This window comes from Trachypithecus francoisi, unplaced genomic scaffold (assembly GCF_009764315.1).
Source record: "Trachypithecus francoisi isolate TF-2019V2 unplaced genomic scaffold, Tfra_2.0 Lachesis_group9, whole genome shotgun sequence".
NCBI lineage: Eukaryota > Metazoa > Chordata > Mammalia > Primates > Cercopithecidae > Trachypithecus > Trachypithecus francoisi.
The window spans coordinates 3,672,449-3,816,627 of NW_022681474.1; the positions used below are offsets into that span (position 1 = coordinate 3,672,449).

The 144,179-nt window shown below is 44.6% G+C and overlaps 1 protein-coding gene across 1 annotated transcript; it reads left to right on the forward strand.

Annotated features, from left to right (window-relative positions):
• The first annotated feature begins 14,459 nt into the window (after positions 1-14,459).
• BEND7 (BEN domain containing 7) lies at positions 14,460-100,120 on the forward strand. Its single transcript, XM_033208593.1, is given in 10 exon segments — positions 14,460-14,759; positions 17,310-17,393; positions 43,290-43,592; positions 46,478-46,600; positions 50,174-50,439; positions 61,856-62,081; positions 86,369-86,488; positions 90,972-91,025; positions 99,085-99,137; positions 99,140-100,120. Coding segments are annotated over 10 exon segments (1,629 nt in total). The 5' UTR covers positions 14,460-14,698; the 3' UTR covers positions 99,479-100,120.
• The last annotated feature ends 44,059 nt before the right edge of the window (positions 100,121-144,179 follow it).

Consider the following 144,179-nt stretch of genomic DNA (forward strand, 5'->3'; position numbering starts at 1 on the left):
TAGGCCCAGTGTGGTGGCTCACACCTATAATTCCAACACTTTGCGAGGCTGAGGCAGGCAGATCACTTGACATCAGGAGTTCAAGATCAGCCTTAACAACATGGTGAAACTCTATCTCTACTAAAAGTATAAAAATACAAAAATTAGCTGGGCATGGTGGTGTGCACTTGTAGTGCCAGTTACTCGGGAGGCTGAGGCAGGAGAATCATTTGAACTCGGGAGGCAGAGGTTGCCGTGAGCCATGATGGCACCACTGCACTCTAGCCTGGGCAACAAAGCAAGAAAAAAATATACACCATGGCCTGACTCCAGATGAACAGCTGAGGGACCAGCCATTCACTGATACATATTGCTGCAGATCTGGATAAACTGGTATTGATTTAAATGGATGGGTATCTCGTCCAATTGAGAGCTATCTCATCACTGGGGCTACCTTATTCCTGGGGTCCCCCTCATTGGACCTGACGTCTCAGCACCAATTTCATAGGCCTGGAAATTGCCAAGGACCTGGCAATGAGTGTCAAATATCCTCTCTTCTATTCCCCAACCCCACCCCACTCTGAACTCTGAGCCCTGGGTGAAGTTCTGGGAAATGAAGGGTGAGCAAGCTGCAGGAGTAGAAATTCCCATTTACGATAGGGTTGTCAAATAAAATCCAAGACACCTAGTTCAATTTGAATGCATAATTTATTAGTATAAAGCACGAACCAAATGTTGCGTGAGACATACTTATACTTTTGAAAAAAGTATTCATTGTGTGGAATTCAAATTTAACTGGGTGTTCCTGTTTGATTCTCCCCTTCCTCTGCCCAGATCTGGTAACCCTAATTTATGACATTTGGTGAAAGAATATCAACCAGGAATACCTAATGCTTAAAATGAGAATTCTCAAGTTTATGGTGCCTCTTCAGTTGCCCACAAAAATATACCTAAAACATCAAATTATTTAAAAGTCAGCCTCCAAGTACAGTAGGTCAGACAGAGGCAGTCTGAAGCATGAAGATGCTTAGGTAGCTACAAGTGTTTTATTGGTGTACTATTGGAGACCAAGTCAGCTTGTCCTTAAAGAATAGATGAGGTTGTAGCCCTGCGAAAATTTACTTGTCAGCATTACTCGTACAGATGAGTTCAAAGTCTCTTCTCATTTCCTGGAAAAGGCGTTGGGAATTTCAAAGCAAAACACTTGCAGGAATGTTTTATTTTATTAATTATTTTTTGAAATGAAGTCTTGCTCTGTTGCCCAGGCTGGAGTACAGTGGCATGATCTTGGCTTGTGGCAACTTCTGCCCCCCTGTTAAAGTGATTCTCCTGCCTTAGCCTCCTGAATAGCTGGGATTACAGGCACGTGCCACCATGCCTGGCTAATTTTTGTATTTTTAGTAGAGATGAGATTTCACCATTTTGGCCAGGTTGGTCTCGAACTCTTGCCCTCCGATGATCCACCCGCCTGGGCATCCCAAACTATTGGGATTAAAGGAGTGAGCCACCTTGCTCAGCCCCATTTAGCTTTTAAATAATGATTTAGTCATATGAAGTTACACTGCTGTAGTTTCAATATCTGCAAAGAATTGGGATGAGAGTCCTTTTTTCTTTTTTTCTAAGAATGATGAGGATTGAAGATAAGAAAGTGAGTTACCCACATTAGACTGTATTTATCACTTTGAATGTCCACTTTTCTACTCAGTCTGTATTAGATTTTTCAGGAAAAAAAATCATGAGCTTTTGAGCACTTTTGTGATGCCTGCCGCTATCACTCTTTAAATTTTCCTGGCCAGTGTAGTTTGTTTTATTGTAGTATCTTTGGTCTTGAAGTTTTCTCAATTTGGCAATGTAGATTTCCTTCCGATTTTAAAACATTCGCCAGGCACGGTGGCTCACACCTGTAATCCCAGCACTTTGGAGGCTGAGGCGGGAGGATCACTTCAGGTCAGGAGTTCAAGACCAGCCTGGTCAACATGGTGACACCCCATCTCTACTAACAATACAAAAATTAGCTGGGCATGGTGGTGCGTGCTTGTAGTCCCAGCTACTCCAGAGGCTGAGGCAGGAAAATCACTTGAACCCGCGAGGTGGAGGTTGCAGGGAGCTGAGATTGTGCCACCGCACTCCAGCCTGGGCGACACAGTGAGAATGAGAGACTGTTTGGTGTCTGCAGTGAGTCCAGACTAAGGAGTGTGCTTGTTCAGCTCAACAGCGGTCACCATGGTGCAAGGAAGCGCACAGCCATTCCCCATTGCCTGAATAGGATGCGGCCCCGAATGGGGAGTTTGGGTCAATGATGAGATGGAGCCTGAGTGAACTCGGAGCATCTCAGAGATCAGAGCAGAGAAACAAGGAGAGGCATTTCGGGTGTGTTCAGAGAAGTGGGGCGGGGTGGGGCTTCAGGGTGAAGGTTCAGGCAGGAGCATGTGAGGGACTAGCCTGCTTCTGTTTTCACTGAAGAATTCCAAAAATTATTTCGCATCTTCAACTCTCTGTTTGAAAAGAATGCTATTCTACTGAAATATGACTGTAGAGTTAAAGTAAGTCTGTTAGACGTCATCGAAGAAAATAAACCTAGACTCACCCGACCTGGCAACCTCTTCCTGCGTGTCCCCTCTCCCCACCCTCAAACACTGACCTGTCTGAATTCCGTTCCGTGTTGCTTTTAGTGTTTCTGATGTGGTGTCTGACGTGAAACACAGCAGGTCCTTCTCATCTTAACAGCCTGCTAACCTGTGTACTCACTGAACGCCGAAGCAGTCTCTTAAATGCCCTCATTTCCTACAGGGGCTGGAACCTAGAACAAAGTGCTGCGGGCATAAGTAGGCATTGAGAGTGAATTAATGAATGCAACCTCCAAATTGCTAACATTTAAAAATACTAATTAGCGGCTGGGTGTGGTGGCTTATACCTGTAATCCTAGCACTTTGGGAGGCCAAGTCGGGCGGATAGCTTGAGGTCAGGAGTTCGAGACCAGCCCAGCCAACATGGTGAAACCCCATCTCTACTAAAAATACAAAAATTAGCCAGGTATAGTGGTGCACGCGTGTAGTGCCAGCTACTCTGGAGGCTGAGACAGGAGGATCACCCAAGCCTGGGAGGCAGAGGTTGCGGAGAACACGCCACTGCACCCCAGCCTCGGTAATATAGCAAGACCCTGTCTCAAAAAATAAAAATAAAAATACTAATTAGTATAATACGATTTGCTCTCAAAAATAAAACAGAATGGAATCACAGAGAACCTCCTGCCTTCACAGTTCTCACACAGACTCCTTTAGGATGAGACTGAAGTGCAAAGTCAGGAAAGTGTATAATAGACTTCAGTCTCCTGAGTTATCAGTTTGGTAACCTCTACTAGAGTTAAATTAGCCATAAGAAAACGAACGAAAGTACCAGCATGCTATACACATCAGGAAAAAGAACAAAATGAAATCGTATTGACAAAATATATCTCTCTTTTCTCTAGAATTGTTCATTTGATCTTTATCCCAAACCTTCCTTGACATGATTAACCAAAGACTGAAAATTGAAGATATGAGACACATAAAGGGTCATTTGAACCTGTAATCCCAGCACTTTGGGAGGCCGAGGTGGGCAGATCACCTGAGGTTGGGAGTTCAAGACTGGCCTGACCAACATGGAGAAACTTGGTCTTTACTAAAAATACAAAATTAGCTGGGCGTGGTGGTGACACATGCCTGTAATCCCAGCTACTCTGGAGGCTGAGGCAGGAGAATCACTTGAACCCAGGAGGCAGAGGTTGCGGTGAGCCGAGATCATGCCATTGCATTCCAGCCTGGGCAACAGAGCAAGACTCTATCTCAAAAATAAATAAGAAAATAAAAAGGTTATTTTTTTTTTTTAGGCCTCGGTTTTGAGGCCACATGGACAATTACAAGTTCCCTATAGAAATATTTTCTAGAACGCTGTCCATTCCATTCTCAGTACTCTAAATGTCTGGAAGCCTATTTCTGAGGAGCTTATTCCAGTTAGGCTGAAATACCTGACAGTTTTTCTAAAACTTCTATTTCAATTTGTCTCATTTAAATTTTGCCCCATTACTCCTAGTTAGACCCTCTTCCCGTCACCGTCTTGTAGATAATTTTCATATTCCTTTTTAGGTATAATTTAACTGTGCTTCACACATTAACTTGAGTAGACAGTATATGGTATAAATTACAGAAAACAGCGATGTGTGAAGACATTCTGTGGTGAATAAATTAAGGCATTAATTTCAGACATATCAAACTAACACTTTTTAAATTTGTGGTTCCTATGATTTTCAGACCTGTTTCCAAGGTCTTTGGAATGGGGGAATTAAATGAAAGAGATTAGTCTAAAACTTCTACCTTTACTTCATAGGTTGGAGACTGGCCATTCCCAATATAAATATATTCATATTTTAAAAAGGAAGAATTTTAAAAAGAGAATGTAACACGGAGGACCTGTTCAGATTGAAGGCAATGTCGGCACTGGTGAAAAAGATTGGGTTTATCGGGAGGCTGAGGCAGGAGAATCGCTTGAACTGGGAGGCGGAGGTTGAAGTGGGTTTAGCAGCGCATCAGATATAATTGCCTTAGTTGGGCAGTCAGGAGAGAATAAAGACTGTCCATTGGGAGAGGACTTCATCTCCCACCAGGTATTTGATAATGCATCTGAATATGCTGAAGGACTGAACGTGTTTATAATATGAAGGAAAGGTTTTTAAAAAGGAGAACCTCCCTCGAATTTAACCAAAATCTCTATGTGCAAAAGACAAAACTTCCCAGCACAGGGTCTCCTGGGATTCTGGAATTTCTGACTTCCACACTGATGGAGAATTACAGACATGGAGCTGGCACTGACACACACACACACCACAACTACCCCCACCCCCACCCCCACATTCTTCTTCCGTAATGATGTTACAAGAAAGGGGTCTTCATCCAGACCCCAGGAGAGGGTTCTTGGATCTCACACAAGGAAGAATTCAGGGTGAGTCCATAAAGTGAAAGTTTATTAGGAAAGTAAAGGAATAAAAGAAAGACTACTCCATAGGTAGAGCAGCCTCAGGGTCTGCTGGTTGCCTATTTTCATGGTTATTTCTCAATTATACATTAAACAAGGGGTGGATTATTTATGTCTCCTCCTTTTTTTTTCTTTTTCTTTTCTTTTCTTTTTTTTTAGACGGAGTCTTGCTCTGTCACCCAGGCTGTAGTGCAGTGGCGCAATTTCAGCTCACCGCAAGGTCCACCCACCTCCTGGGTTCACACCATTCTCCTGCCTCCGCCTCCTGAGTAGCTGGGATTACAGGCCCCTGCCACCACAACTGGCTAATTTTTTTGTATTTTTAGTAGAGATGGGGTTTCACCTGGTTAGCCAGGATAGTCTCAATTTCCTGACCTCATGATCTGCCCACCTTGGCCTCCAAAAGTGCTGGGATTACAGGCGTGGGCCACAGCGCCCAGCCATGCCTCCCCTTTTTAGACCATATAAGGTAACTTCCTGACGTTACCATGGCATTTGTAAACTGTCCTGAGGCTGAAATGTAGCAGTGAGGGTGACCAGAGGTCACTCTTGGGGCCATCTTGGGCCAGCTTCTTTCCTGCAAACTTTCATCAGCCAGGTTTTTGTGACCTCTATCTTGTGTCGACCTCCTGTCTCATCCTGTGACTTGGAATGCCTTAACTGTCTGGGAATGCAGCCCAGCAGGTCTCAGCCTCATTTTACCTAGCTCCCATTCAAGATGGAGTTGCTCTGATTCACATGCCTGTGACAGTGAGGCTTGGGAAAGAGACAAGCCCATCTCTGTTCCCAGTTTTTTCTTTACAGTATTTATCACTGATCCCACATTTTTAGTTTATTTATTGTCTATCTCCCCTGGCTTCCCACCTAGAATTTAAACTCCACGAGGACAGAAAACATATTTTGTGTTGTTCACTTCTGAGTCCCCCAAGTCTAGAAGACTGCCTGGCTCATCCCAGGTAGTCACCAGATATTGGCTGAAGGAATGAACTCATTTACTTGGCACTGATTCTCTAAGGAATCAAAAATACGCATACTTCTCTGCTTTTAAGAGCTAGACAAGAAAACAAAAACTTATTATACTGTGGGAAGAAGTTATTTAAATTCCTAATGGCAGGCTTTGAGATAGTATTAATCCCTAATTTTTTTGAGACAGGGTCTCTCTCTGTCACCCAGGCTGGAGTACAGTGGTGCGATCTTGGCTCACTGCAACTTCTTCTGCCTCCCGGGTTCAAGCGATTCTCCAGACTCAGCCTTCTGAGTAGCTGGGACTACAGGCATGTGCCACCATACAAGGCTAATTTTTGTATTTTTGGTAGAGGTGGGGTTTCACCACGTTGGCCAAGCTGGTCTCAAACTCCTGACCTCAAGTGATCCACCCGCCTTGGCCTCCCAAAGTGCCAGGATTACAGACGTGAGCCACTGTGTCCGGACAGATCTGACAATCTTCTTAAAGGCACTAGAGATGAGGCTCCGTGAAGGCATAGGCTGTGTCTTGCTTGTCTTTTTATATTAGCTCATCACACGGGCCTGGTATCATGAACGAATGAGAGCCATTGGAAGAGCTGACATAGATCACACTAGCCCCTGGGGTAAGCACTTATCGTGCATCAATTCATTCACTCTTCACGATATGTGAGAGGTACAATTAGTATCCCAGTTTCCAGGTGAAGAAAATAAGGTATAAGAGAATATAGAACTGCCAGTCCTCAACGGCTTGCCTCTCCGCTTCAGAGCCACCCTACTTTGTGACCCTAGAGCTGGCAGCACATTAGGTCTTGTCAACAGAGGGCACCAGAGGGACACTGCAGGGCCACAGCCTCAGGAAGCCCCTTCCCATGCAGGATCTGGTCCTCCATTGTTCCAGTGTGGGAGCTCAGGGGCCAGCTTGGCGGAGCTCCAGTCGCATGCTCAGGCCACAGTGTTCTTGCAGGTAGCTGCTTCTGCAAACTAGCTCTGTCCCTCGCCTTCTGGAAAGTCATTTGCCTTCAGCAGGCTGTGTGCTCTTAAAAAATAAGACTGAATCCCTGACTGGGGGTGGAGGGACCCTCCTCCTCCCTCCTTCCTTCCTTTAGCATTCCCTCTCCCTCAGCAAGATGTAGTGGCTGCTTCTGTGCACCTGCTACTTCTGTAGCCCCTAGACGCCTCTATTACCTCTTTTAGTAACTAACCATCTTCTAAGACTTAACAATTATTTACATTAAATTTTCCCTGGATATAGCACAGGTAGGGTAATGCAGTGTATCAGATACGGAATTGGCCAGAGTTCCACCACTATGAAGTGATAAACCTGGGTTTCAAACCCAGGAAGTCTCCAGAGTATATGCCATAAACTTCTACGCTATACAGTCACAAATGTTTGGGATAAAACTCGGGTTAACACTGCCTGCAGTCTGAATACTTCTAATGCTGCAGGAGGTATTTACTTACCTAAGAGTTTCATTCAATTGCAACAGTGAGAATTGCAATATCATTGTAAGGTGCTCAATTTCATCTCAGGTATGGCATGAACTAATGCCAAATGACCCTAAATTTGAATTTTTCAAATCACTTTCACATGCAGGATTTCACCTGCAAACAACTTGGCGGAGTTGATAAGGCACATGTTATTCTTTCTATAGATAAAGAAACTGAAGCTTACAAATAATAGAAACTTGCATGGTGAATGGTAAGCAAGTCTCCCTAAACCCAGCCAGAATTTCATCTATAATATCACTGTCTTGTCTTGGGGTTTAGTTGCTCGAGTCAATTTGACTGGGAGGAGGAGAAAGGAATCTCTGAAGGATCTCTACATTCTAATCCTTGGAACTGTGAATGTTGCCTTATTTGGGGGGGGAGGTGGGGGAGGGGGTGAGGGTGGTTTGCAGGTGTGATTAGTTAAGAATCTTGTGAAGGGAGATTATCCTGGATTATCTGAGTATGGCCTAAATGTCATTATAAGTGTCCTTATAAGAGATGAGGAGGAGACTTGCACACACAGGAACAGGAGATGGTGATGTGAAAACAGAGAGAGCAATGCAGAGATTGGAGTGATGCGGCCATAATCCAAGGAATGCCAGCATCCTGCAGAAGCTGGAAGAGGGAAGAACAAGAAGAGGCGAGGCACAACTTTCCTCAAGAGCCTCTGGATGGACCTCAGCCTCGAGGATGCCTTGATTTCAGGCCACTGCTACTGATTTCACACTTCCGGCCGCTACAATGGTGAAATAGCAAGTATTTATTGTTTTAAGCCACTAAGTTTGTAGTCATTTGTTACAGCAGCCTCAGCAAACTGATACACTGACAAATTCAAGCTTAAGAGAAAAGTTTATACAGATAGAAGACAATTTCTTAACATAAAAACATTTGTAAACTCAGCTTCATTAAAATTAAGAACATTAAGATGAAAGCACGAGCTACAGATTGTGAGAAAACTTTTGTAATACAAATATCCTCCAAAATAAATATCTAGAATATAAAAAGAACTTCAAATGGCAAAACTACAACTACTTTTGCACCAATCTAATAATTTTTTTTTTTTTTTTTTGCGATGAAGTCTCCCTCTTGTCCCCAGGCTGGATTGCAAATTTCGCGATCTCAGCTCACTACAACCTCCGCCTCCTGGGTTCAAGCGATTCTCCTGCCTCAGCCTCCCAAGTAGCTGGGATTACAGGTGCCTGCCACCACGCCCGGCTAATTTTTGTATTTTTAGTGGAGACAGGATTTCATCATGCTGGCCAGGCTGGTCTTGAACTCCTGACCTCAGGTGATCTGCCTGCCTCAGCCTCCCAAAGTGCTGGAATTACAGGTGTGAGCCACCATGCCCAGCCCAACCTAATAATTTTCAAAAGACCAACAGCTCAAAAATTTTTAAATAGGCAAAAGATTGAACATGCTCATCACAAAAGAGGATGTCCAAATGACCAATATGCATAAGAAAATGTGCTTAATGTCATTGGACAATTGAGGAATGCAAATTAAAATCCCAGTGAGATGAGATACCACTATACCCTCTCACGATGGCTAAAATTAACAGGACTGATAACATCAAGTGTTGGTGAAGACATGGAATAACTGGGACTCTCATACCCTGTAGGTGGGCGTATAAACGGATAGAATTACTTAGAAAAATGGCTGGGTGCAGTGGCTCATGCCTGTAATCCCAGCACTTTGGGAGGCTGAGGCGGGTGGATCACTTGAGGCCAGGAGTTCAAAACCAGCCTGGCCAACACAGTGAAATCCTATCTCTACTAAAAATACAAAAAATTAGCTGGGCGTGGTGGCACGCACCTGTAATCCCAGCTACTAGGGAGGCTGAGGCAGGAGAGTTGCTTGAACCTAGGAGGCGAAGGCTGCAGTGAGCCAATATCACACCACTGCACTCCGGCCTGGGTGACAGAATGAGATTCAGTCTCAAAAAAAAAAAAAAAAAAAAAAAGAATTACTTAGAAAAACTATTTTAACAGTAGTCTACTAGATCTAAACAAATGTATATACTATAACACAGCAATCCTACTCATGGATATATGAGATCAAGTGTGCTTATGTGCACCAAAAAACATGAACAAAAATGTACAAGAATATCCATCAACAGTAGATTAAAATTGTGCTACATTCTTATAATGAAATAATGTGCAGCAATGAAAAGTGATGAACTACTACTATAGCCAGCATCATGAATGAATCTCACAGGCATAACATTAAGCAAAAGAAGTCAGACATAAAATAGTACACACTGTTTGCCTCCATTTATATGAAGTTCAAGAGCAGGCAAACCCAAGCTATTATGAGAGAGGTTAGAAATGTGGTTTCCTTGGGGGGCTATGTACTTTGAGGGGCCTCAGGGAAGCCTACTGGTATGCTGGAAAGGATCTAAATCTTCATCAGGGTGGGGGATACATGGATGTATATATAAGTAAAACAAATTAATTGAGATATCCACTTAAGGTGTGTATTATTTATCATATATAAGGTAGACCTTAAAAAGAACAAAAAAATGTATTTTAAAGAACCAAGTTAAAAAAAATTAAGGTCAATGCATCATATTTAACAGTCAGGAAACAGCAGACCATTCTAGTTTCACTAAAAAATGGTCTTCAGAATGGATTTTTCTCATTTGCAAAACTGGAATATTAATATATACCAATCTCATAGAGCTATTAAGAGTTAGATAATGCATACATATGCTTGAGCTATAAAAGAAGCCCTGTAAAAATATAAGGCAATATTATTTCTGGAACATTCTAACTCTCAATTTCACTTATGTAATCTCTTATAAATACTGCCTCCTTTCTCTTAAATTACAATCACCAAAACCAATGAAGTCAACGAGTGTAGAAACTGCATTAGGTTAGCAACACTTGGGAACCGGCAGCTAAAAGGAGGGCGTCTATTCCTTCCATGACCATCTGATGCATGATTGTCCTAATGTTGAAAAGTGGATATTTATACGTATTAAATCTTCCTGAAGGATTCCCAGAATCTATTTAATGACAGGATATTCAATTCCAGAAAATCCAATCAAAGATTATAAAAAGCCTGAAACCCAATAATCCCATTCTGCTCATCTTCTTTCTGAGGGTTATTAATAAAACAGTTAAACAATAATCACGTTGTAGACATACTACATCTACGTACATAGCATGATTCAAATCAGACATTCCTTCTAAATCTGAGATGCCCAATGTGGTCACCACTAACTACATGTGACTATGGACAATTTGAAATTTGGCTAGTTTGAACTGATTTGTAATCTAAGGTTAAGATGCATACCAATTTCAAAACTTAGTACAATAAAAAGCATATAAACTATCTCAATAATAATATTCTCATATTGATTATGTGTCAAAATAATAGTATTTTAATGTATTCAGTTAAATAAGAATGAGGCAAAGAGTGCTCGCTTCGGCAGCACATATACTAAAATTGGAAAGAATGAGGCAAAGAAATGACCTCAGTAGATCCCCTAGAAAACTTTCCAGGAACCCCCAACACAGACACTATGTTTGAATGAAAACAAAATGGCTACTGACTGATTTGGGTCCCCCACAAACTCGTATGCTGAATCCCTAACTCCTAACGTGACTGTATCTGGAGATTGAACCTTTAATAGAAGGTAATTAAGGTTAAAAGAGGTCATAAAGGCGGAGCCCTAATTTGATAAGATTGGTGGCCTTATAAGAAGAGGGAGAGAAAGACCGCCGTCTCCCCAGGCCATGCAAGGGTAGGGGTGCGCAAGCTAAGGAAAGAGCCCTCACCAGAAACTGACCCTGCCACACCTAGGTCTGAAACTTGCAGCCTTTAGAATAGTAAGAAAAGAAATTGCTGTTAAGTCACCCAGTATGTGATATTTGTTACGATAGCCCGAGTAGGCTAATACAGTAGTCCCCCTTTAACCATGACTTCGGTTACTTGCAGTCACCTATGGCCTGCAAATATTGAATGCAAACTTCCAGAAATAAACAATTCATTGCTTTAAAATTGTGCCCCATTTTGAGTGGCACGATGAAATCTTTAGCCAACCCACTCCTGACCTGGAACGGGGATCATTCTTTAGCCCAGCGTATTCTTGGTAGTTGGTTGGTTATTAAGAAACATAAAACAAAAACAACACAGTATATATGGGGTTTGTTACTAACATAGTATATACGGAGTTCGGTACTATCCTCAGGTTCAGACATCCCCTGAAGGTCTTGGACATATTCCCCAAGGATAAGGAGTGGTCACTATATGGATACCTGCTACTTAACGCAATCTCACTTTATGTTTTATTTTATATTTTTATTTTTTGGTAGAGACCGGGTCTCATGATGTTATCCACGTTGGTCTTGAATTCCTGGCCTTAAGCAATCCTTCTGAATCCCAACATGTTGGGATTACAGGTGTGAAGCACCACACCTGGCCCCCAGCAATCTCATTTTAATTAAATATTATAATTAATCTCAATACTAAATGTGATCTATACATTTTTGTTAGATAAGAGCATAGTGATTTGCACAAAATGCAGAGTAAATAGACATTTATTTTCTCTAAAACTTAATAAGACAGGCCTAGCCTGTGTCCCCTGCAGGCCAACTCACTCATACACCATCTCTGGAAAGCCAGGTTAAAAAGGGTCAAGGAGAAATGACTACTATTTAAAAATATTCTTACTCAAATATTTTATTCTTAACTATATCAAAAATATTCTCTTCAGGAAATGGAATTTGCATTCCCACTTGAACTGAAAATGCTAAGTTGTTAATACCTTCCCCAGGGATTTACTTCTTGGGATGACACCTTCACTGAGTTCATCATAGTTTAAGCATAATAAAATCTCATTATATGCTCCAAGGCATGAAGGATCCGGGAAGTTCCTCAGTCAGTGTAGAACTTAGCCTTACGGCTTTGAGAATAACATTTTAAAAGGCATTACATAAAGAAAGAATGGATCCCAGCCTGAGGAACAAAATTGTATGCTTTGTTTCCTTAAAAACATCCAAAACAGCCGGGCGAGGTGGCTCACGCCTGTAATACCAGCACTTTGGGAGGCCTAGGCGGCCGATCACTTGAGGTCAGGAGTTTGAAACCAGCCCGGCCAACACGGCAAAGCCCCATCTCTACTAAAAATACAAAAAATTAGCTGGGCGTGGTGGCCCATGCCTGTAATCCCAGCTACTTGGGAGGCTGAGGCAGGAGAATCGCTTGAACCCGGATGGAGGTTGCAGTAAGCTGAGATCGCACCACTGCACTCCATCCTGGGCAACAGAATGAGACTCTGTCTCAAAAAAAAAAAAAAAATCCAAAACATCTTCAGGTTTTTATGCCTGATTTTAAAGAAAGGGGTGGCAGGGAAGGAAGAAACCAAAATAGGGTATTGCTTTAATCACTGTTACCACTAATTTTCTGAGAGCAGCAAGGCGCATCTAAGAACTCCAATAAATGTATACTAAATTTTACGTGTCCCATACATGTTTTCTAGGAAAAAGGGCCCTTGAGCTTTGAACATAATCTCAAAGGAAACAGTGACCAAAAAGGTTAACAACCTCTTGTTGAAGGTTTGCTTTATTGAACGGAAGAAACAGTTCTCCCTCTCCCCTCCACGCCAGGAATAACCAGTCTTCCAGGTGTGCCGCCTTTGGTACCATCCAAGACCTTTGGATGGGTAACCATCCCTGCCTCCACTGCCTGGTTTGCTGGTTACCCTGCTCTTTGGTTCTGTTTCTCCATGCGTGCTTCTGCAAGCTGCCTCAACGTCCCCCTTCCAAGGCAGTTGTCCTACTCTGTGTCCCTGAAGAGCGGTTCCTCAGCGGCTGCCTCATTTGGGTGGGACCCACGTGACACTCATCACATTTGTCAACCTCCCCATTTTCCTCTCTCTTTTGGGGCCACTGGCTTTTGCCCCGTGCTGGAGAGGTAGACTCCCGCCCCTCCGACTCTTTTACCCTCTTCCTGGTTGGGTTTGGCGGATACTTTCACACATGTCCCCCATCACGTTCCTGTCCTACCATTCCCAGATGGTGTGAATTCTTTTCCTGGCCCACTCGAAAGATGTGAGAAAGAAATGGTGCCTAGAGTATTCTCTCTGCTTCCCCGAAAAGAATATTACACAAAACAAGTAAGCGCTTTGTGTTTGGGTCCATGATTCCGACATATGACCTGGAGAAGTAGAGTCCCCTGCACCTGCCTTGACCATGGCTTCCTGAGAGTCCCCAGGGCCACCAAGCCCCCCATTCCAAGTGCTCTCCTTGAATGTGACTCGGCTCTTCCCACAGTCCGCCCAGCCTGGGTTAGGGAATGGGAGCTCTCTCTACTCTACTCTTTTCCACAATATTCTAAAACCTCCTCTCTGTGCTTGTGTAGAGAGAGCGCAGATGGGTAAGTTTTTTCTCCCCTAAAACTTGCCTACAATCACCGCATCGGGCCCCGGGGCGCCCGGGATGTGACGGCGGGGAGGTGGCTGCCGGGGCGGTCCGCGCCCCCACGGCGAGGTGCACAGAGGAGCTCGGCTCAGCAAGCGGCGGAGGGAGGCCGGCCGGCGGGGTCTGCGAGCGAAGGCCCGGGTGGCGACGTCCCCGGGGGCAGGCAGGCCGGCCGGGCCCGGGCCAGGGCGCTGCGCCGCGGCCTCCGCGCCTCCTCGGGGCGCCGCGCGGCCAGGCCGGCGGCGGCGGCGGCGGCCCCCGGGGATGGCGGCGGCCGGGCTCCGCCAGCAGGTGGCCCCGGGGTCCCGGCGGCGCCGCCCCCTCCGCCGGCGCCCCTCCTCCCGCGGGGGCGGTCAGCGCCCCGGCCGGCTCTGCACCCGCCGCCGCCCTCCCCGCAGCCCGCCCGCCCGCCAGCCGCGTCTCCGGGGCCGTCGCCGCCGCCGCGTCCGCAGCTGAGCCCAGGCGGGCCGGCCGCCCGAGCCGCCCCCCGCCGCCGCCGCCGCGTCCCCGCCCGGCCCGCTCCCAAAGGAAAGTTGGGCTGCGGCGGGCGGCGTCTGGAACCCGCGGGCCGGCATGAGCGGGGGCCGCGGGGGCGCCTAGGGCACCGGGAGGCGGCGCCGCGCGGGGGCAACTTCGCCCGGGAGCCCGCGCCGCCGGGCCCCGCGCCTGCAGCCCCGAGCGGGCTCGCGGTGGTTCCTCCCGTCCCGCGGCCTCCCCCCGCCGATTCCAGGCGCGGACCTTGGTCCCGGCGGCTCCGCGGTGGTGACACGAGCCCGCGCCGCCGCTGCCGCCGCCGCCGCCTCCTCAGCCCCCGCCGCCGCCTTCCCCGCACCATGGAGTTCTCCGAGAGGAAAAGAAGCAGGAAATCCCAGAGCTTCAAACTGGTGAGCCGAGGTAAGCGGCCGCCAGGGCGGCGGGGGCAGGCAGCGGGCGCCGCGCCCTCGGCCGCCCGCTGGGGTCCACGCTGGGGGGCGCGCCCTCCCGGAGCCCCCGGTCCTTCCCGGTCCCCCGGTGCCTCCGCGGGGCTGGCAGGCAGGGCCGCAGCCGCACACGCCGGGCGGCGGGGAAAGTTGTGCGGGGGGAGCCGGGGTGTTATTTAACGTAAACAAGTCGGAGGGCAGCTCAGGAAATTAGCAAACAATGACACCGGGGGGCCCGAGCCCTCCTCGGGGCGCCTCCGGGGCTGGGCTGGGGCGGCCGCGGACCTGCCTGGCCATCAGGCCGAGCGTGGACCATCGGACCTGAGATTTGCTGTTTTTGTTTTCTGGGGTCTTCCCCCTTCCCCCCGCCAAGAGAAGGAGGAAAAAGGATGACCGTTGTTGTTCTTTTTAAGAAGGAGAAAGAAGCTCACGCCGTGTCCAAGCCCAAGGCGGAATTGTTGACATTCAACATCTCTAGCTAGCTGATTTGGGTTGGAAAGGTGTTTTAGACTAGACCACGTAGCAGTCAGATAAGTATCCTTTAAAACAAAAAAAGGAAGAAAAGAAAATCCAGATAGTTCCTGACGAATTAACAGGTGTACACCACACTCTCGGGGTTTGTATTTGGTCAGGGAGGGGAAAGTGGAATACAGTCTTGTCTGTGTTCAGTTACTTGTTAAGAGTCTTTATCTTCCTGATTTGACTTTTTTTTTTTTTTAATGATAACTCAAGGTAAGAGCCATCGTGAAAATATATCTCAAAATGCATTGTCATCTTTAATTAGGGGCAGGTGACTTTGTTCATTGTAATGTCACAAGTCCTCATATTGAGTTTAGACCCGCTCTGTTTAAATGTCGTCTTTTAATCAAGTTGAGGTCAAAGCCACACCACAGAACCTGTCAGGGTAGAAACTCTTCAACAACCTGCAGAAGTCACGTGTAAACTGATGAAAATTAGTGAAAAATCGTGGGCAATTACAAGTAATCGAATTTTTCAAACTGAGCTAAGCTAGCTAAGGTATGGATTTGGTTCATCTGAAAATAGTTTGATTATAGGCATTTTGAAGATCCATTCTTATCTGCCTCCCCTAATTTAGTCTGGACACTGTTTAATGAAAGAGGCCTGAAATAGTTTCACGCATTCAAAATACTTGGCTCTTCCCACTTTCTGAGTAAATTTTTTTTTCCACATCCTTGTTGATTACTCAGTTACTTGGACTTTTAAAAGTCTCTGTCTGGGTGACTGCCCTAATGGTGCTATCTGATTCATTCAGGAATGTAGGCTGCTTTCTTATTGATGACCTCAGAGAACTTAACTGCTTTATCTTAAAAGTGAGAGTAGTGTTGTTGACTTGGTCCTGGGAGATCTAAGGCCAGAGGAAGGGGAGTAGGTGTTAAGGAGGAACCTCTGTCTTCATGCCTAAGTGACCCTGCTTTTCAAAAATAGAAGCCAAAGTGCAGTAGCCTCCATAGAGAAGCTTGTGAAATATTGTATTTTAAACTTTGACTGACATAGCAAGATTTTCCTTTTTTCTTTTCCTTTTTTTTTTTTTTTTTTTTAAATTATAGGTCTGATTCTTCTCTCTCTCTGCAGGTGCAGTTTTAGAAAATAAACTGTTGCATATTAAATAAAGTGCAGTCGCTGAAAGTGAAAGAGTCACTTGTGTGAAAGATGAAAATCTTGCTTTCTTATCCAAATCATACTACATTTGAAATAACAAATCAGTATTTTTTTTTTTTTTTTTTTTTTTGTTGAGACGGAGTCTCGCTCTGTCGCCCAGGCTGGAGTGCAGTGGCCGGATCTCAGCTCACTGCAAGCTCCGCCTCCCGGGTTTACGCCATTCTCCTGCCTCAGCCTCCCGAGTAGCTGGGACTACAGGCGCCCCCCACCTCGCCCGGCTAGTTTTTTGTATTTTTAGTAGAGACGGGGTTTCACCGTGTTAGCCAGGATGGTCTCGATCTCCTGACCTCGTGATCCGCCCGTCTCGGCCTCCCAAAGTGCTGGGATTACAGGCTTGAGCCACCGCGCCCGGCCACAAATCAGTATTTTTCATGTGTGCTTGCCTTTAAGCTGCTTAAAGGCTGAGATTTTCTGGGTAAACTGAGAAAACTAGAGTGCTGGTTAACTTTAAAGCATACTGTTGATACGCTGGTGAAAATGGGTTGTGAAGAGAAATTTGGAAACCTCTCCTGCTCTGTGATTGGGCAAACATTACTTGCCACCTCAAATAAAAAAAAAAAACCTAAAAATTGGCATCTGTGGGCATAATTTACCGTGAAAATGGTGTGATCAAGCAAAGCTGTCTTCTGAAGCCAAAGTAATCTTTCAAGTTTGCATACTCCAGAATAAGCAAAGTTTTAGGAATTATTATCGACTACAAATTCTGTGATTAATTCAGTTCTCAAAAAGTTTATTTATAAATTATGGATTATACATAATAAATAGAATGAGATTCTAGACTTGACTGCTTATTCCTATCTTGAGGTCATTAGGATTCTAATTTTTGGTTGTTTTCTCATGCCAGATTATCACCATGAGGTGTATAAGATCCCAGAATTCAGCAACGATGTTAATGGGGAGGCCAAAGAGACACAACCCATTTTTTTAGGTAGGTTCCTATGTCAGTTAATTTCTTAGCAAAACATCGTGGCCATTTGCAATTAGGGGGAAAAAGGAAATTGTTCAGGAACGGGAAATGTCTGCCATTGCTTAATGTATGACATTCTTTTCAAGACCTTTTATTTTACAGATTGCCAATATATCCCTTATTAACATTGCTAAAAGTTGTAATTTCAGACATAAATGTTTATTAGTGTCTACACACAGTGCTAATTATCACTCACTCACAGAGCCAGATGCTGACTGTGCAGTTTTGTGGCTCTGCGCTCACCCCATTTACATTGCATATTCGCTGGCATGCTTCACTGGCAATAGTTTGTGTAATTGGGGTATTACATCTTTGACATCTGGATAACAGAAATTCAATTTCCAGGAAGCTGCTATTTGTTTGGTTTTGCTTCTGCCTTGGGTGGGATAGAGGATTAATGTGCTGTCTTATTATAATGTCCCTTCACCTCTGTGGCCCAGTTGCTAATCCTGCCATGACAAAATTAAATTAAATCTACAGTCAAAAAGCATAAGGAAAATAAAAGTGTGATTGTCTGCCTAACCAGCTCTTGATAGTGCTAGTTATCATCAAAGAGCTCCTCATTTTCCTGGCTTTGTGCCCCTTTCACACCAGCATTTTGGGGCAGGGGGAACAGCATGCTTTCCTCTTACCATCCTTGTTCCCAGCTCACGTCAGGGACGAGCAGAGCTAAAGCAGCATCTCCGAGACTTTCCAGCAAATGTAGCTGCATGATGGGTAGGTAGGTAGCCACAAACATGGCCACTTTTCCCATGTGCAGTGTTGGCGCACACGCTGTACAGGAAAGGCTTTGGATGTGCAGTTTTTTATTTGCACACCATCAGCCAAAAATGCAACCATGTAGGATTTTGCCTCTAAGAGTGAAGTACCCATAAGATCAGAGTGGAGAGTAGGTGGTGTGGCCTTTGGCTTCAACCTTGCCCATCTTGGACCTCTGCAATCCCAGGTAGCAGGGTGAGGGCCCAGCACTGCATAGCAAGGAAGCAGAACATGAGAGGGGTCAGAGCAAGAGCGATTACAATCAAAGCCACAATTACCCCATCAAAGGGGACTTCAGGTAGCAGGACTGCCGCCCAGACCCAGTGTGGGTCAGCCTTCAAACGAAGCTCTCACCAGGATCTCCCTGGTTTTGCTTTGAGGGATAAAAAGGGTAGGTCGGGATGCATTGGGTAGAAGTCAAATATTAATATATACTTTAAGAGGAAAAATAGGAGGGAAGTGTCAGCATTTCTTACATGAGCGTTCATTAATGGCACATGGATCTTTTTGCTGAGGGAAAGAATATCACTGGTGCCAGCACTGCTCCCAGTACCTGTTTACTGTTAAAGAGAGCTAGGAGCCAAAAGGTTAATAATCAAGTGAAATGCTGTGGCCCAGAAAGAGAATATTCTTGGATTTTAGTCTTTCCAGTCCCCTAAACTTGGTCAGTTGGAATTCTGGTTTTTTTTTTTTAGACAGAGTTTCGCTCTTGTTATCCAGGCTGGAGTGCAATGGCATGATCTCGGCTCACTGCAGCCCCTGTCTTCTGGGTTCAAGCGATTCTCCTGCCTCAGCCTCCCGAGTAGCTGGGATGACAGGTTCCCGCCACCACACCTGGCTAATTTTTTGTATTTTTAGTAGAGACAGAGGTTCACCATGTTGGCCAGGCTGGTCTCGAACTCCTGACCTCAGGTGATCCACCCACCTCGGCCTCCCAAAGTGCTGGGATTACAGGCGTGAGCCACCGCGCCTGGCTGGTCAGTTGGAATTCTGTATTATCAAAGTACACTCTATAAGCCATTTGAAATAACGAATTTGCCCTTTAGTAGAACATTTACGTTCACCATACAAATGGAACATCATGTTCTTGATTTAGTTCTTCTCCAGCAAGGCAGGCTTTCCCGCGCTTTCTGCTGTGTACTAGAAAAGCGGTAAGGTCACTATGAGGGAAGTGAATTGTAAGGATAAGAGAGGGGAAGCTGAAGAGCAACAGGATGCTAGTGCCCAGGATTCAGTAAGCTGGAAACTCCCAAAGATGAGAGATGTTGTTGATTTTCTTCTTCCTGGTCCGAGTTGAGGAAGATACAAGAATTCCAATGAAAGACCAGGCTTGAAATAGATACATTTTCAAAGTGGTTGCTCAAGAAGGCCTTCAATATCAAGAGACAAAAGATTGAACAGCCTGGGAGTGTGCTGTGGGTTATTCTCAATCTTTTGTTCATTCTGAGGTCACGATGTAGTTGGTTCCCGAATAACATTTTTATTTTGTGATCTCTAGGTCAGTTAGGAAAAAAATAACAGAAATTGTCACAGAAACATGATTTCTGGAACAATTGAGAATAGTTACTGATGGCATCCGGAAGTAGGAATTTTTTGTTGACAGTGTTATAGTTTATAGTTTTACAGTTACACTTTTCAAAACATAGATTTAAATATTTCAATTATGTTTACTTTATAAATTGCTAAAGCCTGTCCATAAAGATGTAGAATTCTATAGGAAGCCTGTGACAGCCAAGGGGGGTTGGTACCAAAATACTAGAACTCTTTCCTCTATAACAAAGTACTGACACACTGTCCCAGGGATAGTCTATAGGGTTTTCTACATTCAAACATATGTGTTCCCTTTAGTACTATCTGCCTCTATAAGATCAAAGTTTATGTCCTAGGTGAAAGAGTCTTCCAGAATGTGGCAGAGGTTCCCACATCAGGTCTCCTTCTGTGGAACATTTTCAGGCTGTTAATGAACATAGTGCATCTCACATGGTCGGGTAGCTCAGTAGTGTAAATGGCTTGGCCGAGTGCTTTAGGAATTACATATTTTTAACTGGATAATAGGGTCAGAAGACATTACTTTACCCTGTGGACATTGACTTTCTCAAGCTGGCAGTGATGGGACTACAATGAAGATTTAAGCCCTGTTTGAAGGAAAACGGTTCCGTTAAGTCAATTCACCCAGTGTCTTTATGAGAAAATACTCCGAACTCAGCACTTTTCTGGCATGGGAGTGGCAGGGACCTTGTTCTCGGAGATTGAGATCCAGTTGGAGAGGAGACAGGACAAATTCAGGAAAGAGGGCGCAGTATTCAGCAATCGTAAGAGCTACAGTTGTTTAAGCACTTACTGTGTGCAAGGCAGCACATTGAGCACTTTACATGAAAGACCTGAGTGGCTCTTCACAGAATGTCTGTACGAGTTATCGTCATCCCCATTTTGTAGATGAGCCTAGAGGTGTCGAGGTGACCTGCCCAAGGTCTCTCAAGTAGGAAGTACCACAGGTCAGGTGAGGTTCCAGTGCAGGTCTGCCTGAGCTTTGAACACTGCACTTAACTGCCCCCCTGCGAACAGTAATTAAATGACAAATGTGAATGGTCAGGGCAACAGCAAATGCAGAGTTGGAAGGGGCAGAGGGGAGGGCTCTGCGAAGCAGAGATGTTGAACTACAGGAAAGACTCGCTCCTGTATTTCTCCTACCTGGAGAAGATTCCAGGTGGGAAGGGTGAGGGAGCCGGCAGTAAGCATCATTATAGCTTGACCATGAGTGTTGCACCTTATGGCTTAGAAAGTACTTTCACATCTGTTTTCTCGGGATTTTCACCATATACCTGTGGGGTACTTAGGGTAGATATAATGATTCCTATAATGATGGGAACCAAAGCTCAGTGACCTGACCTGCTCATTAATAGCAGAGACCAGAGTAAACCCAGGCCTCCTCTCAAAGATCTTTCCCCTCTGCCCTGTGGAGCCAGGCAAAGCCAAGGCTCATGGAGGAGGCCTTAGCTGCTAGCAGGGCACTTATAGAAGGATTTTAATGAGACAATTAATTTATTATTCATAGCACTAATACAAATATAAAATGAAGTCTCTTTTCACACATTGGATTTTGGGTTACATTTATCATAGTATGTACATCTGAAACATATTTGTCAGGTGTTCAGTCTCACTCATTTATTCATTCAACAGAAATTCACTGTGCTCCGTTTTCATCCATGCCAAGCCCTGTTCTAGTTACTCTTTTTAGTAGTCAGTTCAGTTATTCAGCTTTCCATAGAGGAAGCACACAATGTGGCCACCATGCCAGGTGAGCAGGATCGACATCTCTGAAACTCCGAAATCTCTTTTCAGTGGCTTTCTTGATGACAGCTGCCCCCACTAGAGTCCCCAGAATCTCCCCAAAGAGGACACACTCGAAAACTTCCTGTGCACTTTTACAAGTTAGAGAGTTATCTCCCAGCCACGACATCGTTCTCCTCCCTGGAGGACTGGGCAGGTCTGTTTGTAAGACGAAGGAGGTCTTCACCTGGAGTCAGGTGGCCTGGGTCCCACCCTGGTTCTTGGTTGGTTTCAAAAGGCTTAGGAGCTGAGTCCCTGCTCCCCAGAGGAGGAACGGTCTAGTGTGTCACCATATCTGAGGCAGGAGTTGCAACCTGAGGGAAATGAGGGGCCAAGGGGGAAAAGTAGAACCCCGAGATCCCAGTATTGGGAAGCAAGTGCTTCCCCACTCTGTTCCTCCCCGTAAAAGCTCCACCTTCAGCACCCTGGCCCCACTGTGTCCTTGTGTGCCTGTGCTCTTTCATGTCCGTCCTCTCCTTTTTTGGTGGTGGAATGAACAGAACAGACAACCTGGAGTGTCTCTTGGGGTTAAGTATGTGGCCAGTAATCGTGTCATTTACCCAGAGCTTGCTGTGTGCCAGGCACTATGTAAAGGACTTTGTAAATGTTATCCCATTAATTGTCCCAAGAAACGTGTTGTTTTTCCCTCTTGACGGATGAAGAATTTGAGGAGTTCACAGAGTTACTCAGTGCCAGAGCCAGGATGCAAGCCAGGGTCTGCCTATCTCCAAAGCAAGCCCTTAACGGCATGGCAGGCTTTGTTCAAACGCGCTCCCAAGCGGAACCCCCAGCGTGTCCAGCAGATCAAAGGGGAGCAGAGCTGCTTGAAGTAAGGTCGAGGAGACCCAGAGTGCCTTATGTGCGTTCCACATTCCTCTGTGGGCCTCTGCAGAATGTTAGGGCACCCCCAGTCACTATTTTAAAACCCCTGGTCTAGACTGTTCCCAAGGCTTCATACAGCACCTGAGATGTCTGATTATACTCTAGGACCGAAAAATGGCTTCAAAAACAGTTGCAAGCAAAGTCAAAGTTTGGAGAGCCTGTTGAGGAGACTTCAATACCGATAGCTTCTTTCAATGTATGTGCACATATACATGTTTCAGTAGCTATGGATGCAGAACTTTGTCGTTCTCACGTATGACTTGTTGCCTGAAGCCTGGGAGGCATTTGTTTTTAGGCCATACGGGCACTCCTTTTCTCATTTAGTTTCTATTGCAGCTACACTGTGAGGTTGGTGTTGGGTTGGCCTCATGTTTTACAAATGGGAACCTCAACTCAGGGGTGAAAGTGATTTGCCCAAGGCTACATGGTCATTAGTAGCTGACCACACTTTCCAGTCGGGTCTCCTGACATCCACTTCTGAGCTCTTCACCTTGTCAGAGCTGCCACAACTCCTTGCTCCAATCTGCTCACATGGGCTGATCTCAGTACGTAACTTCTCACCCTCTCTCCTGCTTAGAGACTTCAGCTGCCTTGTCGTGGGTTCTAGAATGAAGGCAAAGCCCTTCACTGAGTGTTTCGTATGCGTAGTGTGAGCCGACCGCATCTACATCTGCCTGTCTCCAGCTTTCATGCAACCACCTTCCGTTGAGCCAGCCAGCTTCCTAAAGCAGGACTTCCAGGTGCAGAGGGGGCTCCCCAGAGAGAAGGAATGGGGTGGCCAGGAGCTGCGGCCTGGGAAAGCCCCTCCTGCCGGGAAGAAAGGAGCTAGGGCTTGTTTACTATCTCCCGTGTATGCTGGGCGCTTCCGAACTTTATCTCATTTAACACTGAGACCAGCTCTGAGAAGGTATTGTCATTTCTACTTTTATATGAGAAAAATGGGCCTTTAGCATTGTTCATGTATGTAAGGTCATAGAGCTAGGAGACAAGAGCCTGGATCTGGAATTTGGACATGGCCTGTCCGCAGTCTTCCCACTGTAACACGCTGCCGTGGAGGAGTGAGGCCCTGCTCTCCCCCTCGTTCAGTTCGCTGTCTGTTCCTAAACCACCTTTCCAGCCTTCTCTTGCTCTTCACCCTCACTGAAAACATGTGCTGTTGTCAAACTGGCCACATCATTCCCTCCTTAAAGCACCTTCCCGTTCTCATCTCCGCCGTTTCACGGTGGCTCCTTCTCCATCCTAGCCTCCTACCATGCCTTACCCCATTTCCAAACTCCTTCCCCTAAAATCCTGTCTCTCCCATCGGTTTTTAAAGCCCAGTTCAAATATTACCTTGGCCTGTAAGCCTTCTCAGTTTACATAGCATAGTAGAGAGAAGTCAGATTTAGAGTCAGAAAACCTTGCTTCGAATCTCAGGCTGCAGCTGTGACACCTTGGATAACACTCTTGAGGGCTTTCCTCATCTTCTATAATAGAAGAATAATGTTGGCCCTCCTGACGCACATGGGAAATCCTGTATGGTAAAATGCTTTTTCAAACTGAAAAACACTGTTTGTGTTTTTATTACCCCATTCTTCCTCCTTCTCCCAGATTTAAGAATTACCTTTTATTTTATTTTATTTTTTTGAGACGGAGTCTCGCTGTGTCGCCCAGGCTGGAGTGCAGTGGCGCCATCTCGGCTCACTGCAAGCCCCATCCCCCGGGTTCACGCCATTCTCCTGCCTCAGCCTCCCGAATATCTGGGACTACAGGTGCCCGCCACCACCCCCGGCTAATGTGTTTGTATTTTTAGTAGAGACGGGTTTCACCGTGTTAGCCAGGATGGTCTCGATCTCCTGACCTCATGATCCGCCCGCCTCGGCCTCCCAAAGTGCTGGGATGACAGGCGTGAGCCACCGCGCCCGGCCTAGGAGTTATCTTTTCTTCCTATACTTGGGCACTAAGTAGTAACAGTACTCTTCTCTGGCACTCACCATGGGATGCCTAATATTTACTTATTTTTGTGTGTGGCTTTATTGTGCTCAAGTCACCCAGCAGATCCTCCCCCGAACCTTAACAGCTGCCACATTGAAATGGAGTTGTTTATTTGCAGGACTCTTCTAATCGCTCCTAATGTAAATTGTCAGATCCTAGAGGGCAAGTGTGACCTGAATTCATTTTGGATCCTTTGAGAACCTAGCACAATGCTGTATCCGTCATAGGTACTCTGCTGATAGGTCTTCAGATATGTGATTTAAATGCATGAATATATTGGACACTGTCGTTAGGACTCTGAAGATTTATTGTAAAGTATACTGCTATATTGAGATTTTAGAGACATTTAGTGAGCCAAACTAAAAGATGCCTCATTTAACTTCAAGCTTCTATAACATACTAGAGTAGAAATTTGGGATTTCTGATGTTGATTTGTGAGATACAACTTCTTTTTTCAAATCTAGAAGAGACCGAAAAGGAGAACTCACATATGAAAGCCAGTGACATGTTGGAAACCAAAATTGGAAAATCACATTTGTTCTACTTGTTCCTTATTCTGCTCTAACACAGGTACAGCTTTAGAAAGGTGCTTAAGATAGCACTGGCCCGTCTGTAAACCGATGCTGACATTGTTGACTTCTCAGATTCCACATGAAGCAAGCTTTTCTACCTTAATTTAAGGACATACAGCCATGTATTCAAGATCACACCAACCAACCTCGGTGCCTGTCAGGTTTCTGAGGGAGTTGGGCCCCTGCACACAGCCGCCCAAGTGGCACCTGCCCAAGGGGGCCCTGTGAAGGGCCAGTGCGGCTAACATGCAGCCTGCAGCTGCTTGCCACGGCCCGCGTGGGGGCAGCAGCTGTCCTGAGGAAAAACCACCTCTTTCTGTTTCTCAGGAAGGCTCGTTGTGGTTCAGCAACTGTCCTGTAAATTAAAAGTGTGATATATTGTGGTCTTTTACTTTTCTTACACTGGTCATGACCAAATCGTTGAAAAAAATAATAATAATAAAGTCATGAAGGGTAGAATCTAAGGAAACGTGTTGACAATTCAGCCTCTCTGTGATTTTATTTTCGGAGGAAAATCATATGGCCGTCTATACGGTGAAACAAGGATTTTGAACCAGTGTGTTCTGCATCTCAAAGTTAAAAATAGACTTGGGATGTTGGCGCAGGAAGTCTGTTATCCTTATAAGTAGCAGATTATCGGAGAGAAAGTGACCCGGACAGCAGTGCCCCAGCAATAGCAGGGGAGTGGGGCTGGCGAAGGGCAGAAACCTGAACCTGCAGCCATTGCGATCCACATGGTGCCTTTCAGTTCCTGAGAGTATTGTGTGCAACTTGGGCTGCCCCTCTGCCTGAAATTCTTTTCCATTTTTCAGAGACAGGGTCTCACTCTGTTGCCCTGGCTGGAGTGCATGGCATGATCATAGCTCACTGAAGCCTCCAACTCCTGGGCTCAAGCTACTCAGCCTTCCAAGTAGCTGGGACTTCAGGCATGTACCACCATGCCCAGCTAATTTTTTTATTTTTTGTAGAGACAGCATCTCCCTCTGTTGCCCTGGTTGGTCTTGAACTCCTGGCCTCAAGCGATCCTTCAGCCTTGGCCTCCCACAGTGCTGGGATTGTAGGTGTGATGCTTGAAATTATTTGTCATCTAAGTGCACCCAAACTCCCTAGCATGACAGCTGAGATCCTGCATGAACTGCCCCCGTCTACTTCTTCCAGCTGATTCCTGACACGCCCCTCTTGCCTCCATGTACAGCAGCCATACCAGACCACTTTTCATTCCTGCAGCAGCTCTCCTTCCTTACATTTCAGACTGTGTACTTCCTCACTTCATTGACATGCTTACCACTCTTCTGCAAAAAAAAAAAAAAAAAATTCTACAAAAAAATACAAAAATTAGCAGGGTGTAATGGTGCATACCTGTAGTTGCAGCTACTCAGGAGGCTGAGGTGGGAGAATCAGTTGAGCCCGGGGGTTGGAAGTTGCAGTGAGCTGAGATAGCACCATTGCACTCCAGCCTGGGCAACAAGTGAGATCCTATCTCAAAAAAAAAAAAAAAAAAACCACAAGAAAATCCCAATAGGGCAACAAGTGCTTGCTTAATTTATTTGTTCCACTTGCTTCTTAAAGAACATAACCAGATATTCCAGTCAACACTTATTTTTTGTATGGTCACATATATCTTCAATGGACACTGAGAAATACAGTCTTTTACTTGAACCCTAAAATATAATGGCCTTTGGCACTAGAAATCTAAAAGCTTCCTTTGGTATCAACTGTTCCAAGCCTGTACGTATCCTGCTATCATCTAGCCCGATCTCTTTGCATTTTTGTTTGCAGAACAATGTCTGGCACATTCTAGGAAATATCATAAATATTTGTTAAATAAACTTTTTTTTCCTTTGAGTTAGAGTCTCACTGTGTCACCCAGGCTGGAGTACAGTGGTGCGATCTCGGCTCACTGCATCCTTCACCTCCGATTCAAGTGATTCTCCTGCCTCAGCCTCCTGAGTAGCTGGCACTATAGGTGCGTGCCACCACGCCTGGCTAGTTTTTGTATTTTTAGTAGAGACAGGGTTTCACCATTTTGGCCAGGCAGGTCTTGAACTCCTGACCTCAAGTGATCTGCCCGCCTTGGCCTCCCAAACTGCTGGAATTACCGGCATGAGCCACCACGCCCAGCCTGTTTTCTATTTTATTAGGTAAAAGTCTCCCTCCTTTAAAGTCTAACTCTGAAATAGGATGCCCTTCTGTGCCCCTGTGTGTCACCAGTCTCCGTGCCACCCCTCTCCCCGGGCCTCGCAGACTCACATGGCACAAGGGACAGCACCCGTGGAATCTTGCAACACTGGGGCCCTGGCGTGTGCTCTGCCGGCCTCTTTGCCTAGAGTGACCTCGACTACCCTTGCCTCCATGATCTTTTAATTGTCCTTCCAGTCTCAGCTTGAATTCCTTCAGGGCAATACTCTGAGTGTTCAATGCTGTATTCCTACTGTAGTATTCCTTGGCGCAGAGTAGACTCTTAATAACTATTTTCGAATACATGAGTTCCATGTTAAAACATATTAAAAGGTAATGTGCCTCCAGTTATCAGTAGATCAGAGTGGGACGATTGAGATGAGGCCGTTTCCTTGTGCAGGATTGTCCCATGCGACACAGGAGGTCTTCATCCCACCCTCCACATGTCGGCAGTGTAAACGTACGTCAATGTTGATAGCACCCCATCTACACATTGAACCCATCAAACGCGCCCTCTGCGAATGTAAGCTACAGCATGGTCCTTAGCAGGGCAGGGTTGTGGGATCAGTCATTCTGAAGGCAATTTGACTTTAAACAGGAAAAAAAACTATTCCATTGCCATCAGCTGAACGCACCTCCCTCATCCGTTGTCTCACGGATGCCAGGATGAAGGGGGAGCAGATGAGAGGCTGTGCTGAACAATGTGGCCGCATGACCGTAGTTAGGAGAGAGAGAGGTCAAAGGGCACATTCCACTGGGGGTCAGGTGACTGTGCCTCATTTCTCCACAAAGGATAGCTTATCGCACACATATTTGATAATATATTTTCAAAAAATCATTACAAAGTTTAGACAGAGTTTCTTTCAGTATTCCACACAACCAATATCCTTGTAAATAAGAATCCATAAAATTGTTTTCTTAGTATTGCATTTTTTTCAAACATGCAGAAATATACCGTGTTATTCAGATTCTAAGGGGATTACAATGTGTTTTACTTGAAATCAAATTTTATATCTGAAAGGTTAATGGAGAAAACTAATTATGCTGCTATCTGGTAACCAAATGTGTGATGAGACATTTGTCTCTGTAATTAACAGCAAGGAACTTTTATAGTTCCATAAAATCAGATGCTACATAGAGTATTCTGTGAGCATTTGTTTGGCCGAGGTGTCCAAAACAGAGATGTTTATGGATGATATAAACTTGAGCTGAAATGTAATGCAGGTGTCTGTGTCTCTCGCAGCGTTTCTCATTGTTGAAATGGAAGCCAAAAGATTAATACCTTTACATTGTCATGATAAAATAAGTGATGTGTTCTTGGAACAGTGGAACGCTACATAAGTTACTCAGTAATTCCAAGAATTTATTCTGTTCCAGGAATAATATCCTTAACAATTTATTTTTACAGAAAAAGTTGATGCAATAGAATAGACTATGAAGTTGCTTGCGTGGTGGATGGAATTATATCTCTCAAGTATGACTTTACACCTACATAGGAAATGTACAGAACCCCACAAAAATGCAAGGTACCTCTTAACAGTGAAAAGTCAGGAGATGCAAAAGTTAAGGTTCCTCTGTTGCATTAACTCATTCTCATTGCACATAGATAATTTTTTCGATTACCAGCAAGACTTTAATGGGTACCTTAATATGCACAGCATGAAATGTGGCTGAGGAGTTGCTGCAGGAATATTAGCTTTAGCGTTTGCCTACAAGTTGAGTGTTCCTCTTTTCAACTCTCCACTGGGAGGGAGAGCCTGGTGCCGGCACACAGTAGAGCAGGGTGGCCCAGGTCCGACCTAGCTTCCCTGGTTTACTTGATCATTCTGGACAGGCAGCTTTTTCTTCACATTTGTTGAGGCAGGGGAAACTGAATTTCCCACCCATTATCTGCGATGTACTAGGAAGAAGATGGAGATGAGATATGTCCCTCGGGGAAGGCTTTCATGGGAATATGTGGCCGAATTTAGGCACCAAATGGCCTCTGCTTGCCACCCCGCTGCACACTCCACAGAAAGAAGGAGAACTGCACAGATGCCTCCGATGTGGGTTTATCTCTTGCACGTCAGTGGTGGTGTTTTTCCATCAGCTTTCCTCAACCATATCTTCTCGTCATATCTGTTATTAGAATTGACATTAATATATTCATATTGTAGATGTTTACTGAAGCCACCGTGCCATGCTGGGAGGTTGTAGAACCCACTAGGTTGTGGTAAGAGAAATTAAGGATTCTGTGGGAACATGAGGCCTCCCAGGCCTAGGGAATTAAGGAATACGGCCCTTGAGAAAATGACCTTGAAACTGAGACCTGAAGGGCCGATCTGGTGTTGGGGCTGAGGACACGGAAGGGGCAGCATGTGGGGACCAGCTTGTGAGCCACAGGAAAAGGCCTTTGGCAGGGCCAGGGCTGCACAGTCAGTCACTTCTTGGATTCTGATTGAATTGTTCTGAAGGGAGGCCTGGGCACTTATATTTTTTAAAGGTTGCCCCAGTGGTTCTCATGTGCAGCCAGACCCTAGAGCCAGACACCACCATAGAATAGGAGAAATGTGGCAGGAGCCAGGGCTGGAGCAGCGGCAAGGAGGCCCGGCCTCTCAGGGAGCTGCAGCTCCATCCTGGGGATATTGGCGCTCCATGGAGGTCCGCAGTGTAACTTGATTTGCATTTTTGAAAGATCACTCTAGCTTCAGGGTGGAATAGAATGGGAGGAGAGCAGTCCTGAAGGCTTGTGGCAGTAGCCCCATGGAGTGATACCAAGAATGGGGTGGTGGTGGGGAGAAGCAGTGGGATTCTAAAGTAATTTAGAAGTTATAAGAAGCGGGACTTGGTGACCAATCGGCTGTGGGAGGGAAGGAAAGAGGAAGAACTCCTAGGTTTTTGGCTCGGACAGCTGAGTTGGCCCATTTACTAGGGGATGGTCGTGATAAAATAACCTTTTTGGACATGATGTTAAGGTTGCTTTTGAGATGTCCAAGTGAGGCTATCTGGTAAGCAATTGGATGTATGGCTCTGGAGCCTTGAGATGGAATCTGGGCTGGAGTCCTCTTGTACAGATAGTCAGTGGAGCCAGGAGAGAGGACGGGTGAATCCAGGAAGAGCATGGAGGGCGAGAAGACTGCCTAGGCCAGTGTCTTAAAACTGTGGACACTGAAGGCAATGTTTTGCACACCAGTGGTTGTGACCTGTAAGTAGGTCATGATATCAATTTAGTGAATTGTCACGGACACTACAACAGTAACAATAGCAGTAAGAAGAAGAAGAAAGAAATAGAGTAAAATAGAAAACATCAAAGTATACTGCATGCAGGGAAGGTAAATTCCTGACACTGTCGTTAAGAGTTGTGTGCATGGTATGTGTGTTCTAGGTCATCATGAAAAATGTATTTCTTGCTGTGAACCATGGTCAGAAAAGTTTGGAAGCCACTGATTTAAGTTACTGTTGCCTTAGTCCCAGAGATTTCCCACAAGATTCACTGAGGGTCCCTTGGGCCCCAGGTTATCCAAATCCCTTGAGACCCTTGGAAGAAAAAGCCATTGTGAGTGTGATCTGTTTGTCATCATTATTAATAATATTTGCATTGAAAATGAAATTGTGCAATAGCATGTGTGTTTAACTCGGAATATTTTAAAGGTTTAAATGACTGAAGAAATATAATCCAGACGGTACTTAATGATGTTCATACTTAACTGATCCATAAGGTAGATGTGGAATTAACATCTCAGGAAGGAGGGGAGATGTGCATTTCTATGTCAAGACTCTCTTAGAAGTTTTCTGTACAGGAGAGCAGAGGATCGGTGTTTCGACTTATATTGAAAAGGGCGCATCTTTGCAAATAGCAAATTATGAACATTTTCTTGTCGAATGAAGGCAAGACTTGTGTTACTGCAGGAATTCAGAAGCAGCTCTTAATCTACAATCTTGTTCTATTTTTCCTAGGTGTATTGTCAGCCTTTGGAGACTTTTGCTGTGTGTTTCATAGAATCGTGAACACAAACTTTTATTTCACTTTTCTGAAGTTTTCATCTTTGGCTTTTGTAGAACTAACGGGCTTCACATGGACCAAGTTTCCAGTTTGTATTTTTCTAAGAGACAGGATCTCGCTATGTTGTCCAGGCTGGAGTGCAGAGGCTGTTCACAGGTGTGGTTATAGCATACTGCAGCCTTAAACTCCTGGGCTCAAGTGATCCTCCTGCCTCAGCCTCACAAGTACAAATTTCCAATTTAAAAGGAAATATCAGCCTCATTCTTCTTAGTTTGGAGCAGTGCAACTAAGTCAGAATCTGTAAAGATGGTTTGGTCCAGTGATTTCCTTGTTTCCACCATGTGTGCTAACATTCCTAGGTAGGTAAGGTACCAGCTAGTGCACACGGCACCCACGTCTTGTTGTGACAGCTGCCTGGACACTGGCTTGATGGTCTCATGAATGGAGCCCTTCCTGCCATTCAGCTAGTTCCTTGAGCAGCTTAGTAGAGCAGTGCAGCACAGGGACCCAGAAGCCTGATGCATCCAATGCAGGTCTCTGACCTCACAGTCTCTGCGTCTCCTGGGTAAAATGTGTACGTCAGTGCTCGAACCTCTCAGCTTGGTGTCAAGATTCAATGTAGGCAGGGTGCTTTCCAGAGGCCTGGTACATACTAAGTGCTCTGTAAGTGATATTAATAGCTTTAACACTCTTTCCCTTAAATACATCCAAATTCCTTTTAAGGATACGGGACTTGTAATGAGTTTCAAGAGAAAGTGGGCCTTAGCATGTATTCCAAGGATTACAAAATATACCACACCCCAGCACCTCCCTGCTTGACTTTTCTTGCTGCGGTCTAGCTGCTGGTGAGTCAGTCGTTCCTGCCCAATTTCATTGTGATGTTTTCGGGTCCACAGCTACATCTACCAGTTGCCTTATACCCAGCTTGGGAGTGCCACAAGGAAAAGTTTGTAAATAATTATTCTAGATTATTTTTCCTCTAAAACAGTCATATATATTCATTTTGAAACAATTTTTTAAACAATTTATAAAGCTGAAAACAAAATAAAAAGTAAAAGATCCCAGCTGGTCTGAAGTGAGCAAGTTACCTCAGTTGATTGTTCATGGTGAGTTGGTCAAACTCCTTCTACTGTTTCCCCCTTCTTACTAATACACTTGAGTAGTTATTTGGGGTTTTGGGGTGGTTTTTTGTTTTTTTTTTGAGACAGAGTCTCACTCTGTTGCCCAGGCTGGAGTGCAGTGGCGCGATCTCAGCTCACTGCAACCTCCGCCTTCCAGGTTCAAGCGATTCTCCTGTGTCAGCCTCCCGAGTGGCTGGGATTACAGGCGCCCACCACCACACCCAGCTAATTTTCTTATTTTTTTAGTAGGGACGGGGTTTCACCATGTTGACCAGGCTGGCCTCGAACTCCTGACTCAAGGCATCCGTCCACCTCGGCCTCCCAAAGTGCTGGGATTATAGGCATGAGCCACTCTGTCCAGCCCTTGACTAGTTTTTTTTTTTTTTTTTTAATTAAAAATTTTAAAAATCTCGTCCCAGTCACACTCTCCAGTGGTAACCCCTATTACCAATAGAGGTGTGTGTGAAATATGTGTGTGTGTCACAGAAAAAGAAAATAGAATTATGCTATATAACATGTTGCAACTTTTTTCACTTAACCTAATCTTCATTTATTTCACCCATATTGACTGCCTATTTGGAGCCAGGCAGATTTAGCCCCTAGTTATCCTGTAGTGAACGAGATGATCGTGATCTCAGCTTTCTTGAAGCTAATAATTTGTCTTTCACATACTTCCAAATGACTCTAGAAGGGTCTATTTCACTCTTTACAGATATGAAATGATATAATTGCATTCTACTGCTGTAGCATAATTCACTAATCTAATATTCTGTTGATAAATGTTTACATTGTTCCCAATTTTCCCCTGTAAAATGATGCTGTAGTGAATATTCACAGGTACTTGTTGGAATATTTCTGTAGGATAAATTTCGGTAAGTGAAATTGCCATATTCTACCCCAAAAAGGTTTTGTCGAATTACATCCCTACCAACAGCATATGCGAGTTGTGACCCTAAATTATCACCAAAAATGGCCTTTTTGAATCTATAATTACATAAAAAGGAAAAGAATTTTATGTTAATTTTCATTACATTAATAATTAGGGAGATAAAATACTTAAAATATTTATTGATCATTTTTTCTCTTGTGAATTACACGTTCATGTCCTTTGTCCAACATCATTAGTATTCATCATCATCTTTATTGATTTATAAGACCTCTTCCATGCATTTGAGATTTAACTCTTTGACTTGATCATTCTTGAATATTACTCAAAGTGGTGGTTTCAGACCTAGTTGCTTAATGTTATATGCAATCACTCATCAGGGAACACTGGACAGCCATGCTATATTGATTATAAAATAAAACTTTGCTTTCCATGATATAAGAACATTTGAAGGAGAAATAAGTAGACAAAAGTCTTTGAATTCACTGGGTAGTTCTAACTGTGTCCTATCGCTCTTACAAAAACCTTCATTGATCTCCTGTCACTTTGAGGATAAAGTCAAAGTGTCAGAATCCTTTTGTTTTTGACTTTGCCCCATTCATTGCCTTAACACCAGCTAAGTTCGCTGATTCGCCATTGCCCACTTCACTTCTCTCTTGCCCTCAAGCTTCGTTCAGTGCCGTTCTCTTTTCTCCTCCCCAAAGTGCCATGGAAATGCTAGTGTTGTTTATTGACCACCTCCAGTCTTGCCATCTTTGTGAGGTGTAGTCCTCCCAGGGTAAAATGATCTGTTTCTCTCTGTGATTCCTGAAACACTTGTCACTTACACGATTTCTAAGGCATTGATCATGAATCCCCTTAGTTTTGTCTGTCCAGTCATGGACACCGTACCTGTGCTTCTAGGAAGTGTAGCTGGCGATGCTGAAGAGCCTGACTCGCAGGCACCAGCCCTTGCCCCGGGATGGGCCAGCCCACCCACCCCTAGCCTTGCTTATCAGCTGGCAAACATGTAACCATGGGTGCCCAGTGCTGGGGTCCAGGGTCCGTAGGAAGCTGCACATCTTGGTGGGTAGAAGATTGTTTTAAAATTAAATGCAAAAACATGGAGAGGTTAGGACAGGACTTGCATTTACTTTTTTAAGAGAAAACATAAGGACATCTAAGAAAATTGTTTGTTCCTTATTCCCCTCCTAGGACTCTGCCCCCAAACTTCTCATAGATACTTACTCTCCTTTGGCTTTCTGTGTTCTTTGAGGGAAAGGTTTGAGAAGCTGTGTGATAGCTCGTTTTGCACAGCTGTTTGTTGCTTCATTTCCTGGTATTTCTTTGCTCTTTTTGACCCTAAATGCCCATCTCAAGCCGTTTGTGCCTTTTTGGCTTTCAGTGCCTGTTTTCCCACTAGGAGCCTTGGTGTTCCTTCTTGGTACCTGTCCTGGCTTCACATCTTCAGCCATGATGACAAGGTGCTCCTGCCCCCTGGCTGTGGTTGACCCCTGTGCTGCTTAGACCTGCCCGTCCATCAGAAGAGTGCCATTATACTCTTAGAGCTGTGTACATACTCTTTTGTCTCTTGTGCTAGGCTATCAACTCCTGAAGGGAAGAGACTGTGTATTATATATATATTTTTTGTTACATTGTGTCATATTTAGTAGTAGTACAGTAAATGTTTATTAAGTGGATGAGTAAACCTGATAGTATCTCAACAGATTTGAAAGGATCTTAGCTTTCCTTTAAATGTAAATGCCATGTATACATTGGGCTGCTTAATTATTTTCTACCTGTAGTTCTCAGCTGAACAGGACCCTCAAGCACATGGAGATATATTTGTGTCTAGATACGCCTTTTCATAGTATTTGATTCATCCAATTAAATGATTCTATGGCCACTTTTTGGCCTTTTCTGTGGCATTCAGCCTACGCAGTGTGGAGCCTTGGAGTTCTTGAGCATCCTCCAAGGGCAGCTTCAGGAATCGGATTCGGGCACAGTCTCTTCAGCAGAGCTTTGCTCTTATTTATTTATTGGGGTTCCACTTTAGATTGCACTTCAAAGAAAAAGGGCTTGTTTGGAAAACCATTGCCCTGTTCCATAGACTGATGCTTCTCACACCATTGTTGGCTGAGTTCGACTCTCAGTCTTGTGTGTCCCTCATAAACACGGCGATTGTCCCTGCAGGCTGCCAGCTGGGACCTTGATAGCATCTGCATGTTAATGGGGTCTGGAAAGAGGTGCCAGCCTCAGGTCCTCAAAGCACAGGGTCCGCTTCAGATTCCTCTTCTTTCAGCTCACTGGTGGAGGTTGTGCAGAGAGCTGCCCGCAGGCCTGAAGGCCCCGGCTCCGTGCTCCCACCCATCTCGCATTTGACAGGCCACCCATCAGTCTATCCACAGCATGGCTCCGTGCCAACCTCTATGAGTTTTTAAGAGGAAATATTTTGGACCATATAGTATAATCCTGGTCATCTTATTATTTCTCACTGATAAACTCTTTCTCTTTAACATGCCATTACCCACCCCCTAAAAAATGCAAGGAGTTTTAAAAGCATTTTTCTTTAAAATATGTTCACCGTGTTGTGCAACCATCTCCAGAGCTTTTTCATCACCACAAACAGAGACGCATCCTCATTGTCACCTCTCCTGCAGATGCTTCTGCACTGTTTCTGGTATTTACGAACTGGAAAGGCCAGCTCTTTAAGACCATCTGTGGCCCCACCTCCAGGCTGGAAGCTGCATTTTCAGTTCATTGTTTTTCTTGTTGATAAAGAACAATGTCCTACCCATAATACTGCCTAGTATATTTAGAGATGATTAAGTCACTCAGTAGTCACTTATTTATTAGTGAAAGAACCCAACCCCCCCCTCCGTCTTTCCTTGTTCCAACCCCCCTCCGTCTTTCCTTGTTCCTTTAATCTGTTCATTTGGCTTTTTCCTTATCTCCTCACATTTCTCAGTGACCTCTTTAACACAGGACAAAACGGGACATGATAGTGTAATACTCAGTGTAGCGGTCGGATTGGACCCCACTTCTTTCAGGTGCCCTCAGTCCATTCTGCTCAGGTAAGTCGCCGAACATGGCACCCCTGGGTGATGGGTTTGAGACTGGCGCAGGGAGAGAGAGTCAGTCCGTTCTGATCAAGAGGACAGTTGCCTCAGGGGTTGGGAATTCAGGAGGGATAGGTTTGACTCGCCTTACCAGCTTGGAATCATATGAAGTCATATCTTTTTAAGTATTTACTAATAAATGAATGTTTTGAGTTCTCTACATGCTAGATTAGTAGAAGATCTAGTATCTCTCTATAAGATGTCCTCCATCCCCCAAATTATCCATGACCCTCAGGGGCTTCCTCAGTCCAGAGGGACCAGCCTACTAATAGATAGAACCGAAATATGGCTTCATGCTCAACCTCATGCACCTGGTAGCTGCGTTTCCTGTTGCCTGCTTTTGTCCAGATTTTCATCATCAAAACTAGACTCCATAGCTCCACTCCCTTGCACGCATCTTTTTCCAATTCTCCTATTGGTGTTTATCTCTATTCAGTGACCCAGGCTGGAAACCTTGGGGTTATCGTTCATGGATTCTTCCCGCCTCCACCCCCTGCAAATCCAGCTAATCCCAAGCCCGTTTGATTAAACTTCTTCAGTGTTTCTCTCTCTCTCCATCTCTCTCCATTTCCACCCTGAAAATCCTGATAGACCGATGTCGCCATTCACAGAGCCTTCCGTGATAACATTCTAGCCAGGTTCCTCTATGCCATACCAGTTTCACCATAATTTTGCCAGAATTGTTTTTGTATAGGATATATCTGATTATTTGCTATGCTTATATGAAAAGACACCTGAATCTTAAGTTACCCAGCCTGATAACCCATTGGCTCCAGTGTACAATTCTTCTCCCTTCACCCTGCACGTGGTGCCCTAGCGGGGTGGCCTCACTATGCGCTCCAGCTCCGTTGTGTGCCTCATCTCCTATGAATCTTAAACTCCTGGCTCGTGAAACTGCCGCTTGGGAAGAGGGACGCAAGGTAATACACCTCTGTGAGCTTCTTCCAGGGGTTAAAAGAGGAAAGCCGAGTCTCCTCCACAGCCTCAAGGGAAAGGAGAAGGAATAATTTTTGTGTGGGGGCCACAGGGAAGGCAGGATCCACAGGAAAGAGGCAGGTCTAGCTCTAGCAAGGAAGCAGAGCATGCCGTCTGCAACCAGGGAGGCAGTTTACCAAGTGGAGTTCCAGGGCACACAGTTAAAAGAGGCAGGGGTCAGCGGGCCAGGAAAACCAGGACCATTGTTGGGAGCAAGAAATCAATATAAAGGGATTCAGGTAAGAGATGCTGAGAGAGCTGGGGTACCTTCCAATTTGTACCCGATGATCTTTGTATCTCTGGAGCCCAGGAGTTGCTTGATAAATATTTGTCAAATAATTTATTTCTGATACATTCTCATTCTTTCCTGTTATTTGTTTACTACCTTAGTGTTGCGTTCTGGACTTCATTCTGTTTTTGATAAGCCAGTTTTTTTCAATTACTTAAGAAAGATTTATGGAATGCCTGCTGTACACCAGCACTGGTACATTTGTAGGGCACAGATAGGGTGACTGTTACCAGGAGTTTTCCTAATAAGGAGGCATATAGATGGGCACACGTGCAACTGCTTTGTTTTAGATGGAACTCTTTAAGTTTCATTATTAACTTAACTGATCACATGGTCCCCAGCAACCACCAGAGGCCCAGACAAGTGCCAGCAAGAGATCTACAAGCACGGGTCCCTTTGGGGCTGGCTCCCAGTCAGGGGTCCGATTGTGGGCCTTTAATGACACTAGCACAGTGTGAGAGTTTAAGAAGTTTTAGTGCTTACGGACCCCGGGGGGTATAGCACACCCCTGGAGGCCACACCCACGCAGGCCAGAGCACACAGGCAGTGGAGAGAGAAGAACCCGTGGCCAGGACCTTACTGGGTCTAGAGCGTTACCCACACAGGTTTCCCGTAGGGAGCTGTAATTCATGGGTTGAAAGCAAGAAGGCAGGGGTTGCAGGAGGTCATGCAGCGACTGAGAGGGAGTCACTGTGGCGTATCTGCACAATCCACATGGAGTGCAAGGGCCAGCAGGCTGCATCTAGCTGTCCTATAGCGAGTTGGGCACCAGGCAGCAGTTGTATAAAGCAGATGTCTGGATCGACCACATTGAGGAACCAGGGGTGCAGCGAATAGAACTGGAAATTGTCAAAAGTGACAGAGCCTTGCTTCTGGAATGAAAAACTCCCACTTATATTTAAAATGAGTGAAAAGGCAACATAAAATTATGAGCATTCGCTGCACTCTCTGTTTGTTTGTTACCATCTTTTATCATGATTACTTGTGAATAATCATGTTCCACGTAGTGGATCCTTCTCTCTTAGCCAAGTTAAGGGAGACCTTGGGTGGTGACTTCTGTGTTGCCCTCACATTTATCAGATCCTACAAGACTGTGTGTCATAAATTCTCTGTGTAAAGGAACGTGATCTAGTAGAGTCTTGATATTTAGTGAGGGGGAGAATCCCGCATACAGTCTTTTTAGATCTTGTCCAAGAAATATAGTTACTAAACTCTCCAAAGGATTTCAGGCTGCCAATAAGGTAGCCATGTGGCATGGATCCATTTTAGTAAGATTTCTTTTTGTTCGTTTTTCTGAAAAGGATTCAGCTTCTTGGAAAGAGATCGGGGAAAATGCACAGGTTTCCTTATAGCGTCCTGTTTCGCTAGAGATCTCATTGCTTCAAAGAGCTTCCTTTCCCTGGTATCTATATCTGGAGAAGTCATTGACTAATTATAACTGGAAATACCAATAGAAGTCAATGAATACTTCCAATCTCAATCTCCTATATACTCACCAATTTTTTTTTTTTTTTTAATTTATCAAAGAACTTGGGTTCCACTATGATAGAAGCAGCCCGTCTTCCGAAAAGGACGCATGTGACTTCCAGAGCCACGAAGTGCTTGGTTAACACTTTGGTGACGATGAAAATCCTGTGCCCCTCCTGGACTACCATGTGCCCCCCGGGTTATGGTTCAGACCGTTGCTTTAGGATTTAGGAAACTAGAGAATATTCAGCAACTTATCTCGTATCCAGTAGCAAGTGGGGGTAGTTAGGAGGCGAGTCCAGGTGTAGGTGTGATAGCCCGGCCTGTCCTTTTCCCCACTAACACTACCCCACACTCAACTGAGCTTCCACAGTTCGGCCTGCTCGTCTGCTCCCAGCACCCACTGTCCCCAGTTTATTTAGGTTGACTCAGGTTTTTTGTCATTGGCACTTTGAGTCTTCAGGCCTCGTTTCTGATCCTCTACCCCATCTGCCCCAAATGTGCAAGGAAGCCTCTTTCTTCCTGTCTGCCAAAGCCTGTCACTCATCATCCCCTGCTGTGGGGTGGAGCCCCGGGACTCCCTCCTCCTAGGCAGCAGCTGCAGGGGTGACCTGCTCAGCTGCTCCTGCTGCTTGGTGAAGAGAGTGCGATTCAGTAAACCCCAGAGACCATTCCTGAACGTCCTGTCATCCCCGCTAAGAAACTTTCCCCACTCTGCCCTTCTTCAGCCTCCCCGGCCGCCTCTCAGCTCACCCCTCAGCTCACCTCTCAGCTCTCCTCTCAGCAGACTTCTGCAGTTACTGCAGTTTTCTGTGTTCCATCCTTTTAGTTGTTGTTGGGTTTTTTTGTTTGTTTGTTTTTTGAGATGGAGTCTCACCCTGGCGCCCAGGCTGGAGTGCAGTGGTGCAACCTCGGCTCACGGCAACCTCCACCCCCCAGGTTTAAGCGATTCTCCTGCCTCAGCCTCCCGAGTAGCTGGAATTACAGGCGCGCTCTGCCATGCCTGGCTAATTTTTCTATTTTTAGTAGAGATGGGCTTTCACTGTGTTTGCCAGGCTTGTCTCAAACTCCGGATCTCAGGTGATGCGCCCATCTCAGCCTCCCAAAGTGCTGGGATTACAGGTGTGAGCCACTGTGCCCGGCCCTGTGTTCCATCCTTTAAAATGTGCCACAGTGAGCTAAGCCATGAGCTTACTTCCTCTGAGGACGGACCTGCTTCTGGCCTTCTGCCCTCTTCCTTTCAGCACTGTTGCTTCCTCCTCAGTACTCCCACGTCCTGATTTTCTGTGTATTTGTTTCATTTTGTTTTGCCTTTGGGAGACATGTTTCTGCACACGACAGGGGCGGCCCACTGCCAGAACTGCTCACACCTGCCACCTTCATCCCCCATCACCACCTGCAGCTTAGGATGCTGGTTGTCAAAATGAAAATATAAAGTTACGGAAAACTCAGGTTGTATTTTCAGCCATGTACTTTTCATAGGCATAAGTTCTGGAACTCTGAAACTGAGGTCATGACAAAGCAGATTTGCCCTCAGAAGGTTCCAGAATCCTTATGACACCTTCCTGTTCCTAATGGTAGCATTGTATCCTAGCATTCTATCTACAGAGCGGAGGCAGGACCTTTGACAGGAGACACATCCCTTCTCCTATGATGTGTCAGTTAGCATGGAGAAGCAAGCTGGCATGGACTCGAGAGTCAGGGTGGGTGTCTGCCCCATGTGTTCTGGCTGTGACTGCTCTTTTCAGGGAACCTAGGGTCGGGGGAGGCGGCCACCAACCTGTGTCAGCGAAGGCCAGTCTCTGCACAGCCTTCAATGCAGGTGCGCCTGGCCTGATGGGGAGGGCTGTGAGTGGAAACCACACAGAAAAGATGCCTCCTCTTGCTTGAATTGTGGTGTTAACTAGCCAGGAATGTATGTGTCTGGTTGCTGAAATTAATGCCGCATTTGCCTGTGGGCTTATCTTTCAGGATTCCTCTGGGACCTCTTCCAGACACACCCCGTTCTCTAGCCTCTTAAGAGAGTAGTAAATTTTGCTGACTCTGCATTATTTAAATTTCACTTGGTCATTCATTCTCATAAAATCTGGAATATGATTTATTGTTTATACATTGTAATTTTCACGGGGTTGGAAGTAGAAATAGTTTTTTCTCAAATTAGAATATTTCTCCTCTCAAGCATATGCCAACAACACATAGCAATATTGTAAATTTGGAAATCTGTGTTATTTCTATGTTTACCCATGTTCAGTTAGACAGAATTAATATATTCTGTAATGTTTTTAGTATCATTTTTAAAAACTAAAGATATTTACTTCAAAATAGTGAACAGTAAATTCAAAATAACCTTCCTTATTTAGTAACATAACACATATATTAATAAGCTAAATACCTAACTTGAAAGCACAAAATGGCTAGGTTATTGTGCAGTTAGCAGTTCTACAGCGAAACTTGGCTTATATGATCCTAAGTGCATTAAAACATCATTATATTGAATGTGCTGTATTTATTTGTAGGAGCTGTATTTTTCTTAACAGATGCTGTCTGTTAGTCTTTTCTTTTTCTTACAGTTTAAATTTCAAGCATTTATTAGAGTAACTGCACTAATGTTTACACACACATACCCTGGCCTAAGAGTTTTTTTTTTTTTTTTTTGAGACAGGGTCTGCCTCAGTCACCCAGGCTGAAGTGCAGTGGCCGGATCTCAGCTCACTGCAGCCTGTCTCCAGGGCTCAAGCAATCCTCTGTCTCAGCCTCCAAGTAGCTGGGACCGCAGGCACACACCACCACACTGGGCTAACTTTTGTACTTTTTGTAGAGACGGGGTGTCTCCATATTGGCCAGGCTGGTCGCAAACTCCTGAGCTCAAGTGATCCGCCCATCTCAGCCTCCCAAAGTGCTGGAATTACACATGTGAGCCACCATGCCCAGCAGTGGCCTAAGATTTTATTTTATCTTCTGGGTTTGAGAAAAAAAAATCTTTTTCTCTTCATCTTCATGAAGATATTGGCTGATGCACAGTTTAAGAAGATAATGTGTTTGAAATAGCTCCTAATAGATATCATTATCTTTTGATATTATTATTGATAGAAAATATTTCCTTTCTGTTTTTTTTTTTTGAGATGGAGTTTTGCTCTTGTTGCCCAGGCTGGAGTGCAGTGGCGTGATCTCACCTCACCATAACCTCCTCCCCGCAGGGTGAGCTGGGTTCTCCTGGCTCAGCCTCCTGAGTAGCTGGGATTACAGGGATGCACCACCATGCCCGGCTAATTTTGTATTTTTAGTAGAGACAGGGTTTCTCCATGTTGGTCAGGCTGGTCTCAAACTCCCGACCTCAGGTGATCTACCCGCCTCGGCCTCCCAAAGTGCTGGGATTACAGTCGTGAGCCACCGCACCCGGCCGAAAATATTTTCTATCTGTACAATATTATAGACATCTTTAAGTAATATTTATTAAGTACTCCCAGTGCAATATAGAAGTTCTTTAATTAAAAAAAAACAATTCCTGAGTGGGGAGAAAAATCTTTGAAAAAAGAAATCAGTGTAGGTGAGGTGGGATTTCAGTTGCCTGTGACCTCTCGCATGTAGTTACACTTCAGGGGAGGTGGCAGTGCGTTTAGCGTTGCGGGGAGGGCGGGGTGGGGAGGCTGCACTTCCGCCCTTCCAGTGCTGGTACTGCCAGTGACCCCTCGGTCATCACCAGGTTGATGTGATGGGAATCAGGGTGCCAGAAAGACAAAGCCCCCTCGCCATGCTGCCACACTCAGCGCCTCTCTCTCTCCTCGGCCATCCTCTCTGAAGGTGATGTCTGCAGTGGCAGCAGCGTGTCATCCTGGAGGACATTGTGTCAGTAGTGAAGCCCTGCGTCCCTGCCAGTCCAGGCTTTCTTCCTTGTCTTTGCCCCGCCTGCTGAAGCTGACAAGACAGCAGAGCGCGTTAGTGACCTGCCCGTTCCTCGCGGGTGGCTGTGGCCCATCAGAGTAGAGGGGTTCCGCTGTCCAGTTCTATCCTTGACCTTCTGTCTCAGCCTGTTTCCTCATCACCACCTCACTCAGAAAATGCTTCCAAAGAGGGAATGTAATGTTTGTTCCTGATGACACACTCTCAAGAAACCTTTTTTATCATAGGAGACTTACAGAGATTAAAATGAGATGCACCAGGAATGTGGTGGGTTTTTTCAGGCCATAGTCAGTTTTCCTGCCTTTGCATTTTACAGATTAAGTGTATAGAATCAGTCATCTTTCCCATTTCCAAAGAGGAGTTGTTTTTTCTTTCTCTTCTTTTTGGTTAGTGAACTGTTTTTCTCTTTCACTAGAGTGCTAACTTTGGCCCTGTTTCCATTAGGAGATGAAAGCATGGAAATCAAAAAGCAAATTACAGGGATGAGAAGACTGCTGAATGACAGCACTGGGCGGATCTATCAGCGAGTTGGCAAAGAAGGAGAGAAACTCAAAGAAGAGCCCCAGGACCTGGATTTAGTCTGGCCTCCGCGTTTGAACTCCTCTGCTGAGGCCCCACAGAGCCTCCACCCATCTTCACGTGGTGTGTGGAATGAGCTACCGCCCCAGAGTGGACAGTTCTCAGGGCAGTATGGCACCCGTTCTAGAACCTTCCAAAGCCAGCCCCACCCTGCTGCGAGCTCCAATGGTATGGTTGTGAACAAACATTCAGAAGGCTCTCATGGGGGTTTGTACCATTGTGTTTTATTTCTAAATATTCAATGTGTTGAGTTCAATATATTAAACCCTCCCATAATTACCTGCCTTTGCTGAGTTACTTTAAAGGACAGGGAGACACAAAGGAAAGAGTTGAAGACTATTAAAAACAGAATTGAGAATTAGGAAAGACAGAGGGTTCTATATTATAAGTGAAGATTTCCTGGTAGAGATTTTAGCCCTTTAAGAAGTAAAAGCGATCATTTTGTGCCCATATACAGACATTACTGTCACCAAGAAAACTGAACATTAGGGCAGAAAGAGCTCCCCATTGTCTTTAAAAGAAGCTTCCTGGTCCTATGATGTGTTACTAACATATCCTCTTGGTTACTCCTTCACCTTTCTTATTATCAGAAGAGTTCCAGATAAAGGCAGGGGCGGGGGCGGGTCAGCGATAATCCAGCATCCCACATCAGTACTGAACCCTGTGATCCATATTTTATAACGTGCTTCATTAGCAATGGAAAGTATTCCTTTAAAGTAAAATTTTCTCAATTTAAGTTTCCTAATTGTTAAGAAAAGAATCAAATGACAATTTTTTTTTCAAAGCTTAAGAAGAAAAACCTGATGCTTTTTGTGGTCATATTAGTTTTCTATCCAGCCACATTGGATGCTGTAATATTAGTTCTATAAACTATGTAGAGATGTGCAGGTCTATGTTTTCACAAAGAGAACAAGAAAAAGGTAAGAAAGCATTTTCAGTTTCCTAAAGAAGTTAAGGATTTTTTTTCCATTCATTTTCATTTCACAATATCCTTCAAGAAAAAGAGAACTGTTTTGGCTTTTTTAAAAACCGCAATTTGCGGTTCAGAGGCGTGAAAAGCCGTCCTGAGACATTGATGAGACAGCGAAGGACCCCAGAGACGTATGGCGTCTTCTCTTTCTCTCAGTGTTACATAAGCCAGTATCAAAGTTCCCACGCTGGCATGCGTCCAGGTTAGAGGGACACAGCTCTTTAAAGACTCCTCCATAAAAATAAAAAGTCAGTTCTCTTTAAAATTAGAAAATGATTTATAACAAGCTAAAAAGGGTTGGTTTTGTCCTCTAAAAATGATGAAGATGGTACTTAGAATAGTGACTAGAAATATTCCTTAAGACCTTCCTAACTCTACTACCGTGGAAGAGACAGTAAGAGAAATAAAATACCCTTAGGTATGAATGAAGTTAATAAACCCCGTATCAGTAAGTTTTGGGTAAACAGTGTTCAATTTCCCAGTGTACAGCAGGGACAGTGGATTTACTTTGAAAAGTATCAAGTTAGTAAAAATTTGCAAATATAAATTCCCCCATATCAGTTTGAAAATAGATATCGATTTTATGTTTTCTGTAGAAATATGGCTAGGCGTGGTGGCTTACGCCTGTAATCCTAACATTTTGGGAGGCCGAGATGAGTGGATTGCTTGAGGCCAGGAGTTCAAGACCAGCCTGGCCAACATGGCGAAACCCCATCACTACTGAAAAATATAAAAATTAGCCGGGTGTGGCAGTGCATGCCTGTAGTCCCAGCTACTTGGGAGGCTGAGGCATTAGAATCGCTTGAGCCTGGGAGGGGGAGGTTGCAGTGATCCAAGATCATGCCCCTGCACTCCAGCCTGTACAACAGACTGAGACCCTGTCTCAAAAAAAAAAAAAAGAAAGAAAGAAATACATTACATATAACTGTGACTACTTTGGTATTTAATTGGGATTATTTACAATTTTAAAGTTGTAACATTACAACTTGCTACAATTTTGAATGTAAATAATTGTGCCACTACAATCACTAAGTTACCTTGAAGTATTTCATGGTTTTGCTCTGGCGAATTTTTCTATAGTATTCCCAAATAATGCCTATTACAGGATTTAAGGTATATAAAGTATAATAAAACATATAATTAGAACAAAACCATGGAACTTACCTTGCTGGCCTGTGAGAAAATGCAATCGCTGGAAGTCTCTAAACTGCTCCATTTTATGGTGGTCAGGTGAACAGGTGCTGGAGGGAACCCACTGTAAGAGCAATGTCCAAATGTCCCATTGTGTTCTAAGGACAATGGAAGATACTTGCTTACCTATGAGAGAAACAGAATAAGATAGGTTTACTAAGGAAAGGCATTCAATTTAAACAGTGCAAAAGAGGCTATGGCAAGGGAAAGATAAGACATGGGAATGGAGAAAAGAGGTAGAAAGATTTTCTTTATTAAGTTGAAGAAAAACCAGCCAGCCCACCAGTACCCTCAAACCCATCCAATTCGAATATATCCTCCCATCCCTGCTCCTCTGTGCTTCCCCACCCCAAACGCTACACCCAGAGAGTATTCTAAAACATTTCATGGGTGCACAGTTCTTTGTTTTTGAAATAATGTGCTTAATATCAAAACTATTTTCAATAGAACTCATTTAATTTTTAATATGAACTCTTAAACACAGCTACCAGATTTTTTTTGCAAGGCTGTTCTCAGGGCTCGCTTTTTGTGTGAACTAGCATGAGTGTGTTTCGAGTGAGTTTTTGAGGTATTGTTATTTGAGACGAACGGCTCTGACCACAGGGAGGCCTGCTGTGCCCACTCATTGTGTGCGTGTGTGCATGCAGGCTCCCACACCTCGCCACAGCACGCACCTTACAGTATGGGAGCCTGGATAATTAGATAAAGTCAGACCCCCAGATTTAGGTTGTGATAATTAGTGGGTACGTTTTCCTTAGGCACAGCTTCATCATAATTGCACATGCTTCAAAATCCTGCCAAGATACTTTCTTTTCTCTCCCCATCCCTTTATGACTTTTTTTTTTTTTTTTTTGGTTTGTTTGGAGTAGTCATTCTTTTCTTTCATGCTCAGGAGAACTTCCAGTGGTGAATTCATCAGCTGGATCAAACTGCTGTACTTGTAACTGCCAGTCAACGTTGCAGGCCATTCTGCAAGAACTCAAGACCATGAGGAAACTAATGCAAATTCAAGCAGGTACAAGGATCAGGCCTCGGAACGAGTCCTTTGATTTTTAATGCATATCTGACATCTTCCATTGGAATGTTCATTGTGCTTGTATTAAGGCCTTCTTCTCACCTTGCTGTCTTGCTGTGCCTTTTCAAGTATCTGTTTTTTCAGCTTTCTCTACAATCCATTTTTCCTTTAGCAAATCAAACATATTTTGTCTTGCAGCTGATACAGCTCATATAATTATGTGTATGTACTCGATAGACTTCATTCCATGATCTCCTAGTACTTCACAAATGTCAGTTAATTAAATTTGGGAACAATTGTGTATGGAGGGGCCCTGGAGGAAGCGTGAGCTTCAGTGTTCAAGGACTAAGCAGATAAGAAATGTGGAGCCCCAGGCTGTGCTTTGTGGCTTTTCTCTCCTGTTCAGGATGCGGAAGCTCAGAGATCCTCCCGTTCTGTTCTGTCGTCTTTGTTTATGTGACTCCTTTTTGTTTTCACTGCCGTCAGGCAAGTTGAGGGACGGAAGAGCGGTGGATTTATAATTTGGGATTGGACGCCAATTTCTGCTCTGGATGCTGTGTGGCGTGTCTGAGCTTCCTATTTCTTGTCTGTAAATGGAGAATTCATGTCGAACTCACAGGACTATTGTCAAAATAGAATGATGTAGTGGTTGTAAATGAACTTAATAAGGCATGGTACAAGCCTAAGCTGTTTCATTAGCGTGGCCTTCAAGTCCATGGAGCGTTCTGTAGAAGTCTGGAAGTCTAGGTCTTCATTCTAGCAGCTGTATTTTCTGATCTTCACAATTGAGGGAAAACAGAATTGTTTTTGTCACAGGTACAAGAAATAAATCATTGTATTAAGTTTTCCCTCTTGTCAAGGGACATCACCACTTGATCTTAGCCATGTCGTGACTAGCTTTCCTGCCCTTTCATCGGAATAGTAGTCCGGAAGGTCGTCACTCAGAAGCTGTTCAGGATGCCATTTAGTGAATTCTAGTATAATTTTAATATTCAGTGATGTGGTTTTGATATAAAAAGCTTAATACTTAGATATATCAGTCACCCAAGATCACATTGAAGTAATGTGAGCTACTTTCTTAAAAACAGCATCTTTTTAAGCACTGAATTTGATTTTACCCTAAGGAAGCATTTTGCTCAGGTCAGTAAGCGTTGGACTCACCTTGTTCCGCTACGATAATCTGTGTTCTTATTAACCTGGCAGAGGTTAACATCTCCTAAATAAGGAGCTCAGAAAGAAAGGTTACTTTATGATGTTCGGTTTCTTTTCTCCAAGGAGGAATTTGTTAGCACTTAAGAAAATATGCATATGAAATTGTAATGATTTGTTTTGTCACTTAAGCTCCTTACTACTGAAATGGCAAACTACAAATTGCAACCATTTAAATCCTTGACGGAAGCCTTTTTAGAATCTATTAAGTAAATGCCACTTTGTCGCTGTGTTCTCTTTTCTGAACCTTTGCAGATTAGGGAGGTAAACGATTCCAAAGCTGTAGGATGGCACAAAGGATAAACTGAATAAATTACTCTCCTTTAATTTTCTTAAACTTAAAAATTTGTGTCGTGGGTAGATTTACTTAAGGTTTAATGCCTGAAGACTTAGATTTAAATTACATTTAGAAAGTTTCACCTTTCTTTTAAGAAGGCAAGGAATAAGACCTAGGGGTAAGATCTGGATGCCAGAGAACTCGGGCTGTGTCTAGATTTGCAAAAGAAGAAAAACTCAGATAGTCCCCATGTTCCTTAAACCAAAACATTTTCATTTTTAATTTAGAATCACGAGGCTCAGTGAGGCCTGGGGCCTAGGCCATCGTGATCATTCTTCGGGGTCCCTTTTATTCTGAGGGTACAGACCCAACCTTGAGGGGGAATGCAGATAGAGCAAAGAGAAGTTGCCAACTCTGGCTGCACAGCAGAATCACTGGAAGAGCTTTCAGACAATGCTGGTTCCCAGGCGGCATGTCTGGAAGTGTCAGTTCATTTAGTTTGGGGTGGGGCTGAGGCATTTCAGTTTTTTTGTTTGTTTTTGTTTTTGTTTTAAGACGGAGTCTCGCTCTGTCATGAGGCTGGAGTGCAGTGGCACGATCTTGGCTCACTGCAACCTCCACCTCCCAGGTTCAAGTGATTCTCCTGCTTCAGCCTCTCGAGTAGGTGAGGCTACAGGTGCCCACCACCACGCCCAGCTAATTTTTGTATTTTTAGTAGAGACGGGGTTTCACCATGTTGGCCAGGATGGTCTCGATCTCTTGACCTCGTGATCTGCCCGCCTTGGCCTCCCAAAGTGCTGGGATTACAGGAGTAAGCCACCATGCCTGGCCCAGCATCTCAGTTTTTTTAAACTCGAGTGATTCTAATGTACAGCCAAGGTCGAGAGCCAGTGAGCTAGACTAATTACCAGTTTAAAAGCTTCTGTGCTCTTATGTAGTGGAATTAGTTTGCTTCTAATATTTATGAATTGCTTTTGAGTTTGGAGACAAAAATATCAGGATCAAAGTGTAAATATTCTTTATTTTTGGACTGATAAGAGGTAAGAGGAGGTGATCCATGTTTATGTGCCTTTAAAGACCTTTAGTTTACACTTGTCTTATAGGTTCATTCCTATTGAAAAGCAGAGACATCCTATGGTCATATTTAGGAAGCTATATTATTACTTGAGGATTTAAACAGTGATTCCATGTTTTCCAATGACACTTCCCAAGAGTATGTTTAAATGGCTAGCAGACATTACTTCTCAGAGTGCGCCTGTGAGAACTATAACTTACCATCCTGGATTTCTTTAAGTATAGAATCAGGTTGGATACTTGGTTCCTGTACTGTGCTTTTCATCTTTGGAACTGTGTCTGGATTTCACTGACTTGCTTGACTTGTACAGAATGATATTATTGCTCCTTCAATTATGTGAAACCAAGGTCTAAAGAAGTGGCCTGGTCTGAGGCCATGTAGCAGGGTGCTCTGGAGGTGGCTGATGTGTGGAGAACATTTGTTTGGTGAGGAAGGATTCGCTGGTCCTAATTAAGCAACTAACAGGCTTTTCCCACATGCTTACTGGTCCCTATTGTAGAATCATCCCAGACTGCCACTTTTGATCAGTCTCTCCCAGATGATCATCGCTATCTCATCTTTGTCAGTTCTGGCACCTGTAGATTATTAGGAACTGATCAGTCTAACCCCAAACGACAGTTGGAATAGTCCTGAAACAGGCTGACCAGGAAGCATAGCCATCTCCACCTAAATTCAAGTTCGGAAGTTCTCATTTGTTTAAAACCGTCCTGTGATTTATGAAGCCATGCTCTGTTTTCTCGCAGCTCACTATGCTTTCCCTGCAGCAGTATGCTATCATGATTCACCTGCAGTAACGCTTTCTCCTGAGTATTGTTCTGCCTTTAGGACTTGAAAGTGCTTCAGAGCCTGTGTTTGGTAACCGTTAGGTCCAGTGGGAGATTTATTTAGTGTGCTTCATCCTGGAGTTTTCCTCGTTTCGGTGTCAGTTTGTAGATCACATGGATAGACCGGAGATAAGTTTTCCTCAGTCAGACACACGTGCCTGTACCATATTTTTGTTTATTATTCGCAGTTGGAACTCAAAACAGACAACAACCCCCAATTTCCCTTATATGCTCCCAGCGAACTGCTGTCTCACGAAAGAGAAATAAAAAGAAAAAAGTGCCCCCAAAGACTGTGGAACCTCTTACTGTGAAACAGAAGCCCAGTGGGTCAGAGATGGAGAGAAAGGCAGCGGTGGCCTCTGAGGTATCTGCTCTCCAGGCGGCCGAGCACACCTCCCCGGAGGAGAGCCGCGTTCTAGGATTCGGCATTGTTCTGGAATCACCTTCCTCAGATGTAAGTAGCTATTTTCTGGCTGCTGACTCTAATGCTATGTAACTTTCAGGAATTTTATAGTATTTATAGATTTCCTTTTTGACAACTAGAGAAACTTGCAGAATATATGTGGGAAAGAAGAAAAGAAGAACGGTAATAATTTTCTTGTCTGGAGTTTTCTTTTCTGAAAATTTTATGCCTTATGTATTTAGACAGGTTTCCAGTCTTTGTCTTCGAAAGGAGGAGGGTGATGGCGTAAATAATCTGCTCACTAATTTCTTTTGCGTTTTTAATTTTGCAGTGGCGGTTTTCAATTTCCTTAGTGTAGAGACCTAAAAGAATATAATTAAATCCTTTGTAGATGGGCGTAAATGAACAGAACCATACAGATAAGGTCACACCTTTCTGGAAACACAAACTAATAATAAAAAAGGAGCAGTCGTGCTAATTCTATTTTATAGATGCAAGCCACACTGCTAATTAGGTGGCAGTGCCATGCCATTTACTCCGTGTAATGATAGGTTAACGCTCTGCAAAGGTTTTTCTATTTTAATATCATAGCCAGAATGTGCCGCAGTCCAGAATGTTGGATGACATCCGAGATACTCATCTGACTTGCTATTTTACATTCATAGGACCATAAACAAATTTGTTTAATACTGCACTATATTTGCAATTGCGTTTCTGTTTACAGTGTCTTTCTCTGAGTATGTTTGTGTTGTGAACCTTAACTTCTTGGGAGAGTTCTTAAAATAAACAAGAATGGGGGATCTGTTACTATCAGATCGCACAGGATGAGAATCCTGCCGCGAACTCCCGCAGGCCTGTATAGGACTGGAGGTTGGCCGTACCTTTTAAACTTTAAGTGGGAAACAAATTGCTTTTTTAAAAAGTGTCTAAAAATTTTTGAAAGAAATTGTGGGAAGACAGTTTGCTAGGGTATATCCACATTGGGTTTTTAACAAAGGGAAGGGACAGAAATAATCATCTTGTGTCTTTTTTAGATTGGAAAGTTATTGGAACTTTTACCCAATTCTCAATGTTAAAGTTTTTTTTTTTTTCTTGAAATCTGTAAACACTTGCTACAATTGTTAAGAAGTTCCTCTAGACTAAAAATTTAACTTTAAAACATAATTTATGATGATGACGTTCTATTCTGGACCAGTCAGCTCATGCAATGATATCATATTGCTATTGCAACTAGGGCCCTGAGTCAAACCCCAGGTAGATCACATATTCAGAAACAGAGGTAAATTATTCCTCAACACAAAGTACATTCAGTCCTTAAATTTTCTAAGCTATTTTTTGAGATAGAGTCTCGCTCTGTCGCCCAGGCTGGAGTGTAGTGACATGATCTCCGCTCACTTCAACCTCTGCCTCTCGGGTTCAAGCAATTCTCGTACCTCAGCCTCCTGAGTAGTTGGGACTGCAGGCACTTGCCATCACGCCCAGCTAATGAAAATTCAGTTAGCTGTTAATTGTCTTGGAAGAGTAACATGCTTCTAAAGAAAAGTGAGGGCCGGGCGCGGTGGCTCACGCCTGTAATCCCAGCACTTTGGGAGGCCGAGGCAGGTGGATCCCAAGGTCAGGAGATCAAGACCATCCTGGCTAACATGGTGAAACCCCGTCTCTACTAAAAATACAAAAATTAGCCGGACGTGGCAACGTGTGCCTGTAGTCCCAGCTGCTGGGGAGGCTGAGGCAGGAGAATGGCTTGAACCCAGGAGGCAGAGCTTGCAGTGAGCTGAGATCGTGCCACTGCACTCCAGCCTGGGTGACAGAGTGAGACTCTGTCTCAAAAAAAAAAAATGAAAGAAAAGTGAGGCCAGGCACTATGGCTTACGCCTGTAATCCCAGCACTTTGAGAGGCCATGATGGGCAGATCACCTGAGGTCAAGAGCTTGAGACCAGCCTGGCCAACATGGCGAAACCTGTCTCTACTACAAATACAAAAATTAGCCAGACGTGGTGGCACATGCCTGTAGTCCCAGCTACTCAGGAAGGTGAGGCACGAGAATCGCTTGAACCCAGGAAGCAGAGGTTGCAGTGAACCAAGATTACACCACTGCACTCCAGCCTAGGTGACACAGGGAGATTCTGTCTCAAAAAAAACAAAAACAAAACAACAAAATCATAAGATTGGGCAAGTGGCCCAGTGTTGCTAGAGCAGCTGTCTGGCTGGCATTGGTAAAAGTAGGGTGGGGTGAGAGAGTAAAAGTCCAGGTGAGGCCTTCAGCCTTTATCTGTGGGCAGGAGGGAGCCATTGCAAGTTTCCAGTAAAGGAAGAATTGTGCCTGTATCTTAGAACTGTAGCTAGAACAGCATGTGGTTGACAGAGAGATAGAGCAGGAGGAAGATGCATGCAGCCCGCCAGGCAGGAGATCAGGAGGGCTGGACAGGAACAGTGAGCCCGGAGAGGAGGAGCAGGGAGAGCAGGGACACGGGTTCTGAGTAGGAAGTGAGCCCTGGATTCCCATCTGGGAAACTTGCTGAGTTACAGCTGTAGCTGGGACTTCAACTGAGACACGGAGAGTGAGAGCAGTGCAGGCTTTCAGCTCTGGATGGGAAGGAAAAGTGAATTTCATATCCTCAACACGTTCACTAGACACCTCGAGCACAGGAGAAAGATTAGCACTTGAAACGCTGAAAAGTGACACTGGAAACCCATGCTTTATCGCTTTTGTAAAGATCAAGAACGTGCAGTGTATGGAGTTCCCTTTTTGCATTGTGACTCGTAGTGTCACCCAAATGCCAGTGTGTATACCCATGGCGCAGACACAAATATAAGAGCCCACAAGGGGCTGTCAGTCATGGCAGGTCAGCCACTGTCTTCAAACTGATAACAATAGTCCCTACTCAGGTGCAGAAAAACACTAAGTTCTAATCAGAACCAACGGAAATGTCAAAACGGCAGAGTGTTGTGAGCATCAAATGAGATACAGTATATGGGAAAATCCTGTAGCAGTGCCTGGCACATAAAAGGTACTCAATAAATGTTATTTGTTTAATCTGCGAAGGAGGAAGCATCTGCATTTGCGTTAAGCACAATATACAAAATACAAAACAATATACAACACAATATACAAAAAAACTTAGGAAACATTGTGTCTAGGACTTAGCTTTAAGGAGAGCCCCCTCCTCAATTTCACTGCAGTTTACTTGTTTTTTCCTGTTCCTCCTCTCTGTACCCACCCACTCCCCTTCAGGGCTCTACTGTGATCTGAACGATCCTCCTGGATAGAACTTCCTATATTGTTTGGTAATTATTGACATGTCAATGCATCCTTCCACCCCAGCTTCTCAAGAGCAGAAACTATGATTAATAATAATAATAATAATAGTATTCATCATGCGCCATCTTTGAGGTATTCTTCTTATCCGCTTTCTATGGGCAGCTTGCAAAAGTTCACACAGCCAAGAAAAGTGGAGTGTGTCCCCCAACCCAGGTCTGTCATCTGCCCTTGTCCGCTGTGCAATGGACTTGGGGGTGCCCATTCTAGCCCAGTGCCTGTGCGTGAGGAACACTGAGTCACCGTTGAGGGGATGATTATCATATGAAAGAACTGCAAGTTTCAGCTGTGGCTGTTGATTCTGTTTACTTGGAAGTTTCTTGGGGAGAACTTCATGGGTCAGGGAGCAGGCTCTGAGGTCAGACTGCCTGGGTTAGACTCTCAGCTGTGTGACCCTGAGCAAGCAAACCTGACCCCTCCCCACTCCATTTCTCTCTGTAGAATGGGGATAGCAAGTGCTTCCCTCCTGGAATTGGCCCATTGGAGGAATTAGATGAAGCCATCCCTGTGGAGCACTTAGAACAAGGCCTGGCTCGTTTTAAGCACTCAATAAATATTAGTTCTTTTTTTAACCTTAGCATTCTTACCTCAGTATCTTTATGGAAATGAATATTTTAAAATAAAACTTCGTCTATCAGTGAACAAATACATGTGAACAAATAGTGTTCTTAGAAAGGGAATAGCCTGAAATACTTCTCTTTGGGGCAGGATTATTTGACCCTTTTAAAAGCAGCACATTAAATAAAATTCGAATCTCAATTACACAGAAGCAGAAGCAGAAACCCAAAACTAAATTTCAGATTTAAATACAGTATTTAGGCCAGGCTTGGTGGCTCATGCCTATAATCCCAGCACTTTGGGAGGCCAAGGCGGGCAGATCAGGAGGTCAGGAGATTGAGACCATGCTGGCCAACACGGTGAAACCGTCTCCACTAAAAATTTAAAAATTAGCTGGGCACAGTGGTGCGTGCCTGTAATCCCAGCTACTGGGGAGGCTGAGGCAGGAGAATCGCATGAACCCGGGAGTTGAAGATTACCGTGAGCCGAGATCACGCCACTGCACTCCAGCCTGGCAACAGAGCGAGACTCCATCTCAAAAAAAAAAGAAAGAAAATACAGTATTTAATTCTTTCTTCATGAGTTCACAACCCAATACTCTACCAATATTGAAAGAAGACAGTTGTTAATTTCTTATGGTCACTGTTTTTCAAGATTGCATATATTGATTTGTGTTTTTCAGAGCAGATATACATGGCCTAAGTTTGTTTTGTTGTTGTTGCTTTTCGTTTCTTGTTTTTCAGCTTTGGTGAAACAATCAGACTAGTTTTTAACAATATTTTTAAATAATTTGTAATAATAGGAAATGTTTTCTATTTGTTGTAGTTACTATAAATAAATAGTCTCCAGTAATCCCAGATTATGCCAGTTTAAAAGTTTTCAGAAGATAAATTGTGGATATTCGTCAGAATATCTGTATTGGAAATCTGCTTTCTTTCTCTTTTTTTTTATGGAGACGGAGTCTTGCTCTGTCATCCAGGCTGGAGTGCAGTGGCGTGATCTTGGCTCACTGCAACTTCCACCTCCTGGGTTCAGGCAATTCTCCTGCCTCAGCCTCCCGAGTAGCTGGGACTACGGGTGCATGCCACCATGCCCAGCTGATTTTGTGTTTTAAGTAGAGACAGGGTTTCGCCAGGTTGGCCAGGCTGGTCTCGAACTCCTGGTCTCAAGTGATCCATCCGCCTCATCCTCCCAAAGTGCTAGGATTACAGGCGTAAGCCACCATGCCTGGCCTTGAAATCTGTTTTCTTAACACCTTCTTGGCCCAGTAGATAAAGTGATCCACTGGGCTCAAGTAAAGTAAAACCAAGCAAATGATTTTTTAAATTTACTCGTTGACACATTGAAATTGAGGCCGTGTATGCCTGAGAGTGTAAGTTCCAGTGCAGGCTGCAGGAGTTCAGATCTTCGCTTCACCATGTATTAGCTGGATAATCTTAAACAAGTTACTTTAATTCTCTGAGCTGTAGTTTTTGCATCTGCAAATTGGGGATAATAATAGTAGCCATTTCATAGGGTGAAAATCAAATTTGAAAAAATCTGTGTGATATGTGTTAGCCTAGGGCCTGGAATATAGTAAGTACCAAATAAATGTTAATTATATCGCTGTTTTCCAGGCAATACTGAAGTATGTGAAACAGTCCCTGCCCTTGAAGGAACACATGAAGAAAAATTCACAAACAGTAATTATAATAGCGTAGGACGTCAGCTGTGGCGCAGGCAGTCAGGTCACCTGGGAACCTGGATAGTCTCTCAGAGTGGATATCTTGGAGGAGCCATTTCAGGGCCTTAGGCGAGAAGAAGCTAAATTGCAGTGGTTAGACTCTTACATATTGTACATTTTGGCTCAAATATCTTTAGCATAAATCAAGCCCTAGTCTTCAGAGTCATTAATTTATTACCTGAAGAAGGAAAAAGCTAAAAGCATCTGTAAAAGACCGGAATGTCTCATTATGCAAGTACATGGAGAAGATTTCAAGGGGCCAAATGGTATTCTCTTCTAAAATTAAATGCTTAGTTCTACCAAAATATTGTCAACTAAAAATGTCTATAAAGAATTGGCTGTTGGATGACTTCTTGTCATTTTTATCCTATTCAACATTCACTATAGGCTATCGTGTAAATTACACCTACTTTTGGATAGGACTTTTGGCTGAGCATTTTTTGCTTAATGGAAAGAGGGCAGCCACCTTCCACTATGAGCCTTGACGTAGGACACGCGCGTGCTTCCGCCCCATTCACACTGCGGCTCAGGCCTGCTGCGTCCCCAGGCCACCTCTGTTCTGAGCTGCTCAACAGGAACAGCCATGCTGGTGAGCGACCAGTCCCACATGCTCTTGTGGCTACCCTCTTCATGGGCTATGTTCTTAGCATAGCATTTAATAAATGACAGGCTGCGCATGTTGGCTCCGGCCTGTAATCCCTTTGGGAGGCCAAGGCAGGAGGACTGCTTGAGGCCAAGAGTTTGAGACCAGCCTGAGCAGCAAAGTGAGACCCCCCTCACTACAAAATATGTAAATACATACATTTTAAAAATTTGCTGGGCATGGTAGCACATGCCTGTAATCTCAACACTTTAGGAGACTGAGGAGGGAGGATCACTGGAGACCAGGAATTGAAGACCAGCCTGGGCAACATAGTGAGACTCTGTCTCTACAAAAAAAAAAATTTATTTAAATTAACTGGCCACACACTTGTAGCCCAAGCTACTCAGGAGGTTGAGGTGAGAGGATCATTTGAACCCAGGAGTTGGAGGCTGCAGTGAGCTGTGATCCCCCCACGGTACCCCACCTTGGGCACCAGGTTGAGATCCTGTCTCTAAAAAATAAAAATAAAATTTAAAAATAGAAAATAAATGGTAACAGTGATTCTTGCTATGTCCAGCTGGGGCAGACCTGAGTTACAGGAACATGTAGTTTTTATCAGACAGAAGCATATCACATTTATGAGCAAAATTGAATCAATTATGGGGGAGGTTTGTGTTGTGAAATTTCTTTTCTTAAACTGAAGCACATTTTCTTCAAAATACATCTAATATACTACAAAATAAACACAAGAACAAAAGATCATTGTATACGGTAGTGTGGACATAGACTCAATTCACATCCTTTAAGCACTCGTATGAATCCTGTCACAAGCCTTTCAGTCCCAAATCAGTTAGTCTTGTTCAGCAGGATCCTGCCTCTTCGTCTAGTTTTCTTTCACCTTTTGGTCCTGAGCCAACCTGAGACTGACCAGCCAGCCCAGCCCCCCAAATCCCCACCAGCGTATGACCTCGTCCAAACGGCGCTGTGCACGTGCCTGCAAAGGTGATCCTATGTAATACACAGAATCTGCACCCTATTAATCTGCCACTGAACATATGGGGTTAATGCCCAGTATGATTATTTATGCGCTTCTTTTAACCAGTGACCACATGGAGCTTTTTATGTGTCTTACTGTAATTTACTTATTAATACCTTACTCATACCTTAGATAAAGTAGCCTATGTTAGAAATATTCCCTGGGTGGTTAACTAGCATGATCTCCGAAAAACTGTCTTACTTTGTATTCTTTCGATGATACAGGGGAGTCCCACGATGTGCTCATGGGGACTTGGGAGTGTCACGGGGCAGAGGGGTGGGGAAGGAGCATCTTCATTTACCTAGTTAGGAGATCCAGCCAAACTAGATCTCAACCCCAGCTACGTCTAAGCAAAGGGAGACCACAGCTGAAATGCAAAGAAACAAATTCGTGCAAGTCTGCAGGCCTGGCTCTGGGGCATTTTCAAGAGTGATGATGGCTGTGTATGCAGTGTTTGCCTCCAGAACTTCACCCAGTGCGAGATGAAGAAGGAAAAGTCAGCATTTGATACGTTGTTGTACTAAGTGGCCAAGGTACCTAAAATAGGCAGGACATGGATGAAAATCCACATTTATAGTGGGAATTCAGACTCCCAGCTCCTAAAATGATGACTCTAAGTGTCATAAATCCTACCCCAACTTCAGATTGTTATTTTGAACTGTTCGTTTAGACGTCATCATTTAAAAATCGTATTACTTCAGTAATCGCTAAAATCTGTAAATTAACATATTCGCTTTCTTTTTTGGCTTGAGTATCAAATTGTGACTCTGTCAAGAGAAGTCTAGTTTTCAAAACGATATTCATTTGGAAGAGTGTTGGTTTCTGTCATAGCTATCAGTAAGCAGAGAGATCTCATTTAAACCAGAGCCAGTAAACTAAGAGATTCAATGATACAATTAAAGAAAGAGCTTTATCTTGTTTTTAGATATATGTACAAAGATGTGGATCATTATATGATAGCAATCCACTGTGGTTATACTTATCAAATGGAGGAAATAAAAAGATTTCATAGTGAAAATGTGAGATTAGTGAACGTCATCTTTTCTTCGTGGTTCAGAAAACAAAGCTGCCCTCTTTTGTTCTTTTAAGGCGTTGTTGTGTTGCGGCACCTGGCACACGTAGATAGCATTGGTGCTCGTTCACTCCTGGCTCAGAAATCTGAATAGGAGACAGGCCAAGAAGAACAGGAAGGACAGAGCCCAGTCCCTGTGCCCCGGCTGCCGCTGCCGCCACCACCTCCACTAGTCAGACTACTTCCTCCTTTGTAACGTGCTTGCAAGGGGGTGAGTTCATGTTCCTTGATCTGGAAAGAACAGTTCAAAATAACAGTATTTGGCAGTAGAAAGTGGAATGGGAAGCAGTGACAGCGTCTGCATTGGAAGTCTCTTAGCTCTGCAGAAACCCCCAGATGCTTAGTTGTTAGGAGTTGTGGCAGGTACCAGAAACAGCAACTGTACCTGTCTCCTGAATCCTACCTTCAGGGTCCTTTTAAAACACTGCCCTATACCCTCCTGAGCCCCAAGAGCCCCAAGAGCCCCCTTCCTTCCGCACCCCCAGCAGCCAAGTCCTGCCTGATGCTGTCTCAGACAGCGCTTGCTCTGTTCTCTCTCATGTTTTACCACGTTCGACTTTATAGGATAGGTATTTGTGCATATGTCTCGCCTGCAGAGCGAGCCTTCAGATTCCTACACATGGAGGGGGCTCAGTGAGTAGGTATTGAAACAGCTGGGTCAGTGTTATCCAGGTCACCCAACTCCTGAAGGTACCACATGAACGATTAGAAGACACAGGTGTGCTGAGCACATTGTGGCGAAGTTTCAAACCCCCTTTCTTCATACAGGGATTAAAGCTATCTGAATCAACACCAGTCATTTTAAATGAATTCTTACATACTGTTTTGTTTATTCTGACAAATATCTATTGGACACTCTTGGGTGCTTGACACTCCAGATACAAGAGTCCTCATCCCAATGAAAAATGCAAACTCCCAGCTAAGCAAATGCTGCATGAAAAGTGCTGTAAACTGAGTTCTTAGAAAATAGTATGAGTGCGTGAAGAAGGGAGTGGCCAGTTCCGCCTGGTAGCTCATTCAGGTCAGTGTTTCTCAAACTGGGGTCCACATTCACAGGATGAATCAAAGGGAATGTCTCAGAGGTCAGCATTTTAAGTACCTGTTTAATGGTATCAGAATCAAACTGAGATTACATGAGTAACTACGGTCCTTCCCCTTCCTGTCTTGCCATTAAGAGCATCTGAACCACCCTAGACCCTCAAATAGCTGTGAGTAGCCACTTCTGTAAGATAAACTTGGATTTTTTTTTAATGGCTTTCAAATGATACAGGAGCACTTGGCAAAAATCCAAGATCAGTTCGTTTAGAACAAAAATTCTAAATGCAGCACAGGATATGCAAAATAAAACTCTGGTTATGAATACAACTTCATCTTAGATTATGATGGTAAAATTCTCTCAATCCTAATATTATCTACATTGAATCATTCAACAAAGACTTATTGAGTGCCTGTTATGTACCACCTCTGTTCTGGAAACTAGGGATGTAGCCTCCAGCTCAGACCACCTCCTCTGGAGACCTGGAACAAGCAAGCAGCAAAATGCAGAAGTCGGGGGAAAGCCTGACAGCATAGCTCTTATAGTGATATTCACCACACATTCAGAGACCAAACATGGAATGGCAAAGTGAAGCAGAGCCGTGAGATGACTTTCTGGATATTCCAGTTAAGAGTTCTCTTTTGGAGGGACCAGGCCCAAACTCCTTCCTGTGTCATCCAAAGAATTTAAGCCATGCTCTGAGCCCTGTTTACTTTAACCATAGGTGGGGTGGCATGTTGAAAAGCGATAGGACAAAACCAAAAATAACCATGCTTACTATCCAGTAGAGAAGTTCATCCCGGATCCTCACGTTTCTGATGTGATTTAGAAACTGTAAAGCAGGGCCAGTTTTGCAAAGTGATGAATAGAAGATCTAAGAATCAGCTTCGATAGCATCTTAATTCAGTGAGGTTTTCATCAGACTTTTTTCCTAGTAACAGTTTACCAGTTGCATTTCTTCATATTAAAGTTATTATTTTACAGCTACCATGTCATAACCAACAATAAACTAAACGACTTAGTAGTGCAGGTTATGACTAATGAACTTTCGTCTATTCCACAAGAAGTTATTGAGTGCCTGCTGTATGCCAGATCCTAGAGATATAAAGTCTGAGCTTCAGGATCAGGAAGGGCTGCAAACTAATAATTCTACTACAGTGTAAGAAATAGAATCATACGTCTGCTAAATGAACAGCAGGAACAGAGAGTTGTAGCCACCTCCATGGGCAGCAAGGAGTTAGGAGATCAGTTCATTTGGAAGGCTTTGTAAAGGAAAAGGTATGAACGGGGTTGAACGATTCAAAGGCGAGTTGTAAACCTCATGGCATGCTGTTGGAGAAGGCGTTCTGAGCGCCAAGCGTGTGCAGTAGCGTCCAAGTTGAAAGGCACCTTGGATGTCTTCTGATTCCTTATCCCAGTCAGGAAGTCCCTGCCAGGGCAGCAGTGTGCTAGCACCTTGGTTTTCCAAGGGTGGTCGGGGACATAGTTTCACATTTTCCTCCCAAAATTAGGGATGGGGAGTGGATTTAAACGGCCTGGGAAACCTGCTCATCATTTTTACTTATTTTATGTATTAATTTACAAACGTTTTCACTGGGGGAAAAAAATACCTCTGCAGCTAAAAGCCACTGGCATAGTAGAAGGAACCAGGGGCCTTCTGGGGTATCCTCGTATTTGTGTCTGTAGGTGAAAGAAATTAAGTTATTTAGTGTATGAGAAAGTGATCTATAACCGTACTGCACTGAGCGCATTTGAATTATTTCTCAATCATTTTTTTTATGATCTCTTTGGGCTTTAGTTCCTTTGTTTATAAAATGAGGATATTTCATCCAGAAGTCTCAACTCCCTGTTAGCTCTAGAATGATAGGATTTTGTGGTTATCCAGCCTTCTCTTGGCTATTTTCTTTCCATTGCTTTTGACAAGGCTCAATATTGCAATTAGAGCATCTTGTTTTGTAAGTTATAACTAGTCCTTGGTTTTATAAATAGCAGATACTGGCACACAAAGAAAGCCAAGAGTGTTTTCATTTGTAGGAGATGTACATTTCAGTAGCTAGTGATGTTTTTTTGTTGCTCATGTACCCAAAGTCAAATGCTTCAAATCTTGCTTTTAATGAAATATTTATGTTCTTTTGGTAGCCAGAAGTACAACTTGCTGAAGGCTTTGATGTGTTTATGCCCAAATCTCAGCTGGACTCTATATTGTCAAACTACACTCGCTCAGGAAGCCTTCTGTTTAGAAAACTGGTGTGTGCGTTTTTTGATGACAAGACTTTGGCTAACTCCTTACCCAATGGGAAGAGGAAAAGAGGACTCAATGACAACCGGAAAGGACTAGACCAAAATATTGTGGGTGCAATAAAAGGTTGGTCTGCATCATTTCATTTTGTGGGTTCTTTGTTGAGCTTTGCCTTCATTCCATAACGATGCAGCTGAAATTGTAGTAAACTTACTAGTGGCCAATTTCATTTGCCATTGGCAATTTAGCCATTCACATGGCTTTCAGGGTTGAGCTCTGTAATTCACCACCCCAAATACCACTAGAATTCATTATTCAAGGTAATGTTCATTTGTTAAAATAATTAAGAGCCAGTGTGATCTGCTGCAGAACCAAAAAGAAGTTTTTTCTTGACTTTTAAAATGCAGGTAATTTGTAATTCCTAACTAAGAGCTTCCTCAAAATATGACTTCAATTTAAATTTTTAGTTATGAGAATAAAGCTATGATGCTTTAAAAATAAATAAATAAAGTAAGTAAGATGGTTCTCTCCAAAGTTTAGAGTTGTTTACCAGGTTGTTGCTTCTAAAGACATTTTAAATCTAAGTGACCTTACTGTGACATCAGACCCTGTGCTTCCCCACATGTACTTGACCCGCTCTTCTCCCTCTTGTTTTGTGCCATGGAGTCATGCCAGCTCCATGCAGAGACCACCGTGGGTCTGTCCCCCTTACCTTCTTTGAGCATGCATCTGTATTCCACTGCACTATGGTGACCACGCAGGGGCACGTGGGAGCGCCTCTGCATTTCTATGCAGTGTGCCAAATCCTAAACCTACTTCTCTTAACTTTACAATGTCCATACTCAGCAATCGGATGAATGTAACTTTAGGAAATAGAAGTACTTAGTTCTTACCAAAAAGAACATAAACCAAGTCTCAAATCTAAACACAACTCCATGAAAATGAAACTCTGAATCAGGCCTTGCTTAAAACTGGAATAACGATAGGGGTGCTGTGCTTCGTAGCTCAGTTCCTGCATTGTTCAGTTGTGAAGTGGGACTGACTCAGAGGGGCCTTCTCTGCCCCCTTCTGTTCCCCATTATCTGGCAAAATGAGTAAATGAATTCAATAGTGTTTGAAGGATGCTTGAAAATCCACAATTAACTTTATAAAATAATACGGGATTTAAATGGAACTAGCAAGTACCAGGCACCCTTGGTTCGTGGCCAGAAGGACATAAGCCTTCATTAACAGAGAATTTCTCATGCTCCATCAGAATTTTTTCACTTAAAGTGACAGTTGAGTTGTATTAAATACGAAAAGCTACAGAGATACCACAGACTGTGCCATTTCTGAAAAAGAATGGTTCAGCCTGAACTGACACTACAAACAACAGGACAAAATTTGAAAAATGGTCAGTGATGTGAGTAGGACTTCCTGAAGTGAAGAAGGGACCTTTCTCAAAACAGGAAGGTCGAGGCTGCTGATGCTTTTCTGAAATACAGCCAGGAATTGTTTCAATTTTCTTTCTTTTCCCCAGGGCAGCATATTAATATTATGAAAGCATTTGGAAATTAGGGAACCATAAATGACCATAGTCCATTTTAATGACAGTAGAAGCGTTATCCTAATAATAGATGGTAACGAAGTAGATCGTGACAAGTGGATCGATGTGGGTTTCTTCTGCCATTTTCCATCTAGACTGGACATCGTGCAAGAGTTTGAAAAAACAGGCCGGACGTGGTGGCTCACACCTGTAATCCCTGCATTTTGGGAGGCCAAGGCGGGTGGATCACTGCAGGTCAGGAGTTCAAGACTAGCCTGGCCAACATGGTGAAACCCTGTCTCTACTAAGAATACAGAAAAATTAGCCAGGCGTGGTGGTGCACACCTGTAGTCCCAGCTACTTGGGAAGCTGAGGCAGGAGAATCACTTGAACCTGGAAGGCGGAGGTTGCAGTAAGCCAAGATCGCACCAATGCACTCCAGCCTGGGCAACAGAGCCAGACTTGGTCTCAAAAAAAAAGAAAAAGTATATTACAAATAGAGGACACACCTTCATTTCCTTCACTGCTCTACTCTATAAAAATGGCAATGAGGTCTTTGCTCCCAATATATAATAAAGTAGATTATTCCGGTTGAAGAGCTTAAAATTTCCATACACTTTTGTTACTGAATTAAATCTATTAAAATTCTGTAATAACAACCCAGTAACTTTAAAACAGATGGAAATCCCATAAGCCACCAACAACCTAAATCAACAAATAGTTTATATTTATTTATTTGCAGTGTTTATTCATGGACATATTTTGATTTTGATTTTTTTCCTGATTACAAAAATAATATGTATTTTAAAATACAAATGATTTAAAATGTATAGAAAACAAAAAGGCCACCCTAATCTCACTCCTCCAAGATTATGGCATACATTCTTACCATTTTTATTCAAATGTGAATGTGGTATCAGATTGGACTCTTTTATAAAAACATTCCATTCATTCTGGCTAGTCAACATTTCTACCTGACTTAGTCTGATAATTTCTTGTAAGTCTCTTAAGGACACGCTTTGTCTCAAATATGTTTATATTACCTGTTGCCCTTGAAAGAGCTCAGGAGATGCTACCTTAAGAAATGCTGCTTTGGTACGCAGATTATTTCAAATTGTAGGCACCTGGGGAACAGCAGATGCAGGGAGGGGCTCTCTCTGAACTCCCTTATCTGCCCAAAGACTGATCCTCCAAAGGGAACTCAATTGTGAACTCCCTCCCTGGAAGTGTCATGAACCAGGGAGAATTAACTGCCCATCACAGGAGAGGACACTGGAGGTGACACCACACCCAGAGAGACTTTGTCACGGGCTGTCACCTGTTCTTCTGAGGGCCCATTCATCATTCCCCCAAACCATTTACTCTCCCCTAATTTGTCTGTTCCATCCTCCCTCCCCTCTCCCTGTAAAGAGGGTATGTATGCTTCTAGATCTCACTTTCTTTCCTGTGGTGCTCCTGCGTACTTTTCTCCTGTTAACTTACCTGCTATTGGTTTATTTCATAGACTTGACTGAACCCTTAGAAGGTAGAAGGCAAGTCTTCCCTACCCTGCACACATTGTTGAGAGCTTCACACAGACCAGGATTTCCATAAATGCACGTGGGATGAGTGAAGAGGCATAGGTTTCTATTTTTCATCTTGACTTTGACGTTAATTTATTGACATAATGGGTCTAGTACTAAACATCCATCCTCACATCTTCTTGAATAACTAATCTGGAATGACTGACATTAAAACATTGTTGTAAATTTCTACCAGTTAATAAAATGCCAGTGAAAGCTAAAACATAGCAACCAAAATTGAATATAAATTTGAATACAACTCTCTTAACTTCCTAATACATTTTTTCTTTTTTCTTTTTCTTTTTTTTTTTTTTTGAGACGGAGTCTCGCTCTGTCGCCCAGGCTGGAGTGCAGTGGCCGGATCTCAGCTCACTGCAAGCTCCACCTCCCGGGCTCACGCCATTCTCCCGCCTCAGCCTCCCGAGTAGCTGGGACTACAGGCGCCCGCCACCTCGCCCGGCTAGTTTTTTGTATTTTTTAGCAGAGACGGGGTTTCACCGTGTTAGCCAGGATGGTCTTGATCTCCTGACCTCGTGATCCGCCCGTCTTGGCCTCCCAAAGTGCTAGGATTACAGGCTTGAGCCACCGCGCCCGGCCATACATTTTTTCTTTACTATATTTTCCTTAGTTAAAAGTGGGTTAACCCACATATTACAATACAAAGTGATTTTCAGAAGTAGCTATTAATTGACGGTCTTTTCTTTTTTAAAAAAATTTCTACCAATAGCAAAAAAAAATTCCCTAACCTGAGTCTTTTGAATCTGAGTACTATGAGGAAGTGATCAAATGGTTTCTTTAGGCATAATAGTGCCAAGGCTATCCTTGCTATTATTACTCTCTACCACCCCTTGGAAACGATTTTGTAAATATTAAATATACAGTCTTTCTTACTCGATCTCTTGTGGGATAATGTCCCAGTAGTGTATTAATTTGAAAAGTCCTATTTTCTAGGAACATATGAAGACTGGTTAATTTTACAAAATCTCAGAAATGAAAATAACAGTAGGAGTTCAATTTTGTTTCAAACAAAAGTGATTATTAGATTGGTTAAAACAATAATGGGAAAAAGGATGAATGAAAATCTATAAAATGCTTATAAGTAGGAACAGAAATGGACTGAAAAAAAGTTTGTTTTGGGGATTATTAACAAAGCTTTTTGTACCGGTAATTAATAGTCCACATGACAGTATCTTAAAAATAAAATATAAGCCTCTTTTGTAGAGATCATAGTTTTTACATAATCTCATCTGTATTATGGTGACTAACACTTAATGATAATTTATTTAAAATGTATTGATAAGTATGACTCAAGGTATTGCTGATGAAAGGCTTTTTAATTAGAAACATTCACCTGAGCATTTTGAATTTAACTAAGAAGAAACAACTTATGATCCTACTAAGTAGAGTCTTAGGTTTTAGTGCTGGGGATAAAGCTTAGTATCTTGAATTTGATTCAGAATTGATTTTATAGCCAGAGTGGAGGTTAGTACCCAGGTATGTTTTCTTTACCTGCTGAGGCTAGAATTGGTCCACATCTAGTTCTTGCTGTGATATACTCCGTAGACCATGCAGATTAACGTGGTTACAGTTGTCTAAATATGATAGAATCTTTGAATCCCTGAATGCTCTTCAGAAAACACAGTTGCAATGAAGCAATTTTCAGAGCCCCCATTGTAGGATTTTTAATTCAACTTCATAGTGATGAGTTGAGAAAGTTTTATTACTATTAAACTGTCCTGGAGTCTTGAATCTTCTTGCATTCAGTGGAAATTACGTATGCATGTCAAGTGAAGACCTTGTCAGGGGTTCTTAGTTCGCTCCACGCAGCACAAACTGCCGCTCTCCTGAGAGGCCAGCCTTGATTGTCTGTCTGGACAGCCACAGGTATCAGAACTTCTCTGGGAGGGAGCACTCCTTGGTAGCCCTCCAAAAAAAAAACTGTGCTTCTTACAAGATTAGATTGGGTGCCTGGCCACTTTTTCTGTCACACTTTCACAGGCTCTGCAGAAATGACCACCAAAACCTCTTGTTTTATTCTTGTGACTCTAGATACCTGTAGGATCCATATTTGTCATTTTACAGTATCTCTGTTTCCATTAGGATTTAATCAAAAAAAGTGAATAGCTGTTTTCTATTTGATCTCACGTAGATTTAAATTAATATGGTTGGGGTGGAATTTGCATCCGATTTATTTATTTCTTGATAGTAACTTATCTATGTTCTCAGAACTCCTTATAAGAACAAGGTTAAAACATTAGCTTGGATTTGAGTACCCCTCCAATGTTGATTATTTTATTTCCATTTATAGGAGAGGACACCGAGGCCATGGGAAATTAAGTAACCCCATTTAATTTAAACAGCTAGTAAGCAGTGGAATCAGGACTTCACCCGAGGTCTGTCTGACTCCCATGCCATTTTGCAGCACGCTAAACACTTTAGTCTTTCTAAAAGGAGTATATGAAAGGAAAGAAAGATTTCTCAGTTTTTAATTTCTATCTTAAACTCTAGCATTTTGGATTCTTTATAAATTCCACTAGGACATATAAATGATTTCAGATGACCAGTCAGTTGTTTATGCAAGGCATATTCAAAGTGATTTTCTTTTTAAAATATAGCTATACATCAGTTTTTTTACTAGTGTCAGGGCAGGTCTTTTCTTGAAGATAGTGAGAATCAGCTCCATTGTGCTTGGGAGGAAAAAAGAAGTTTGATCCCTTCCGTCAAGAAAGAGATAGTTCTGAGACTCTTCAGTACATAGAACCACAAGGAAAGAGTTTGGGAGTAAACATTTGATATAGCTTGTGTTCCAAAGTTGTATGTAAATCAAATTCTAGTTTAAATGTTTGGCAGTCAGAACCAACGTGATGAATGCTGAAAGAATCTTTGGGAAGATGACTAATCACCTGTTAATTTACCTGTTCATATTTTCACATATCTGATCTGCTTAAAACAGGATATCATTACATGATACATAACATCAGTATAATTACATCAGAAATATTGCTTGCCTCGCGGCTGTGTTTGTAACTCTCACCTAGTTGTTGTTGTAGTTTGTATTTTCCCATGTTTTATGAAGGCCCAGTGACAAAGAGGTCACGTGGAATCTTGGCTGTTCTCTGTGTGTAGCCCTCTACTTCCAGCCTCTTCCACGGTGGTTCTCATATTTTAGTGTGCATCAGAATTTCCTGGGGTGTTGGTTTGAAATTCAGACTTCTGGGTCCCATGCTCAGAGATAGATTCAGTAGGTTTAGGGTAGTCCCAGAAATCTGCATTTTGAACACACAGCCACAGGGGATTCCGATTGCTTTCAGATGCCCCTGGGAGCAGCAGCCCCTACAGTCAGAGCTCCCGAGTCCATCAGTGATGACAGGTATCGACCGGAGTCTAACAGTGATGACAGGTATCGACCTGAGCCCAACAACGATGACGGGTATCGGCCCCAGCCCAACGGCGATGACGGGTATCGGCCCCAGCCCAACGGCGATGACGGGTATCGGCCCCAGCCCAACGGCGATGACGGGTATCGGCCCCAGCCCAACGGCGATGACGGGTATCGACCCCGAGTCCAACGGCGATGACGGGTATCGACCCCGAGTCCAACGGCGATGACGGGTATCGACCCCGAGTCCAACGGCGATGACGGGTATCGACCCCGAGTCCAACGGCGATGACGGGTATCGACCCCGAGTCCAACGGCGATGACGGGTATCGACCCCGAGTCCAACGGCGATGACGGGTATCGACCCCGAGTCCAACGGCGATGACGGTATCGACCCCGAGTCCAACGGCGATGACGGGTATCGACCCCGAGTCCAACGGCGATGACGGGTATCGACCCCGAGTCCAACGGCGATGACGGGTATCGACCCCGAGTCTACGACCCCGAGTCCAACGGCGATGACGGGTATCGACCCCGAGTCTAACAGTGATGATGGATATTGGCCCCGAGTCCCCTGTGTTATGTGACACAAGGGTCCAGGTTTCAGACATGGCTACAGTGCCTCACCAGGACTAGACGGAATAGCCGCCCACTTCACCAAGGTGGAAGAAGGCACTTCCAGACTCCAGCATAGATCTTACTTATGGATCACTAAACTAGTGCCATTTGATTTTCCATACGACTTTGTCATGACAGTCTTGAAGAAAATGGAGAATCTCTTCTTGGCAAGCTCTTGGCCAAAGTCTCCTTGATTGCATATTTGAAACACTTGTTCAGCTGACATTTCCCCAAACAGTGTGTTACAGAAGACGTGATCTTTACTGCTTTTCAGATACTGGATTAAGTCATGAGAACACCAGAATCTTTGCAATATTTTCATTGATATCATAAACCTAGAAATCATCAGCAGGTGTGAAATTGCTGCTAACAACATATTTATTGTACCAAGCCAGTGACTGACTAAGGCATGGCCCTGATGTTAAGGAATGTGCAGTCTAGTAAGACATGTCAGCAATGACCCCTAACAGAGCCATGCTCCAAGACAGAATAAAATAAATGACACATGTCTATTACCTGATGGGGGGAGGAGGAAGCACAGAGGTGTAAATCTCACTAGGGGAAGACCTGAAAGAATAGATGACGTCTGAACTAGGCCTTGAATGAAGAGAAGTATATCAAACGCAGAGAGAATGGAAGAGGTTAACTACAGAACATGTTTAGTGAAGCTTAAATTCAATAAAACGTTGGGTGAAAGCCTTTTGCCTCCAAAATTGTTTAAGGCTCATGCTCACTGGTGGATCTTAAGTCCTCAGCAACCTGTTTACCTTAATATGTTTGACTTCATGAATATAATGCCAGTGAAATGGACTCAGATATAGTTTACCTCCAAGCATTTTCAGCCAGAGCTGTGCTGCTTAAAGTTGCTTCTGAAAGCTACCTCGGCCCCATCCCAGACCTGATGAATTCGGATCCCTGCGGTTGGGGCCACAGTGAGGCTATGCTTCACCACTGCTTCAACACCGGCCTTCCATAAGCTCAAAAAAGGGATCTCATCTCCTCAGAACTGTGAATTCATATGTTTACTACATAACGAGCAAATGGAAATGTGGAGAAACTTGTTAAGAAGGGTGTGGCTCTTATTGATCTTTCTTCAGCCTGTCAGATAATGGGCAGGAACCAGTTGTGGATTCCCTTGCAAGGATTCAACTCCAACTCCCAGTTACTGAATTCTTACGAAACCTGCATTTTACCACCACCACTAGGATTGACAAAAACAGCCTCCTGTCAAAAGAGATATGTTTCTGGAGCATAAACAGGGCCACTGCAGTAGAACGTGCATTGCACAACATTGTGGGCACCGTTGCCGTTGTGGACACTTTCAATTTGTATATTTATTGTGACAGTTTTCCTGCAGCTGAAAGTACAGTGTCTTGCGGAAAGACACTTTTCTAATCTGAACAATGCCTCCGTATGGGCCAGCTGTGGCCCTGAAAATAGAAAGCAATGTTTTCTGCGTAGCCCATCTCTTCTTTATTTAACTCCCTGAATTGTTTGACTCGTCGAAGATGCTCACCAGCATCCTAAGGTAATGCCACATCCTCCTATTTTCTCTCCTCTTGTGGGGAAACAGAATTGCTTAGTAAGTTCAGAATCAGTCAGATCGCATTCCTGGTAGCTTTTCTTCTGGACCTACAATTGGTGCCAGTAATCTAGCAAATGTTTCAATTCAGTTCCATGACAAGTATTGACTATCTCCTACAAAGTGTGCATCAAAAATCTGAAAGACTCAGGAATTGGTATTTGCTAGTATTTCTGCCCTAAAAGTGCATTGCAAATGATCATGGAATACTCACAAAAAAACTAAGAGTGTATGCAAGCTTCCAATAAGAAAACCCCTTAAAAATTCATAACTTTTGGCCAGGCACGGTGGCTCACGCCTATAATCCCAACACTTTGGGAGGCTGAGGTGGGCAGATCTTGAGGTCGAGAGATTGAGACCATCCTGGCCAACATGGTGAAACCCCGTCTCTACTAAAAATAGAAAAATTAGCTGGGCATAGTGGCACGTGCCTGTAGTCCCAGCTGCTCGGGAGGCTGAGGCAGGAGAATCACTTGAAGCCAGGAGGTGGAGGTTGCAGTGAGCCAAGATCATGCCACTGCCCTCCAGCCTGGTGACAGAGCGAGAATCCATCTCAAAAATAATAATAATAATAATTCCATAACCTTCATTTAAAATTAACGGAAAGCTGTAATCGATTTTGGCTGCCTGTCAGACATTTTTGTATAAGAGCAAAGCACGGCTATACCTGTCTGTAAAAAACGCTTAGCAGAGAGAGAGGTGCTCCTTTGTGGAATTAATCAGGTCTTCCCTCTGACTGCTCCCTCCAGTCAAGTCTTCTGCTGTATGGGCTGTATTTCCAAGTCATGTTTCTTGCATCCTACTGTTGGTTAGATTTTGACACCTCTCCATGGTCAGCTGATAGTATTCCTCAGAAACCCTTTTATACTCAACCCTAGTATCCTCCTATCAGCCCTGCCCCTTGGATCACAGAGTAAATCCAATCTTCGTTATTTTAACCACCTTCCTCCCAACACCTCTTTATCACTGCACATACCATTTTGAATCCACTTAGCCAGGTACAACTACCTGGGGGCAAATCCCAATTCGAAATGAAGGCAGGACAGAGGAGACCAAGAGATATATAGGACATTCAAGTTTCCTGCAGGGCAAGGGGGCTGTGCTGGCCTCTTTCTGAAGAGTCAGCGGTAGCCCTGCTTACCCACACAGCAGTCACCTTGGTGGTGGCATGGGCCACCTAACACTGATACCCGCTTGCGACTACATTATCTTTAGCAGAGGCATCAACTAACTTTCCAAGTTTGAAAACTCAGAAACACCTTGAATGCCTTTTTTTCTTTGCAACTCACCCTGCTTAACTACCTGGCCTTATCAACTCCTTTGTCCCTCCTCTCTCATCCCGCGCCCTTTGGCTTCTTTGACAGCATCCTGGTCCAACTGTGCATCACTCTGTCCTTGAAATTCTGCAAAAACACTCTTGAAATGTCCTCCCTAACCCTCCTTTCTCCTTCCAGTTCATACTACTGTATCCTAACAGCCTAGTAACACCCATAAAACCAAATCTCAGGACGTTGTTTTCCTACTTTGTTCCCCTTGGCCTATTCAATCCGAACTCTGGCCTTTTCCAAGCACTCTGTAACTTGAATTTCTCTCTCCTTGTGAACATATTTCCCGGTGCTTCCTCCCAGGTGAGCCAGCCCAGGACCGACACTGTTCCTCAAGCACCACTCATTCATTGTGGACTCTGTTATGCTGTTCACAGGGCCACAGTGCCCTTCTCTGCCCTCTCTTTATAGACAAGCCTGACTCATTCTTCCTGGTTTACCCCAAGTCTCATCCCCTGTACCATGAGACTTTTTCAGATGCCCTAACCTGTACTGATTGCCCCTTTCTCTGAGTACCAGTAGCCCTTACTGCCTTAGACGGCTTAGCAGGGCATCTTAACTCTCTGCCTTGCTGTTGATGACTTCGATGGAGGATGAGCATGTCATTTACTGTGCACACTGGGACACTCTTGAGAGTCGGTATGGTGCTGTTAATTATCTCACTGGGAAAACAGGCGCTTTAAACTTGAACTTCCCTGAGCAGATCGGGATGTACGGTCATGCTGTTTATATTAGGGCATCTTGTCTTCCCAATAAGACTATACGTTCCTGTGGGCAGAGATCATGTTTTATGTTTGCTTTGTATATTCCTTGTCCCGTGAAACAGCACCACTCACATAACTAATGATCAATAAATATAGGAAGGAAGGAAAGGGGGAAGGAATACATCAAAACACTCCATTTATCTTCTCTGAAAAAGGTGGTTTCTTAAAAATCAAAACAGTACTCCCACATTGGATGCGTACAGGGCATGAATAACAAGATAACTACACAACTTCTCCATGACAAGTTGGAAAAGGGCAGCTGAAATTCAAGGAGGTGGAATGTAAGTTTGAAGATTAGAAGAAACAGCAGCCACAGACAGATCAAATGGCGGATAGCAATTAAGGATAGTGTAATCTTGTCGATCAAAAACATCAAGGTAATCTAAAATAAAAAAGCTAAGTTTGTATTTAATGGGGGCTGTGAAAGCATTGATCATTGTTAAACATCGAAGAGAAACCTGCACAGTATGCCACATGGAAAGTGTAGGATGTCGTGCTTTCATTCAACCACAGAGGAATCATCCTCAAAAGATGAAGTGTAATCATTTTATTGTGGGATTTTGGTTTAAATAAACCTAGTAACGGAATCCATAGTTAGGCTAAATGTGCCATTTCCTAGTTTTCCTACCTGAAGACTCCTTGACGCATCCGTATACTTCCCCTCCAGGTATATTTTAGCCTTTGTCCTAGCAACTTGGTGCCCGAAAGAGTGAAGATCAGATAAAAGTCTGAGAACTCCTGTCAGCCTCAGAATGTAAACCCCCAATTTTCCTACAGCTGATCCCCAATGAGAAGGGAGTTGCCACCGTGTAAAAAAGAACAGGAAATTAAATTCTACCTCTGAGGCACAGGCCCTGTCGTAACGCCCCAGCGTCTTCGCCCAGTGTCCACGGTGGGACAGTGCATAGACCTCCACTGATGGGTGAGACCCCCGCCATGCGCCCGCCTTCCCAGCCCCTCACCCTTCCTTCTCCCAGCTTCAGTCACCTCTGGGTTGGGGTCTGACCTGAGCCTCCCGCCCATGTTATAATTTACCCTGACACTGGAGGCATTCATTCCAGACCTCCTGGCGAGGGGGTAAACTCAGCACCTCGTGGGATGACTTTCAAAGTTCATATACTGAGAAACCTTCACTTTAGAAACAGAAAAACTCATGACTTTTTCCTCATTCATTTGTCTAAAGAATGGTCAAGCCCAGTAATGTGTGGAGGGAACACATGTGTTTTATGCCACTTGCCTAAGGCCTCTGAGCTGGTGATTCCCAGTCTTAAATTTTGTGTTGCTTGAGCCTCGGCATTCTATCCTATAAAATAAATAAACGAGTTATATGAAATATAATGCACCTTCCAAGTAGAATTTCTATAAATCCCTAATTATTATTATTATTTTTTTTTGAGACAGTTTCTCACCTGTCAACCAGGCTGGAGTGCAGTGGTGTGATCTTGGCTCACTGCAACCTCCGCCTTCCAGGCTCAAGCAATTCTCATGTCTCAGCCTCCCGAGTAGCTGGGACTACAGGTGTGTGCCACCATGCCCAGCTAAGTTTGAATTTCTAATAGAGACAGGGTTTCAGCATGTTGACCAGGCTGGTCTTGTACTCCTGACCTCAGGTGATCCGCCCGCCTCGGCCTCCCAAAGTGGTGGGATTACAGGCATGAGCCACTGCGCCCAGCCTATTAAATCCATAATTTTGAAACATTTTTCTTTGCTAATAAAAAAAATGGATTAAACAAACATCATTACACTAAAGCTTGTTATTACCCAGATCTTAATCCTTAGTAAATATGACGTAACCATTGAAATACACCAGCCATGTTAAACAAAGGCATGGCATAACTCACCAAAGGAAAATTCTTCTTGTTTCCCAACAGTTGTATTATAAATGGGTGCTTCCTTAAATTGATAGAAATTAAAATTAACCTTGTTTAATTTGAGAAACGACTATCAGCACTTTTTGGCACTTCCTTTTGGACAGAAATGTCATAGTCCAAAACTGAATGAAGGAGGACAAGGGATATTGTTGTCTGTCCCGCCACCCCCACCACACACACACACAGAGAGAAAGAGAGAGAGCGTGCTCTGTCCCGCCACCCCCACCACCACACACAGAGAGAAAGAGAGAGAGCGTGCTCTGTCCCGCCACCCCCACCACCACACACAGAGAGAAAGAGAGAGAGCGTGCTCTGGCCTCAAATCAGTGAGCATCACTGGGATTCAACAAGACTCTTCAAGCCTCAGAGTCCCACCAGTGTGAGGATAATGAAGGGAGCATTGTGGGATGTAGGTTCACTCCTGACTGTCATTCAAGCTCTTGAACCATCACTTTCTCCAGAAAAAAAGTGTGGCTTCACTAACTTTTAAAGTCTCCAGTTAAAATAACAATAAAAGCCTCCGGGTCAGAGATTCTGTGGTTCAGAGCTGATAGTCCAAATTCTCAGAAGTAAACCTGAAGAACCAGATAAATATGGCTGGGAATCAATTTTACGGATATCTAGGGCCCTTTTCGTTACATCAACCAACTGAAAATAACAGCCCCATACAGTAGCGGTCAGCACTAAGATGAGACAGTCCTCACGGCCAGCTTTTGCAGTCCTTGACTTTTGTGTCTGTACGTCTGACTGCCCCACATGCCAGCTCCTGCTAAGGTCTCACGTCTGTAACTCAGTAGGATATTCTCGTTTCATCTGTAAATACTTTGTCTGCAATACTTTATTTCCTTAATTTGAAGGCATCATTTTTAGGTGCATTAGTTGATGAACTGTGCTAAATTCTGATTGTCAAACTGAATCCAAAATGAACTTCAGGGCTCAGTATGAGACCTCTGGCTATTTACTGAAGAAGTGCTTCCTTCAGTTCCTTCAAGTGAAGTAACAGACCAGAGAAAAAACTTTCTCAGATTTATTCTTTCACCAACCATACATTCATACCTGCCTATTATGTGCCAGCAGTGAACGGAAGATGTGATCTCTGCCCTTGCTTTGAGCTTACAGTCTTGATGAACACTGGACATTGTTATTTTTAAGAATCACTGGTTAACGAACTCAGGCAGGCCTTATCGGGGAAGGTCACGTCTCAGTTGAGACCTGAAGGATGAGATGTACTGCTGTCTTCTCTGTTATTCCCCAAAGGCAAATTACTGAGTCTTCTCCCAGCTCCCTTTTAAAGATAGCTTTTGGTGCTTATCCCAAAAGAGTGTGTGTGTAAGGAGTATAATTGAAATCTAGTCAGCACTGACATTTCTGTGGCATAGCCCTAGGAGAAATTTTCTGATTTGTCCCCATTAGCAGTAGTCTTTAGGTTAAAATGTTGAAATAATAGTGTTCCTCTTCATCTTGAATGTGGTAAAGACATTTGCCAAGAATTTGTTTTCTCTGCCTTCCCCTAAGATTTAAAACAGCTATTATCAATAATTTACGTCGTATCCCCTCTCTATTTTAAGAATCAAGATGTTCCTCTCCCTTCCATTCTCTCTCTTCTCTCTCCCCAGCCATGTGAAACTGTGAATCCAATAAACCTGTTTCCTTTATAAATTACCCAGTCTCAGGTATGTCTTTATTAGCAGCATGAGAACAGACTAATACAAGATACAGTATGTTTAATTTCTGTAAGTTCTATTTGGTTCTTTTTGAAATCAGCCTGTTACTTTCCTGGTGCACTGAATTTTTCCTTGTTCATTTTAAGCACACTTTGCCGTCCATTGCCATCCGCAAGGGGCGTCTCACCCTGCAGCTCCTGAGTCCGCGGCCTCTGATATTTGCTGGGTCACTGTATGTATTTCATTATTTTAAATATGAGCTCATCTCTAGCAGGCCTGTTTTTCTTTTCTTTTTTCTGTGAGAATCTGTTGTGGCCCAGGTTTTAAGGCATCCTCTCAAACTCATTCTGCATTTCCCCCGCTCTGGAGCCTAGGAGTGTCAACAGCAATGCTGCTGCTCACTTACAGTTGTATGCATTGGTACAACCTCGGATTCCAAACCTCTGTGAGGTGCAGGCCAAGCATTTAATTTTTTTTTTTTTTTTTTTTTTAGATGGAGTCTTGCTCTGTCTCCCAGGCCAGAGTGCAGTGGCACGATCTTGGCTCACTGCAATCTCTGCCTCCCAGGTTCAAGCGATTTTCCTGCCCCAGCCTCCCGAGTAGCTGGGATTACAGGTGTGCACCACCACGCCCAGCTAATTTTTGTATTTTTAGTAGAGATGGGGTTTGGCCATGTTGGCCAGGCTGGTCTCCAACTCCTAACTTAGAGTGATCTGCCCACCTCGGCCTCCCTAAGTGCTGGGATTACAGGAGAGAGCCACCATGCCCGGCCGCATTTAGAATTTTCTAAGAAACTTTCTTTTTCTCCCTCAAAGTCTGGGCAGGGCTTGCTCGTTGCCTCCCTGCACTGGGGAGCAGACCCTTGCCCTTCACAGCCTCACCTGCGGCTTTCGCTCCAGCTCCCCCCTCACACAGGACCGAGACCTCCGTGCCCTTGCTCTGTGAGTGTAGAAACCTGAGCTTCATGTGCGACTGCCTCTCCCGCACCTGCCTCAGAACAGTCGCAGGCTGTGCCTTTGGAATGCACACGCCCTTCCTTGTGGCTGGAGCATTCTCTACCTTCTTTCTCCTTTCTTCAGCTCACCTCCACTTTTTTCTTTGGTTTCAGCTCAGCCATCACTTTATCTGAAAGCTTTCCCCGCTGCCCACTCCCACCCAATAATGGGTGAGGTGCACCTTGGTGTGTACCTGGTGCTGGGCTTGTGTCATCGCAGGTGTGCTCTGGGCAGTCCTTGACTTCTTACTGCCTTTATCCTCCACTTCACTGCAGGCTTTTTGGGGACAAGAGACCATTTGTTCAGTAACACCTAGCATAGTCCTGGCACATTATGTGTGGTGGATAAATATGTCTTGAATTAATGCATTTTATTTTTGTAATAAGGTCACAATGAGGTTTAAGTCCCAGATTTGTAAGCTCCCCCCTGCCCCTGCCAAGTTTGTATACAGGATCAGAGAACATCATCTTCACCATAGTTGCACCTAATAAGAATCAACAAAAATGTGAGAAAAACCATATGCGGAAATAGATCACATCTCAAGAGATCACTTGTGACTGTGTGTCCCGTGATGTGCCTCTAAGATTTGTGGGTGCACAGAGGCCGGTGTTGCCCACTCAGTGTGCTGAGGCTGAGGGACATCCAAACACGGGGATCATATGCCATTGAGGGCGCATGAAGAGTCAGGCTTGCTGAGCATCCCAGCTACTCAGGAGGCTGAGGCAGAAGAATTGCTTGAGGCCAGGAGTCCAAGGCCAGCCTGGGCAACACGAGATCCCCGTCTTTAAAAAAAAGAGCCAGGAGGCCGGGCGCGGTGGCTCAAGCCTGTAATCCCAGCACTTTGGGAGGCCGAGACGGGCGGATCACGAGGTCAGGAGATCGAGACCATCCTGGCTAACACGGTGAAACCCCGTCTCTACTAAAGAATACAAAAAACTAGCCGGGCGAGGTGGCGGGTGCCTGTAGTCCCAGCTACTCGGGAGGCTGAGGCAGGAGAATGGCGTGAACCCGGGAGGCGGAGCTTGCAGTGAGCTGAGATCCGGCCACCGCACTCCAGCCTGGGCAACAGAGCCAGACTCCGTCTCAAAAAAAAAAAAAGAAAAAGAGAGAGAGAGCCAGGCTTTACTCCAACCTGTATAAAATGCTGTCATCTAGAATGCTCTTTGGTTTCTAGAGTGGAATGTCACTCGGTTCCCTTAAGGAAAAGATGTCTCGTGGGGCTGCCGGTAGAAGTGGCCAGGAACAGGGCTGCTGTAAGGCCTGGACTCTGCATCCCTCTCCACGAGCATTGTCTCTGTGTCTCCGGTCGCCGCTTCTCTTTGCACATCTGCTTCATCCTCCCCTCCCTGCTGGCTGACCTCCTCCTTTTGCTTGCTGGCTCCTCACAGTTCTGGTTTGCACACAGTAGGCACATCATGCTACTCACATTGTGACATTTTGACATCACCGGCTCCTGTTGAACCCCTCGTTCCCTCATTGCCTGCCATTCTCAGGAGGAGGACAGAGAGGGCCCAGCTCATCACTTGACATATCTGTGGCTTGGCTCCCGTTAGGTCAAGGGTGCATCATCCTGCAGCCAAGCTGTGGCTTAGAGGGCACTGGGACAAAGCAGTCCTGTCCATTTGGGCGGCAGGGGCGAGAAGTGGGCAGTTTCCTGTGAACATCCTGATCTTTCTCCGCGTGCACCAGTCAATCTTCTGTTTGGTTGGTCACCCGTTTCTAGCCCCTTGACCCCAACAAGTAAAGTACTGGGTTGTGACCTCCCATGTTCCAGATATAGAATGAGAATCCCTCACCCCTGCACTGCAGATCACTTAATTGTCGTTCTAGTTGATGTATCAACCAAGTATTACGTGTAGGTTTAGGTTTAGATCTGAATTTTCTGGGTGGTCTGCTAAAATCAGATTGCTGAGAACCCATTCCGAGACTAGAACAATTCCACCAAGATGTGGAGGACCATCAGGCCCTACCTGAATAGCCATCCTTGATTCTAGCTCTTTCCCCACCTCTCATAGTGTTTTACATGCCACAGTTACTGTTATTTTAATACAATGGATATCAAGACTACAATTTTATGTTTCCACTTTCTCCTTGAAAATGGAAAATGATGTGCTAAATATTATTGGAGAAAAGATGTACTCTATTAGATCCAGATAAAATTTAAGCCACAGTCATCAAATCTCAGAGTTCAAAGTATGTGTATATCCATCCAGGCACAGCTCCCCTGCCGCGCACTCACCTGGCCTCCTGGGGACAGGTAATCCACCAGCCTTTGTCCTCTTCCTCTCCCCAGCTGGCCACCATGCTTCTGTTTTGTGAGGTTGAAAGTAACACCCAGCATTCTCAAGTTTAACATGGGACGATGCACTTAGCTATGGCGTTGTTTATCATTCAACCATTTTTCTTTTACAGTCACTGTGTGCTCAAATGCAACTGTAAACATTAAGTCATTTATGTGGAAAATAACTCCTGTTAGCTGTGCAGTCTCAGGCCAGTCATTTAAGCCGCCCATACTTGGATTTTGTCATTGGTAATTTAGGATCACAATACCTACCCCTACGGGTTATTGCAAGATTAAATGAGATGTGTATAAACTGCCTCGCACGTGGGGAGTCTCGAATGATAGCTCTAAGACAGTGGGAGGAAAGAGAGTGGGAGGGACCCTGGTTGTGGTCCACTTACTCAGATGTGCGGGCAAGCTGCCTCCCATGACTCCATCTCCCTCTGTACATCCCTGGCTGCAAGTGGCCTCCATTTGGGTCCCCTCTGCTTGTCCCCTGGGACCCGACAGCAGAGACTATTGTCCCTCACCCCTTTGCAAGCTGTAGGAGTTTGGCAGATCTAATGAGGACCCGGTTTTCAGTTCTGCGTGCTGTAAACCTTGATTTCCTTGCATGATGTAAACCTTGATTTGACCACAAGTTAAAACCGAGTCATCAAATCTGAAGCTGGGCTGTGACTGCTGGCCAGAGTTCTTAAAGGATTTCACAGCGACCTGAAAGCTCTTCCCACCTACCCCTGCTTCTTAAAGTGTCTGCTAGACACAGTGACTTCCCTTCAAAGTCCATGCCACATTCTGCTTTTCCCAGCACAGCCAGCCAGAAAAACCCAAATTAAAAGTCCCTCAGGAGAACGACAGTGTGGATAGATCACTGTTTGGGGAACATGGCCAGTCCGCCCTGTTCACAGAGTGGCGCATTCAGCACGTCAGACACGCCACGCGCTGCCGCCTTCACTTGATGATTACTTGAGGAGCAGCATTCTGAAGGAAGGGTCTGCCCAGCCACCAGCAGCTGATTCATTATTTATATACAATTAAAGGGCAGGGTTCAAATGAATGCTGGTATCTGGGAAAAGTCATAATCATGGACGGATCAGATTGAGCATTTGTCATTTCTCTAGCGATTAACATACGCCCTGTGCCTTGGGACTCATATTAAGCAGAAGAGATGCTTTAACTCTTTTATTTAGTTTAATTGCTGATCTTATTTCACTTTTTCAGATTATCTGGGCTCATTTAAAAGTAGCCCTTGCTGCTGCTTCATATACTAAAATAGGAAAGGAGGAAAAAAAATTTTTTAGAACCTATCGCATTCTAAAGATGAATGCAAATGATTCCACTGTGGTTCTTAACGACCCACTGTTAACATAGTAGAAAACTCAGTGCATTAATGCAATACCCCTTTTCACATCATTACTCCTAATGGAACTGTTAGCAGCATAATAGCTTGACCTTTAGCTATAGATTCAGGGAGCAAAAATGCATTCTGTCTCCCCAATACCTCTATTCACATAGCGTATTGACTGTTTGCAGATCAATGCAATGACAGTCTTTTGGCCTTGTTCTTGAGGCCTCATCTGCTATCGTAAGGGAGAGAATAGGATTTCTTCTTCAGTAAGTAGATTCTAGTTAAAAGTCTCTTTTAAGTTTAGACGTAATCCATGAACTAGAGTGTCAATAATGTGCCCAGTGGAAATATTTATTTGTATAGGCATTTTTTGAAAAGCCTATTGCTGCACCTTCAAAGATCTTAGACACAGACCCAGGAGACAGTGATTTTCTTGGCTTCTTTCTATTGAACCCAAATAAGTTTTCATTGAAACTAGAAAAAAATAACCAGACACAGCTGCCCTTTTAGTGACTGAGAGAATATTTGAGCTCAAGGTTGGACTAGAAAGGTCTGATCTGAACCCCCTCACGACGTGGGAGCAGAGTCCACAGTCTCCTTTGGCTTATCTTGAACTTGCTTGTCCGCACACACGGGAGTCATTCAATGTGGCGTAGTCCAAATCCACTTTGTTAATTTGGAGCCATGACTTTCTAATGTGTGCTAATTTGGACACATGCATTTCGCAACCCGAGAAAAGAGGGGTTGCTATGGAAATTAACTGTAGAAATGATATTACTAGGGGGGAGGTGTTTACCTGCTGTGACAGTGGATTCCGTCATTTTTGTAGTACACATTTTTCCATAAACGAATAGGATGCTAAACAGAAATATTTTGTTCTTATTTATTAAAACAGGACTTCAAGAACCTTTTGGAAATTATCTGATGAGTAAATGTTCTTGTGGGTATTTGAAGGCAATAAGACCTTGCTTCTTTAAATAGAGCCTATTAATTAAAGACTTCCTGCTAATTCAGATAGACCATTTTCCCTCAATTAGCCTAAATTTGTAAGCTGATGTATTTGCTTCCCTTAGAAACAAAACTGGAAAACATGTTGGCTTATTTATCAAATGCTTGAGTTCTTCTTCAGAAAAACGCACTAGAGTAGGTGCTTTGAAGGAGACAAAAGAGATGAAGACCCTGAAGTTGCTTAGTATCTAGTGGCAGAGATTTGAAAGCATGTGCACCCCCAGGGATAGCCTCTCCTGCACCTCCCCACCTTGCTCTCCCGGTCCCCCATATCATACATCGGGCAGCCTGGTTGATTTTCTCCCCAGTCATTAATTCTGCTTTCTGAGCATCACAGCCCCTCTCCCCGGGTGGGGCTCTGATGGAAGCTTTCCACTAAGACTTCCTCTTGCTCCCTGGTCCCACTGTCATCCTGGTCACTTGTCTGTCCACATGACTGACGGCCTAGCCTATGTAGTGGCTGGACCTCATCCACGGTGACATTCAGCTCTACTGCATTTCCGCCCCGTGCTGTTGGCCACACCTTAGCATCCTCACACGCAGCTGCTCCTCAGCTGCTGCTGTATTCTCCAGTATCTCGGGGAACAATTCTTCTAGCTCCATGAGCCCTGCTTGCCAACCCACTGACATCTGCATTCCCTGATCTCTATAGATAGCTCCAAGCCCATGATCCTTTTTCTGTGTTCACGTCCTTCCTAGATTTGGGGGGGCGGGTGAAGGAGAGGGGAGGAGTGGAGAGGTGAGTCCATTCATGTCCGGTCACACCTTCAACATCTTCAAGGGCTTATATCCCTGTTCTTCTGCCAAAACTCTCCAGCAAAACCCTGAGCCTAGACCAGCCCTACCATCCGGTGTTCTAAAGGAGCTGCAGGGTCTGAGGTGGAAAGCCTGTAGACTCTCACCGCGCTGCACAGCCCTACCACGTAGCCCGTCTATGGCTTGGCAGAGGTATTAGTTGTCTGCGGTCTGCTTCCTCTCTGATTCTTCTGAGAGATGATCCCACACCTCCTCTACACCCTCCATCCTCCAGAGCCCCTCACCCCTGAGCTCACTGAGGCCTCAGGAGTGTTTGCTCCAGCCTAGAACCGCTTCTGAATCGACCATCTTCCTGTCCTATGGGTTCCGAAGAGGACGTTTCCCTCCTTTTGCTGGAGGCAGCCCCTCCGTTTCTATTCCAGATCCCTCAGCCCCAGCCCCGCAGGGTGATGCCTTTGACTATCTCCTCCTTCCCTCTGTATCCTGTTCTCTCCTGCCACACCACTGCTCCCTCAGCCTGCACACCACACCCAAGTCCCCGTCTCTCAGCCCTCCTGTCTCCCCTCTTCTTCCACCCTCCCCTCTGGGCCAGGTATCCTGAGAGTGACCACCCTCCCCGGCCCTCGCTGACCTTCACAGGGCACCAAGCCACCCCTTCTGTCCCGCTTCTGCACTGCAACCTGCTGGTCCCTCCTTTTTATTAGAACCACTCACTGGCCTTCCCACCAGTCTCCCCATCCCTCCTGCCTGTCCAGCCGCGCTTGGGCCCCTTCCTGTGCTCTTCTGCCTCCACCTTCTCTTTGGCAGCCTGGCATTCCCCAGGGCTCCCAACCCAGCCTGTGCCCTTTCCACTCTCCGTGTTCTCTCTGGTGGACGTTCTCTCTCTCACTGTTTTGTTTGTTTGGTTGGTTTTGAGTCAGAGTCTTGCTCTGTCGCCCAGGCTGGAATGCAGTGGTGCGATCTCGGCTCCCTGCAACCTCTGTCAGGTTCAAGCGATTCTCCTACCTCTGCCTTCTGAGTAGCTGGGACTGCAGGCACGTGCCACCATGCCCGGCTAGTGTTTTTATTTTTAGTAAAGATGGGGCTTCACCATGTTGGTCAGGCTGGTCTCGAACTCCTAACCTCAAGTGATCCACCCGCCTTGGCCTCCCAGAGTACTGGGATTACAGGAATGACCCGCCATGCCCGGCCTCTCTCACTGTTTTAACCACCACATGTATGTCTGTGCCTCTTAAACCAGTGTGTTCAGCTTGGCCCCTTCTTGGAACTGTAGATTTCTCTGTTTAAATACACTTGGCCTCCTTGTCTGCAGGTTCCACATCCACAGATTCAACCAGCCACAGATTGAAAATATTCAGAAAAAAAAAAAAAATTCAATGCAAAAATAAAAAATAATGCAAATAGGCTGGGCGCGCCTCCACTGCTGTTGTATGCTCCAGTATGTCAGGGCACAGTTGCACAAGTTGCTTAAGGTCTCACTCGATTGCCCAGGCTGGAGTGTAATGGTGTGATCATAGCTCACTGCAACCTTGAACTCCTAGGCTCAAGCAATCCTCCTGCCTCAGCCTCCTGAGTAGCTGGAACCACAGGCTTGCACCACCACTCCCAGATTATTGATTGATTGATTGAGACAGGGTCTCACTGTGTTGCCCACGCTGGTCTCAAACTCCCGGCCTCAAGCAACCCTCCTGCCTTAGCCTCCTAAAGTGTTGAAATTACAGGCATGACCCACCATGCCTGGCCTATATCAGGAAGCTGAACATCTGCAGATTCTGGGATCTGCTGGGGGTCCTGGAACCAGGACTGTATCTGCCATCTCCACGTGGGTGCTCCACAAACACCCCAAACTCAGCATGCTCCAAACCAAGCCTGTGATGTCCTTTCAGCTCACACCCTTGCCTTTCTTCTCTTTTTACCACATCATGTGATTAACCAAACAATGGCAGTTCTCTGAGAGGCCCTAGATGCGTCTCTAGCTCAGGCTTTCGCAGTAGCTTCCTGAAGGGGAACTCCCTGCTTCACTCTGGGCTCCCTGAAATGTGTCCACCGTGCCACTGACATTAATCTCGTCGTGCACAATTGGATTGTCGCCATGTAGTTGACAGTAGAGATCACATATAGCTGCTCTTCTCTTTCAAATTATTTCCTTAGGATAAATTTCCAGGAGTAAGATTACCAGTCCAAAGGTATAACAGTTTTATGTCTCCCATTAAATATTACTGATTTCTCAAAAGGGTTTTCCCTGTTTGCACCAACAGTAATGTTTGAATGTGCCAATTTTATCAGTATCAAGTATTAGCTTTCTAACGTTGTTTTTCTAATTTTACTAGGTATAAAGTGTGTTTTGCAGTTCTTTGGTTTACATATTAATTGAACATTTTTCCTAATATTTTTGTTAACTATTTTTTGCCCATTTCTCTATGGGGACTTTCGAGGTTACTCGTTTATGTAAATGAGCTCTTTATCTGACGGGAGATAGTGAACCTTTTCAGTCACATTTAGTACAACTAGCTTTTCTCATTCTGATGAAATACCTTATTTTTCATTCAATAGAAATTTTACCTTTTGCCGTAGCTGAATCTGTCAATATTTTCTTTTGTCTTTTTTTTTTAAGAGAAACCTTTCAAAACATCGAAATTACCAATATTTTAAATACCAAGGAGGCAATGTGATGTCATGGCCTACCAGGTCTTGACCTTATTACGAAGGACAGGTTGAAAAGATGAGTTTCAAAGTGCTCAGGAGTGAGTGTGAGGCGGAAATGTCAACCCCAGCGCCGCGTGTGCGGCCACACACTGTGCACAGCCCTTCCCCCATCACTGTCCCACCTGCTTTGTGTCCTGCCATGGGGTTCTCCTTAGTTCCCTTTGTGCTTAATCGGGTAGTTCTTTCCTGGGAGCTCATGTGATGTGCAAGGGGTTGACTTGAAGTAGAACTGGAACTTTCATCACGACACAAACTGCATTATTATTTGAGTACTGACTGAGTTAATAGAAATCACCAGGAGAAAGACCATCTTTTCATGTTAATTTTGCATTCAATTTTGAATTGACAACAAAAAACTGAACTCTTTTAATATATTTGCAAAACCTTGTCATAAGGTCAGTAGACGCTTAGGGAGCATTTTCTTCTCTGCCTATAAGATACATACAGATGGATGTGGAGCCAGTAGGAAGAGCAGCTTCCATGCAAACTACTTAGTGAGTATCGCCAGTTTCATTTTGAAGCACAATGCATTGGACCTAGCCAGGACCTGTCAATCTCCATCTCTGCCAAAGAAATATAATCCAGATACTGAAGATACAGAACTGACGTCCTTTAGAAATACACTTTTTTTAGGCCGGGCGCAGTGGCTCACGCCTGTAATCCCAGCACTTTGGGAGGCCGAGGCGGGTGGATCACCTGAGGTCGGGAGTTCGAGACCAGCCTGACCAACATGGGGAAACCCCATCTCTACTGAAAATACAAAATTAGCTGGGCCTGGTGGCACATGCCTATAATCCCAGCTACTAGGGAGGCTGAGGCAGGAGAATTACTTGAATCTGGGAGGCGGAGGTTGCGGTGAGCCGAGATCATGCCATTGCACTCCAGCCTGGGCAATAAGAGTGAAACTCCGCCTCAAAAAAAAAAAAAAAAAGAAAGAAATACACTTTTTTTTCTTTGTAGAATATGTATCTGTTTCAGATCTGCATATTTTACTTAAGGTATTCAACAAGATTTTACATTTTCTTTCAGTCTTCACAGAAAAGTACTGTACAGCTCACCATGTGGATAAACTTCCTGGCCCAAGAGACTGGGTACAGATTCTACAGGATCAAATTAAACTGGCCAGAAGAAGGTTAAAAAGAGGCTCAGGTATGACTAAGGTGCAGAAAAAATAATTGGAGAAGCACTTAGGAATTCTTAGACTTTATAAAGTACAATACTTGGCTCTAGGTTATTTCAGTGTCTTGTCTTTTGAAGGAGAGACTGTGTATAATATGCTGTGATTTGCTCTCTTAAAGTCTTATTCAAGTGAATTTTGAAACTCACCTTCGGACTAAATAGTAAAAATTATGTCAGGCCACTTGCTTTGAATAGTACAAGTGAAAAAGACTGCTAATCTCATTTGTGGTCTAATGCTCTGATATATGAAAACTGGGTCTCTTTGCTGGTTTGCTTCTGTTTACCTATTGATTTTTATTTGTTTGGATCTGCGTGACTTTATGAAAGTACAAGTTGCTTAAGGTTGAAAAAAAAGAAGAAGAAAAAAAAAACTCTTCTACCAGCAACACCACATCAAGTAAAAGGGATTTTAAGTGGGGGCGGGGGGGGGGGTTGTATGCACACGTGTGCATGCATGGGTTGTGTGTGTGGGTTTTAAATTCTGGGCTTGGAGATTCTGGGATTATTCTTCCAGGAAAAGTGAGCACCAGGGGAATTACGACTGTTCAGATTTGGTCATTGAAGTCTCCGCTTCCCCAGGGTGACGGTGGGGGCCACTTTCCTAGTGAAGAATCCCTGTGTAGTCAGCTTTCTCCCGTCAAATAAGAGTAACTATCTCTAGGAGGCCACACATCTCTAGATAAGATTTTTTAATTTCATAAATATTAGTGTAGCCATTATGGAAAGCAGTATGGAGGTTCCAGAAAAATTAAAAATAGTTGGGAGGCTGAGGCAGGAGGATTGCTTGAGCCCAGGAGTTCCAGACCAGCCTGGGCAACATCTCCAGATGTTTTGTGGAGACCCTATCTACACACACACACAAAATAACCTTAAAAATTAGCCAGGCAAGATGGCACGCACCTGTTGTCCCACTGACTTGGGAGGCTAAGATAGGAGAATCACTTGAGCCCAGGAGTTTGAGGCTGCAGTGAGCTGTGATTGGCCACTGCACTGCAGTCTGGGTGACAGAGTGAGACCCTGTTTCTTTAAAAAAAAAAAAAAAGTGGGGAAATTCTGTAGAAGGCTTCTCTCAGGGACCCAGAAAGACCTTGCTGGCAGTGGATCATGTGACTAAGAAACACAGTTTAAATGTCGTTCTGGTGCCTTCCCCATGCTGCACATTTTAGACATAAACACACCTTCTTTTCCTTCTATCATCAGATGCTGAGACCGATTATTATGGGCTCTAGTCTCTATTCCCTTCCCCTGTCCCACCAGCAAGCAGACAACATGCACCCAGTAGAGATGCGCTGCCACATCCCTCTTCTCTTTCCCACAAGCAGACTGGCCAGGGAACACATCCCCTAACCATGCCTCATTTCTGTTGATAATTCATATCACAAATGCCCATTTTCCCCCCAGGTTTGCCCACTTCTACAGGATGAGACCCAAGCCACATCCTGCTCCCCACCCCTCCCCTCCTCGAGGAACCTCCACTCACTTGCCCGTTCCTGCCCCTTAGGCATCAGAATATTTGATGTCGGACATTGTAACTTTTGACCACTGGCCTAGATGATCTGCCCAGATACTTGTGATCGGCACCATGGCCCTTCTCTTCTGCGTTCCTAGCAGAAGTGTCGCATAGAGATTGCACAACTTCAACCTTATTTATCGTATCTAGCTCCATTCCTGGAATGAGGTAGAGACTCTGACTCCACAAGCTAATTGGCTACCGCTAAAGGAAGCCTGCACTGCCTCTGGAAAAAAAAGAAATGCCCCACACAGATTTGAAAGGCCGTTATGTCATTATGTGAATCCAAATAGAAATTCATTTGGGGCTCTCATCTCTCATCACATGGAATAATCTTTATTCTATAACTCCAATGATTCCTTTTTCCTGGTATACATTTTTTTTTTTTTTTTTTTTTTTGAGACGGAGACTCACTCTGTAGCCCAGGCTGGAGTGTGGTGGTGCCGAGCGATCTCGGCTCACTGCAAGCTCCGCCTCCCGGGTTCACGCCATTCTCCTGCCTCGGCTTCCCGAGTAGCTGGGACCACAGGCGCCCACCACGATGCAAGGCTAATTTGTTTTTGTTTTTGTTTTTTTTTAATTTTTAGTAGAGATAGGGTTTCACCATATCAGCCAGAATGGTCTCGATCTCCTGACCTCGTGATCTGCCCTTCTCGGCCTCCCAAAGTGCTGGGACCACAGACGTGAGCCACCGCGCCGGGCATTTTTATCATTTTCATTAGATGATTTTCTCAGAGCTGAAATCACAATATATCGTGTTAGATCTCAGAGTAAAGATGTCACTGCTGTTAAGTGTTTATTGGACTTGCTCAGTCTTTTCCAAATTTACCAACTTGATTGTCACCGGGGAAGAAAGAGTGTGAGCTTGTTGTTGCAGATAGATGTTGTAATTAAATTTGAGTAACACAGCAGTGCCTTCATCCTTGACTCTCAGCCCCATTCATGCAGCTAGCCTGTTCTGATTTATATATAATCATCTATTTTTTTTTTTTTGGTTATATGTGTTCTGTTCTTACTAAAGCACATAATTGCATAGGCCTGTTTTTCAAAGGGAGGATAGCTGAATTACAAAAGGAAGATCAGTTTATACCCAAAACTGACCTTGTTATAACTAAATGAAAAGCAAGTATACATGTAAAGAAAGTTGCTAAAATATAAAATGAACTAGAACTAGAAGATTTAAGAAATTAGCTCATAAGGATGCTTATGGTATGTTTGGACTATTAATAGCAAAGAGATGAATAGCCCAGACATTAACCCGCTTCATGTCCTTGGCATTGTTACTTACTAGCTGTGTTACCTGGAGTGAGTTTCCTAACCTCTTTCTCACTTTCTGCATTTGTTCAGATGGGCAGAACAACAGAGCCACCTTGTAGTTTCCTAAGGGTTCAGTGACACAGTGCATGTCAGGTGCCCAGTGAGCATTTAATAAATGGTGGAGATTGTCATTGTTACTCTTATTGAAGGATTTTTCAAATCCTAGGCAATGAGAGAACTACCATGAAGGCCATCTGTCTATTCCAACTCACTCAAAGCAATTAGAAGAAAATAATGTCTTCTAAATATAAACATATGTTCATTATTTTTCATATATAAAATAATTTCTAAAAGCCATAGAACAAAATTTAAAACACCTAAAGCCTTTCATCCAGAGGGAAACGCAGTTCACATTTCAGCGTGTCCTGTATTTTTTTTCTGTAAACCTGTTCCAGAATTTTAATCACACCATTTATCCCGTGGTTTGACTGAATATTTTTATGTTATTAAATATTCGTCTATAACATCATTTTTGGTGGTTGCTAATCTTCTCCAACCTAGATTGGTCTTGCATATTTCGTCCCTTCTCAGTGATTTCTTTTTGTGGTGGATCTAGCAGGTCAGCAGGCAAGGGGTCTTTCACTAATGCCAGTGAGTGTTCATCTGAGGACAAGATGTTGGAGGATGAAGGAGACAGGGGAGCTTTATAATGTTTCTAGCTATAGCTGAGCCCTGATTGTGTTTAAAGCAACAACTATCAAAACAAGTATGTAGTACTGGTTTAGCCTTCTACTGACTCAGTGTTACAACATGGTGCCAAAGCCAACCTCATTCAACAGCCTCACAAGGGCTGCCCCACACACATTATGCAGTCAGCATGGGCCTTCCTGTAGGGACCACAGACTCTGGGCCTTGGAGGGCACCACCAAAACTATCCCAGGGGCCATAATGTGATGTTTTCCCCTGTCCTCACATGTTAAGGGAAACTAACAAGCCCATCCATTATCAGGAGACACACGAGCACCTTTTTTTTTTTTCATTTAACGGAAGGTTTTTTATGACTGAAGGATCTACCTTTGGAAAACTCCCAAGGAGATGGATACATTTATCAGAGATGAGGGAAGGTTTGCATTTTAAAATGTGGAAATGGAGAATGTTTTGAAGCAACACTTGTTCCTTCTTTGTGACCACATTGATGCCAGAGTTAGATTAGCAGCTCTAGGATCTGAATCAGTCATCTCCAAAGAAAGGTTAATTCTCAAGATTTCCTAAGCTGCCCCCTAGGAGTGGTTCTGGCCATGCCAAGTGCAAGTCTACAGCAGGAATTCACTGACACATCCCCTCTATGACCCTATTTAAACAATTCAGCCTACATGCTGGTTCGATATTTAAGCCTATGTAAATAAGTAAAAATAAACAGAAATCATCAGTGATTACTGGAATGAGGCTCATAAGATTTAAAAAATTGTAATACAGGAAAGTTTATTTTATATCACTATTATCAAAAAATATTGTATTCAAATAATGATATTAACATCTATAATATGAACCAATGATAGCTGAAAAGGGAGAAGAATGGTGAAAACTGTTATGCACACTGCAGTTTGGAAATTTGTATCACTGTTTTCAGTCAAATGAATGTGCTCCCTGAAACTAATGAGATTTGTGTTTTATGTTTGTAACCAGCAGAGATTGCTGATGGTGTTGAAAGACTGGATGGCATTTCTCTACCACCAACAGGTAAATAAAATGTATTTAAATTTTCATCACCCCATGGAAAATGCAACCCACAAAAATGTTTGCATTGAAAATGACTTTAACGTTAGACATGCAGACGCTTGAGCAAACTGCTTCTGCAGTGGACCCAGGCCCTGGACATTGGAGCTTCTCAAGGCCTCAGATGCAGAGATGATTTCATATTGAATAGAAAAGCATTTTTCTCATACTCTTATTTTCATAAAAATCTCAGAAGAGCAAATCTTGAGAAGTAAGTATCCCAACATTTTGCTTCCCCAAACCTTTGGACATTACAAAATATTTTTAACGTGAAATGAGATTTCACTTTAAAACGGGAACCACTAATTTTGTGTGATCAAATTCATGGCTAGGCTGTCCTCTCCCACCTCCTCCAAACGGCCTTGGAGCCTTGAGCAATCAATCCGTGGACACCCAATGAATACTGTGTTTTAACTGAGCGATTTGAATGAGCCCAGCCATCCGGCGTGAGTGGCACATTCCTAATACCAGGACCAGATCAGCTGAAGACACCCTTCCATGGAAGCAAAAGCTGCACACTGTTGTGTTAAGCCATAGACACAATTCCAACTTCATATTATTTGACTCTCAAGTAATGCTTCTGACCCTGGCTTCCTACCTGTGTATAGGTTCATATCTGAGAGCCAGAGGGGCAGGTGTCTGATCAATGAGCCTTGTGGAAAACAATGTATCCCCTCCATTGGTCACAGGACTCTACTGACTGCCCTCCAAAGGATACCTGAAGATTCTCTGCCCACAAAACCCAGGCACACCCAAAAACCCTCTTACTGAAAAAGCTCAACCGAATGTTTTTTCCTCTAGATTTGGGGTGGTCTGTGTTCATTAAATTCAGCAAACATTAGTGGAGTCTGTAGGCTGTGTAGGAACTAGACTAGGCCATGTATTCATTGACAGCACGTATCCCAAAATGGCAAGGAAAGCCACGTTCACAGGTGTAGGATGGGTCTGTGCTAGTGAGCTTCAGAGCAACAGGAAAATTCAGCGGTGTAAGTGACACGTTGCTTTCTCTGCCACTGAGTAGCTAAGCCACAGATCCATGGACAGATAAATGAAATGAGCTACCTAGTGCAAAAAGACCTGCCTACATCAAGTTCTTCCCATATAGAGTCATTATATAAAAGAGATTTCTCTTCTTATTTGGCTGTGTTTTCACATTTGTGAATTAAGAGAATTGAAAGACGTGATCTCTGTTGTTCCTTCCCAATTTGTCATTCTCTGACCATCAGGGCACTCTTATCAGCCTCATTCTTATCACCCGGGCCCAATCCCAGCAGATCCATGAAATCCTAATCATAATGGACCTGCCCTTCAAAAGGCCCTTCAGGGTAGCACCATGCTGTTCCAGCTGTGCTTCCCAAGCGCCCTCCCACCCCGGGCATCTCCACTGCCTGTCCTCCTGCGTCACGTGACACAGTGAGCTTTTCTTATTTGAAAACCACTCCCCTTGAAGTTTATATTCACCTCCAAGTGGTGAGTATGGAATGCCTTGTATTTTCCTATCTGAAGTTGAAGATACGTTTCCAGTGAGAAAATGGAGCCCAGAGGGTGCTAGAAGAGCCTCGTGGAACTGAAAAAAAATGTCAAGGAATCTGAGAATGAGAAGGAACTTGAGAGATCCTCTAGTCCAATCCCTTCTTTTTATCCAGTCCTTTTATTTTACAGGAAAAAAAGCCTGAGGCCCAGAAACATTAAGTGGCTTTCCCACGGCCTCACAGCTGGTTGACGGCCTGGCCGGAACCCAGGTCCCTCGACTCCCAGCCATGATACCGTGTAGCTTTCTCATACCTAAGCCAAAACCAGCTTTCCTCTGCATGTTTCCTAAAGATCCTAAGAGATGATGGATGTGCTAATCCCTTTAGGAGTCCTCTTCACTGTCTCAATCTTCACAATTAAAATGTTCGTTGTCAGTCAGCCCGGTTCACTGCAGCTGAAACTCATTCCTTCCAGTCTATTCTCAAACTTTACCCAAGGCTGTGAAGTCATAAGAAAATAGTATAACACACCTGCAGGTCTTTTCACTAAACTGTTGATAGATATTTGATACAAATCCCTAAGCAGCATGATAAATAAAAACATTTATCATTTAGAAAACAGGAAAAGAGGCCAGGCGCGGTGGCTCACGCCTGTAATCCCAGCACTTTGGGAGGCCGAGGTGGGCGGATCACGAGGTCAGGAGATCAAGACCCTCCTGACTAACACGGTGAAACCCCGTCTCTTCTAAAAAATATACAAAAAATTAGCCGGGCGTGGTGGCAGCACCTATAGTCCCAGCTACTCTGAAGGCTGAGGCAGGAGAATGGCGTGAACCCAGGAGGTGGAGCTTGCAGTGAGCCCAGATCGCGCCACTGCACTCCAGCCTGGGTGACAGAGCGAGACTCCATCTCAAAAAACAAAAATAAAGAGGAAAAGAAGTATCAGATTGGTGCTCAAATTTTGGAGTAATAAAATTAAGTAATCTTGATATTCACCTTGATAGCATGCCTCTTGATTGCCTCCAAAGTAAAATCCCCATTCTGGTTGGCTTCTTTGAATGCAGTGCTGCTCCTAACAGCCCTCCTCAGTGGGCACATTCTAAAATGTGCCCTTTAAGAACTCCACCTTTCTTGCGCATGTGGTTTCATCCTTGAACTTGAGCCTCACTCGTCAAAACCACAGGATCGACCAACGGCTCTGATACAGACTCTCATGATCCCATTTGTCTGAGCTAGCAACAGTTAGTTCTTTTTAAAGATTCAGCAATGCTTTTATTACTTTTTTAAGGTATTTTTTCTTCCTTCCAAATTTGTGTGTTTGGGGCAAGGGCAGGGAAAGGGATGTAAATCCTTAAGTGTTTCTATGAACCAGAAGTGACTAGGGTAGGGTTACAGGCAGGTCAAATGACATTTGTTTGGATGCATTACATTGAAGCAACCTTCTGTTCATCAGGTTTTAACAGAAATGGATTCACCCTCTATAATGCATCCATTTTATTTTCCCTTAACCCTATTCACTAATCCTTTTTGAGCAACTACCAAGAATCAGCCCTGTGTTGGATGCTGGTGTAAAATGCCCTCAGACTAGTGTGAGAGGCAGAAGGAATTACATAAATGCTACTGCGCAGAAGTGTGGAGAGGGCCTGGGGCTCAAGAGAAGCCGCCCAGGAGCTGGGGACAATTTGCATTAAAAAAAAAAAAAAAAAAGTATAGAGAAAGTGAAATCAAAACAGTGCTTTCTAAAATTTAAAATGGAGCTTCCAAATTTGAAATGGGGATGTTCATCTAGACTTAGCAATTATCATAAATTGGCATTTTACATACTTTTCTTTTAAATTAATAAAAAGTGTAAGGAAGAACATTTCAATTGCTTTTACCACCCACAGACAACCATTATTAGATGATTTTTCTCAAATGTTTCTCCATTTTGTTTATCTTTATGGTGGAGATCAAACGTGTAAAATTTTGTTTCCTATGTGTTTTTTTTTTTTTTAATTTTTACCTAACAAGCATTTTCCCACTGTATGGCACATCTTCATATGCACTCTTTTAATAGCTGCATGATATTCTGTTTTGCAGGTAAATTATCTTTTAGGCCATTTTCTATGACTGGTCAATGTGTGGATATACTCTAATAGTAACACACATTCATGGCCTTTCTCATAAAAAATCATTACAAATTTCAAATTTCTTCAATTGCTCAGGGAGGACAACTAAAGCCTTGGCTAAAAACTTAGCACCTTAACTGTGAAACACAGAGACCTCCTCAGTAAATTCTTCACTTGTCCGGAACGCCCACCCCCAGCCATGTCACAGAAGCAGGTACAACTCTTCCTTAGAGAAGCGGCTCTCCGCCTTCATTTTCTTGTCTCTGTTGTAGGTAATATATTTGACACCAGGAGAGAAAACACGGAGGATACAGAACCAGGTTTCACTGCCTAGACTTTGATTTTAGTGACATTGTTCAGTGGCATATGTAACTTCCATTTGAAATTCCACAAAGATCCACATAGCATTTCAGGTGCCTGCAAAGTGTGGGTGTTCTGTGAAGTTTACCTGTCATGTTTGAATAGTTTCATATACTTTCTTTGTAATGTGTGATAACCAAGCCTCCAATCTGGTATAAGATTTTTAAAATCACTTTTAGAGTTGATTTGTTACCCTTTAAAAGTCCAGCATTTGATTTAGTTAGTTCATTGTCCATTATAAAGAAGTGGTTCTCTCTTCCCTGTTTTCATTCAAAACCTCAGTGTGAATATAGAGCTTTGAAACATATTTATTGTAATGTAAACTGCTTAGATGCAAATATAAAGGAGCATGGCTCTTTCCAGTACTGAGAGAGCAGTTGTGAAGGCCAAAATTAATTAGACCTTCATCATCTTAGAAGATGAAAAAGCTGTTTTGGGAGACAGGATAGCTCTGACCTATTAGATGAAATCATTCATGACATCGGTACCCCCCAAATAGCCATTTGTAGCTGAGTAAGTGCCAATGACCTATGAGTTCTTAGGAAAGAAAAACCTTTCACCTAAGTTGCATCAACACAATGACAAAATAACTAATTAAAAGGTGAGAAAATCAATCAGTTATCTACATGATACCTAACAGCCATTTTAACAGATGGTCTTAACCGAGAGGTACCGGGCTTTGGCACCATGTGGCAACTGGCTAAAAATGTACTTAATATTACATCATTTATTTCGTTCCTAGTATACTTGCCCTCTGCTTTATATAAAACTAATATATGAAAATCTGGATTTATTTTAAAAAGATATATTGCCACGAAGGTATTTGTTTTATAGAAATATTTACCTCCAGATTTCTTTCTCTAATAAGATGATGAATTTAAAACACTATGTTATTTAGAAACACTGCATCTACACTTCATTTATTGTATAAAGCAAATTGCATTGAATCTTTGCCACTTGATCCAAAGGCCAAAAATTGGCATGAAACCAATTTTGACTACAGCTCCCCAAACCCAGGGTTCACACCTGTCCACCAGCAGTTCCAATGCCTTCCCCTAGCCCTGGATTTAGCAAAGCACAGAATGTTAAGAGCTAAAAGTTACTGTAGAGGCTACTCAGTCCCACCCCTCATTCTGCAGGTGAGGAAACGGAGGATGAATGAGGGTAAGTGGTTGCCCAGAGTCCGTTAACCCCTCTGTGGCCGGGGCCCTGCCTAGAACCCGAATTTCCTGACTACCCTGTCCAAGGCACTCCTGTCACATCACACTGAAACGCTAAACCTAGAGATAGGAGGGGGCTCTGGGAAAATCCCTATTCCACCAAAGACCAGCCAGTCATCAAAGATGAGAGAAGGCATCCCTGTACTGTGACAAAAAGCTGGCTTTATGTGTGGCTTGTGGAGTCAGTCTAACTACTAGGCAAGTTACGTCTCGTATATGTGTGGTTTCTTTTTCTTTTTTTGCGGAGCTACAACGAAGGTCTGGAGAAATTATTTCCATCATACCTTTTCATTAGCCTTTTTCCATTTCTGGCCCGTAAGTAATCCCTTTCCTGAAAACAGTCTCTTTGTTTTATCAAGTGGTCTGATGTACTGCAAACTGCAGCTCTTGTGTTTTTTGCACCATGGGTTTTAAAATCTGTCCTGTGCCTCCCACAAGGAGATATTACCCAAGGGAAGGGAAAAGATTAATTAGTGACCTTTCGCTCTGTTAGGATGAGTATGTTGCTGGTAAAGGCAGAAACGCTAACTTCCAAATGTGGTCTGTTAGAGATTCGCTGGGAGCCTTCGGAAGCACTGCCTTCCAAGGGAGGGCCACGGCCTGGAGTATTCAGCACTTGAGGATGGGCGGGGCTTGTTCAACCCAAAGATATGTGCAATGAATGGATCCACACATTGGAAATACGTATCAAAACTGCAACAGTAAAATCATATTGCAGGGTGCGATGACTCACGTCTGTAATCGCAGCACTTTGGGAGGCCGAGGCGGGCGGATCACGAGGTCAGGAGTTGGAGACCAGCCTGGCCAAGATGGTGAAATCCCATCTCTACTAAAAATACAAAAATTAGCCAGGCATGGTGGCATGCGTCTGTAGTCCCAGCTACTCGGGAGGCTGAGGCAGAAGAATCGCTTGAACCCGGGAGGCGGAGGTTGCAGTGAGCTGAGACTGGGCCACTGCACTCCAGCCTGGGCAACACAGTGAGACCCCATCCTAAAAAAAAAACAAAAACGTATTTTATAAATTAAAATTGTGTTTACTTACTGTGACTACTGTTCAGACTTTATTCAGAAATCCTTTTTATAGGCTTTCTTAGGAAAAAAAAATCCATATCTATGGATAACATCTCAATCTTCTGTATATATGTTTTATTAATATGTAAATATTTAGATTTTTTTAAATTACTATGTTCTTTAAAAAAGAATTCAATGCAAGCCTGGTTGTGAAAATGGTGTATAACATTGTCTTGTGACACCAATTCCCAAGATGCTCTTTATGTCTGATCTGGAAGAATACAATAAATTACTTTAATTGAGCATGCGTGCGGATCTTTCCTGTGTGCCGGTCTTCCTGTGTTTATGAAGAGAGGTCAGTGCTGTTCATTAATTAAAAGGTATTATTAATACTCTGATGATCTCCCACAGAAGTTATATCTCCTGATGAAGTTAATTTTAAAAAATAAAGAAATCACCTAGATTGCTGCCAGAGTGAAAGCCTTCAGACGCTGGAAAGGCAGTGTCTGGCTGTTAGATCAATGGCTACAGCAAGTCCCACAGAAGCACTTGAGCGTTAAGTACTGAGATGCTTGAAGCCTAATTTTAAATGAATTAGGTAGCTTTATAATCTTCACTTAAAAGGTTAAGCCCTGCTTCTATGGAAACAACACATCGCACGGACAAATCCATCTTCGCCGATGCAGAGCGGCTGCAGCCGCAGAATCGCTCGCTTCCCCTCTTTGAACACAGGGGGGCGCCACTCCTCGCCGGGCACCTGCCCCCGCCGCCTCCCGCGGGCCTGCTCCGCCCCCTGCGCTGAGCGGGCCACACCCGCGGGCTGGAATCCAGCTCCATCGGAGGTTCCATTCAGGGTCTGACTCTGGGCCCCTGGTTTTAGAGGGGCCCGGGACAGCTGTGAGGAGAGGCGGGCGAGTAGGGGCAGGAGTTGCTGTCTAGGAAGGCACCCGCACCTGGGCAGGGAGCCTCAGGGAGAGCTGTTGCAAAAACATGCGGACTCCAGCCCCTGAGTCTTGCAGGCGTCCACGCTGCTCTGAAGCTGGAGTCAGGCTCCAGTCCTGGCCTCCGCCCTGATGCCCCCAGCTTCCTGGGGTCGCTTGTGTCAGGCCCCCACGTCATATCTTTTGGCCCAAGGCCTCTAGGATGCCCTTGATGGCACAGGGCTGGCAGGGATGAGTGTTTTGTAGGTATCCTGGCAGAATAGCCCGAAGACCTCTCTCACCCAATGGCCAGGGGACCCCATTTCGCCACAGGAGGCTCCCCTGGAAGACGCTTGCACACCTGCCTCGGTTGTCACCTCTCCTATCCTCCATCCCCCAAACCCCCCTCCCCAAGGATCTGAGGACACAGCTGGCTCGTTTCCCAGCAGCACCCGAGTTCAGCTGCACCATTTTACTAAACACCAACTGGGCAGACACTGTGGGTGTTTAGGGCGACGGGTTTCAGATAAAAGAGAAAAGAGGGCGAGAGGGGAGGCAGGGGCACGTCCTGGCACTAAACCGTGCCAGGCTTGCACCATCCCGAGGGGCTGGGACGACGTGGGTAGCCGCGGAGCATCTGAAGGGAAAGGTCTTGATGTGAGTCCTATCTTAGGTCGATCCGCCTGGCTGAAGCAGGGAGCATTCGCAGGAGGGGGCGGGCTGAAGACACGGGATCCCAGGAACCCACAAAGTCACGCCTGAGAAAGAATCAGCCCAGGCTGGAGGAGGGAGAATGTGACAAAGCTGACACCAGGTTTCTGGCTGGGGAACCAGGGTGGGTGTCACTAAGATAAGGAACACAGGGTGTGATGATTTGGAGGAGACAGGTGAGTAACTCCATTCATTCATTCATTCATTCATTCATTCCACAGGTACTTGTGGTGGGCCCTGCACTATTCTGCCAGGTGGGAGTGCAGCGGTGACCCAAAGTCCCTAGTCTTGCAGAACTCGCCTCAGACAATGTCACAAGAAAACGAACAGATGGCGGAACCCTGGGAGGAGCTGCATCTTGTGCTCCTGAGCAATCTTACCAGAGAGAGAGCTGAAACAGGAGCTTTCTCCCAAACTAGCCAAGACTTCAAGCACCATTCATTCCTCATAACTCAGGTCTCAGCTACACTTCATCATCCAAGAAGGATTCGCAACTTTCCCAAGCCAGGCTCAATCAAGTCACAGTCTCTGACCCTTCACGTTCCTTGCCTCTCTCTGAAATTATCTTGCATATTCCTGTGTGTGTTTATCACCCATCTTTCCACTGAAATCTAAGCCTTGTGATGTCAAGCTGTTAATATTTCAGGCCCTGGTGAAAACATGTTCAGGATGCCCTCTCTTCTCTTTGCCCAGCAAGAGCGGACTGGTTAAAGTTGGACCTGAGGTTTCCATGAATACGCAACCGAGTGGTTCTGACTACAGTGAGTCCTGGCCTCCCAGTGCTGCCAGTTACCCAAAGTGAAGGGGACTTCTCCCATCAGCCCGAACCCAGAGCCTTTATCACAGAACCCAAGATTGAGGGGAGGGTCAGGCCTGCTGGACAGTGGCCGTGTCATGGGATGGATCAGGAGCCTTTTACAGCGCTCGCCTTTCCCCTATATCCCATTGTTTTAGATCACGTGGACCTGCCTTTTCCCCTAATACCGCCCCTTCACGGCTCTTCGTAATTGTAGAAATTGTGTCAATAGATCGAACAAAGAGATGCACATTGTGCTCCATGAGAATTTAATAAACGTTAGTGATTCAAAGCAACTTGAATTTACACAGATCAACTCCTGTTATGTTTTGTAACCTCAAACGCATGAAATTGATTATCCCCCCTAAAGTAATACATACAGATATGTGCGTATATACATATTTGTTTATTTCTATTTTGTTACCGGTGAAATTAAAAAGAATGTTTAAATGAATCACAGTTAAAAAAATATATAATAATATTCTGGCCAGGCACTGTGGCTCACACCTCTAATGCCAGCACTTTGGGAGGCTGAGGTGGGCGGATCACAAGGTCAGGAGTTCGAGACTAGCCTGACCAACATGGTGAAACCCTGTCTCTACTAAAAAGACAAAATTAACCAGGCGTGGTGGTGGGCGCCTGTAATCCCAGCTATTCAGGACACAGAGGCAGGAGAATTGCTTGAACCCGGGAGGCAGAGGTTGCAGTGAGCCGAAATCATGCCACTGCACTCCAGCCTAGATGACAGAGTGAGACTCCATCTCAAAAAAAAAAAAAAAAAAAACATTCTAGAAATGGAGCTGGGAGTGCCCCACATGCTTTACACACACTGATATTCCAAACAGACCAGATAGTTAAAGGCCTTTTTAATTGTTTTATTTTTGGCCACTTTGGACTGTTCACTGAAACATGGAAAGACATTTTAAACCTAAACTTTGAAACTAAGCTACTTTATCATTCCTTTCAAATGCTTTCCTAAAGTGAAGCTGATACAAGCATGATCAAGGGAGGAGTGGTCGGAAACCAGCTGTCTAGACTTCCTTTTGTGCGTATCCTCCAACACGGTGCTAAGACATTCAAAACATGAAGCGCCCTCCCCGCAAACATGGAGTGAAAAACAATTTTACACGGGAAATTAAGCATCCTGAATTGTTTCACTGAAGTGGTGGCCCAGTTGCATGTTCAGTTAGAAAAACTATTTTCTGCTATACCCTAGCAATGCAGGGAGAAAGAGAATACATTAAAATAGAGGACACTTACTCTGTGTATTATCAAATTAAGTACCCTCCCAAAATGATGTATTTCTAACAACTGGACAGAGAACATCGGAAGTGACTCAATTAACAACACCCAGGCTAACCCCGCCTCTGGTGACACACACAGTAACGGTGCTCTGTCCTTCTGGGAAATATTTCACTAGTGTGAAACTATACCACCTTCTCCCCGTCCTGCCTCTCACTGATGCTTCCTAGAACACCGACTGATAGCCACAGACAGCTTTGACTCTTGTTAAGATTTTGTGTTTGTTTCTGTCGTCATACCATACGGTGTTCCCGTGTGTTTGTCCTTCCTATCTGCCCCCATTAATGTTGCCTGGCAACATTAACCACAGCCCGTTCCTCCCATGCCTTGCCCCTGTGGGATCGGTTCACTAGTCATGGCACAGTGGATTTATTTTAAATGTCCGACTGACTCCCGGACACTGGCTGGACCCTGACTGCTAGCCAGAAGCCTGCACGCACCATGACCCTGTCGCTGTGATAGCATACAACTTGAGAAAGTGAACACTCTCTGGCCGGGTGTGGTGGCTCATGCCTGTACTCCCAGCACTTTGGGAGACTGAGGCAGGGGGGATCACAAGATCAGGAGTTCAAGGACAGCCTGGCCAAGATAGTGAAACCCCGTCTCTACTAAAACTAAAAAAAATTAGCCAGGCGCAGTGGCAGGTGCCTGTAATCCCAGCTACTTGGGAGGCTGAGGCAGGAGAATTGCTTGAACCTGAGCAGCAGAGGTTACAGTGAGCTGAGATGGCGCCATTGCACTCCAGCCTGCGCAAGAGTGAGACTCCGTCTCAAAAAAAAAGAAAAGAAAAGAAAGTGAACACTCTCAAAGACCAAGAGACAACTTTTGATTGGAAAGTACCCAGTGACTTTGGGGGTAGGAATGAGGAGGAGATGGAAGCTGGCGAAATTAGTCGCAGCCATTGGAAAGACAATGCAGGTGTGTTCGTCCATTTCTCACACTGCTATAAAGAAATACCCAAGCCTGGGTAATTTATAAAGGAAGGAGGTTTCATTGACTCACAGTTCCACGTGGCTGGGGAGACCTCAGGAAACGTACAGTCTTGTCAAAAAGTGAAGGAGAAGCAAGCACCTTCTTCACAAGGTGACAGGAAACAGAAAACGAAGGAGGAACTGCCAAACAGAAAACCATGAGATCTCGTGAGAACTCACTATCACGAGAACGGTTGGGGGAAACCACCCCCATGATCCAACCACCTCCCATCAGGTCCCTCCCTTGACACGTGGGAATTACAATTCAAAATGAGATTTGAGTGGGGACACAGAGTCAAACCAAATCAGCAGGAGAAACCCCCCCTAAAAAAAAATGCTTTAAGAAATGTGAGAGAGTGGCTGAGCGCAGTGGCTCAAGCCTCTAATTGCAGTGCCTTGAAAGGCCAAAGTAGGAGGACTGCTTCAGGCCAGGAGTTCAAGACCAGCCTGAGCAGCATAGTGAGACATCCATTTCTTTTTTTTTTTTTTTTTTTTTTTTGAGACAGAGTCTCACTCTGTCAACCAACCTGGAGTGCAGTGGCATGATCTTGGCTCACTGCAACCTCTGCATCTCAGGTCCAAGCAATTCTTCTGCCTCAGCCTCCCAAGTAGCTGGGATTACAGGCGTGTAACACCACACCTGGCTAATTTTTGTATTTTTAGTAGAAATGGAGTGTCACCATGTTGGCCAGGCTGGTCTCAAACTGTTGACCTCAGGTGATCCGCCTGCCTCAGCCTCCCAAAGTGCTGGGATTATAGGCATGAGCTGCTGCGCCCGGCCAAAAACCCATTTCTTAAAAAAAAAAATTGCTGGCGGTGGTGTGAGCCCACAGTCCCAGCAACTTGGGAAACTGAGACAGAAGGATCCCTTGAGCACAGGAGGTTGAGACTGCAGTGAGCTATGATTTTAACACTGCACTCCAGCCTGGGTGACTGAGTGAGACCGTCTCAAAAAAAAAAAAAAAAAATCTCTAAATAGGTGCTGCTTTTGCATTGAGAAGGGAAAGTTTATTTTTAATATATACTAGTATAGAAGAATATTGAATGGCATAGAGGAATGTTCATAATATACTTACTGTTAAATAGTATGTTTTGCCTTCTCATATTTAATTTCGAAACACTTATTTTTATAAAGTTAGCTGTTATTGTAACTACAAACACAGACTAATTGCAGCATCCAAAAACTATGTACCAATAGCTGCCTACAGCTTTAAAAAGGTATAGACAATGTGTTAATTAGCCAGCGCCTGATCACTTTTTTTTTTTTTTGAGACAGAGTCTTGCTTTGTTGCCCAGGCTGGAGTGCAGTGGCGCGATCTCGGCTCACTGTAACCTCCGCCTCCCGGGTTCAAGCGATTCTCCTGCCTCAGCCTCCTGAGTAGCTGGGATAACAGGCGCCCACCACCACGCCTGGCTAATTTTTGTATTTTTAGTAGAAACGGGATTTCACCATATTGGTCAGGCTGGTCTCAAACTCCGAACCTTGTGATCTGCCCACCTCGGCCTCCCAAAGTGCTGGGATTACAGGCGTGAGCCACCGTGCCCGGCTGCCGGATCACATTTTTAAGAGGAGTATTTACAAGCATGTACAGAAAAAAGAAGGAAGTTGTTAACAGCGGTAGAATTACATGTGATTTTTAAAAATTATACGTTTTAAGTTTTCTAAAATGAATGTATATCATTTACTAAAAAAGAAAAAAAGAAAGGTAAACGAAAAAACTCAGTGGTATATGTATCAGTATATATGTAATGCTTGCTGCTTGGATACTGTTATGAAAACCTGAAATCTCTTGAAATCTAACAGGCTTCTCATGTATCACATAAACTCCAATGAAAACTTAAGCTTCCAGCTCCTTGTTACTCCCATAATACGTACATCAAACCCATTTATAGAACTCTGGAGGTCAATGCTTTACTTTGAAGGAAAAAAAAATCATTCTGAAGCTTAACAGGAAAAGGATATCCTCTCTGTAATTTGAAAGGAAACTGGAGACAGAGCTTTATAAAAAATGCATTAGTTGCAAGCCGAGAAGAAACCCATTTGAGGTGTGAGTGCATTTGACACATCAGTTCACAAAACAATACCGCCAAGGCCTTTGGAGAGAAAGACTAAGAAAAATAAAACATGGGGTGGGTTGTTGTAAGCAAGTCCAAGAACCTAATGAGTTCAGGGCATGACTGTCTGTGCTCTTGTATGCTTCTTCCTGATCTGTGCAGTTTTACACAGACCTGGCAGGTGATGTGCTTTGAAGAAACAGATTTGCGACTCTCAAGCCATGTGCAGTGTCAACTCCCTGTGAATACTGTCAAACACATATCAGACTTGCAGTGCATGCTGGACACTCTTCCTTTTTTTTTGAGTCTCACTCTTGTTGCCCAGGCTGGAGTGCCATGGCACGATCTTGGCTTACTGCAACCTCCTCCTCCCGGGTTCAGGCGATGCTCCTGCCTCAGCCTCCTGAGTAGCTGGGATCGCAGCCACGCCCCACTGTGCCTGGCTAATTTTGTGTTTTTAGTAGAGACAGGTTTTCTCCATGTTGGTCAGGCTGGTCTCAAACTCCTGACCTCAGATGATCCGCCCACTTTAGCCTTCCAAAGTGCTGGGATTACAGGTGTGAGCCGCTGCGCCCAGCCACTGGGCACTGTTCTTAATCTTCATTCCTGCAGTTTAACTCAGGTCATCCTCGAAACCATCTGTATTAGGGTTCTCCAGAGGGACAGAACTAATAGGATAGATAGATAGATAGATAAAGAGGAGTTTATTAAGTATAAATTCACATGATCACAAGGTCCCACAATAGGCCGTCTGCAGGCTGAGGAGCAAGGAGAGACAGTCTGAGTTCCAGAACTGAAGAACTTGGAGCCTGATGTTGGAGGGCAGGAAGCACCCAGCACGGGAGAAAGATGTAGGCTGGGAGGCTAGGCCAGTCTAGCCTTTTCACATTTTTCTGCCTGCTTTATATCCTGGCCATGCTGGCAGTTGATTAGGTGGCACCCACCCAGATTAAGGGTGGGTCTGCCTTTCCCAGCCCACTGACTCAAATGTTCATCTACTTTGGTAACCTCCTCACAGACACATCCAGGATCAATACTTTGCATCCTTCAGTCCACTCAAGTTGACACTCAGTATTAACCATCACACCATCCTATAAAGTAGATACCACTCCTGTCCCCACTTAACAGATGAAAGAAATGAGACACCTTCTTCTAGCTCACATAACTAAGAAGGAGGTTTTCAGCTCACATAACTATGAAGGAGTTTTTTAGCTAACATAACTAAGAAGGAGTTTTTTTAGCCAGGATTGAACCCAGGGAATATGACTCCAACTCACATTCTTAGCATCTGTTTTGCCTGTCAAGTAGCATTATTAGTGGAGAGAAGCATCCAGAATAACCCCAGTGGGGACCCAGCCCATGTGATTTGCCTTTACAGTGATCTTTATACTTCAGTTTGCACAAAAGCGTTGAACCAGGAATGATAGCACATGTTGATTAAATGCTTCTTACGAGCCAGGCATTGTCATAAGTATTTTACAGAAAATGATTCCTTTATCCATTATAAGCCTGGAAGTACTATTATCCCCAACCCCACTTCACAGGTGAGAAGACTGAGTTACACAGGGCTTAAGTAACTTGCCCAAAGGCACGTAGTTAACAAGTAGCAGAGGCCTTCTGCTCTAGAGCCTGTACTGCTGATCTCTATGTTGTGGGATGTACTTCTAGCGAAATGTGTTGCATACTTGTTCTGTGTCAGGCCTTGTTAAAAGTGTGTTATTTGAATCATCTCTTTGGAAATGTCCCTAACAGACATTTCCAGAAAGAGGCTGGGAAGTAGCATTCTTCAACCTGACAGCTGGCTCTCTATTAAAATGTTTCTGGGCCGGGCGCGGTGGCTCACACCTGTAATCCCAGCACTTTGGGAGGCCAAGATGGGTGGATGACAAGGTCAAGAGATCGAGACCATCCTGGCCAACATGGTGAAACCCCGTCTCTACTAAAAATAGAAAAATTAGGCCGGGCGCGGTGGCTCAAGCCTGTAATCCCAGCACTTTGGGAGGCCGAGACGGGTGGATCACAAGGTCAGGAGATCGAGACCACCCTGGCTAATACGGTGAAACCCCGTCTCTACTAAAGAATACAAAAAACTAGCCGGGCGACGAGGCGGGCTCCCAGCTACTGGGGAGGCGGAGGCAGGAGAATGGCGTAAACCCGGGAGGCGGAGCTTGCAGTGAGCTGAGATCCGGCCACCGCACTCCAGCCTGGGCGACAGAGCCAGACTCCGTCTCAAAAAAAAAAAAAATAGAAAAATTAGCTGGGGCATGGTGGCGCTTGCCTGTAGTCCCAGCTACTTGGGAGGCTAAGGCAGGAGAATCGCTTGAACCCGGGAGATGGAAGTTGGAGTGAGCCGACATTGAGCCACTGCACTCCAGCCTGGTTGAGAGCAAGACTGGCTCAAAAAGAAAAAGAAAAAAAGATGTTTCCAAGGGAACCTATCAGAGTGATTCCAAGAGGGAGCTTTGTGATCAGAATGACCAGCATGCAAATAAGTACTGGCTATATCATATATATATACATATATATATGTGTGTGTGTGTGTATGTATATATATATATATTTTTTTTTTTCTTTTTTTTGAGACGGAGTCTTGCTCTATCTCCCAGGCTAGAGCGCAGTGGTGCGATCTTGGCTCACTGCAACCTCTGCCTCCCCAGTTCAAGAGATTCTCCTGCCTCAGCCTCCTGAGTAGCTGGAATTACAGGCACTTGCCACCGCGTCTGGCTAATTTTTGTATTTTTAGTAGAGATGGGGTTTCAACACATTGGCCAGGGTGTTCTCAAACTCCTGACCTCAAGTGATCCTCCTGCCTCAGCCTGTCAATCTACCATTTATTAATAAAGCTCTGGTGCCTTTATTTCCTTCATCCCCCCCACCCCCTACCTTCTCCATCATGCATCCATCCACCAAAAGGATTAGGGGAGACTGAAATGGCAGGAAAACTATCCCCAGAATGGTGAAAGCCACCAACATCACTAGGAGCCCCCACTTTAGTGGGGAGACGTTTGCTGCAGGTGGCTGAGGGAGCAGGAAAGAGGTGAGGCTGTTGAACGGTGCTCTTGGAAATGGGATTCCCTAGACCAGCAACACCGACGTCACCTGGAAACGTACTAGAAATGCAGTATCTCTAGCCCCAGCCCAGACCAAGAGCTCAGAGGCTCTGGGAGTGGGGCTGGTGTGTTTCATGACGCCCTCCAGGTGATCCTGGTGCATACTCAAGTTTGGGAACCACAGCCCTAGGAGATGTGGAAGATAGGGCAAGCCCCCAACCTCAGAGCCCTGAGTGGGATATGAGTAACTTGGAAGTAGTAATAATTAGGTGGGAACTCTCTCCCTCAGTTAATTGGAGAAAATTCAGTTTTCCCTGTGACAGCATCACTGTCCCTTACCTTCTGATGGAGACATCTAGGTGGCACAACAGAAGCATCTGGAAGGGCCAGTCCCCCAGGTGAACCTCTGGAGGTGGGTCAAGCCTGGAAGTGCAGACAGCTAGTGTTGCTGTTGGAAAAAGTTCGACATTCAGTCCCCTCTTTGCTGTTGGGATTGAGGCCTCCCAAGGGCAAGGAAGAGAGAGAGCCAGGACCTGAAACTGGAACCTCTCACTCCCTCAGGCCACATAATCTGCCTGTCAGGGCCCTTCCCCAGCTCCTTCTTGGGCCTAGTTGTGTGTTCCTTGGACCTCACTCTCTCCCCTCCCGTTGTACGCGTGATCTGGAGTGTACATGCCCACCTAACTCCGCTGGCCTTGACCTTCACTCTGTCCTCCAGAACCACCCTGAGTCCCACAAATGTGATGCTCTGGGAGGCCTCAGTTTCCCTTGGTTCCTCTAACAACTCTGCCAGGTGCTCAGGGGAGCCAGAGGCACCGAGGGGAGGCAGAGGAGATGAATTTGGAAAGTTCTCCTGAAGAAAAGAGTAGGGAAGAAGAGCATGGCTTGGCAGAGAAATGTGGAAAGGCAAGATATTTGAGAAGGCATAGAGAGGAAATCCACTGATACTTAGGCCATTTCTAATGCAAAGGAAAAGTACTAGTAATATAAAAACAAAACTTTCACTAAAGTATATGGGCTATATGATCCCACTTTATTTTCCAAAGATGTATAGATTTACATAAGTGTCTGGAAATCGACATCAAAACATTTGCAGTGATTATCTCCGGATGCTGCGATTGCAATTTCTGTTTCCTTCTTTTCTTATTTTCTGCATTAAGCATTCATTGACTTTTTTTCAGATACGATTCACATACCATAAAATTCACCACTTTATTTTAAAGCGTGCAATTCACTGGTTTTTAGTTGACTCACAAAGTTGCACAACCATCATCACCATGTAATTCCAGAACATTTTCATAACCCCAAGGAGAAACCCTGCCCCCATGAGCAGTCACTCCCCAACATTGCTCCATTCCCAGCCCAAGGCAACCACTAATTACTTTCTCTCCCTTTGGATTGGTCTCTTCCGGACATTTCATAGAAATGGAATCATACAATGTGTGGTCTTGTGCGACTGGTCTCTTTCACTCACCATGTTTTCAGGGTTCACTCATGTTTGAGCAAGTATCAGCACTTCATTGCTTCTTATTGCCAAATAATATTCCATTACATGGATAGACTGCGTTTTATTTATCCATTTATCGGTGATAGACTTTTGAGTTATTTCTACTTTTGGGGTATTATAAATAATGCTGCTCTAAACAGTTGTGTACCAGTCTTTGTGCAGACATACATGTTCAGTTCTGTTTGAGACAGGGTCTTGCTCTATCACCCAGGCTGGAATACAGTGGCACAGTCATACCTCACTGCAGCCTCGACCTCCTGGGTTCAAGCAGTCCTCCCACCTTAACCTCCAGAGTAGCTGGGACTACACCACACCTGGCTAGTTTTTTCTTTTTTAGAGGCTGAGTCTAACTATATTGCCCAGGCTGGTCTCGAACTCCTGGGCTCAGATCATCCTCCTGCCTCAGCTTCCCAAAGTGCTGGGATCACAGGTGTGGGCCACCACACCTGGCCTATATTGAACTTTTTGAGAAAACACCTGTTTCCCAAAGAATTTGAACCATTTTACATTCCTACCAACAATGTATGAGGAATCTGATGTCTCCACAGACTTGCTAATACTTGTGATTGTATGTTTGTTTTATTATAGCCATCTTAGTGAGTATACAGTGGTATCTCATTGTGGTTGTGATTTGCATCTCTCTGGTGATTAATAATGCTGAGCATCTTTTTAAAACATATATTTTTACATTTTTTATATTAATTGACAACAATTGTATATAACTATGGGGTACGATGTGACACTTTGATATATGCGTACATAACGGAATGATCAAATCTAGCTAATTTACCTATTCATCACCTCACACACATCATTTTCTGTGATGAGAACATTTGAAATACATTCTCTTAACAATTTTGAAATATACTGTATGTTTCTTTTAACTACAGTCACCAGGCTGTGCAATAGATCTCAAAAACTTATTCTTTTTATGTAACTGAAACTTTGTATCCTTTGACCAACGTCTGATTCCCTCCCCAGTCCACCATCCTCCACTCCCAGCCCCTGGTAACCACCATTCTAGTCTACGTCGAAGGGTTCAACATTTTTAGGTTCCACATAGAAGTGAGGTCACACAGGGCCAGGCGAGGTGGCTCACGCCTGTAATACTAGCACTTTGGGAGGCTGAGGTGGGTGGATCACCTGAGGTCAGGAGTTCGAGACTAGCCTGGCCAACATGGTGAAACCCCGTCTTTAATAAATATACAAAAATTAGCCGGGCATGATGGCACATGCCTGTAATCCCAGCTACTCCGGAGGCTGAGGGAGGAGAATCGCTTGAACCCGGGAGGCAGAGGTTGCAGTGAGCTGAGGTCTTGTCATTGCTCTCCAGCCTGGGCGACAAGCAAAACTCCATCTCCAAAAAATAAATAAATAAATAAATAAAAATAAGTGAGGCCACAGAATATTTGTCTTTCTGTGCCTGGCTTATTTTACTCGGCAGAGTGTCCTCCAGACTCATCTGTCTTGTCACAAATGACAGGATTTCCTTGTTTGTAACAGTTGAATATGCCCCCATTGTGTATATAGACCACAGTTTCTTTATCCATTGGTGGACACTTAGTTTGATTTCCCATCTTGGCTGCTGTGAATAGTGCTGCCATGAACAGGAGAGTGCAGGTATCTCTTCAACAGACTGACTTCAATTCCTTTGGATATATACCCAGTAGTGGAATTGCTGGATCATGTTCTATTTTTAGGTTTTGAGGGATCTTCCCTACGGTGGCGTCTGGAGTTGGTTTCCTGCCTGTGGGTTCGTGGTCTCGCTGACTTCAAGAATGGAGCCAAGGACCTTTGTGGTGAGTGCTACAGCTCTTAAAGATGGCATAGAACCAAAGAGTGAGTGGTAACAAGTTTTATCGTGAAGAGTGAACGGACAAAGCTTCCACAGCATGCAAGTGGACCCGAGAAGGTTGCGGCTGCTGGCTGGGCGTGGCCAGCTTTTATTCCCTTATTGTCCCCGCCCATGTTTCCTTTCTGTCCTATCAGAGTGCCCTTTTTTCAATCCTCCCCACAATTGGCTACTTTTAGAATCCTGCTGATTTACAGAGCGCTGATTGGTGCATTTTACAGAGTGCTGATTGGTGCATTTTACAGAGTGCTGATTGGTGCATTTTACAATCCTCTTGTAAGACAGAAAAGTTTCTGATTGGTGCGTTTTACAATCCTCCTGTAAGACAGAAAAGTTCCCCAAGTCCCCACTCCACCCAGGAAGTCCAGCTGGCTTCACCTCTCACTGGTTTCCGTAGCGGCTGTACCAATTTACATTCCCACCAACAGTGGACAGGGGTTCCCTTTTCTCTGCATCCTTGGCTACACTTGTTATCTTTGATCTTTTCGATGATAGCCACCCTTACAGGTGTGAGGTGACCGCTCGTTGTGGTATTAATTTGCATTTCTTTTTTATTTCAGTAGCTTTAGGGGTACAAGTAGTTTTTGGTTACATGGATGAAGTATACAGTGGTCAAGTATGAAATTTTAGTGTACCCATCACCCAGGTAGTGTACACTCTACCCAATGTGTAGTTTTACAATCCCTCACCCCCTTCCACCCCCGCTTTCTGAGTCTTCAATATCCATTATACCTTTGCATGTGCCTTTGCATACCCACAGCTTAGTTGTGAGTCACAACATGTGGCATTTGGTTTTTCATTCCCAAATTCCCTTGGAATAATGGCCTTCAGCTCTATCCAAGTTGCTGCAAAAGACATTATTTCTTTCTTTTTTATGGCTGAGTAGTATTCTACGGTATATGTATATTACATTTTCTTTATCCACTCATCGCTTGATGGACAGTTAGGTTGATTCCTTATCTTTGCAATTGTGAATTGTACTACAATAAACATATGCATACAGGTGTCTTCCTGATAGAAGGACTTTTCCTTTAGGTTGATACCCAGTAGTGGGATTGCTGGATCGAATGGTTCATCTGCTTGTAGTTCTTTGAGAAATCTCTATACTGTTTTCCATAGAGGTTGTACTAATTTACTTTTCCACCAGCAGGATATAACCATTCCCTTTTAACTGCATCCACACCTTCTATTGCTTTTTGACTTTTTAATAATGGCTATTCTGGTTGGGTAAGGAGGTTATCTCACTGTGATTTTAATTTGCCTCTCCCTGATGATTAGTGATGTTGAGCATTTTTTCATTGTTGGCCATTTGTATATCTTCTTTTGAGAAATGTCTATTCATGTCATTTACCTACTTTTTGATGGGATGATTTGTTTTGTTTTGTTTTTTCTTGCTGATTTGTCTCAGTTCCTTGTAGATTCTGGATATTAGTCCTCTGTCAGATATATAGTTTGCAAATATTTTCTCCCATTCTGTGAATCGTCTGTTTTCTCTGATGATTATTTCTTTTGCTGTGCTGAAGGTTTTTAGTTTAATTAGGCCCCATGTATTTATTTTTGTTTTTATTGCATTTGCTTTTGGGGCCTTAGGCACAAATTCTTTGCCTAGACCAATGTCCGGAATAGTTTTTCCTAGGTTTTTTTCTAGAATTTTTATAGTTTCAGGTCTTAGATTCAAGTCTGTAAACCATCTTGAGTTGATTTTTTATGTGGTGAGAGATAGGGATCTGGCTTTATTCTTCTACATGTGGTTATCAAGTTTTCCCAGCATCATTTATTGAATAGAGTGTCCTCTCTTCAGTTTATGTTTTTGTATGATTTGTTGAAGATCAGTTGGTTGTAAGTATTTGGCTTTATTTATGGGTTATCCATTCTGTTCCATTGGTCTATGTATCTACTTTTATATCAGTACTATGCTGTTTTGGTAACTATAGCCTTGTGGTATAATTCGTAAAGTAATATGATACCTCCAGATTTGTTCCTTCGCTTAGAATTTCTTTGAACTATTTGGGCTCTTTTTTGGTTCCCCTGTGAATTTTAGGATTGTTTTTTCTAATTCTGTGAAAAAACAAAGTTGGTATTTTTATAGGAATTGCACTGAATCTGTAGATTGCACTTGGAAGTGTGGTCATTTTCATGATTGATTCTTCCAATCCATGAGTATGGGATGTGTTTCCATTTGTTTGTGTCATCTACGATTTCGTTCAGCAGTATTTTGTCATTCTCCTTGTAGAGAACTTTCATATTTTTGGTTAAGTATATCCCTAGGGTTGTTTTTGTTTTGTTTTTTGCAGCTATTGTAAAAAAAAGATTGAGTTCCTGATTTGATTCTCAGGTGGGCCGTTGACGAGTAGCAGTGCTACTGATTTGTATACATTAATTTTGTAACCTAGGACTTTACTGAATTCATTTATCAAATCTAGAAGTGTTTTGGAGGAGTCTTTAGGGTTTTCTAGGTATACGATCATATCATCAGCACACAGAGACAGTCTGACTTCTTTTCCAGTTTGGATGTCCTTTCTTTCTTTCTCTTGCCTGATTGCTCTGGCAAGGAGTCCTTAATTTGCATTTCTGTGACCTGAACATCTTCCTCTGTGCTTATTGCAAAATAGAATTCTTATCTCTGTCTTGCTTAAGAGGGTACTGATCCTCAAAAAGTTTACATGCCTTCCCAAAAATCATATAGTAAAAATAGAATAATTGTTTAAACGCAGGCTCTGAAGCCAAAACCCTGGCTTTTCTACTTATTAGCTGTGATGTTCAGCTCTCAGTTACCTCATCTGTAAAGTGGGAACAATCATAACTGCCTAAAAATGTGAGATTCAGAAATAAAATATGTCAAATTATCACCACTACCTGACCCCTAAGAGAGTCACTGTATAAATGGCAGCACGATTATCATCTTCTAACAAGGCAGGGTGAGGGCTGCATGATGTGAGGCGGATTCTCCTGACCATTCCTGCCTCTGCATGTTGGTAAACTGGCCTCTCCCTTTGCTGAATGTTTTTCCCACAGATTTTAGATCAAATCTAGAGTTGTCGTTCACAGAGGGAAACAGACAAATGGGAACTCTGTATCTCTCTTGATCCCACATCAGTTGTTTAGAGAGCCCAAATAACCTCCCGTGGTGGTACCTGAGAGCCAGAATCAGAAGGAAAAACCAAAAAAAGAGTTCTTATTTTTTGGGATGATCTTTGTTTTTGTCAGTCCAGGTTGCTGTAACAAATTACCAAAGCTGGGAGCTTAAACAACGAACATTTATTTCTCATAGCTCTGGAGACTGGAAGTCTGAGATCAGGGTGCCAACATGATCGGGTTCCTGGCAAAGGCCCTGTTCCTGGTTCACAGACAGCTGCCTTCTCACTGTGACCTTACATGGTGGAGAGCAGAGAGAGGAAGCAAGCTCTTCCCTTTTTTTTTTTTTTTTAAGACCCCGAGTCTCACTCACTCTGTTACCCAGGCTAGAGAGCAGTGGCACAATCTTGGCTCACTGTAACCTCTGCCTTCCATGCTCAAGCCATTCTCCTGCTTCGGCCTCCCAAGTAGCTGGGACTACAGGTGTGTCCCACCATGCCTGGCTAACTTTTGTATTTTTAGTAGAGACAGAATTTCACCATGTTGGCCAGACTGGTCTCGAACTCCCGATCTCAAGTGATCCACCGATTAGGCCTCCCAAAGTGCTGCGATTACAAGCATGAGCCACCTTGCCTGGACTTTCTGTCTCTTTTATAAGTGCACTAACCCCATCATAAGCGCCCCACCCTCATGACCTAATCACCTCCCAAAGGTCCTACCTTCTAATATCCACCTGGGGGTTAGGATTTCAACACGTGAATCTTCGGGGGACATACGAATGCAGTCAATAACCATCAGAATCCCAGTGGACTCCTTCCAGCCAATAGTCATTGGTCCAACTTTAGTTTTCTGTGCTACAATATGACATGGTGATGTGGAAAAAAAGAATAATAATATTAATATAATTATTACTATGAGCCAGGTGTGGTGGCTCACATCTGTAATCTCAGCACTTTGGGAGGCCAATGAGGGCAGATGACTTAAGGTCAGGAGTTCAAGACCAGCCTGGCCAACATGGTGAAACCCTGTCTCCACTAAAAATACAAAAATTAACCAGGTGTGGTGGCACACACCTGTAATCCCAACTACTCAGGAGGCTGAGGCAGGAGAATCCCTTGAACCTGGGAAGCAGAGCGTAGACTGTGCCACTGTACTCCAGCCTGAGGAACAGAGAGAGACCCTGTCTCAAAAAAAGTAATTAATTAATTAACTTTTTAAAAATTATTATGGAATTTGGAAAGATCAGGGCACTGGGAATTCAATTCCGGTGGGTCTTCTGATCTTGGAATTCACAAGTTACCAAGCCAAATGCTGTAGCTACACAGGGAAGAAGGAAAAAGTGAAACTTCTGTGCATTTCCTCACCCTGCCTGCTAACCAGCCCCTCCGTCCTGCCGGTTCCATGCTGGGGGAGTGGGGAGACAGTGTCCCTTCTTACCACTGAGAAAGAGCACATGCTAAGGAGGCCTGAGACTTACTCTCCTTTTTTTTTCAACGAATTGGATTCTTAACCCTGGGAGGGCCCACACAGATGTCTCAGCATACGTTATTCCAGTTAATATTTACAGAAAACACTGAGTTCAGAACCGATGCTGGAGATGGAGAAAATGAGGACCAGAAGCAAATAATTCGAGTATTATAATATTGCCCCAAAGCTGAAATTTTTAACCATCCATTGTGACATCTAAAAACCCAGCCTACTTCCTTTCTGCTGAGTTTCTCTAGCTCTACACCTGAGTAATAGTTTCAATAAACCCCGCCAGGTGTCATCTACATATTTTTTCACAAATAAGCCAAGGTACAGTTTATAATTCTCTGAATGCTAACAAATTCTGAAGATGCAAAACCTACAGGGTGTGTATAAATAATTTCACTCAGCGGTGTAAATATGAATTCAATGCTGTTTAAAAAAATGAACAACCTTGTTTCTCTAAGTTGTGTTAGCACTTCTCTCCTGGATTTTTTATTGGCTCTCTGATGCCAATAGGAACCTGTTCTAAAACTGATTATCCCTGAGAAAGACTCTGTAATCAAATAAATCTGAAGTTAGGCATGCTTTCAATTTTTGTTAAGAAGTGAGATTTATTTTTCCAAACAGGACGTGTTTCCCAAAGAAAGCTTGGTGTCTTTTGTATTCTAAAACATGTCTGCTTCTGTGATTTCAAAGAGCAGTAGAACCAATTCTGCTTGTAACTGGCCAATTTCAGTTCCCTTGAAAGACCCACAGAGGTAGTGGTTTATGAAAAAGATTTGAATAAAGCATATTATTAGATCTCAAAGAGAATCAATAGATTCTAATGTAGTTTTTCTTGCATTACATCAATAAAGCAACGTTGTTATGAAGGCACTGCAATCATGTCTTCTCTCGTTGGAAAGCTTGTTTTTTGTTGCCATTGATAGGCCTTTGGATGGTCTATCCTAAGGACAAATTCATTTGGTTCTGCAATGCGTCATCACTGCAACCATACCTTAAGGCTCAGAACACCTAGGGAGATAAATAGAAGTTATTTTTGTTATCTGGGCTTTATCAATAAATTTCAACTCGGAAGGATTACATGACACTCCCTAAGTCCCACATTCAGCCACACTGGGAAGGCTGAGCACAGTTTTAGGCTGAGCCTTAACATACTGAAGACAGGCGGAATCTGGGGGATCCCAGGCTCATCTCTTACTTTACTGTTGATCTCAAAGACAATCAATAGAGGCCCAGTGCAGTGGCTCACACCTGTAATCCCAACACTTTGGGAGGCTAAGGCAGGCAGATCACTTGAGGCCAGGAGTTCAAGACCAGCCTGGCCAACATGGTGAAACCCCATCTCTACTAAAAATACAAAAATTAGCTGGGCATGGTGCCAGGTGCCTGTAATCCCAGGTACTCCGAAGGCTGAGGCACAAGAATCTCTTAAATCCAGGAGGTGGAGGCTGCAGTGAACCAAGATCATGCCATTGCACTCCAGCTTGGGTGACAGAACAAAACTCCATCTAAAAAGAAAAAAGAGGGAGAGAATCGATAGATTCTAACGTAGTTTTCTTTGCATTGCGTCAATAAAGCAACGCTGTTATGAAGGCATTGCAATCTTGTCTTTCTTCTCTTGTTGGTCTGAAAAGCTTGTTTTTTGTTGTTGATCAGCCTTTGAATGGTTTGTTTGGTTCTACAGAAGCCAGGAGGGTTAGGGGCTGTTAGACTGAATTATGGGCCCTCTTCAATCTCCTAGAATCCATATGTCGAAATCCTAAGCCTCAGTGCCTCAGAATGCAAGCGGGTTTGGAGATAGGGTCTTTGCAGAAATCATTAAGTTAAAAATGAAGACATTGGAGTGGGCCCTAATCCTAACTCTAAAACCTGGTGTTCCAATTACAAGAGGAAGATTTTGACACAGACACACACAGAGGGAAGAGAATTGTGAAGCCATAGAGAAAAGACAGCCATCTGCAAGCCCAGAAGAGAGGCCTAGAGCAGACCCTTCCCCCACAGCCCTCAGAAGGACCAGCCCCGCAGACACCTTCAGTTGGACTTCCAGCCTCCAGAACTGTGAGAAAATACATTTCTGTTGCTTTAAGTGACTGCAGCCTGAGCATACTAATACCTGGGCCATCGCAGCTGCCTTACCCATGATGATTCAGAGGCCTGAGATGTCCTGATCCTGAGCTCTACACCCCAAGACAGTGCTTCTGAAGCTAACAGTGCCAAATCCAGAAACCACAGACTGACCAGTTTTTTGGTGCTAAAACACCCCACATCTATCCTAGATACCCTGGAGACACAGCATCAGGCTTCCTCCCCAGCAAATCTCAGTGGAAGGTATGAAATTGGAGCCTTCCTGGCCAACTGGTCTGAGGTTGAGTTGACCTCCTACCTTCCTCTCAACAATTCTCTGGCTGGTGGACGTTTTTCCTGGGAAATCCTCACTCAAATCCACCACAAAGCCTGGATTTGTGGAGGCTGTGCCCACCCAGACCCTCTGTTCTGACATTTTGTTCAAGAGGGCCACATTGTTCTTATAAGGCTCACAGCCATGCTGCCCTCTCCCCCAAGTCCCACCTGTTTCCAGCAGCCCTAACTTGAGTCTTTTTGTGGACAAAGAGGAACAGAGAGTAATGAGGCGCTGTGCTAAGCACTTTCCAGGCACAATTGCATCTCACCTTTACCGCCTCCCTGAGCGGAAGGCATCGCCCTCTCCATCTGCCAGATGGCGAAACGGAAGCACAGACGGGTCAGGAACCTGCCCCAAGCTCACACGGCTCACGAGTGAAGGGAATGGATTTGCTCTTGAGTTTCTAAGTCCTGTGCTTTGCTGGTCCACAATGTGAGAGAGGTGACCAAATGGCCTTGAGCTCCTCCTCTCCCTCCAAGGTAACCACAGGGAAAGGCCCAGCCAGGACCTAGCCAAATTAGTGCTTGTGACATTTTGTCTCTGGAAGTTTCAGAATCTGTGGCTGCAGAGGCTGGCAGGGACGTGCTTTTCACAGGCTACAGTGGCTCACACCTGTAATCTCAGTGCTTTGGGAGGCCAAGATGGGAGGATAGCTAGAGGCCAGGAGTTTGAGACCAACTTGGGCGACATAGCAAGACCTCATCTCTACAGAGAAAAGAAAAACAGTACTGTGCCACTCAAAGAGACCCAAAAGATTGCTTCTGGCTCCACAATGAGGCAAACACAGAAAGTGAGAGTAAGCATTCAGGGGCATCCACACGCATTTAACAGACCAATGCTATATTGCAAGAATCTAGTAACAAAAAAGAAATGAGCTTGCATTTTGTATGGTTTTTTAATACAAAAATTTCCATTTCTCATCACATATTAGAGCCCACTGCAAGTAAAAACCTGGGTCCTGGCCGGGCACGGTGGCTCACACCTGTAATCCCAGCACTCTGGGAGGCCGAGCCGGGTGGATCACGAGGTCAGGAATTCAAGACCAACCTGGCCAAGACGGTGAAACCCTATCTCTACTAAAAATACAAAAATTAGCTGGGCCTGGTGGCGTGTGCCTGTAATCCCAGCTATTTGGGAGGCTGAGGCAGAGAATTGCTTAAACCCAGGAGGCAGAGGTTGCAATAAGCCGAGATTGTGCCACTGCACTCCAGCCTGGGCGACAGAGTGAGACCTCCATCTCAAAAAAAAAAAAAAAAAAAAAAAAACGGGGTCCTTAGCACTGATAGTTTGAGAAGCCCTGCTGAGACAGAGGTCTCAGTCACTGACTGAGGATAAAATGACATGGAAAAATCTGTAGCCCAGGAAATGCAGGGATTCTCTCCAGCTGAGAGAGCCACATGGGGATGCCCAGCCACCAGGAAGTCCAACGTGAGCCCCTCAGCTACCAACTGCACCCTTAGTAAAGGTCCTTCTGGAATAGTCAATGGACAGTGCCCTGGAAGTTGAGAATTTGACTTTTAGCCTTGGGTTTGGGTTTTTTGTTTATTTTTGAGACATGGTCTGGCTCTGTCACTCAGGCTGGACTGCAGTGGCACAGTCTTGGCTCACTGCAGCCTCAACCTCCCATAGCCCTGGTTTAGTGGTGTGACCTCGGGCCAATCATTTAATCCTCTGTCCGCTGATTTTCTCATCTGTAAGCTGGAGATCACAATACTAGTGCCTGCCTCATAGGGTTATTCTGTGGAATAAATGTGTTACGTTGTGAGTGTCAGAGCAGTGCCTGGCATACAGTAAGTGCTATGTACGTGTTCACTATTATTACAATTAGGTAGAAGTCATTTTTCCTTCTCTAGCCTGTATTCTACTGAAACAGTTTTTAAACTACTTTTTGGGGATATTCGTTTGTGAAAGAGGTATTTCAAGACTTCCATAAGCATCTGACTTATTTTGTTTTCTTTTGTTTTCTTTATTTTGTTTTTTCTCTCTTTTTTTTTTTTTTTGGGACGGAGTCTCGCTCTGTTGCCCAGGCTGGAGTGCAACGGCGCACTCTCAGCTCACTGCAATCTCCGCCTCCTGGGTTCAAGCAATCCTCCTGCCTCAGCCTCCCGAGCAGCTAGGAGTACAAGTGCATGCCACCATGCCCGGCTAATTTTTGTATTTTTAGGAGAGATGGGATTTTGCCATGTTGGCCAGGATGGTATCGAACTCCTGACCTCAAATGATCCACCTGCCTCGGCCTCCCAAAATGCTGGGATTACAGGCGTGAGCCACCGTGCCCAGGTTGTTCCAACTGTGTACCACAAAACTAAGCCTGTAGCTCTGGCCATTCATTTCTCAATTATCTGGGGAGAAACAGGGACAAGGCTGGGGGTATAGGAGAAGGACCTCCTGACTGGACAGCAGGAAATCAGCCCTGCCATTAGCTACCCAGTGACCTCAGGCAAGCGCATGAACTTCCCTGCCTGCCCCTGAGGGTTTGGGGCTCTGCCACCCTCTGTATCTTGAGGCAGGTGCTTTGGGCAGCAGCCCCTCCTATTGTTTAGATGAGCAGTCCCCAATCTTTTTGGTACCAGGGACCAGTTTCATGGAAAACAATTTTTCCATTGACCTGGTGTGGGGGAAGGTTTCAGGATGATTCAAGCACACTACATGTATTGTTCACCTTATTGCTATTATCATTACATTGTAATATATAATGAAATAATTCTACAACTCACCATAATGTAGAATCAGTGGGAGCCCTGAGTTTGTTTTCCTGCAACTAGATGGTCCCATGCAGGGGTGACGGAAGACAGTGACAGATCATCAGGCATTCGATTCTCATAAGAAGCATGCAACCTAGATCCCTGGCTACGCAGTTCACAATAGGGTTCGTGCTCCTATGAGAATCTAACGCTGCTGCTGATCTGAGAGGAGGCGGAGCTCAGGCTGTAATGTGAACGACGGGGAACAGCTGTAAATACAAATGAAGGTTTGCGTGCTCGTCCGCCACTCACCTCTGGCTGTGTAGGCCCGGTTCCTAACAGGCCACGGGCCAGTACCAGTCCATGGCCCGGGTGTTGGGGACCCCTGCTTTAGATAACCAAACCAGCAGCCAGGGCCTGACATAGACTCATGTAGAACCTCACCCTCTTCCCACTCCATTTTCGAGGCTATCCTGTTAATAAGAAAGTAACCAAAAGACAGCAAAGAGAAGGAAGAGGCCCTGCATGAGGATCTCACCCCGAGACCAGGCTAACTGTGGTTTTGGGCTCCTGTCATTTGCCTGGGAAACCTGAGCGTGTCTTTGCAGTTGCTCCCATCCACAGGCCTCTGTCCGACTAGCTTTCATCCCAGCCCACTTAACTTTCCTGCCCAAGAGATACCTGTGGTTTCCACCAGCCACAAGCTACTCCCCCTCCTGAAATGCTCCTACTCCTTCCTGCCCTCAGGGACCAACCAGACCCAGCCTGAAGGCCCAGCTCAGTCTCTCCTGCTTCCCCGCCTCCCTTATCTCCTTATTGTTTATGGCCCTGTTTCACTCCTGCCCCGTGCTGTCCCACAAACCCGACATTTGCACAGCATTCATGGTTGACAGGGCATGTTCACTGAACCTTGAAAATACATTGATTGTCAGCTTCTAAAACAAATCACCAGCTCTGGCATCTTAGGGCTACTGTAACAAAACGCCATACACTGGGTATTCGATTTCAACACAAAAATCAAATCCTTTTGGAGGCTGGGAAGTCCAAGATCAAGGCAGATTTTGTATCTGGTGAAGGTGTGCTTTCTGGTTCACAGTGCCTTTATGCTGTGTCCTCGCATGGTGGAAGGGGTGAGAGGGTTCCCTTGGGCCTCTTTTATAAGGGCACCAATTCCATTCACGAAGCCTCCACCCTTGTGACCTAATCACGTCACAAAGGCCCCATCTTCTAATACTATTACCTCAGGGGTTAGGATTTTAACATACACATTTTGAAGGCACGCAGACATTCACACCACACATCCGGGGAGCTGAGTGGGATTTTTGGCCCCACCTGCCTGTCCAGTGTCACTGGATGGCTGCCTACAGTAGAGGGCTGGCTAGGGACTATTATGCACTTTATGTACACACACCACCTCCTGTGAGCTTGGCATAACCCCTGTGAGGGGGGTGATGGCTTCTTTTTTAGAAACCTCAAAAGTAAAGCTCACTTTCAGTCTGGGCTCAGACTGGGTATCTGGTATACCAAACTGTCTTACAAAGAAATAAGCAGAAGCTGATCACATGCTGAAGCTCAGGGCCAATGCAGAGCCTGTGAGAGTCAGAGATAGGTCCAGCCCTGTCTATACAATGCCAAAGCCCCCCGCCCCCCACCTCAGTCTCAGCCAGGCCTTGCCAGTCCACCCTTCTCCCTCCTCTGCCCTTGCCCCTCAGTGGTTGAGGCTCTACAAAGCCCCTGGCAGTCAGGGAACACGGAACCCTAGAATCCTGCAAGGAGAGTCTGGACAAGGCAAATCAGTTCTCCATCTTGGGAGGCACACAAGGCCTCCTCTCCACCTAGAGAGCAAATCAGAGGCGGGACTGTTGGGTATCAAGGGGGCATCTATCCACTCGGAAATGTGCAGGGGCGTCACTTTTGTTTAGGGTTGGGTTTGGGTTGGTCAGCACAGTGGCATGAATCCAGAGCCACTCATACTTGATAGAGTTGAGGACAGCCCTGCCAAACATCCTGCACCGAGCAAGTCAGTCTTGTAGAAGGAAGGTCTGCCCACACTGCTAGTACAGCCCCATGAGGAATCACTGAGTCACATCAGCTATCTTTTCCTTTAGTATCCTCTCCTTATTGTTCATCATCTTGACATTGGCCCAAAGGGCTCAGTCCAGCACTCTGGACTCTACTGCCTGCTCTCAGGCTGCTGGAGGAGGCAGGCATCCAGAAACACGTGACCACGCCTCTCTGCACTCAGGACTTTTAATCTCCTTAATTGAAATTGATTGCCCTCTTGGGAGGCAGCTCCGCATTGGCCCTGAGCTTCAGCATGTGATCAACTTTTGCTTATTTCTTTTAAAGACCAATTGACACACCATGGTATCCAATCTTCTCCCTGAATACTGGACCTATTTGCCAACCAGAAGCAAAACCAGAAACACTCACACTTAGAAAAACAGCTCAGGAAACAAAAGTGCCTGATAAAAATAAGGAGAGAAATATTCTGTCTCATGGTGACTTAGCATTATACAAAAGGCCAGTCAAAACCCCATTACCAAGGAAAGATGTAATCACACGGGAAAGGAGAGATGGGAAAGGCTGGGGGAAGAGTAAGCTGCCTGAAGCTCACAAGATAAATAAGCTGGGCTGGAGAATATCTAAGAACCAGCTGCAAAAACAGATAAAAAGGGAAGAAAAGTGAAACACCTTTTTTTTTTCTTTTTTTTTTTGAGACAGAGTCTCACTCTGTCACCCCAGGCTGGAGTGCAATGGTGCAATCTTGGCTCACTGTAATCTCCACCTCCTGGGCTCAAGCAATTCTCCTGCCTCAGCCTCCCAAGTAGCTGGGATTACAGGCATGCACCACCACGTCCAGCTAATTTTTGTATTTCTAGTAGAGATGGGCTTTCACCACATTGCCTAGGCTGGTCTTGAACTCCTGACCTCAAGTGATCCGCCCTCCTTGGCCTCCCAAAGTGCTGGGATTATAGGCATGAGCCACCATTCCTGGCCAAAATATCTTCTTAAATTGAAAGAAAACCAAACATCAAGAGATTCCTTTGAGCATCCAGATTTGTGTTCATCCAGACACACCACGATCACTCCGAAGCATCCAGAGCTGATTTACAAACCAGCTTGGCAGGTCATATCTCTTGGCAAAGCCTCTGATAGGGCCCCTTACCTACCAGACTGATCGTATATCCTGGACATATCTCTCTGTGGGCTCTCCTGTGCAATGCTGGTGGGTCACTTCCCCAACTGAGCACTGGGCTTCGAAAGAACAGTCCTAGTTGGGGTGGGGCCACCTTGTGACTTCCAAGCTCTCGGTTCTGTTTCTGCACCAGCTGCATGGGGTTAACACCAGGGCAAAAGAAGCAAGAGGCAGGACCTTAGAGGCAAGATAGCACAGCACTGACAAGTCAATTAATCACTATTGTACATGTCAAACTCAGTGCAAACACCTTGCTTCCTGACCTTCTGAAGATCGAGTCCAGAGTCTAGATTTTAAAAGCACAAAGATCCAGCTGTTTTGCTCTTGGAAAGCTCCACTTACAAATCAATTCAAGTAGAAAGTACTTCTTAGTCTCCATGTTCCCTACATAGAGGAAGAAAAACACTTTGTCTACCCTCTTATGTTCAGTTACTGAAGCCTGCAAATTAAATGGATAAAAGCCAGATTAACAAGATAAATATACAAAAATTTTACCTGATACTAATATTTTTTCTTACATAGGAGGCCTCACAGAAAATAAGATCCCAGGCTGGGCAGGGTGGCTCTTGCCTGTAATCCCAGCACTTTGGGAAGCCGAGGTGGGTGGATCACTTGAGGGCAGTTGTTCGAGACTAGCCTGGTCAACATGGTGAAACCTTGTCTCTACTAAAAATATGAAAATTAGCTGGGTGTGGTGATGTGCACCTGTGAGTCCCAGCTACTTGACTTGGGAGGCTAAGGCAGGAGCATCACTTGAACCTGGGAAGCAGAGGTTGCAGTGAGCTGAGATTGTGCCACTGCACTCCAGCCTGGGCAACAGAGTGAGAGTCTATCTCAAAAGAAAAAAAAAAAAAAAAAAGAAGACCCCTAAAAAGTGGTCAGACTTAGGGGCTTATATACCATTTTAACAAAGGGTGATAAATTGTGAAGTGACTAGACAAAGGAAAGCAGATCATTTGGGCTTCTAGGAGTGGTAAATTGTGGAAAGATAACTAGGAAATGTACAGTAGATAAGGGATGAATAGTAGGATTTGTTAGGCAGACTCACCTTGGTACTGTCTCCAGTGATAAGTCATCTTCAGTGATTAACGGTTATTCTCCTCTTCTGGTGTTAGAGAGAGGCACCACTTCACAAATCCTTTACAAGTGGAAATTTATGCTACCTTTACAAAGGGAAAAGTGGCCTGCTTTTAGGCAGAAAGGAGAAGGACAGAGAGCTTTTCCTATGTCTGTATTTTCCCATTTGCCTTCAGCTCAAAATAGTCCTTAAACCAAAATGGCATATTCTAGGTCCCTTTACCTAGCAGCAGGAAAGTGAATAATGATGAAGGAGAGGGTGAACACTGTAAAGACAAGAGCTGTAACATTATCAATCATCACTGAACCAGGGTCTGAGGGTGCTGAACACATAGTAGGCACTCAGCAAATATATGTTGAATGAATAAATAAATCAGTGGATGGATGCATGGATGGATGGATGAATACTGGATAAAATAGGATTGGAGCAACTACATAGTGTGGAAAAGAAAATTGCAGCTTATCGGATACTGGCTCCCATAAAATACCACCAAGGCAATATGTTGATAAAGCAAAGCTCATGGCAGTAAGAGAGAGCACTACCCTGGCAATCATAATGATGTCTGAGTGGGACAGATAAATTCAGGGTGTTTATGAAGTTTAAGAGTCGGGTTTGGCCGGGTGCGGTGGCTCAAGCCTGCAATCCCAGCACTTTGGGAGGCCGAGACAGGCGGATCACAAGGTCAGGAGATCAAGACCATCCTGGCTAACCCGGTGAAACCCCGTCTCTGCTAAAAAATATAAAAAACTAGCCGGGCGAGGTGGTGGGCGCTTGTAGTCCCAGCTACTCGGGAGGCTGAGGCAGGAGAATGGCGTAAACCCGGGAGGCGGAGCTTGCAGTGAGCTGAGATCCGGCCACTGCACTCCAGCCTGGGTGACAGAGCGAGACTCCGTCTCAAAAAAAAAAAAAAAAAAAAAAAGAGTCTGGTTTAAGGAAGGTCTTTCAGTGTGGGGCAGTCTACGATTGAATAGGATTACGATATAATCCAAGATCATGGAGACAGCAAGGTGAGTTAATGGTCATTTGATGCAATCCACCAAAGTTAAGCAGTTTTAAGTAAGTTTAGGGGAAATTCCTAAAACAAACACTAAAGTTACTTGCAATCTTTATCTTTCTGGGCAAGTGTTTCCTGCCATAGTGAAATCATGGTGGTTGATACAGTTTGGATCTGTGTCCCCGCCCAAATCTCATGTCAAACCATAATCCCCAATGTTGGAAGTGGGTCCCAGTGGGAGGTGATTGAATCATGGGGGTGGATCCTTCACGAATGGCTTAGCACCTTCCCCTGCGTGCTGTTCTCATGATGGTGAGTGAATTCTCATGAGATCTGGTTGCTTGAAAGTGTTTGGCAGTTCCCCCACCACATCCTCCTGGTCCAGCCATGTAAGGTGTGCCTGCTTCTCCTTCACCTTCAATCATGATTGTAAGTTTCCTGAGGCCTCCCCAGAAGCAGAAACCACTAGGCTTCCTGTACAGCCTGTGGAACCGTGAACCAATTAAACTTCTTTTCTTTATAAGTTGCCCCATCTCAGGCATTTCTTTATAGCAATGTGAGAACAGACAAATACATTGGTAAGACAGTGGAATAGTAAAGTCGTGTTATAAAGACCACACGATAGTAGTCATGTAATGCAGACATAAGCAAGCTTATGTGGGTTTCTGTGGCTTCAGTCCTCAAGCTAATGGCCTTAAGTAAACTGTTATCCTTTCACAGTGTGGCACATATAGATAAGTAAACCATGTTTGTCCACAGGAAGACAAGCAAACATTAAGTGGGCCCCAGGATAGAGGTGATGGTTAATTTCTTGTCATCAAGGCTGAGCCATATAAAGGAGAGGTAATTCAGGAGGCCGGGCATGGTGGCTCACATCTGTAATTCCAGCACTTTGGGAGGCCGAGGCAGGCAGATCACCTGAGGTCAGGAGTTCAAGACCAGCCTGACCAACATGGAGAAACCCCGTCTCTACTAAAAATACAAAAAAAATTAGCCAGGAGTGCTGGCACATGCCTGTGATCCCAGCCACTCGGGAGGCTGAGACAGGAGAATCACTTGAACCCAGGAGGTGGAGGTTGCAGTGACCCAAGATCGCGCCATTGCCCTCCTGCCTGGGCGACAAGAGGGAAACTCTGTCTCAAAAAAAAGAAAAAGGAAAGAAAAGAATTGAAAACAATGACTCAGATACATACCTGTACGCCAATGTTCATAGCAGCACCATTCACAACAGTCAAAATGTGGAAATAACCCTAGTGTTTATCAACAGATAAATGGTGTATCCATGTGACGGGATCCTATTCAGCCATAAAAAGGAATGACATTCTGACACATGCTGCAATATGGATGAACCTCAAAAACATCAGGCCAAGAGAAATAAGCTCAGCACAAAAGGACAGATATTGCATGATTCCACTTCTATGAAATATCCAGAATAGGCAAATTCACAGAGACAAAGTACTTTAGAGGATACCAGGGACTGAGGGGAGGAGAAATGGAGAATCACTGCTTAACGGATACAGGGTTTCTATTTGGAGCAACAAAAAGTTTTTGAAATAGATAGTGGTCATGGTTGCACAACATTATGAGTGGAATCAATGCCACTGAATTGTACACTTAAACATGGTGAAAATGGCCAGGTGTGGTGACCTGTGGTCCCAGCACTTTGGGAGGCTGAGGCAAGCAGATCGCGTGAGCCCAGGAGTTTGAGACCAGCCTGGACAACATGGCGAAATCTCATCTCTCCAAAAATACACACACACACACACACACACACACACACACAAAATAGCTGAGTGTGGTGGCACACACCTGTAGTCCCAGCTACCCAGGAGGCAGAGGTGGTAGGATTACCTGGGCCCAGAAAGTTGAGGCTGCAGTGAACCGTGATCATGCCACTGCACTCCAGCCTGGGTGACAGTGTAAGACCCTGTCTCAGAAAAAAGTCTCACGATTAAAATAAAATGTCTCACAATTAAAAATTAAAGCACGCACACACACAGATATAAAACTGTGTGTGTGTGTGTGTGTGTGCGCGCGCGCGCACGCTTTCTTAACTGTGGCAAATCACTACGTTATATATATTTTATCACAATATTTTTAAGTTGTAAAGTAAGAAAAATGAAAAATTCCAAGATGGCAGCAGCATAGCATTAACCAAGTCCAGGGTCCTTCTGAGCATGGGCTCTGTATGAAGCCAGCCCTGCTGAGAGGACGCAGAGCCCAAATCTAGGTGTCATTCCAGCTCCTGGAGATCGAGAGCGTGAAAGAAAGTGCCTCACTGGGTCACTGTAGACCTACTTCCACTCCAGAATCTACTCGGTGATCAATGAGGATGATAATGTAGCTCACGCCTATAATCCCAGCACTTTGGGAGGCCGAGGTGGGTGGTTCTCTTGAGGTCAGGAGTTCAATAGCAGCCTGGCCAATATGGTGAAACCCCGTCTTTACTAAAAATAAAAAAATTAGTATGGCATGGTGGTGCACGCCTGTAATTCCAGCTACTCATGAGGCTGAGGCAGTGAGCCGAGATTGCGCCACCGCACTCCAGCCTGGGCGACAAGAGCGACACTCCGTCTCAAAACAAGCAAACAACAACAAAACAAACAAACAAACAAACAACCATATATTAGCACCAATGAGAGGTTGAGAAGGGAATGAAAAGGTGGGCAAGGCATAGCTTTGTCCCAAGAAACCTAATAAAAATGAGACTGCTTGCCACCTTGGCCACTTGCGCCTTTGTTGCTCAATCCTTGATCTGGGCTTTACTGAGCAAAAACAGTGCCCTCCTTGCAGGCCAAACCAAACCAGTGACCTCAAGATGAGCTTCCAGAGCCTGGAGGCTACCTCTTGCTTGCAGGAAAAATATACACGTTCACTCGTGGCGTTCAGCTCTTTCGCCTCTGGGTGATCAGTCAGTGGGAGCGTGGGGACTCTGCCTGCCGGCAGAGACCAGATCCCAAACCAAACATCCCCCATTAAAGTTATAAGAAACAGTTCTCTGGCTCCAACCCTGTCTACCATTTGAGTGCCCCAGCCACCCAAAAGCTTCTGTCACCATTTCTGGGACATTTCATGGGTATTTGTGATTCTCTCAACAACCCCATAGTACACAATACTTCCTCCAATTCTAACCCTGGTTTTCCTCAAGGATAGGCACTGCTTCAACCTCTGACAGCCTGGAAGCCCCAGGAAGTTGCCTCTCCCCAGTCCTGCCTCCTACGCACGTGTCTACGGCCAAGCAGGACATCACTCCAGACCCCGTGCTATGCTCTTCCTCCCTAAAGAAGAGAGAAGCCTGAATCACCCCAGTACCTCAGCGTGGGGCCATGGCGTAGGTTCTCAGGCACTCCTAAGATCCCGAGGAAGGTCCAGGAGGACAATGTGTGGCCTTGCTGTGCTAAAAGTTGCCTTTCAGCGTTGATGCCAGGCCTGGGATCTGCCCCAACAGCCCTCCAGGCAAATCTGGATGGGGCCTGAATCCTGGAGATTTCAGTTTGATCTGCGGTTCCTGACATACCAGAAGTGCAGGACCCGGGGCGCTGCTGCAGCCAAAACATCACAATACACCTTCAGTCCAGATCCCTTCTCCTCCAACGCACTAGGACTACCGATATCACAGGCACAAGCCTGGCTTGAGAGATGGGAGCATAAAACAGCACAATGTTCCAGTTACCGCCTTTCGGGGTCTTCGAGTCAAACCACTCTTCTTTTAATAAGGTAGTGAACAGATCGGCTTTTTCAAAAAAAAAAAAGTTTTTTTAACCCATAGATAGGACCTTTGGAAAATGGGCTGAAATAGTGCCCCTATTGGGGGTCCTTCACCACCACACTCGGCTTTCACGTTGCCACCCCTCTGTTATAGGAAAGGGGTCCTGATCCAGACCCCAAGAGGGGTTCTTGGATCTCACCCAAGAAAGAATTCAGGGTGAGTCCATAGAGTAAAGTGAAAGTGTATTAAGAAAGTAAAGAACCAGGCACAGTGGCTCACGCCTATAATCCCAGCACTTTGGGAGGCCGAGGCAGGTGGATCATGAGGTCAGAAGTTTGAGACCAGCCTGGCCACGAGGTCTGGAGTTCGAGACCAGCCTGGTCAATATGGTGAAATCCTGTCTCTGCTAAAAATACAAAAATTAGCCAGGCGTGGTGGCGCTTGCCCGTAGTCCCAGCTACTTGGGAGGCTGAGGCAGAAGAATCGCTTGAACCTGGGAGGCAGAGGTTGCAGTAAGCCGAGATTGTGCCACTGCACTCCAGCCTAGGCGACAGAGCGAGACTCCCTCTCAAAAAAAAAAAAAAGAAGAAAGTAAAGGAATGAAGAGTGGCTACACCATCTGCTGGTTGCCCATTTTTATGGTTCTTTCTGGATTATATGCTAAACAATGGGTGGATTATTCATGCCTCCCCTTTTTAGACCACATAAGATAACTTTTTGAGACGGAGTCTTGCTGGATCACCCAGGCTGGAGGGCAGTGGCGCAATCTCGGCTCACTACAACCTCTGCATCTTGGGTTCAAGTGATTCTCCTGTCTCAGCCTCCTGAGTAATTGGGATTATAGGCACACACTCATACACCTAGCTAATTTTTGGTTTTTTGTTTGTTTGTTTGTTTGAGACGGAGTTTCATTCTTGTTGCCCAGGCTGGAGTGCGATGGCACAATTTTGGCTCACTGCAACCTCTGCCTCCCAGGTTCAAGCGATTCTCCTGCCTCAGCCTTCCGAGTAGCTGGGATTACAGGCGCCGCCACCACGCCCGCCTAATTTTTTGTATTTTTAGTAGAGATGGGGTTTCTCCATGTTGGTCGGGCTGGTCTTGAACTCCCGACCTTAGGTGATCTGCCTGCCTCAGCCTCCCGAAGTGCTGGGATTACAGGCGTGAGCCACTGTGCCAGGCAACAAGATATATGCTTATCCTCATTTTACAGATGAGGCTCCTGGGGCTCAGAGTTTGAGCAACATCCCTGACTCCATGAGGAGTCACTGACAACTTGGGCTCTGGAGCCCAGCTGGCTTGGTTCAAATCTACCTCCTGTATTTATGAGCTGTGTGACCTCAGACACGTTAGTTGACTTCTCTGTGCCTTCATTTCTCCATCTGAACAACAAAACAATGATAGTATCTATCTTATAGGATTACTATGAGAATTCAATGAGTTAGTGCTCAGAACTGTCCCTGTTACCTAGTCAGAGCTCCAAAAATAGATGGGTTGTTGTTATTCTACTCCAAAATCCATGCTTTTTTTCCATGAGATGGCTTTGTCCCCCAATCTCTACTGAGAGATTAAAAATACACTGCACAATAGGCCGGCCGCGGTGGCTCAAGCCTGTAATCCCAGCACTTTGGGAGGCTGAGACGGGTGGATCACGAGGTCAGGAGATCGAGACCATCCTGGCTAACACAGTGAAACCCCGTCTCTACTAAAAAATACAAAAAACCGAGACGGGCGGATCACGAGGTCAGGAGATCGAGACCATCCTGGCTAACATGGTGAAACCCCGTCTCTACTAAAAAATACAAAAAACTAGCCGGGCGAGGTGGCGGGCGCCTGTAGTCCCAGCTACTCGGGAGGCTGAGGCAGGAGAATGGCGTAAAACCCGGGAGGCGGAGCTTGCAGTGAGCCGAGATCTGGCCACTGCACTCCAGCCTGGGCGATAGAGCAAGACTCCGCCTCAAAAAAAAAAAAAAACACTGCACATTAAAATAAACGGGTGTCTTTTTACTGAAGTGATGCTAAATGCTTAGATGAAGGAAGAGATCAACGGCAATCCAAACTCATCTACGTTACAATTCTCCCTGATGTTCTCAGGGCAGTGACACTAAGCCAAGAGAATGAACTCCATTTGGACCTCTCTTCCTTCCACCCGCATCCTCCTCCTTTCCCTTCTCACTAGGCTCTCGCGGGTAAATTCATCTTTTTGGAATTGCAAGGGCAGTTGCTGCAAACGTCTGCACTCACTATGCCTTACTAGGTCAGTCCCTTGTCTGGTACTAGGAGAAAGGTCTCAAGATCTGGAGTGGATTTCTGGCCCACCTATTTACTGCGTGACCAGCTACAAGTCCTCTAATCCCTGAGCCTCTATTTTGTCATCTGTGTGAAACAACCAGCACCGCAGACTTACATGAGAATCAAATGAATAATGTGTGTTAAGATGTACGACGGAGGCCAGCAAGGTGGCCCAAATCTGTAATCCCAGCACTTTGGTAGGCTAAGGCAGGAAGTTCGCGGGAGCCCAGGAGTTTGAGATCAGCCTGGGAAACACAGCGAGAACCCGCATCCCCATCTCTACAAAAATGAAAAAATTAGCCAGGCGTGGTGGTGCACACCTGTAGTCCCAGCTGCTTGGGAGGCTGAGGCTGGAGGATCTCTTGAGTCCAGGAGTTCCAGGCTGCCGTGGGCTCATTGAATCACTGCACTCCAGCCTGGGTGACAGAGTCTCACTCTGTCTCAGAAAAAAAAAAAAAATTAACATGTAAGATGGTTTGTAAACCGTAAATGATAGTGCATGGGAGAAATCAGGTCTCTTTGATTCACCTGGCAGGAAATCTTGCGTCTTGGCTTTCCCAGCCATCACTCTCAGTTGCAGTCAGGTTGCTGAGAACATTCTGTAAGAAGCTGCCTAGATTTCACCTTTCTTGGGGCAGGGTGGGGATAGAAGAGTGTCAGGGAGACTCTTGTAGTGAGCACCTCTCTGCTGAAGAGCTTTTAGCAGTGACAGAGTATGAAAGAGGAGGCCTATGTGGGAATGGAGAGGGTGGGGCAGGGAAGAGTCCTACTAGTGAAATTGGTTTAGAACAGCCCAGTGCCTATGGGGGTCGACTGGGGTATACATGAGATGCCTTGCCAAGTCTGGAACAAGTTTCTCAGGAAACGGAGCCTGATCCTGCTCTAGGGAGATTGGAAAGCTCTTAGGGATAGGGTTAAGTGAAAGCATTTGTTTTTTGACACTGAGTCTTCCAACTTAGGTGAAGGATAAATGTCAAAGAAGAGGTAAATGTCATGCATCACTCTGGAAATGCCCAATCCGCCTCCTCCAGAGTAGTGATCAGGGACTTAAGAATGGAAAAATTTGTGACTTATTACAGGAACTATGGACCCTGCCCAAGTTCTTGTCAATGGTGAAATCAGTGAGGACACATCTGGGGTCCCTGTTAACACCAAGTGTGTATGCAACAGTGGACACGTGGACAGAAATAACTGGGCATGTGAGGGCACGTCACCCAGTAAAGGCTTGGGGGACAGTGATGAGAGGGCGGAGCTAAGCGGGTGGAGAGAAATGGCAGCCCAGGACAGTGGGAAGAAGATGGAGGAGCCTGAGGAACAAGCTGTCCCTGAGAGAGAACCCACAGTGTGCCCCTCACCATGCCTTCCACAAAGCCACAATTATGCCCCTTCCAAATTAGATTGCCTCCTTTCAAAAACTCACGATACCCAAAGAGTCCATAAAACCTCTCGCCAACCCTGCTGTCAGATGTGACTATCACAGGCAGCACGAAGAACAGAAAAGCTACAGAACTGTTCTTGTTCCTTTTTTGTTTTACCGATAGGCTCTCATTCTGTCACCCAGGCTGGAAGGCAGTGGTGTGATCATAGTGAAGTGGTGTCATTGTCTGGGGTAGATATCCAAGTTTTGTTGTCTCACACCAAGGGAACCAAGGCTGTGGACACACAAGAAGTGGGTTTAGGAGCAGAGGTTTAATAGGCTAAAGAAAGAGAAAGGATAATAGCTCTCTCTCCTGTGAGGGCCAAAGATTGGCTGGATCCGGTGTGATGTTTACACAGTGCACAAAGAAGCTGGCTACCCCACCCTAATCTTTGTATTATGCAAATGGCTTTTCTACTTGGCCAGCGCCATGTTGTCTGCTCCTTACCGTACACGAGGTTAGAAGGAAAGGGAAGATGGAGCCTACATGTTGAACATGTCTGACCCCAGGTAGCCTTTTCCTATTGGCACAGCTGCTGGCATTCACCCGTGCAAGCTTCCACTTTGTTTATCTATGTCCAATGTTACAGGCTGATCATTGTTAGAAAAGAAATAATTTGGGGGCTGCTTTTCAGTAAAGGAAAACTTTTACAACCTTACCAAGGACTTCCTTACCCTCACTAGCTACCTAAATAATTTCTTCTTAACTCCTATATTAATAGCTTAATGCAGCCTTGAACTCCTGGGCTCAAGCATCCTACCTACCTCAACTTCCCAAGTAGTTGGGACTACAGGCATGTACCACTATTCCCGGCTAAATTTTTTTTTTTTAATAAATGGGGTCTAGCTATGTTGCTCAGGCTGGGCTTCCTGCAGCTTTGACCTCCTGGCCTCAAGCAATCCTCCCAAAGTTGGGGGATTATTGGCATGAGCCACCACACTCTACTCACAGCTGTTCACAAAACTTCAGATGATCCGCAGTTTTAATGCCCAGAATTTAACTACATGGAGTATGTTCCCAGCTTCCTGTAGTTTCTAATCTCTGGATAACACATCTCTTGCATTTTTGCGCTCCCAGTCCTTCCACCAGCTTTAGAACTTAACTCCCTGCATTCAAGCTGTCTCTGTTTGAAGTATCTGAGGTGATTTCTGCTTTTTTCTACCAAACACTTACTGATAAACCCTTTTTCCATTTCTTTTCTTTTGTAGATTTGTGTAAATACCCAAGGTTTTATTATTCAGGTGCCTGTCCTTTCTCCTTTTTGCTGAGTTGTTCAACGTGACCTTTCTGATTTTTTTTTTTATTATTATTATTATTATTTGAGACGGAGTCTCACTCTGTCACCCAGGCTGGCGTGCAGTGGTGTGATGTTGGTTCACTGCAACCTCTGCCTTTTGGGTTTAAGGGATTCTCGTGTCTCAGCCTCCCAAGTAGCTGGGACTACAAGCACTAGCCACCATGCCCAGCTAATTTTTTGTATTTTTAGTAGAGACGGGGTTTTGCCATGTTGACCAGGCTGGTCTCAAACTCCTGACCTCAGGTGATCCCCCTGCCTTGGCCTCCCAAAGTGCTGGCATTACAGGCATGAGCCACTGTGCCCAGCCCTTTCTGGTTTTAATTTTTTGGTTATCATCGTTTCTTCCCATCACACTCTCAACAGTGACAGGTGATAGTCGACGTTCGCCTTTCATTGCGCTCCTCTGCTCTTAGATCCCTGCTACGTTAAACGACAAAGCAGCGAAAGCACTGGACAACCCCATGCCTTCCTTTGGAACACTGCCACCCGGGAGCATCGCTGAACGTTTTGTTCCACTGGGTCGTTAGAAACAAGCTCTGCAGGCCGGATGTGGTGGCTCTTGCCTGTCATCCCAGCACTTTGGGAGGCTGAGGCCAGCATATCACTTGAGGTCAGGAGTTCAAGACCAGTCTGGCGAAACCCCATCTCTACAAAAATACAAAACATGAGCCGAGCGCAGTGGCGCAGACCTGTAATCCCAGCTCCTCGGGAGGCTGAGACAGGAGAATCACTTGAACCCAGGAGGCAGAGGTTGCAGTGAACCAAGATCATGCCATTGCACTCCAGCCTGGGCGACAGAGGGAGACTTCATTTAAAAAGAAAGAAAGAAAGAAAGAAAGAAAAAAACAAGATCTGCCACCGCGGGGCTCTGCCCCTGTTGAAGGGAACTATGCATAACTAATGAACAGGAAAATAAGTAGCAAAATGCCTGATCCTTCTCAACATGCTTCTAATAACTTCCAAGTTTCCCAGTCTAGATTTATCTTTCCTAAATGGTTACTCCAAACCTTCAAACCTAGACATTTTTTAGTCTATAATTGCTCTTCCTTTCCTCCCCATCAGATGGCACTTTTCTCTGCCGAGGATTAACCCAGCTTCTCGGTCACACTGACACACTTGATTTTTTTTTTTTTTTTTTCAGATAGGGTCCCCCTCTGTCACCCAGGCTGGGGTACATCGGCTTGATCTCAGCTCACTGCAACCTCTGCCTAATGGGTTCAAGCGAGTCTCCTGCCCCAGCCTCATGAGTAGCTGGGATTACAGATGTATTACCACCACACCTGGCTAATTTTTGCATTTTTCATAGAGACAGGGTTTCACCACGTTGCCCAGGCTGGTTTCAAACACTTGGACTCAAGCAATCCATCTGCTCGGCCTCTCAAAGTGCTGGGATTACAGACAGGCGTCAGCCACTGCGCCTGACCCAGTGTACACATTTGAAATAAGAGCTGGCTTGTTCTCTAGTTGTGGATGCTGAGACGTCAGAGGTACCCAACAATCCAGCAGATTTAAGACTGGTCTCTATCTTGTAGCATTGCAAATACCACATGGGATAGATACCAGATCTCTGTTTCAAAGCTGAGGTAAATAATGTTCAGAAGAGTTTACTACTTGTCCAAAGTCACATAGAGGGTAGGAGGCAGAGCCAGGTCCTGAATCCAGGTCTTTCTGTTGCCAAACAGTGCAATCAACCGAGGAAAACATAAACGAAAGCACTGGATCTTAAATTCCAACAAAACACTGTCGCTCCCCTGTCAACCTGCTGGACTTCTTGGATAAACATTTCATTTGGGCATTTTTCAGCAACTCTAGAAGGTTTATCAGAAGAACTTCCAGTTCAGAAGGGCCTTCCAGAGTTAACGTCTCCTGAACCATTCACGCATGTGGGATACAATTACACCCACAAGGAGGGTGGTGTGGCAGGCGACACAGGGCATAGAAGCCAGGAAACAGAGAGTAGGGAGATCATTAGTTTCACCTTTATACACCTATGTTACATCTGCTACAAGCTGGATTCTTTTATAACGGAAAGCATCTAATAACAAAATTAGGAGCTCGTGGCAAAGATAGTATTATACGTTCACCAAATCCCATTTTATTGTCTTCTTCCTATGTACACAAGAAGACTATAATTCCCAGCCTATTTTGCCCTTAGATTGGGCCACCGTAACTGGATTCTGACCAAAGGGGCATGGGCAGAAGGGATGTATACCACTTTCAATCCTGCCCATAAAATCTCCCATGTCATTATCCACCCTCTCTCTTCCTCTTCCGTGGCAAATTGTTTTTTGAGAGAGGTTCTCATTCTGTCACCCAGGCTGAAGTGCAGTGGTGTGATCATGGTTCAGTGTAGACTTGATTTCCTGGGCTCGAGTGATTCTCCCACATCAGACTTCCAAGTAGCTGGGACCACAAGTGTGCACCACCATGTCTGGCTAATATTGTTTGTAGATATGGGGTCTCACTAGGTTGCCCAGGCTGGTCTCAAACTGCTGGACTCAAGTGATCCTCCCACCTTGGCTTCTCAAAGTGCTGGGAGTACAGGCATCATGAGCCACCACACTTGGTCTGTGGCAAGTTCTTGAGGGCACATGATGGAGATGACACCATCACAAGACAGATGGAGCCTAGATTCCTGAACCAATTATTGGAGGAAAGCCACCACGGAAAGCTACTGGACCTACATCAAACAATAACCTGTTGTATTGATATAAGAGTTAAAAAGAAATTATTTAGGCAGATAGTGAGGGTAAGAAAGTCCTCAGTAAGGTTTCCAGCCCCCAAATCATTTCATTTCTAACAAAAAGCAGCCTGTAAATTCGAGCTGCAGACATAGATAAGCAAGCTGGAAGCTTGCACGAGTGAATGCCGGCAGCTCTGCCAATAGAAAAACGGGCCAGGCATGTTCAACATGGAGGCTCCCTCTTCCCTTTTCTTTATCAACCGTGTGTATAGTAAGGAGCAGACAACATGGCGCCGGCCAGATAGCAAACCGTTTGCATAATAAAAGATTAGGGTGGAGTGGCCACTTTCTTCCCTTGCTATGTAAACATCACACCTGGTCCAACCAATCTTTCGGCCCTATGTAAATCAGACACTGCCTCTTCAAGCCAGTCTATGATCCCACCCTACCCCCACCCCCGCAATTCACCACAGTCCGGAAGACCCCCTGGGGAGCCCCTCTTTCTCTGCAGGAGAGAGAGCTTTTCTCTTTCTCTCTATTAAATCTCTCTCACACTTAAGCCTCTGCTTTTAAACTTGCATCTGTGTGCCTGCATCATCAATTTCCTTAGCATGAGATGGCAAACCTCCAGTATTTACCCCTGACAACGACACTGCTTCAGTACGAAGTTGTTGAAAATAAAGAGTTTCTTTGTTACCGTAGCACAACCTTACCTATCCTGACTAATCTGGATTTCATATATGCCAGGGGATTCCAATATCCCACAGAAGTCCTGAGAGGGTCTCTTGGTTGCCTCACTTATGGAAACAGCCTTTTGGTGTTTTTAGGACGGGGATTTATTTCAGATTCTAAGTTCATATGAGGATATATTTCTGAATAGAGTTCCGTTTCCTTCTTCTCCCTCTGAATTACCTTCTCATTCTCACTTTGTTGTGGTGTGCTTGTTCCAAAGAGAAATAAATCAATGACTCCATCACAAAGCACATAGTGCATGTACTTTACATTCTCACTGCAACAAGACCTGAAAAAGGAGGAAATTTTATTACAATTTTATTCCCCCTCAGGGACCATTCTGAATTTTACCATCCTAATATTTACTTCTTGTTATGGTAAAACCTTGAGTAAACCATCAGGGACTCAGTTGTTCTAGACAAGTGTTTTGCATAAATAGAGTTTATGCATTTAGGCATTAAAATGCTGTTGACTCTCACATGTTTGGAAGGAAATATTAAATAGGAAATAGGAAGCATAGTGAATGAACTGGGGTGACATATTTTGCCTTTTCATGGCGATTCAGGATTCACCGGAGTTCCTTAAATGTGCTATGCTCCCTGCAGAGGCTCCAGCCATCATCTCTGCCTGGAGCAGTTTTTTCCTTTCTTTGTCTCATTAAATCATTCCCATCCTTTGCTTGTCAATTCACAGAGCAGTTCCCTCAGGCACAACTGTATACATTTACTAAAACTCATCTAACTCTTCACCTAAAACAGGTGAACTTTGTGGCATGTAAATTATGCCTCAATAACGCTGTTAAAAACAAAACACACACACTATCGAGGAGGTGATGCATGAACATAACCCCTGCTCTTCTTTAAAAAAAAAAAAAATTTTTTTTTGAGACAGGGTCTCCCTCTGTCATCCAGGCTGGAGTGTGCAGTGGCATGATCTCTGCTGACTGCAGTCTCAACATCCAGGGCTCAAACAACCCTCCTGCCTCCACCTCCCAAGTAGATGGGACCACAGGCATGTGTCAACATGCTGAGCTTTTTTTTTAGAGATGGGGTCTTGCTGTATTACCCTGGCTGGTCTAGAACTCCTGGCCTCAAGCAGTCCTCCCACCCTGGACTTCCAAAGGGCAAGGATTACAGGCTTGAGCCACCACTATGGCACGTTACCTCTATGAGCTTCCTCCCAAAACCCATAATCCCAGTCTAACCATGACAAGAACATTAATGAAATTCTAATAGAGGGCATCCTACAAAATTTACTGGATCAATACTCTTCAAAATTGTCAAGGTCATCAAAAGCAAGGAAAAGCTGAGAAATTGTCACAACTAAGGGGAACGTAAGGAGACATGATGACTACATGTAATATGGTTACACGGATGGGGTCCTAAGACAGAAAAATGACATCAGACAGAAACTACATAAATCTAATACCTGGCTGGGCATGGTGGCTCACGCCTGTAATCCCAGCACTTTGGGAGGCTGAGGCATGTGGATCACTTGAGGCCGGGAGTTCGAGACCAGCCTGGACAAGATGGTGAAACCCTGTTGCTACTAAAAATACAAAAATTAGCCAGGCGTAGTGGCAGGCGCCTGTAATTCCAGCTACTCAGGAGACTGAGGCAGAAAAATCACTTGAACCCAGAAGGTGGAGTTTGCAGTGAGCCAAGATCGCACCACTGCACTCTAGCCTGGGTGACAGGAAAATTCTCCATTTCCAGGAAAAAAAAAAAAAAGAAAGAAAGAAAAATTTGAATATCTTGTGGATTTTAGTTAATAATAAGGTATCAACACTGGTTCAATATTGTAACAAATGTACCACACTGATGTAAGATGTTAGAAACAGAGGAAACAGTGCAAGATATATGGGAACTACTCTTTGTATTAACTTCATGATTTCTCTGTAAATCTATAACCATTCCTAAAAATAAAGTTCATTTGGCCAGGCGCAGTGGCTTATGCCTGCAATTCCAGCACTTTAGGAGACTGAGGCAGGTGGATCAGTTGAGTCCAGGAGTTTAAGACTGGCCTGGCTAACATGGTGAAACCCCGTCTTTACTAAAAATACAAAAAATTACCCGGGCATGGTGGTGCACACTTATAGTCCCAGCTACTCAGGAGGCTGAGGCACGAGAATCGACTGAACCTGAGAAGTGGAGGTTGCAGTGAGCTGAGATTGCACTACTGCACTCCAGCCTGGGTAGCAGAGACTCTGGCTCAGAAAATAAATAAATAAATTTCCTTCAATTTACATTTTTTAGGAATTCCCCAGTTCCCAAGCCAGATCTAATCACCTGCTATGTGTGCATATAGCAATCTGGACTACTGGCTGAATGAATTAATTTATCACCATATGTAATTGCATGTTTGTGCATTTTGCTCACTTCCGTATCTTAGTGCAAGGTCAGGGCCTGGCTCTTGACAATGCTTAGTAATAGACACGGAGTAAATGCAACCTCACAGAATAAAAGTTTCATGACAACAGGATTTCGTCTGTTCTGTTCTCTGTTGTATCCCTATCACCTAGATGATGTCTGGCACACGGTACACATTCAGTCAGGATAAATTCCTCCCCAAGTGTAGTCAAAGAATCTTTTCCCTAGTGATCCAGGGCTCTTGACCACCCTGGATCCCTTTGGGGCGCCTATCCACTGTGGGTTGGGGTCACAGGCTTGTGGGAAGGGGGGATTGACTTCCCTGTTCCTGGCTGAGACTCCACTGGGCTCTGCAGAAGGTTTTCAGCTGGGGCAACTCGCTGCTCAGTTAGCACCATTTACCAAAATGAGGGAAAGTAAGAGAGGGGCAAGGAGGAGGTGCGGTTTGAAGAAGATGTGTGAGACATCGAATTGACAAGATCAAGTAGGAAATGGCATACATCTGTCTACAACTCAGGGGCGGTGTAAAGCTGCAGCTATAAAGCTGGAATTCATCAGCCTTAAAGATGGTGTCTGAAACCATGAGAATGATGGTGCATTCGCCGCGGGAAACAGCATGGCGTTTCCTCAGAAGATTAAACGTGGAATGACCATAGGATCCAACAATTCCACTTCTGGGTATATACCCAAAATAATTGAAAACAGGGTATCAAAGAGGCATTTATACACAAATGTTTATAGCAGCTTTATTCATAACACCAAAAGGTGGAAGCAACCCAAGTATTTATCGACAGACAAATGGATTTTTTTAATGTGGTCTATTCATACAGTGGAATATTATTCACCCTTGAAAAGGAAGGACATTCTAACCCATGCTACATGGATGGACCTTGAGGATATTATGCCAAAGGAAGTATGCCAATCACAGAAGGACAAATACTGTATGATGCCTTTTTTTTTTTTTTTTTTTTGAGACTGAGTTTCACTCTTATTGCCCAGGCTGGAGTGCAATAGCATGATCTCAGCTCCCCACAACCTCCACCTCCCGGGTTTAAGCAATTCTCCTGCCTTAGCCTCCTAAGTAGCTGGGATTACAGACATGTGCTACCACACCCAGCTAATTTTGTACTTTTAGTAGAGACGGGAGTTCTCATGTTGGTCAGGCTGGTCTTGAACTCCCGACCTCAGGTGATCCACATGCCTCAGCCTCTCAAAGTGCTGGGACTACAGGCATGAACCACCATGCCTGGTCTGTATGATGCCATTTCTATGAGATCCCTACAGTAGTCAAATTCATGGAGCCAGAAAGTAGAATGATGGTTGCCAGAGGCTGGGCGGGGGAGGGAATGGTGACACGGGACAGAGTTTCTGTCTGGGGAGATGAAAAGGCTCTGGAGATAGACGGTGGTGATGGTTGCACGACAATGTAAACATACTTAATGCCACAGACCGTACAACTAAAAACGGTTAAAATGGCCAGGCGCGGTGGCTCACGCCTGTAATCCTAGCACTTTTAGAGGCGGAGGCAGTGGATTGCCTGAGCTCAGGAGTTCAAGACCAGCCTGGGCAACATGGTGAAACCCCATCTCTACTAAAATACAAAAAAAAAATTAGCCAGGCATGGTGGTGGGCACCTGTAGTACCAGATACTCGAGAGGCTGAGGCACAAGAACTGTGCTTGAACCCAGGAGGCAGAGGTTGCAGTGAGTCGAGGTCATGTCACTGCACTCCAGCCTGGGCAACAGTTGGGCAACTCTGTCTCCAAAAAAAATTAATAATAATAATAATAATTAACAAATATAAAAATAAAAGCAGTTAAAATGGTAAATAATGTGTGTGTGGTATATATGTGTGTGTGTGCATATGTGTGTGTGTGTATATATATATATATATATATATTTTTTTTTTTTTTTTTTTTTTTTTTCTGAGACAGAGTTTCTCTCTTGTTGCCCAGGCTGGAGTGCAATGGCACGATCTCAGCTCACCACAACCTCCGCCTCCTGGGTTCAAGCAATTCCCCTGCCTCAGCCTCCCGAGTAGCTGGGATTACAGGCCTGCACCACCATGCCCAGCTAATTTTGTATTTTTAGTGGAGACGGAGTTTCTCCATGTTGGTCAGGCTGGTCTTGAACTCCCAACCTCAGATGATCCACCCACCTTGGTCTCCCAAAGTGCTAGGATTACTGTCGCGAGGAACCACACCCGCCTTGTTATGCAGATTTTGCCACAATAAAAGAACTCATTATTATGTACTGAATGCTTCCTGTGTGCCTAGCATGTTTTAAGAGATGTCTGTGTTTCAAACTCATTGAATCCTCCGATTTTCAAGGTAGGTACATTATCATCACCATTTTATAGGCAAGGAAAGTAATGATCAGAGAAGTTAAGTAAGGGGCTTATGCTCACACAGCTTCTAACTAGCCAGGCTAGGAATTGGATTTAGACAGTTGGGGTCCAGCACCCAAGCTTTTTATTTAACATACTGGTTGAGGCTGGGAACGGTGGCTCACGCCTATAATCCCAGCACTTTGGGAGGCAGAGATGGGTAGATCACAAGGTCAGGAGATCGAGACCTTCCTGGCTAACACAGTGAAACCCTGTCTCTACTAAAAATACAAAAAATTAGCTGGGTGTGGTGGTTGGCGCCTGTAGTCCCAGCTACTCGGGAGGCTGAGGCAGGAGAATGGCATGAACCCGGGAGGCGGAGCTTGCAGTGAGCCGAGATCACACCATTGCACTCCAGCCTAGGCGACAGAGCCAGACTCCGTCTCAAAAAAAAAAAAAAAAAATTACTGTCTGAGCTGTGAGAGATTACCTCACTACTACAAGAATGTATGTTTGACATTAAAAAGTAAATTTTTAGGCAGGGTGTGGTGGCTTATACTATAATCCCAGCACTTTGGGAGGCCAAGGCTGAAGGATCACTTGGGACCAGGAGTTCAACACCAGCCTGGGCAACATAACAAGACATTGTCTCAAAAGAAATAATAATAATTAGCCAGGCATGGTGGTGGCACACACCTGTAGTCCCTGCTACTTGGGAAGCTGAGGCAGGAGGATTGCTTGGGGCTACAGTGAGCTATGATGGCACCACTGCCTTCCAGCCTGGACAGAGTGAGACCCTGTCTCAAGACAAAAAAAAAAAAAAGGGCCAGCCACAATAGCTCACACCTGTAATCCCAGCATTTTTGGAGGCCAAGGCACTTGGTCACTTGAGGTCAGGATTTTGAGACCAGCCCGGCCAACACGGTGAAACTCCGTCTCTACCAAAAATACGAAAATTAGCCAGGTGGTGGTGCACGCCTGTAATCCCAGCTACTTGGGATGCTGAGGCAGGAGAATCGCTTGAACTTGGGAGATGGAGGTCGCAGTGAGCCGAGATAGCGCCACTGCACTCCAGCCTGGGTGACAGAGTGAAACCTGTCTCAAAAAAGAATAATTTTTTATGAGAATTTAAACGAAGACTGAAGTTACAGCTCCTAAGCAGCTAGTCGCTGGCCTTTTACCATGTTCAGATAGCGCCTCTCTGCATAGGGCCTGAGCCCCAGGCAGGCCCCGCATAGGGCCTGCAGCCCGCAGAAGGGATGAGGAGTTCAAGGAACTGGAGCAGGAAGGACAGTTATCAGACCGTTTTATCATCTCTGAAAAATTGCTCTATGGCCAGGGATGACCCCTGGAAATACCCATCGGAGGCTTCCTGCTGTGTGTGTAAGGCCAGGGGGGCCCACAGCACCTTTCCCTCCTTGGCCCTTAGGAGGATTCAGCCCTGACTCAGACCCTCCCAGTCAAGAGGCCAGAGCCCCAGTTCCAAGGCAGGTGAACCCAGAAAGGAGATCTGCAGCTCCCTGGCAGCTGAGGGAGAAGCTTGCTATGCCATTTGGGGCTGCTCTGTTGTGTTATCAATGAAACCTCTCAGACAAAAGCAATGCCAAGGAGTGACTACTCCAGACCTGCAGCTCAGAAACACACAGGGTCCTCACACGGCCTGGCCTCTGCGTGTGTCTGTTCTAATCGCCTCTTCTTAAAAGGACACCAGTCATTTTGGACTACGGCCCACCCTGAGGGCCTCATGTTTGTTGCTGTTGTTGTTGCTTTAAACCTTTATTTTGAGTTCAAGGGTACATGTGCAGGTTTGCTATATAGGTTAAACTCATGTCATAGGGCTTTGTTTTACAGATTACTTTGTCACCCAGGTACTAAGCCTAGTACCCAATAGTTCTTTTTTCTGCTCCTCTCCCGCCTCCACCCTCTACCCTCAAGCGGGTCCCAGTGTGTGGTGTTCCCCTCTGTGTGTCCATGTGTTCTCATCATTTAGCTCCCACTTGTAAGTGAGAAAACGGACTGTTTGGTTTTCTGTTCCTGCATTAGTTTGCTAAGGAAAA